Genomic DNA, 144,179 nt, shown 5'->3' with positions numbered 1-144,179 from the left:
GAGAATAATTGACCCTTCAGAAGCTCTCGAGGTACGAGTCTTGCTGGCTAGATCGGCAGGGTGTGTCGTTGTATTTTGCTGGTCTTCTGTTCGAATCTCGAGATCGACAAAGATTTTATAATTTTTCTTTTTTTTAAATAAATTTTATCTTTATTTCTCCATTATTCATAAAGTTACTATGAATCATTCGAAATCATATATTTCAAAACAATATTATAAATTTAAAATATTTCTATATTTTATCGGAATTTTAAGAGATAGTTCGCGCACATGCGCAGAATCTATTAATATTCTTAGCATTGTGCTTTTAAAACCAGATTTACACAATACTTAAAACTTATTGCCGAGTCGCAATGAGAATCATTGACACTTCAGAAGCTCCCGAGGTACGAGTCTTGCTGGCTAGATCGGCAGGGTGTGTCATTGTATTTTGCTGGTCTTCTGTTTGAATCTCGATATCGACAAATAATTTATAATTTTTCTTTTTTTTAAAAAATTTTATCTATATTTCTAAATTATTCATAGAAATACTATGAATTATTCCAAATCATATATTTCAAAACAATATTATAAAATTTAATTTTTCTATATTTTATCGGAAATTTAAGAGTCAAGTTCCCGCACATGCGCAGAATCTATTAATATTCTTAGCATTGTGCTTTTAAAACCAGATTTACACAAAAAACTTATTGCCGAGTCGTAATGAGAATCTTTGACCCTTCAGAAGCTCTCGAGATACGCGTCTTGGTGTCGAGATCGGCAGGGTGTGTCATTGTAATTTGCTGGTCTTCTGTTCGAATCTCGAGATAGATAAATAATTTATAATTTTTCTTGTTTTTAAATAAATTTTATCTTTATTTCTCCATTATTCATAGAGTTACTATGAATCATTCTAAATCATTTATTTCAAAACAATATTATAAAATTTAATTTTTCTATATTTTATCGGAAATTTAAGAGTTAAGTTCCCGCACATGCGCAGAATCTATTAATATTCTTAGCATTGTGCTTTTAAAACCAGATTTACACAAAAAACTTATTGCCGAGTCGTAATGAGAAACCTTGACCCTTCAGAAGCTCTCGAGATACGGGTCTTGGTGGCGAGATCGGCAGGGTGTGTCATTGTATTTTGCTGGTCTTCTTTTCGAATCTCGAGATCGACAAAGATTTTATAATTTTTCTTTTTTTTAAATAAATTTTATCTTTATTTCTCCATTATTCATAGAGTTACTATGAATCATTCCAAATCATATATTTCAAAACAATATTATAAATTTAAAATATTTCTATATTTTATCGCAATTTTAAGAGATAGTTCGCGCACATGCGCAGAATCTATTAATATTCTTAGCATTGTGCTTTTAAAACTAGATTTACACAAAAAACTTATTGCCGAGTCGTAATGAGAATCTTTGACCCTTCAGAAGCTCTCGAGATACGCGTCTTGGTGGCGAGATCGGCAGGGTGTGTCATTGTATTTTGCTGGTTTTCTGTTCGAATCTCGAGATCGACAAATAATTTATAATTTTTTCTTTTTTTAAATAAATTTTATCTTTATTTCTCCATTATTCATAAAGTTACTATGAATCATTCTAAATCATATATTTCAAAACAATATTATAAATTTAAAATATTTCTATATTTTATCGGAATTTTAAGAGTCAATTTCCCGCACATGCGCAGAATCTATTAATATTCTTAGCATTGTACTTTTAAAACAAGATTTACACAAAAAACTTATTGCCGAGTCGTAATGAGAAACCTTGACCCTTCAGAAGCTCTCGAGATACGGGTCTTGGTGGCGAGATCGGCAGGGTGTGTCATTGTATTTTGCTGGTCTTCTTTTCGAATCTCGAGATCGACAAAGATTTTATAATTTTTCTTTTTTTTAAATAAATTTTATCTTTATTTCTCCATTATTCATAGAGTTACTATGAATCATTCCAAAAATATATTTCAAAACAATATTATAAATTTAAAATATTTCTATATTTTATCGGAATTTTAAGAGATAGTTCCCGCACATGCGCAGAATCTATTAATATTCTTAGCATTGTACTTTTAAAACAAGATTTACACAATACTTAAAACTTATTGCCGAGTCGTAATAAGAGTCTTTGACCATTCAGAAGCTCTCGAGGTACGAGTATTGGTGGCTAGATCGGCAGGGTGTGTCATTGTATTTTGCTGGTCTTCTTTTCGAATCTCGAGATCGACAAAGATTTTATAATTTTTCTTTTTTTTAAATAAATTTTATCTTTATTTCTCCATTATTCATAGAGTTACTATGAATCATTCCAAATCATATATTTCAAAACAATATTATAAATTTAAAATATTTCTATATTTTATCGGAATTTTAAGAGATAGTTCCCGCACATGCGCAGAATCTATTAATATTCTTAGCATTGTGCTTTTAAAACCAGATTTACACAATACTTAAAACTTATTGCCGAGTCGTAATGAGAATCTTTGACACTTCAGAAACTCTCGAAGTACGAGTCTTGTTGGCTAGATCGGCCGGGTGTGTCATTGTATTTTGCTGGTCTTCTGTTCGAATCTCGAGATCGACAAATAATTTATAATTTTTCTTTTTTTTAAATAAATTTTATCTTTATTTCTCCGTTATTCATAGAGTTACTATGAATCATTCCAAATCATATATTTCAAAACAATATTATAAAATTTAATTTTTCTATATTTTATCGGAATTTTTAGAGTCAAGTTCCCGCACATGCGCAGAATCTATTAATATTCTTAGCATTGTGCTTTTAAAACCAGATTTACACAAAAAACTTATTGCCGAATCGTAATGAGAATCTTTGACCCTTCAGAAGCTCTCGAGATACGCGTCTTGGTGGCGAGATCGGCAGGGTGTGTCATTGTATTTTGCTGGTCTTCTGTTCGAATCTCGAGATCGATAAATAAATTATAATTTTTCTTGTTTTTTAATAAATTTTATCTTTATTTCTCCATTACTCATAGAGTTACTATGAATCATTCTAAATCATTTATTTCAAAACAATATTATAAAATTTAATTTTTCTATATTTTATCGGAATTTTAAGAGATAGTTCGCGCACATGCGCAGAATCTATTAATATTCTTAGCATTGTGCTTTTAAAACCAGATTTACACAATACTTAAAACTTATTGCCGAGTCGTAATGAGAATCTTTGACCCTTCAGAAGCTCTGGAGGTACGAGTCATTGTGGCTAGATCGGCAGGGTGTGTCATTGTATTTTGCTGGTCTTCTGTTCGAATCTCGAGATCGACAAATAATTTATAATTTTTCTTTTTTTTAAATAAATTTTATCTTTATTTCTCCATTATTCATAGAGTTACTATGAATCATTCCAAATCATATATTTCAAAACAATATTATAAATTTAAAATATTTCTATATTTCATCGGAATTTTAAGAGTCAAGTTCCCGCACATGCGCAGAATCTATTAATATTCTTAGCATTGTACTTTTAAAACAAGATTTACACAATACTTAAAACTTATTGCCGAGTCGTAATGAGAATCATTGACCCTTCAGAAGCTCTCGAGGTATGAGTCTTGCTGGCTAGATCGGCAGGGTGTGTCGTTGTATTTTGCTGGTCTTCTCTTCGAATCTCGAGATCGACAAAGATTTTATAATTTTTCTTTTTTTTAAATAAATTTTATCTTTATTTCTCCATTATTCATAGAGTTACTATGAATTATTCCAAATCATATATTTCAAAACAATATTATAAATTTAAAATATTTCTATATTTTATCAGAATTTTAAGAGGCAAGTTCGCGCACATGCGCAGAATCTATTAATATTCTTAGCATTGTGCTTTTAAAACCAGATATACACCATACTTAAAACTTATTGCCTTGTCGTAATGAGAATCTTTAACCCTTCAGAAACTCTCGAGGTACGAGTCATGGTGGCGAGATCGGCAGGGTGTGTCCTTGTATTTTGCTGGTCTTCTGTTCGAATCTCGAGATCCACATATAATTTATAATTTTTCTTTTTTTTAAATAAATTTTATCTTTATTTCTCCATTATTCATAAAGATACTATGAATCATTCTAAATCATATATTTCAAAACAATATTATAAATTTAAAATATTTCTATATTTTATCGGAATTTTAAGAGATAGTTCGCGCACATGCGCAGAATCTATTAATATTCTTAGCATTGTGCTTTTAATACCAGATTTACACAATACTTAAAACTTATTGCCGAGTCGTAATGAGAATCTTTGACCCTTCAGAAGCTCTGGAGGTACGAGTCATTGTGGCTAGATCGGCAGGGTGTGTCATTGTATTTTGCTGGTCTTCTGTTCGAATCTCGAGATCGACAAATAATTTATAATTTTTCTTTTTTTTAAATAAATTTTATCTTTATTTTTCCATTATTCATAGAGTTACTATGAATCATTCCAAATCATTTATTTCAAAACAATATTATAAAATTTAATTTTTCTATATTTTATCGGAAATTTAAGAGTCAAGTTCCCGCACATGCGCAGAATCTATTAATATTCTTAGCATTGTGCTTTTAAAACCAGATTTACACAAAAAACTTATTGCCGAGTCGTAATGAGAATCTTTGACCCTTCAGAAGCTCTCGAGATACGCGTCTTGGTGGCGAGATCGGCAGGGTGTGTCATTGTATTTTGCTTGTCTTCTGTTCGAATCTCGAGATCGACAAATAATTTATAATTTTTCTTTTTTTTAAATAAATTTTATCTTTATTTCTCCATTATTCATAAAGTTACTATGAATCATTCTAAATCATATAATTCAAAACAATATTATAAATTTAAAATATTTCTATATTTTATCGGAATTTTAAGAGTCAATTTCCCGCACATGCGCAGAATCTATTAATATTCTTAGCATTGTACTTTTAAAACAAGATTTACACAATACTTAAAACTTATTGCCGAGTCGTAATAAGAGTCTTTGACCATTCAGAAGCTCTCGAGGTACGAGTATTGGTGGCTAGATCGGCAGGGTGTGTCATTGTATTTTGCTGGTCTTCTTTTCGAATCTCGAGATCGACAAAGATTTTATAATTTTTCTTTTTTTTAAATAAATTTTATCTTTATTTCTCCATTATTAATAGAGTTACTATGAATCATTCCAAATCATATATTTCAAAACAATATTATAAATTTAAAATATTTCTATATTTTATCGGAATTTTAAGAGATAGTTCCCGCACATGCGCAGAATCTATTAATATTCTTAGCATTGTGCTTTTAAAACCAGATTTACACAATACTTAAAACTTATTGCCGAGTCGTAATGAGAATCTTTGACACTTCAGAAACTCTCGAAGTACGAGTCTTGTTGGCTAGATCGGCCGGGTGTGTCATTGTATTTTGCTGGTCTTCTGTTCGAATCTCGAGATCGACAAATAATTTATAATTTTTCTTTTTTTTAAATATATTTTATCTTTATTTCTCCGTTATTCATAGAGTTACTATGAATCATTCCAAATCATATATTTCAAAACAATATTATAAAATTTAATTTTTCTATATTTTATCGGAAATTTAAGAGTCAAGTTCCCGCACATGCGCAGAATCTATTAATATTCTTAGCATTGTGCTTTTAAAACCAGATTTACACAAAAAACTTATTGCCGAATCGTAATGAGAATCTTTGACCCTTCAGAAGCTCTCGAGATACGCGTTTTGGTGGCGAGATCGGCAGGGTGTGTCATTGTATTTTGCTGGTTTTCTGTTCGAATCTCGAGATCGACAAATAATTTATAATTTTTCTTTTTTTTAAATAAATTTTATCTTTATTTCTCCATTATTCATAAAGTTACTATGAATCATTCTAAATCATATATTTCAAAACAATATTATAAATTTAAAATATTTCTATATTTTATCGGAATTTTAAGAGTCAATTTCCCGCACATGCGCAGAATCTATTAATATTCTTAGCATTGTACTTTTAAAACAAGATTTACACAATACTTAAAACTTATTGCCGAGTCGTAATAAGAGTCTTTGACCATTCAGAAGCTCTCGAGGTACGAGTATTGGTGGCTAGATCGGCAGGGTGTGTCATTGTATTTTGCTGGTCTTCTTTTCGAATCTCGAGATCGACAAAGATTTTATAATTTTTCTTTTTTTTTAAATAAATTTTATCTTTATTTCTCCATTATTCATAGAGTTACTATGAATCATTCCAAATCATATATTTCAAAACAATATTATAAATTTAAAATATTTCTATATTTTATCGGAATTTTAAGAGATAGTTCCCGCACATGCGCAGAATCTATTAATATTCTTAGCATTGTGCTTTTAAAACCAGATTTACACAATACTTAAAACTTATTGCCGAGTCGTAATGAGAATCTTTGACACTTCAGAAACTCTCGAAGTACGAGTCTTGTTGGCTAGATCGGCCGGGTGTGTCATTGTATTTTGCTGGTCTTCTGTTCGAATCTCGAGATCGACAAATAATTTATAATTTTTCTTTTTTTTTAAATATATTTTATCTTTATTTCTCCGTTATTCATAGAATTACTATGAATCATTCCAAATCATATATTTCAAAACAATATTATAAAATTTAATTTTTCTATATTTTATCGGAAATTTAAGAGTCAAGTTCCCGCACATGCGCAGAATCTATTAATATTCTTAGCATTGTACTTTTAAAACAAGATTTACACAATACTTAAAACTTATTGCCGAGTCGTAATGAGAATCATTGACCCTTCAGAAGCTCTCGAGGTACGAGTCTTCCTGGCTAGATCGGCAGGGTGTATCGTTGTATTTTGCTGGTCTTCTCTTCGAATCTCGAGATCGACAAAGATTTTATAATTTTTCTTTTTTTTAAAATAAATTTTATCTTTATTTCTCCATTATTCATAGAGTTACTATGAATTATTCCAAATCATATATTTCAAAACAATATTATAAATTTAAAATATTTCTATATTTTATCGGAATTTTAAGAGTCAATTTCCCGCACATGCGCAGAATCTATTAATATTCTTAGCATTGTGCTTTTAAAACCAGATTTACACAATACTTAAAACTTATTGCCGAGTCGTAATGAGAATCTTAAACCCTTCAGAAACTCTCGAGGTACGAGTCTTGGTGGCGAGATCGGCAGGGTGTGTCCTTGTATTTTGCTGGTCTTCTGTTCGAATCTCGAGATCGACAAAGATTTTATAATTTTTCTTTTTTTAAAAATAAATTTTATCTTTATTTCTCCATTATTCATAGAGTTACTATGAATCATTCCAAATCATATATTTCAAAACAATATTATAAAATTTAATTTTTCTATATTTTATCGGAAATTTAAGAGTCAAGTTCCCGTACATGCGCAGAATCTATTAATATTCTTAGCATTGTGCTTTTAAAACCAGATTTACACAAAAAACTTATTGCCGAATCGTAATGAGAATCTTTGAGCCTTCAGAAGCTCTCGAGATACGCGCCTTGGTGGCGAGATCGGCAGGGTGTGTCATTGTATTTTGCTGGTCTTCTGTTCGAATCTCGAGATCGACAAATAATTTATAATTTTTTCTTTTTTTTAAATAAATTTATCTTTATTTCTCCATTATTCATAGAGTTACTGTGAATCATTCCAAATCATATATTTCAAAACAATATTATAAATTTAAAATATTTCTATATTTTATCGGAATTTTAAGAGATAGTTCGCGCACATGCGCAGAATCTATTAATATTCTTACCATTGTGCTTTTAAAACCAGATTTACACAATACTTAAAACTTATTGCCGAGTCGTAATGAGAATCTTTGACCCTTCAGAAGCTCTGGAGGTACGAGTCCTTTTGGCTAGATCGGCAGGGTGTGTTATTGTATTTTGATGGTCTTCTGTTCGAATCTCGAGATCGACAAATTATTTATAATTTTTCTTTTTTTTAAATAAATTTTATCTTTATTTCTCCGTTATTCATAGAGTTACTATGAATCATTCCAAATCATATATTTCAAAACAATATTATAAAATTTAATTTTTCTATATTTTATCGGAAATTTAAGAGTCAAGTTCCCGCACATGCGCAGAATCTATTAATATTCTTAGCATTGTGCTTTTAAAACCAGATTTACACAAAAAACTTATTACCGAATCCTAATGAGAATCTTTGACCCTTCAGAAGCTCTCGAGATACGCGTCTTGGTGGCGAGATCGGCAGGGTGTGTCATTGTATTTTGCTGGTCTTCTGTTCGAATCTCGAGATCGACAAATAATTTATAATTTTTCTTTTTTTAAATAAATTTTATCTTTATTTCTCCATTATTCATAAAGTTACTATGAATCATTCTAAATCATATATTTGAAAACAATATTATAAATTTAAAATATTTCTATATTTTATCGGAATTTTAAGAGTCAATTTCCCGCACATGCGCACAATCTATTAATATTCTTAGCATTGTGCTTTTAAAACCAGATTTACACAATACTTAAAACGTATTGCCGAGTCGTAATAAGAGTCTTTGACCATTCAGAAGCTCTCAATACACGAGTCTTGGTGGCTAGATCGGCAGGGTGTGTCATTGTATTTTGCTGGTTTTCTGTTCGAATCTCGAGATCGACAAATAATTTATAATTTTTCTTTTTTTTAATAAATTTTATCTTTATTTATCCATTATTCATAGAATTACTATGAATCATTCCAAATCATATATTTCAAAACAATATCATAAATTTAAAATATTTCTATATTTTATAGGAATTTTAAAAGTCAAGTTCCTGCACATGCGCAGAATCTATTAATATTCTTAGCATTGTGCTTTTAAAACCAGATTTACACAATACTTAAAACTTATTGCCGAGTCTTAATGAGAATCCTTGACCCTTCAGAAGCTCTCGAGGTACGAGTCTTTGTGGCTAGATCGGCAGGGTGTGTCAATATATTTTGCTGGTCTTCTGTTCGAATCTCGAGATCGACAAATAATTTATAATTTTTCTTTTTTTTAAATAAATTTTATCTTTATATCTCTATTATTCATAGAGTTACTATGAATCATTCCAAATCATATATTTCAAAACAGTATTATAAATTTAAAATATTTCTATATTTTATCGGAATTTTAAGAGCCAAGTTCGCGCAAATGCGCAGAATCTATTAATATTCTTAGCATTGTACTTTTAAAACAAGATTTACACAATACTTAAAACTTTTTAGCGAGTCGTACTAAGAGTCTTTGAAAATTCAGAAGCTCTCGAGGTACGAGTCTTGGTGGCTAGATCGGCAGGGTGTGTCATTGTATTTTACTGGTCTTCTGTTCGAATCTCGAGATCGACAAAGATTTTATAATTTTTCTTTTTTTTAAAAAAAATTTTATATTTATTTCTCCATTATTCATAAAGTTACTATGAATCATTCTAAATCATATATTTCAAAACAATATTATAAATTTAAAATATTTCTATATTTTATCGGAATTTTAAGAGTCAATTTCCCGCACATGCGCAGAATCTATTAATATTCTTAGCATTGTGCTTTTAAAATCAGATTTACACAATACTTAAAACTTATTGCCGAGTCGTAATGAGAATCTTTGACCCTTCAGAAGCTCTGGAGGTACGAGTAATTGTGGCTAGATCGGCAGGGTGTGTCATTGTATTTTGCTGGTGTTCTGTTCGAATCTCGAGATCGACAAATAATTTATAATTTTTCTTTTTTTTAAATAAATTTTATCTTTATTTCTCCATTATTCATAGAGTTACTATGAATCATTCCAAATCATATATTTCAAAACAATATCATAAATTTAAAATATTTCTATATTTTATAGGAATTTTAATAGTCAAGTTCCTGCACATGCGCAGAATCTATTAATATTCTTAGCATTGTGCTTTTAAAACCAGATTTACACAATACTTAAAACTTATTGCCGAGTCATAATAAGAGTCTTTGACCATTCAGAAGCTCTCGAGGTACGAGTCTTGGTGGCTAGATCGGCAGGGTGTGTCATTGTATTTTGCTGGTCTTCTGTTCGAATCTCGAGATCGACAAATAATTTATAATTTTTCTTTTTTTTAATAAATTTTATCTTTATTTATCCATTATTCATAGAATTACTATGAATCAATCCAAATCATATATTTCAAAACAATATCATAAATTTAAAATATTTCTATATTTTATAGGAATTTTAATAGTCAAGTTCCTGCACATGCGCAGAATCTATTAATATTCTTAGCATTGTGCTTTTAAAACCAGATTTACACAATACTTAAAACTTATTGCCGAGTGTTAATAAGAATCCTTGACCCTTCAGAAGCTCTCGAGGTACGAGTCTTTGTGGCTAGATCGGCATTGTGTGTCAATGTATTTTGCTGGTCATCAGTTCGAATCTCGAGATCGACAAAAAATTAATAATTTTTCTTTTTTTTAAATAAATTTTATCTTTATATCTCCATTATTCATAGAGTTACTATGAATCATTCCAAATCATATATTTCAAAACAATATTATAAATTTAAAATATTTCTATATTTTATCGGAATTTTAAGAGCGCAAATGCGCAGAATCTATTAATATTCTTAGCATTGTGCTTTTAAAACCAGATTTACACAATACTTAAAACTTATTGCCGAGTCGTAATGAGAATCTTTGGCCATTCAGAAGCTCTCGATATGCGAGTCTTGGTGGCTAGATCGGCAGGGTGTGTCATTGTATTTTGCTGATTTTCTGTTCGAATCTCGAGATCGAAATATAATTTATAAATTTTCTTTTTTTTAAATAAATGTTATCTTAATTTCTCCATTATTCATAGAGTTACTATGAATCATTCCAAATCATATATTTCAAAACAATATTATAAATTTAAAATATTTCTATATTTTATCGGAATTTTAATAGTCAAGTTCCTGCACATGCGCAGAATCTATTAATATTCTTAGCATTGTGCTTTTAAAACCAGATTTACACAATACTTAAAACTTATTGCCGAGTCTTAATGAGAATCCTTGACCCTTCAGAAGCTCTCGAGGTACGAGTCCTTGTGGCTAGATCGGCAGGGTGTGTCATTGTATTTTGCTGGTCTTCTGTTCGAATCACGAGATCGACAAAGATTTTATAATTTTTCTTTTTTTTTAATAAATTTTATCTTTATTTCTCCATTATTCATAGAATTACTATGAATCATTCCAAATCATATATTTCAAAACAATATCATAAATTTAAAATATTTCTATATTTTATCGGAATTTTATTAGTCAAGTTCCTGCACATGCGCAGAATCTATTAATATTCTTAGCATTGTGCTTTTAAAACCAGATTTACACAATTCTTAAATCTTATTGCCGAGTCGTAATAAGAATCTTTGACCCTTCAAAAGCTCTCGAGGTACGCGTCTTGGTGGCTAGATCGGCAGGGTGTGTCATTGTATTTTGCTTGTCTTCTGTTCGAATCTCGAGATCGACAAATAATTTATAATTTTTCTTTTTTTTAATAAATTTTATCTTTATTTATCCATTATTCATAGAATTACTATGAATCATTCCAAATCATATATTTCAAAACAATATCATAAATTTAAAATATTTCTATATTTTATAGGAATTTTAATAGTCAAGTTCCTGCACATGCGCAGAATCTATTAATATTCTTAGCATTGTGCTTTTAAAACCAGATTTACACAATACTTAAAACTTATTGCCGAGTCATAATAAGAGTCTTTGACCATTCAGAAGCTCTCGAGGTACGAGTCTTGGTGGCTAGATCGGCAGGGTGTGTCAATGTATTTTGCTGGTCTTCTGTTCGAATCTCGAGATCGAGAAATAATTTATAATTTTTCTTTTTTTTAAATAAATTTTATCTTTATATCTTCATTATTCATAGAGTTACTATGAATCATTCCAAATCATATTTTCAAAACAATATTATAAATTTAAAATATTTCTATATTTTATCGGAATTTTAAGAGTCAAGATCGCGCACATGCGCAAAATCTATTAATATTCTTAGCATTGTGCTTTTAAAACCAGATTTACAAAATAAGTAAAACTTATTGCCGAGTCGTAATAAGAGTCTTTGACCATTCAGAAGCTCTCGAGGTACGAGTCTTTGTGGCTAGATCGGCAGGGTGTGTCAATGTATTTTGCTGGTCTTCTGTTCAAATCTTCAGATCGACAAATAATTTATAATTTTTCTTTTTTTTAAATAAATTTTATCTTTCTTTCTCCATTATTCATAGAGTTACTATGAATCATTCCAAATCATATATTTCAAAACAATATTATAAATTTAAAACATTTCTATATTTTATCGGAATTTTAAAAGCGCAAATGCGCAGAATCTATTAATATTCTTATTATTGTGCTTTTAAAACCAGATTTACACAATACTTAAAACTTATTGCCGAGTCGTAATGAGAGACTTTGACCCTTCAAAAGCTCTCGAGGTACGCGTTTTGGTGGCTAGATCGGCAAGGTGTGTCATTGTATTTTGCTGGTCTTCTGATCGAATTTCGAGATCGAAAAATAATTTATAAATTTTCTTTTTTTTAAATAAATTTTATCTTTATTTCTCCATTATTCATAGAGTTACTATGAAGCATTAAAAATCATATATTTCAAAACAATATTATAAATTTAAAATATTTCTATATTTTATTGGAATTTTAAGAGTCAAGTTCCCGCACATGCGCAGAATCTATTAATATTCTTAGCATTGTGCTTTTAAAACCAGATTTACACGATACTTAAAACTTATTGCCGAGTCGGAATGAGAGTCTTTGACCATTCAGAAGCTCTCGAGGTACGAGTCTTTGTGGCTAGATCGGCAGGGTGTGTCAATGTATTTTGCTGGTCTTCTGTTCGAATCTCGAGATCGACAAATAATTTATAATTTTTCTTTTTTTTAAATAAATTTTATCTTTATATCTCCATTATTCATAGAGTTACTATGAATCATTCCAAATCATATATTTCAAAACAATATTATAAATTTAAAATATTTCTATATTTTATCGGAATTTTAAGAGCGCACATGCGCAGAATCTATTAATATTCTTAGCATTGTGCTTTTAAAACCAGATTTACACGATACTTAAAACTTATTGCCGAGTCGGAATGAGAGTCTTTGACCATTCAGAAGCTCTCAATACACGAGCCTTGGTGGCTAGATCGGCAGGGTGTGTCATTGTATTTTGCTGGTTTTCTGTTCGAATCTCGAGATCGAAATATAATTTATAAATATTCTTTTTTTTAAATAAATTTTATCTTTATTTCTCCATTATTCATAGAGTTACTATGAATCATTCCAAATCATATATTTCAAAACAATATTATAAATTTAAAATATTTCTATATTTTATCGGAATTTTAAGAGTCAAGATCGCGCACATGCGCAAAATCTATTAATATTCTTAGCATTGTGCTTTTAAAACCAGATTTACACGATACTTAAAACTTATTGCCGAGTCGGAATGAGAGTCTTTGACCATTCAGAAGCTCTCAAAACACGAGTCTTGGTGGCTAGATCGGCAGGGTGTGTCATTGTATTTTGCTGGTTTTCTGTTCGAATCTCGAGATCGAAATATAATTTATAAATTTTCTTTTTTTAAATAAATTTTATCTTTATTTCTCCATTATTCATAGAGTTACTATGAATCATTCCAAATCATATATTTCAAAACAATATTATAAATTTAAAATATTTCTATATTTTATTGGAATTTTAAGAGTCAAGATCGCGCACATGCGCAAAATCTATTAATATTCTTAGCATTGTGCTTTTAAAACCAGATTTACAAAATAAGTAAAACTTATTGCCGAGTCATAATAAGAGTCTTTGACCATTCAGAAGCTCCTGAGGTACGAGTCTTGGTGGCTAGATCGGCATGGTGTGTCATTGTATTTTGCTGGTTTTCTGTTCGAATCTCGAGATCGAAATATAATTTATAAATTTTCTTTTTTTTAAATAAATTTTATCTTTATTTCTCCATTATTCATAGAGTTACTATGAATCATTCCAAATCATATATTTCAAAACAATATTATAAATTTAAAATATTTCTATATTTTATCGGAATTTTAAGAGTCAAGTTCGCGCACATGCGAAAAATCTATTAATATTCTTAGCATTGTGCTTTTAAAACCAGATTTACAAAATAAGTAAAACTTATTGCCGAGTCGTAATAAGAGTCTTTGACCAATCAGAAGCTCTCGAGGTACGAGTCTTTTTGGCTAGATCGGCAGGGTGTGTCAATGTATTTTGCTGGTCTTCTGTTCAAATCTCAAGATCGAAAAATAATTTATAATTTTTCTTTTTTTTAAATAAATTTTATCTTTCTTTCTCCATTATTCATAGAGTTACTATGAATCATTCCAAATAATATATTTCAAAACAATATTATAAATTTAAAATATTTCTATATTTTATCGGTATTTTAAGAGCGCAAATGCGCAGAATCTATTAATATTCTTAGCATTGTGCTTTTAAAACCAGATTTATACGATACATAAAACTTATTGCCGAGTCGGAATGAGAGTCCTTGACCATTCAGAAGCTCTCAATACACGAGTCTTGGTGGCTAGATCGGCAGGGTGTGTCATTGTATTTTGCTGGTTTTCTGTTCGAATCTCGAGATCGACAAATAATTTATAATTTTTCTTTTTTTTAATAAATTTTATCTTTATTTATCCATTATTCATAGAATTACTATGAATCATTCCAAATCATATATTTCAAAACAATATCATAAATTTATAATATTTCTATATTTTATAGGAATTTTAATAGTCAAGTTCCTGCACATGCGCAGAGTCTATTAATATTCTTAGCATTGTGCTTTTAAAACCAGATTTACACAATACTTAAAACTTATTGCCGAGTCTTAATGAGAATCCTTGACCCTTCAGAAGCTCTCGAGGTACGAGTCCTTGTGGCTAGATCGGCAGGGTGTGTCATTGTATTTTGCTGGTGTTCTGTTCGAATCTCGGGATCGACAAATAATTTATAATTTTTCTTATTTTTAAATAAATTTTATCTTTATTTCTCCATTATTCATAGAGTTACTATGAATCATTCCAAATCATATATTTCAAAACAATATCATAAATTTAAAATATTTCTATATTTTATCGGAATTTTATTAGTCAAGTTCCTGCACATGCGCAAAATCTATTAATATTCTTAGCATTGTGCTTTTAAAACCAGATTTACAAAATAAGTAAAACTTACTGCCGAGTCGTAATAAGAGTCTTTGACCATTCAGAAGCTCTCGAGGTACGAGTCTTGGTGGCTAGATCGGCAGGGTGTGTCATTGTATTTTGCTGGTTTTCTGTTCGAATCTCGCTATCGAAATATAATTTATAAATTTTCTTTTTTTTAAATAAATTTTATCTTTATTTCTCCATTATTCATAGAGTTACTATGAATCATTCCAAATCATATATTTCAAAACAATATTATAAATTTAAAATATTTCTATATTTTATCGGAATTTTAAGAGTCAAGTTCGCGCACATGCGCAAAATCTATTAATATTCTTAGCATTGTGCTTTTAAAACCAGATTTACAAAATAAGTAAAACTTATTGCCGAGTCGTAATAAGAGTCTTTGACCATTCAGAAGCTCTCGAGGTACGAGTCTTTGTGGCTAGATCGGCATGGTGTGTCATTGTATTTTGCTGGTTTTCTGTTCGAATCTCGAGATCGAAATATAATTTATAAATTTTCTTTTTTTTAAATAAATTTTATCTTTATTTCTCCATTATTCATAGAGTTACTATGAATCATTCCAAATCATATATTTCAAAACAATATTATAAATTTAAAATATTTCTATATTTTATCGGAATTTTAAGAGTCAAGTTCGCGCACATGCGCAAAATCTATTAATATTCTTAGCATTGTGCTTTTAAAACCAGATTTACAAAATAAGTAAAACTTATTGCCGAGTCGTAATAAGAGTCTTTGACCATTCAGAAGCTCTCGAGGTACGAGTCTTTGTGGCTAGATCGGCAGGGTGTGTCAATGTTTTTTGCTGGTCTTCTGTTCAAATCTCAAGATCGACAAATAATTTATAATTTTTCTCTTTTTTAAATAAATTTTATCTTTCTTTCGCCATTATTCATAGAGTTACTATGAATCATTCCAAATCATATATTTCAAAACAATATTATAAATTTAAAATATTTCTATATTTTATCGGAATTTTAAGAGCGCAAATGCGCAGAATCTATTAATATTCTTAGCATTGTGCTTTTAAAACCAGATTTACACGATACTTAAAACTTATTGCCGAGTCGGAATGAGAGTCTTTGACCATTCAGAAGCTCTCAATACACGAGTCTTGGTGGCTAGATCGGCAGGGTGTGTCATTGTATTTTGCTGGTTTTCTGTTCGAATCTCGAGATCGAAATATAATTTATAAATTTTCTGTTTTTAAATAAATCTTATCTTTATTTCTCCATTATTCATAGAGTTACTATGAATCATTCCAAATCATATATTTCAAAACAATATTATAAATTTAAAATATTTCTATATTTTATCGGTATTTTAAGAGCGCAAATGCGCAGAATCTATTAATATTCTTAGCATTGTGCTTTTAAAACCAGATTTATACGATACATAAAACTTATTGCCGAGTCGGAATGAGAGTCCTTGACCATTCAGAAGCTCTCAATACACGAGTCTTGGTGGCTAGATCGGCAGGGTGTGTCATTGTATTTTGCTGGTTTTCTGTTCGAATCTCGAGATCGACAAATAATTTATAATTTTTCTTTTTTTTAATAAATTTTATCTTTATTTATCCATTATTCATAGAATTACTATGAATCATTCCAAATCATATATTTCAAAACAATATCATAAATTTATAATATTTCTATATTTTATAGGAATTTTAATAGTCAAGTTCCTGCACATGCGCAGAATCTATTAATATTCTTAGCATTGTGCTTTTAAAACCAGATTTACACAATACTTAAAACTTATTGCCGAGTCTTAATGAGAATCCTTGACCCTTCAGAAGCTCTCGAGGTACGAGTCCTTGTGGCTAGATCGGCAGGGTGTGTCATTGTATTTTGCTGGTGTTCTGTTCGAATCTCGGGATCGACAAATAATTTATAATTTTTCTTATTTTTAAATAAATTTTATCTTTATTTCTCCATTATTCATAGAGTTACTATGAATCATTCCAAATCATATATTTCAAAACAATATCATAAATTTAAAATATTTCTATATTTTATCGGAATTTTATTAGTCAAGTTCCTGCACATGCGCAAAATCTATTAATATTCTTAGCATTGTGCTTTTAAAACCAGATTTACAAAATAAGTAAAACTTACTGCCGAGTCGTAATAAGAGTCTTTGACCATTCAGAAGCTCTCGAGGTACGAGTCTTGGTGGCTAGATCGGCAGGGTGTGTCATTGTATTTTGCTGGTTTTCTGTTCGAATCTCGCTATCGAAATATAATTTATAAATTTTCTTTTTTTTAAATAAATTTTATCTTTATTTCTCCATTATTCATAGAGTTACTATGAATCATTCCAAATCATATATTTCAAAACAATATTATAAATTTAAAATATTTCTATATTTTATCGGAATTTTAAGAGTCAAGTTCGCGCACATGCGCAAAATCTATTAATATTCTTAGCATTGTGCTTTTAAAAACAGATTTACAAAATAAGTAAAACTTATTGCCGAGTCGTAATAAGAGTCTTTGACCATTCAGAAGCTCTCGAGGTACGAGTCTTTGTGGCTAGATCGGCAGGGTGTGTCAATGTTTTTTGCTGGTCTTCTGTTCAAATCTCAAGATCGACAAATAATTTATAATTTTTCTCTTTTTTAAATAAATTTTATCTTTCTTTCGCCATTATTCATAGAGTTACTATGAATCATTCCAAATCATATATTTCAAAACAATATTATAAATTTAAAATATTTCTATATTTTATCGGAATTTTAAGAGCGCAAATGCGCAGAATCTATTAATATTCTTAGCATTGTGCTTTTAAAACCAGATTTACACGATACTTAAAACTTATTGCCGAGTCGGAATGAGAGTCTTTGACCATTCAGAAGCTCTCAATACACGAGTCTTGGTGGCTAGATCGGCAGGGTGTGTCATTGTATTTTGCTGGTTTTCTGTTCGAATCTCGAGATCGAAATATAATTTATAAATTTTCTGTTTTTAAATAAATCTTATCTTTATTTCTCCATTATTCATAGAGTTACTATGAATCATTCCAAATCATATATTTCAAAACAATATTATAAATTTAAAATATTTCTATATTTTATCGGAATTTTAAGAGTCAAGATCGCGCACATGCGCAAAATCTATTAATATTCTTAGCATTGTGCTTTTAAAACCAGATTTACAAAATAAGTAAAACTTATTGCCGAGTCATAATAAGAGTCTTTGACCATTCAGAAGGTCTCGAGGTACGAGTCTTGGTGGCTAGATCGGCATGGTGTGTCATTGTATTTTGCTGGTTTTCTGTTCGAATCTCGAGATCGAAATATAATTTAAAAATTTTCTTTTTTTAAAATAAATTTTATCTTTATTTCTCCATTATTCATAGAGTTACTATGAATCATTCCAAATCATATATTTCAAAACAATATTATAAATTTAAAATATTTCTATATTTTATCGGAATTTTAAGAGTCAAGTTCGCGCACATGCGCAAAATCTATTAATATTCTTAGCATTGTGCTTTTAAAACCAGATTTACAAAATAAGTAAAACTTATTGCCGAGTCGTAATAAGAGTCTTTGACCATTCAGAAGCTCTCGAGGTACGAGTCTTTGTGGCTAGATCGGCAGGGTATGTCAATGTTTTTTGCTGGTCTTCTGTTCAAATCTCAAGATCGACAAATAATTTATAATTTTTCTCTTTTTTAAATAAATTTTATCTTTCTTTCGCCATTATTCATAGAGTTACTATGAATCATTCCAAATCATATATTTCAAAACAATATTATAAATTTAAAATATTTCTATATTTTATCGGAATTTTAAGAGCGCAAATGCGCAGAATCTATTAATATTCTTAGCATTGTGCTTTTAAAACCAGATTTACACGATACTTAAAACTTATTGCCGAGTCGGAATGAGAGTCTTTGACCATTCAGAAGCTCTCAATACACGAGTCTTGGTGGCTAGATCGGCAGGGTGTGTCATTGTATTTTGCTGGTTTTCTGTTCGAATCTCGAGATCGAAATATAATTTATAAATTTTCTGTTTTTAAATAAATCTTATCTTTATTTCTCCATTATTCATAGAGTTACTATGAATCATTCCAAATCATATATTACAAAACAATATTATAAATTTAAAATATTTCTATATTTTATCGGAATTTTAAGAGTCAAGATCGCGCACATGCGCAAAATCTATTAATATTCTTAGCATTGTGCTTTTAAAACCAGATTTACAAAATAAGTAAAACTTATTGCCGAGTCATAATAAGAGTCTTTGACCATTCAGAAGGTCTCGAGGTACGAGTCTTGGTGGCTAGATCGGCATGGTGTGTCATTGTATTTTGCTGGTTTTCTGTTCGAATCTCGAGATCGAAATATAATTTATAAATTTTCTTTTTTTTAAATAAATTTTATCTTTATTTCTCCATTATTCATAGAGTTACTATGAATCATTCCAAATCATATATTTCAAAACAATATTATAAATTTAAAATATTTCTATATTTTATCGGAATTTTAAGAGTCAAGATCGCGCACATGCGCAAAATCTATTAATATTCTTAGCATTGTGCTTTTAAAACCAGATTTACAAAATAAGTAAAACTTATTGCCGAGTCATAATAAGAGTCTTTGACCATTCAGAAGGTCTCGAGGTACGAGTCTTGGTGGCTAGATCGGCATGGTGTGTCATTGTATTTTGCTGGTTTTCTGTTCGAATCTCGAGATCGAAATATAATTTAAAAATTTTCTTTTTTTAAAATAAATTTTATCTTTATTTCTCCATTATTCATAGAGTTACTATGAATCATTCCAAATCATATATTTCAAAACAATATTATAAATTTAAAATATTTCTATATTTTATCGGAATTTTAAGAGTCAAGTTCGCGCACATGCGCAAAATCTATTAATATTCTTAGCATTGTGCTTTTAAAACCAGATTTACAAAATAAGTAAAACTTATTGCCGAGTCGTAATAAGAGTCTTTGACCATTCAGAAGCTCTCGAGGTACGAGTCTTTGTGGCTAGATCGGCAGGGTGTGTCAATGTTTTTTGCTGGTCTTCTCTTCAAATCTCAAGATCGACAAATAATTTATAATTTTTCTCTTTTTTAAATAAATTTTATCTTTCTTTCGCCATTATTCATAGAGTTACTATGAATCATTCCAAATCATATATTTCAAAACAATATTATAAATTTAAAATATTTCTATATTTTATCGGAATTTTAAGAGCGCAAATGCGCAGAATCTATTAATATTCTTAGCATTGTGCTTTTAAAACCAGATTTACACGATACTTAAAACTTATTGCCGAGTCGGAATGAGAGTCTTTGACCATTCAGAAGCTCTCAATACACGAGTCTTGGTGGCTAGATCGGCAGGGTGTGTCATTGTATTTTGCTGGTTTTCTGTTCGAATCTCGAGATCGAAATATAATTTATAAATTTTCTGTTTTTAAATAAATCTTATCTTTATTTCTCCATTATTCATAGAGTTACTATGAATCATTCCAAATCATATATTACAAAACAATATTATAAATTTAAAATATTTCTATATTTTATCGGAATTTTAAGAGTCAAGATCGCGCACATGCGCAAAATCTATTAATATTCTTAGCATTGTGCTTTTAAAACCAGATTTACAAAATAAGTAAAACTTATTGCCGAGTCATAATAAGAGTCTTTGACCATTCAGAAGGTCTCGAGGTACGAGTCTTGGTGGCTAGATCGGCATGGTGTGTCATTGTATTTTGCTGGTTTTCTGTTCGAATCTCGAGATCGAAATATAATTTATAAATTTTCTTTTTTTTAAATAAATTTTATCTTTATTTCTCCATTATTCATAGAGTTACTATGAATCATTCCAAATCATATATTTCAAAACAATATTATAAATTTAAAATATTTCTATATTTTATCGGAATTTTAAGAGTCAAGATCGCGCACATGCGCAAAATCTATTAATAATCTTAGCATTGTGCTTTTAAAACCAGATTTACAAAATAAGTAAAACTTATTGCCGAGTCATAATAAGAGTCTTTGACCATTCAGAAGGTCTCGAGGTACGAGTCTTGGTGGCTAGATCGGCATCGTGTGCCATTGTATTTTGCTGGTTTTCTGTTCGAATCTCGAGATCGAAATATAATTTATAAATTTTCTTTTTTTTTAAATAAATTTTATCTTTATTTCTCCATTATTCATAGAGTTACTATGAATCATTCCAAATCATATATTTCAAAACAATATTATAAATTTAAAATATTTCTATATTTTATCGGAATTTTAAGAGTCAAGTTCGCGCACATGCGCAAAATCTATTAATATTCTTAGCATTGTGCTTTTAAAACCAGATTTACAAAATAAGTAAAACTTATTGCCGAGTCGTAATAAGAGTCTTTGACCATTCAGAAGCTCTCGAGGTACGAGTCTTTGTGGCTAGATCGGCAGGGTGTGTCAATGTTTTTTGCTGGTCTTCTGTTCAAATCTCAAGATCGACAAATAATTTATAATTTTTCTCTTTTTTAAATAAATTTTATCTTTCTTTCGCCATTATTCATAGAGTTACTATGAATCATTCCAAATCATATATTTCAAAACAATATTATAAATTTAAAATATTTCTATATTTTATCGGAATTTTAAGAGCGCAAATGCGCAGAATCTATTAATATTCTTAGCATTGTGCTTTTAAAACCAGATTTACACGATACTTAAAACTTATTGCCGAGTCGGAATGAGAGTCTTTGACCATTCAGAAGCTCTCAATACACGAGTCTTGGTGGCTAGATCGGCAGGGTGTGTCATTGTATTTTGCTGGTTTTCTGTTCGAATCTCGAGATCGAAATATAATTTATAAATTTTCTTTTTTTAAATAAATCTTATCTTTATTTCTCCATTATTCATAGAGTTACTATGAATCATTCCAAATCATATATTTCAAAACAATATTATAAATTTAAAATATTTCTATATTTTATCGGAATTTTAAGAGTCAAGATCGCGCACATGCGCAAAATCTATTAATATTCTTAGCATTGTGCTTTTAAAACCAGATTTACAAAATAAGTAAAACTTATTGCCGAGTCATAATAAGAGTCTTTGACCATTCAGAAGGTCTCGAGGTACGAGTCTTGGTGGCTAGATCGGCATGGTGTGTCATTGTATTTTGCTGGTTTTCTGTTCGAATCTCGAGATCGAAATATAATTTATAAATTTTCTTTTTTTTTAATAAATTTTATCTTTATTTATCCATTATTCATAGAATTACTATGAATCATTCCAAATCATATATTTCAAAACAATATCATAAATTTATAATATTTCTATATTTTATAGGAATTTTAATAGTCAAGTTCCTGCACATGCGCAGAATCTATTAATATTCTTAGCATTGTGCTTTTAAAACCAGATTTACACAATACTTAAAACTTATTGCCGAGTCTTAATGAGAATCCTTGACCCTTCAGAAGCTCTCGAGGTACGAGTCCTTGTGGCTAGATCGGCAGGGTGTGTCATTGTATTTTGCTGGTGTTCTGTTCGAATCTCGGGATCGACAAATAATTTATAATTTTTCTTATTTTTAAATAAATTTTATCTTTATTTCTCCATTATTCATAGAGTTACTATGAATCATTCCAAATCATATATTTCAAAACAATATTATAAATTTAAAATATTTCTATATTTTATCGGAATTTTAAGAGTCAAGTTCGCGCTCTTTGACCATTCAGAAGGTCTCGAGGTACGAGTCTTTGTGGCTAGATCGGCATGGTGTGTCATTGTATTTTGCTGGTTTTCTGTTCGAATCTCGAGATCGAAATATAATTTATAAATTTTCTTTTTTTTAAATAAATTTTATGTTTATTTCTCCATTATTCATAGAGTTACTATGAATCATTCCAAATCATATATTTCAAAACAATATTATAAATTTAAAATATTTCTATATTTTATCGGAATTTTAAGAGTCAAGATCGCGCACATGCGCAAAATCTATTAAGATTCTTAGCATTGTGCTTTTAAAACCAGATTTACAAAATAAGTAAAACTTATTGCCGAGTCATAATAAGAGTCTTTGACCATTCAGAAGGTCTCGAGGTACGAGTCTTGGTGGCTAGATCGGCATGGTGTGTCATTGTATTTTGCTGGTTTTCTGTTCGAATCTCGAGATCGAAATATAATTTATAAATTTTCTTTTTTTAAATAAATCTTATTTTTATTTCTCCATTATTCATAGAGTTACTATGAATCATTCCAAATCATATATTTCAAAACAATATTATAAATTTAAAATATTTCTATATTTTATCGGAATTTTAAGAGTCAAGATCGCGCACATGCGCAAAATCTATTAATATTCTTAGCATTGTGCTTTTAAAACCAGATTTACACAATACTTAAAACTTATTGCCGAGTCTTAATGAGAATCCTTGACCCTTCAGAAGCTCTCGAGGTACGAGTCCTTGTGGCTAGATCGGCAGGGTGTGTCATTGTATTTTGCTGGTGTTCTGTTCGAATCTCGGGATCGACAAATAATTTATAATTTTTCTTATTTTTAAATAAATTTTATCTTTATTTCTCCATTATTCATAGAGTTACTATGAATTATTCCAAATCATATATTTCAAAACAATATTATAAATTTAAAATATTTCTATATTTTATCGGAATTTTAAGAGTCAAGTTCGCGCACATGCGCAAAATCTATTAATATTCTTAGCATTGTGCTTTTAAAACCAGATTTACAAAATAAGTAAAACTTATTGCCGAGTCGTAATAAGAGTCTTTGACCAATCAGAAGCTCTCGAGGTACGAGTCTTTGTGGCTATATCGGCAGGGTGTGTCAATGTATTTTGCTTGTCTTCTGTTCAAATCTCAAGATCGACAAATAATTTATAATTTTTCTTTTTTTTAAATAAATTTTATCTCTCTTTCTCCATTATTCATAGAGTTACTATGAATCATTCCAAATCATATATTTCAAAACAATATTATAAATTTAAAATATTTCTATATTTTATCGGAATTTTAAGAGCGCAAATGCGCAGAATCTATTAATATTCTTAGCATTGTGCTTTTAAAACCAGATTTACACGATACTTAAAACTTATTGCCGAGTCGGAATGAGAGTCTTTGACCATTCAGAAGCTCTCAATACACGAGTCTTGGTGGCTGGATCGGCAGGGTGTGTCATTGTATTTTGCTGGTTTTCTGTTCGAATCTCGAGATCGACAAATAATTTATAATTTTTCTTATTTTTAAATAAATTTTATCTTTATTTCTCCATTATTTATAGAGTTACTATGAATCATTCCAAATCATATATTTCAAAACAATATCATAAATTTAAAATATTTCTATATTTTATCGGAATTTTATTAGTCAAGTTCCTGCACATGCGCAGAATTTATTAATATTCTTAGCATTGTGCTTTTAAAACCAGATTTACCCAATACATAAAACTTGTTGCCGAGACATAATAAGAGTCTTTGACCATTCAGAAGCTCTCGAGGTACGAGTCTTTGTGGCTAGATCGGCAGGGTGTGTCAATGTATTTTGCTGGTCTTCTGTTCGAATCTCGAGATCGACAAATAATTTATAATTTTTCTTTTTTTTAAATAAATTTTATCTTTATATCTCCATTATTCATAGAGTTACTATGAATCATTCCAAATCATATATTTCAAAACAATATTATAAATTTAAAATATTTCTATATTTTATCGGAATTTTAAGAGTCAAGATCGCGCACATGCGCAAAATCTATTAATATTCTTAGCATTGTGCTTTTAAAACCAGATTTACAAAATAAGTAAAACTTATTGCCGAGTCGTAATAAGAGTCTTTGACCATTCAGAAGCTCTCGAGGTACGAGTCTTGGTGGCTAGATCGGCAGGGTGTGTCATTGTATTTTGCTGGTTTTCTGTTCGAATCTCGCTATCGAAATATAATTTATAAATTTTCTTTTTTTTAAATAAATTTTATCTTTATTTCTCCATTATTCATAGAGTTACTATGAATCATTCCAAATCATATATTTCAAAACAATATTATAAATTTAAAATATTTCTATATTTTATCGGAATTTTAAGAGCGCAAATGCGCAGAATCTATTAATATTCTTAGCATTGTGCTTTTAAAACCAGATTTACACGATACTTAAAACTTATTGCCGAGTCGGAATGAGAGTCTTTGACCATTCAGAAGCTCTCAATACACGAGTCTTGGTGGCTGGATCGGCAGGGTGTGTCATTGTATTTTGCTGGTTTTCTGTTCGAATCTCGAGATCGACAAATAATTTATAATTTTTCTTATTTTTAAATAAATTTTATCTTTATTTCTCCATTATTTATAGAGTTACTATGAATCATTCCAAATCATATATTTCAAAACAATATCATAAATTTAAAATATTTCTATATTTTATCGGAATTTTATTAGTCAAGTTCCTGCACATGCGCAGAATTTATTAATATTCTTAGCATTGTGCTTTTAAAACCAGATTTACCCAATACATAAAACTTGTTGCCGAGACATAATAAGAGTCTTTGACCATTCAGAAGATCTCGAGGTACGAGTCTTTGTGGCTAGATCGGCAGGGTGTGTCAATGTATTTTGCTGGTCTTCTGTTCGAATCTCGAGATCGACAAATAATTTATAATTTTTCTTTTTTTTAAATAAATTTTATCTTTATATCTCCATTATTCATAGAGTTACTATGAATCATTCCAAATCATATATTTCAAAACAATATTATAAATTTAAAATATTTCTATATTTTATCGGAATTTTAAGAGTCAAGATCGCGCACATGCGCAAAATCTATTAATATTCTTAGCATTGTGCTTTTAAAACCAGATTTACAAAATAAGTAAAACTTATTGCCGAGTCGTAATAAGAGTCTTTGACCATTCAGAAGCTCTCGAGGTACGAGTCTTGGTGGCTAGATCGGCAGGGTGTGTCATTGTATTTTGCTGGTTTTCTGTTCGAATCTCGCTATCGAAATATAATTTATAAATTTTCTTTTTTTTAAATAAATTTTATCTTTATTTCTCCATTATTCATAGAGTTACTATGAATCATTCCAAATCATATATTTCAAAACAATATTATAAATTGAAAATTTTTCTATATTTTATCGGAATTTTAAGAGTCAAGTTCGCGCTCATGCGCAAAATCTATTAATATTCTTAGCATTGTGCTTTTAAAACCAGATTTACAAAATAAGTAAAACTTATTGCCGAGTCGTAATAAGAGTCTTTGACCAATCAGAAGCTCTCGAGGTACGAGTCCTTGTGGCTAGATCGGCAGGGTGTGTCATTGTATTTTGCTGGTGTTCTGTTCGAATCTCGGGATCGACAAATAATTTATAATTTTTTTTAAATAAATTTTATCTTTATTTCTCCATTATTCATAGAGTTACTATGAATCATTCCAAATCATATATTTCAAAACAATATTATAAATTTAAAATATTTCTATATTTTATCGGAATTTTAAGAGTCAAGATCGCGCACATGCGCAAAATCTATTAATATTCTTAGCATTGTGCTTTTAAAACCAGGTTTACACGATACTTAAAACTTATTGCCGAGTCGGAATGAGAGTCTTTGACCATTCAGAAGCTCTCAATATACGTGTCTTGGTGGCTAGATCGGCAGGGTGTGTCATTATATTTTGCAGGTTTTCTGTTCGAATCTCGAGTTTGACAAATAATTTATAATTTTTCTTTTTTTTAATAAATTTTATCTTTATTTATCCATTATTCATAGAATTACTATGAATCATTCCAAATCATATATTTCAAAACAATATCATAAATTTATAATATTTCTATATTTTATAGGAATTTTAATAGTCAAGTTCCTGCACATGCGCAGAATCTATTAATATTCTTAGCATTGTGCTTTTAAAACCAGATTTACACAATACTTAAAACTTATTGCCGAGTCTTAATGAGAATCCTTGACCCTTCAGAAGCTCTCGAGGTACGAGTCCTTGTGGCTAGATCGGCAGGGTGTGTCATTGTATTTTGCTGGTGTTCTGTTCGAATCTCGTGATCGACAAATAATTTATAATTTTTTTTAAATAAATTTTATCTTTATTTCTCCATTATTCATAGAGTTACTATGAATCATTCCAAATCATATATTTCAAAACAATATCATAAATTTAAAATATTTCTATATTTTATCGGAATTTTATTAGTCAAGTTCCTGCACATGCGCAGAATCTATTAATATTCTTAGCATTGTGCTTTTAAAACCAGATTTACACAATACTTAAAACTTGTTGCCCAGTCATAATAAGAGTCTTTGACCATTCAGAAGCTCTCGAGGTACGAGTCTTTGTGGCTAGATCGGCAGGGTGTGTCAATATATTCTGCTGGTCTTCTGTTCGAATCTCGAGATCGACAAATAATTTATAATTATTCTTTTTTTAAAATAAATTTTATCTTTATATCTCCATTATTCATAGAGTTACTATGAATCATTCCAAATCATATATATCAAAACAATATTATAAATTTAAAATATTTCTATATTTTATCGGAATTTTAAGAGTCAAGATCGCGCACATGCGCAAAATCTATTAATATTCTTAGCATTGTGCTTTTAAAACCAGATTTACAAAATAAGTAAAACTTATTGCCGAGTCGTAATAAGAGTCTTTGACCATTCAGAAGCTCTCGAGGTACGAGTCTTGGTGGCTAGATCGGCATGGTGTGTCATTGTATTTTGCTGGTTTTCTGTTCGAATCTCGAGATCGAAATATAATTTATAAATTTTCTTTTTTTTAAATAAGTTTTATCTTTATTTCTCCATTATTCATAGAGTTACTATGAATCATTCCAAATCATATATTTCAAAACAATATTATAAATTTAAAATATTTCTATATTTTATCGGAATTTTAAGAGCGCAAATGCGCAGAATCTATTAATATTCTTAGCATTGTGCTTTTAAAACCAGATTTACACAATACTTAAAACTTATTGCCGAGTCGTAATGAGAATCTTTGACCCTTCAAAAGCTCTCGAGATACGCGTTTTGGTGGCTAGATCGGCAGGGTGTGTCATTGTATTTTGCTGGTCTTCTGATCGAATATCGAGATCGAAAAACAATTTATAAATTTTCTTTTTTTTTTAAATAAATTTTATCTTTATTTCTCCATTATTCATAGAATTACTATGAAGCATTAAAAATCATATATTTCAAAACAATATTATAAATTTAAAATATTTCTATATTTTATTGGAATTTTAAGAGTCAAGTTCCCGCACATGCGCAGAATCTATTAATATTCTTAGCATTGTGCTTTTAAAACCAGATTTACACGATACTTAAAACTTATTGCCGAGTCGGAATGAGAGTCTTTGACCATTCAGAAGCTCTCAATACACGAGTTTTGGTGGCTAGATCGGCAGGGTGTGTCATTGTATTTTGCCAGTTTTCTGTTCGAATCTCGAGATCGAAATGTAATTTATAAATTTTCTTTTTTTTAAATAAATTTTATCTTTATTTCTCCATTATTCATAGAGTTACTATGAATCATTCCAAATCATATATTTCAAAACAATATTATAAATTTAAAATATTTCTATATTTTATCGGAATTTTAAGAGTCAAGATCGCGCACATGCGCAAAATCTATTAATATTCTTAGCATTGTGCTTTTAAAACCAGATTTACACAATACTTAAAACTTATTGCCGAGTCTTAATGAGAATCCTTGACCCTTCAGAAGCTCTCGATGTACGAGTCCTTGTGGCTAGATCGGCAGGGTGTGTCATTGTATTTTGCTGGTGTTCTGTTCGAATCTCGGGATCGACAAATAATTTATAATTTTTCTTATTTTTAAATAAATTTTATCTTTATTTCTCCATTATTTATAGAGTTACTATGAATCATTCCAAATCATATATTTCAAAACAATATCATAAATTTAAAATATTTCTATATTTTATCGGAATTTTATTAGTCAAGTTCCTGCACATGCGCAGAATCTATTAATATTCTTAGCATTGTGCTTTTAAAACCAGATTTACCCAATACTTAAAACTTGTTGCCGAGTCATAATAAGAGTCTTTGACCATTCAGAAGCTCTCGAAGTACGAGTCTTTGTGGCTAGATCGGCAGGGTGTGTCAATGTATTTTGCTGGTCTTCTGTTCGAATCTCGAGATCGACAAATAATTTATAATTTTTCTTTTTTTTAAATAAATTTTATCTTTATATCTCCATTATTCATAGAGTTACTATGAATCATTCCAAATCATATATTTCAAAACAATATTATAAATTTAAAATATTTCTATATTTTATCGGAATTTTAAGAGTCAAGATCGCGCACATGCGCAAAATCTATTAATATTCTTAGCATTGTGCTTTTAAAACCAGATTTACACAATACTTAAAACTTATTACCGAGTCGGAATGAGAGTCTTTGACCATTCAGAAGCTCTCGAGGTTACAGTCTTCTTGGCTAGATCGGCAGGGTGTGTCATTGTATTTTGCTGGTCTTCTGTTCGAATCTCGAGATCGACAAAGATTTTATAATTTTTCTTTTTTTTAAATAAATTTTATCTTTATTTCTCCATTATTCATAGAATTACTATGAATCATTCCAAATCATATATTTCAAAACAATATCATAAATTTAAAATATTTCTATATTTTATCGGAATTTTAAGAGCCAAGTTCGCGCAAATGCGCAGAATCTATTAATATTCTTAGCATTGTGCTTTTAAAACCAGATTTACACAATACTTAAAACTTATTGCTGAGTCGTAATGAGAATCCTTGACCCTTCAGAAGCTCTCGAGGTACGAGTCTTGGTGGCTAGATCGGCAGGGTGTGTCGTTGTATTTTGCTGGTCTTCTGTTTGAATCTCGAGATCGACAAATAATTTATAATTTTTCTTTTTTTTAAATAAATTTTATCTTTATTTCTCCATTATTCATAGAATTACTATGAATCATTCCAAATCATATATTTAAAAACCATATTTTAAATTGAAAATATTTCTATATTTTATCGGAATTTTAAGAGTCAAGTTCGCGCACATGCGCAGAATCTATTATTATTCTTAGCATTGTGCTTTTAAAACAAGATTTACACAATACTTAAAACTTATTGAACAGTCTTAATAAGAATCTTTGACCCTTCAGAAGCTCTCGGCGTACGAGTCCTTGTGGCTAGATCGGCAGGGTGTGTCATTGTATTTTGCTGGTCTTCTGTTCGAATCTCGAGATCGACAAATAATTTATAATTTTTTTTTATAATAAATTTTATCTTTATTTCTCCATTATTACAGTTACTATGAATCATTAAAAATCATATATTTCAAAACAATATTATAAATTTAAAATATTTCTATATTTTATTGGAATTTTAAGAGTCAAGTTCCCGCACATGCGCAGAATCTGTTAATATTCTTAGCATTGTGCTTTTAAAACCAGATTTACACGATACTTAAAACTTATTGCCGAGTCGGAATGAGAGTCTTTGACAAATCAGAAGCTCTCAATACACGAGACTTGGTGGCTAGATCGGCAGGGTGTGTCATTGTATTTTGCTGGTTTTCTGTTCGAATCTCGAGATCGAAATATAATTTATAAATTTTCTTTTTTTAAATAAATTTTATCTTTATTTCTCCATTATTCATAGAGTTACTATGAATCATTCAGAATCATATATTTCAAAACAATATTATAAATTTAAAATATTTCTATATTTTATCGGAATTTTAAGAGTCAAGATCGCGCACATGCGCAAAATATATTAATATTCTTAGCATTGTGCTTTTAAAACCAGATTTACACGATACTTAAAACTTATTGCCGAGTCGGAATGAGAGTCTTTGACCATTCAGAAGCTCTCAATACACGAGTCTTGGTGGCTAGATCGGCAGGGTGTGTCATTGTATTTTGCTGGTTTTCTGTTCGAATCTCGAGATCGACAAATAATTTATAATTTTTCTCTTTTTTAATAAATTTTATCTTTATTTATCCATTATTCATAGAATTACTATGAATCATTCCAAATCATATATTTCAAAACAATATCATAAATTTAAAATATTTCTATATTTTATAGGAATTTTATTCGTCAAGTTCCTGCACATGCGCAGAATCTATTAATATTCTTAGCATTGTGCTTTAAAAACCAGATTTACCCAATACTTAAAACTTGTTGCCGAGTCATAATAAGAGTCTTTGACCATTCAGAAGCTCTCGAGGCACGAGTCTTTGTGGCTAGATCGGCAGGGTGTGTCAATGTATTTTGCTGTTCTTCTGTTCGAATCTCGAGATCGACAAATAATTTATAATTTTTCTTTTTTTTAAATAAATTTTATCTTTATATCTCCATTATTCATAGAGTTACTATGAATCATTCCAAATCATATATTTCAAAACAATATTATAAATTTAAAATATTTCTATATTTTATCGGAATTTTAAGAGTCAAGATCGCGCACATGCGCAAAATCTATTAATATTCTTAGCATTGTGCTTTTAAAACCAGATTTACAAAATAAGTAAAACTTATTGCCGAGTCGTAATAAGAGTCTTTGACCATTCAGAAGCTCTCGAGGTACGAGTCTTGGTGGCTAGATCGGCAGGGTGTGTCATTGTATTTTGCTGGTTTTCTGTTCGAATCTCGAGATCGAAATATAATTTATAAATTTTCTTTTTTTTAAATAAATGTTATCTTAATTTCTCCATTATTCATAGAGTTACTATGAATCATTCCAAATCATATATTTCAAAACAATATTATAAATTTAAAATATTTCTATATTTTATCGGAATTTTAATAGTCAAGTTCCTGCACATGCGCAGAATCTATTAATATTCTTAGCATTGTGCTTTTAAAACCAGATTTACACAATACTTAAAACTTATTGCCGAGTCTTAATGAGAATCCTTGACCCTTCAGAAGCTCTCGAGGTACGAGTCTTTGTGGCTAGATCGGCAGGGTGTGTCAATGTATTTTGCTGGTCTTCTCTTCGAATATCGAGATCGACAAAGATTTTATAATTTTTCTTTTTTTTAAATAAATTTTATCTTTATTTCTCCATTATTCATAGAGTTACTATGAATCATTCCAAATCATATATTTCAAAACAATATCATAAATTTAAAATATTTCTATATTTTATCGGAATTTTATTAGTCAAGTTCGCGCACATGCGCAGAATCTATTATTATTCTTAGCATTGTGCTTTTAAAACCAGATTTACACAATACTTAAAACTTATTGCTCAGTCTTAATAAGAATCTTTGACCCTTCAGAAGCTCTCGACGTACGAGTCCTTGTGGCTAGATCGGCAGGGTGTGTCATTGTATTTTGCTGGTCTTCTCTTCGAATCTCGACATCGACAAATAATTTATAATTTTTCTTTTTTTTAAATAAATTTTATCTTTATTTCTCCATTATTCATAGAGTTACTACGAATCATTCCAAATCATATATTTCAAAACAATATTATAAATTTAAAATATTTCTATATTTCATCGGAATTTTAAGAGTCAAGTTCCCGCACATGCGCAGAATCTATTAATATTCTTAGCATTGTGCTTTTAAAACCAGATTTACACAATAATTAAAACTTATTGCCGAGTCGTAATAAGAGTCTTTGACCATTCAGAAGCTCTCGAGGTACGAGTCTTGGTGGCTAGATCGGCAGGGTGTGTCATTGTATTTTGCTGGTGTTCTGTTCGAATCTCGAGATCGACAAATAATTTATAATTTTTCTTTTTTTTAAATAAATTTTATCTTTATTTCTCCATTATTCATAAAGTTACTATGAATCATTCTAAATCATATATTTCAAAACAATATTATAAATTTAAAATATTTCTATATTTTATCGGAATTTTAAGAGTCAATTTCCCGCACATGCGCAGAATCTATTAATATTCTTAGCATTGTACTTTTAAAACAAGATTTACACAATACTTAAAACTTATTGCCGAGTCGTAATGAGAATCTTTGACCCTTCAGAAGCTCTCGAGGTACGAATCTTGCTGGCTAGATCGGCAGGGTGTGTCATTGTATTTTGCTGGTCTTCTGTTCGAATCTCGAGATCGACAAATAATTTATAATTTTTCTTTTTTTTAAATAAATTTTATCTTTATTTCTCCATTATTCATAGAGTTACTATGAATCATTCCAAATCATATATTTCAAAACAATATTATAAATTTAAAATATTTCTATATTTTATCGGAATTTTAAGAGTCAAGATCGCGCACATGCGCAAAATATATTAATATTCTTAGCATTGTGCTTTTAAAACCAGATTTACACGATACTTAAAACTTATTGCCGAGTCGGAATGAGAGTCTTTGACCATTCAGAAGCTCTCAATACACGAGTCTTGGTGGCTAGATCGGCAGGGTGTGTCATTGTATTTTGCTGGTTTTCTGTTCGAATCTCGAGATCGACAAATAATTTATAATTTTTCTTTTTTTTAATAAATTTTATCTTTATTTATCCATTATTCATAGAATTACTATGAATCATTCCAAATCATATATTTCAAAACAATATCATAAATTTAAAATATTTCTATATTTTATAGGAATTTTATTAGTCATGTTCCTGCACATGCGCAGAATCTATTAATATTCTTAGCATTGTGCTTTTAAAACCAGATTTACCCAATACTTAAAACTTGTTGCCGAGTCATAATAAGAGTCTTTGACCATTCAGAAGCTCTCGAGGCACGAGTCTTTGTGGCTAGATCGGCAGGGTGTGTCAATGTATTTTGCTGGTCTTCTGTTCGAATCTCGAGATCGACAAATAATTTATAATTTTTCTTTTTTTTAAATAAATTTTATCTTTATTTCTCCATTATTCATAGAGTTACTATGAATCATTCCAAATCATATATTTCAAAACAATATTATAAATTTAAAATATTTCTATATTTTATCGGAATTTTAAGAGTCAAGATCGCGCACATGCGCAAAATCTATTAATATTCTTAGCATTGTGCTTTTAAAACCAGATTTACAAAATAAGTAAAACTTATTGCCGAGTCGTAATAAGAGTCTTTGACCATTCAGAAGCTCTCGAGGTACGAGTCTTGGTGGCTAGATCGGCAGGGTGTGTCATTGTATTTTGCTGGTTTTCTGTTCGAATCTCGAGATCGAAATATAATTTATAAATTTTCTTTTTTTTAAATAAATGTTATCTTAATTTCTCCATTATTCATAGAGTTACTATGAATCATTCCAAATCATATATTTCAAAACAATATTATAAATTTAAAATATTTCTATATTTTATCGGAATTTTAAGAGTCAAGTTCCCGCACATGCGCAGAATCTATTAATATTCTTAGCATTGTGCTTTTAAAACCAGATTTACACAATACTTAAAACTTATTGCCGAGTCGTAATGAGAATCTTTGACCCTTCAGAAGCTCTCGAGGTACGCGTCTTGGTGGCTAGATCGGCAGTGTGTGTCATTGTATTTTGCTGGTCTTCTGTTCGAATCTCGAGATCGACAAATAATTTATAATTTTTCTTTTTTTTAATAAATTTTAACTTTATTTATCCATTATTCATAGAATTACTATGAATCATTCCAAATCATATATTTCAAAACAATATCATAAATTTAAAATATTTCTATATTTTATAGGAATTTTAATAGTCAAGTTCCTGCACATGCGCAGAATCTATTAATATTCTTAGCATTGTGCTTTTAAAACCAGATTTACACAATACTTAAAACTTATTGCCGAGTCTTAATGAGAATCCTTGACCCTTCAGAAGCTCTCGAGGTACTAGTCTTTGTGGCTAGATCGGCAGGGTGTGTCAATGTATTTTGCTGGTCTTCTGTTCGAATATCGAGATCGACAAAGATTTTATAATTTTTCTTTTTTTTAAATAAATTTTATCTTTATTTCTCCATTATTCATAGAGTTACTATGAATCATTCCAAATCATATATTTCAAAACAATATCATAAATTTAAAATATTTCCATATTTTATCGGAATTTTATTAGTCAAGTTCGCGCACATGCGCAGAATCTATTATTATTCTTAGCATTGTGCTTTTAAAACCAGATTTACACAATAATTAAAACTTATTGCTCAGTCTTAATAAGAGTCTTTGACCATTCAGAAGCTCTCGAAGTACGAGTCTTGGTGGTTAGATCGGCAGGGTGTGTCATTGTATTTTGCTGGTGTTCTGTTCGAATCTCGAGATCGACAAATAATTTATAATTTTTCTTTTTTTTAAATAAATTTTATCTTTATTTCTCCATTATTCATAAAGTTACTATGAATCATTCTAAATCATATATTTCAAAACAATATTATAAATTTAAAATATTTCTATATTTTATCGGAATTTTAAGAGTCAATTTCCCGCACATGCGCAGAATCTATTAATATTCTTAGCATTGTACTTTTAAAACAAGATTTACACAATACTTAAAACCTATTGCCGAGTCGTAATAAGAGTCTTTGACCATTCAGAAGCTCTCGAGGTACGAGTATTGGTGGCTAGATCGGCAGGGTGTGTCATTGTATTTTGCTGGTGTTCTGTTCGAATCTCGAGATCGACAAATAATTTATAATTTTTCTTTTTTTTAAATAAATTTTATCTTTATTTCTCCATTATTCATAAAGTTACTATGAATCATTCTAAATCATATATTTCAAAACAATATTATAAATTTAAAATATTTCTATATTTTATCGGAATTTTAAGAGTCAATTTCCCGCACATGCGCAGAATCTATTAATATTCTTAGCATTGTACTTTTAAAACAAGATTTACACAATACTTAAAACTTATTGCCGAGTCGTAATAAGAGTCTTTGACCATTCAGAAGCTCTCGAGGTACGAGTATTGGTGGCTAGATCGGCAGGGTGTGTCATTGTATTTTGCTGGTCTGCTTTTCGAATCTCGAGATCGACAAAGATTTTTAAATTTTTCTTATTTTTAAATAAATTTTATCTTTATTTCTCCATTATTCATAGAGTTACTATGAATCATTCGAAATCATATATTTCAAAACAATATTATAAATTTAAAATATTTCTATATTTTATCGGAATTTTAAGAGGAAATTTCCCGCACATGCGCAGAATCTATTAATATTCTTAGCATTGTACTTTTAAAACAAGATTTACACAATACTTAAAACTTATTGCCGAGTCGTAATGAGAATCTTTGACCCTTCAGAAGCTCTCGAGGTACGAATCTTGCTGGCTAGATCGGCAGGGTGTGTCATTGTATTTTGCTGGTCATCTGTTCGAATCTCGAGATCGACAAATAATTTATAATTTTTCTTTTTTTTAAATAAATTTTATCTTTATTTCTCCATTATTCATAGAGTTACTATGAATCATTCCAAATCATATATTTCAAAACAATATTATAAATTTAAAATATTTCTATATTTTATCGGAATTTTAAGAGTCAAGATCGCGCACATGCGCAAAATCTATTAATATTCTTAGCATTGTGCTTTTAAAACCAGATTTACACGATACTTAAAACTTATTGCCGAGTCGGAATGAGAGTCTTTGACCATTCAGAAGCTCTCAATACACGAGTCTTGGTGGCTAGATCGGCAGGGTGTGTCATTGTATTTTGCTGGTTTTCTGTTCGAATCTCGAGATCGACAAATAATTTATAATTTTTCTTTTTTTTAATAAATTTTATCTTTATTTATCCATTATTCATAGAATTACTATGAATCATTCCAAATCATATATTTCAAAACAATATTATAAATTTAAAATATTTCTATATTTTATCGGAATTTTAAGAGTCAAGTTCCCGCACATGCGCAGAATCTATTAATATTCTTAGCATTGTGCTTTTAAAACCAGATTTACACAATACTTAAAACTTATTGCCGAGTCGTAATGAGAATCTTTGACCCTTCAGAAGCTCTCGAGGTACGCGTCTTGGTGGCTAGATCGGCAGTGTGTGTCATTGTATTTTGCTGGTCTTCTGTTCGAATCTCGAGATCGACAAATAATTTATAATTTTTCTTTTTTTTAATAAATTTTAACTTTATTTATCCATTATTCATAGAATTACTATGAATCATTCCAAATCATATATTTCAAAACAATATCATAAATTTAAAATATTTCTATATTTTATAGGAATTTTAATAGTCAAGTTCCTGCACATGCGCAGAATCTATTAATATTCTTAGCATTGTGCTTTTAAAACCAGATTTACACAATACTTAAAACTTATTGCCGAGTCTTAATGAGAATCCTTGACCCTTCAGAAGCTCTCGAGGTACGAGTCTTTGTGGCTAGATCGGCAGGGTGTGTCAATGTATTTTGCTGGTCTTCTGTTCGAATATCGAGATCGACAAAGATTTTATAATTTTTCTTTTTTTTAAATAAATTTTATCTTTATTTCTCCATTATTCATAGAGTTACTGTGAATCATTCCAAATCATATATTTCAAAACAATAGCATAAATTTAAAATATTTCTATATTTCATCGGAATTTTAAGAGTCAAGTTCCCGCACATGCGCAGAATCTATTAATATTCTTAGCATTGTGCTTTTAAAACCAGATTTACACAATAATTAAAACTTATTGCCGAGTCGTAATAAGAGTCTTTGACCATTCAGAAGCTCTCGAGGTACGAGTCTTGGTGGCTAGATCGGCAGGGTGTGTCATTGTATTTTGCTGGTGTTCTGTTCGAATCTCGAGATCGACAAATAATTTATAATTTTTCTTTTTTTTAAATAAATTTTATCTTTATTTCTCCATTATTCATAAAGTTACTATGAATCATTCTAAATCATATATTTCAAAACAATATTATAAATTTAAAATATTTCTATATTTTATCGGAATTTTAAGAGTCAATTTCCCGCACATGCGCAGAATCTCTTAATATTCTTAGCATTGTACTTTTAAAACAAGATTTACACAATACTTAAAACTTATTGCCGAGTCGTAATAAGAGTCTTTGACCATTCAGAAGCTCTCGAGGTACGAGTATTGGTGGCTAGATCGGCAGGGTGTGTCATTGTATTTTGCTGGTCTTCTTTTCGAATCTCGAGATCGACAAAGATTTTATAATTTTTCTTATTTTTAAATAAATTTTATCTTTATTTCTCCATTATTCATAGAGTTACTATGAATCATTCGAAATCATATATTTCAAAACAATATTATAAATTTAAAATATTTCTATATTTTATCGGAATTTTAAGAGGCAATTTCCCGCACATGCGCAGAATCTATTAATATTCTTAGCATTGTACTTTTAAAACAAGATTTACACAATACTTAAAACTTATTGCCGAGTCGTAATGAGAATCTTTGACCCTTCAGAAGCTCTCGAGGTACGAATCTTGCTGGCTAGATCGGCAGGGTGTGTCATTGTATTTTGCTGGTCTTCTGTTCGAATCTCGAGATCGACAAATAATTTATAATTTTTCTTTTTTTTAAATAAATTTTATCTTTATTTCTCCATTATTCATAGAGTTACTATGAATCATTCGAAATCATATATTTCAAAACAATATTATAAATTTAAAATATTTCTATATTTTATCGGAATTTTAAGAGGCAATTTCCCGCACATGCGCAGAATCTATTAATATTCTTAGCATTGTGCTTTTAAAACCAGATTTACACAATACTTAAAACTTATTGCCGAGTCGTAATGAGAGTCTTTGACCATTCAGAAGCTCTCAATACACGAGTCTTGGTGGCTAGATCGGCAGGGTGTGTCATTGTATTTTGCTGGTTTTCTGTTCGAATCTCGAGATCGAAATATAATTTATAAATTTTCCTTTTTAAAAAAATTTTTATCTTTATTTCTAAATTATTCATAGAGTTACAATGAATCATTCCAAATCATATATTTCAAAACAATATTATAAATTTAAAATATTTCTATATTTTATCGGAATTTTAGGAGTCAAGTTCCCGCACATGCGCAGAATCTATTAATATTCTTAGCATTGTGCTTTTAAAACCAGATTTACACAATACTTAAAACTTATTGCCGAGTCGTAATGAGAATCTTGGACCCTTCAAAAGCTCTCGAGGTACGAGTCCTTGTGGCTAGATCGGCGGGGTGTGTCATTGTATTTTGCTGGTCTTCTGTTCGAATATCGAGATCGACAAAGATTTTATAATTTTTCTTTTTTTTAAATAAATTTTATCTTTATTTCTCCATTATTCATAGAGTTACTATGAATCATTCCAAATCATATATTTCAAAACAATATCATAAATTTAAAATATTTCTATATTTTATCGGAATTTTATTAGTCAAGTTCGCGCACATGCGCAGAATCTATTATTATTCTTAGCATTGTGCTTTTAAAACCAGATTTACACAATACTTAAAACTTATTGCCCAGTCTTAATTAGAATCCTTGACCCTTCAGAAGCTCTCGACGTACGAGTCCTTGTGGCTAGATCGGCAGGGTGTGTCATTGTATTTTGCGGGTCTTCTCTTCGAATCTCGACATCGACAAATAATTTATAATTTTTCTTTTTTTTTAAATAAATTTTATCTTTATTTCTCCATTATTCATAGAGTTACTATGAATCATTCCAAATCATATATTTCAAAACAATATTATAAATTTAAAATGATTCTATATTTTATCGGAATTTTAAGAGTCATGTTCCCGCACATGCGCAGAATCTATTAATATTCTTAGCATTGTGCTTTTAAAACCAGATTTACACGATACTTAAAACTAATTGCCGAGTCGTAATAAGAGTCTTTGACCATTCAGAAGCTCCCAATGCACGAGTCTTGGTGGCTAGATCGGCAGGGTGTGCCATAGTATTTTGCTGGTTTTCTGTTCGAATCTCGAGATCGAAATATAATTTATAAATTTTCTTTTTTTAAAATAAATTTTATCTTTATTTCTCCATTATTCATAGAGTTACTATGAATCATTTAAAATCATATATTTCAAAACAATATTATAAATTTAAAATATTTCTATATTTTATCGGAATTTTAGGAGTCAAGTTCCCGCACATGCGCAAAATCTATTATTATTCTTAGCATTGTGCTTTTAAAACCAGATTTACACAATACTTAAAACTTATTGCCCAGTCTTAATAAGAATCTTTGACCCTTCAGAAGCTCTCGACGTACGAGTCCTTGTGGCTAGATCGGCAGGGTGTGTCATTGTATTTTGCTGGTCTTCTCTTCGAATCTCGACATCGACAAATAATTTATAATTTTTCTTTTTTTTAAATAAATTTTATCTTTATTTCTCCATTATTCATAGAGTTACTATGAATCATTCCAAATCATATATTTCAAAACAATATTATAAATTTAAAATATTTCTATATTTTATCGGAATTTTATTAGTCAAGTTCCCGCACAGGCGCAGAATCTATTAATATTCTTAGCATTGTGCTTTTAAAACCAGATTTACACAATACTTAAAACTTATTGCCGAGTCGTAATGAGAATCTTTGACCATTCAGAAGCTCTCGATATACTAGTCTTGGTGGCTAGATCGGCAGGGTGTGTCATTTTATTTTGCTTTTCTTCTGTTCGAATCTCGAGATCGACAAAGATTTTATAATTTTTCTTTTTTTTAAATGAATTTTATCTTTATTTCTCCATTATTCATAGAGTTACTATGAATCATTCCAAATCATATATTTCAAAACAATATTATAAATTTAAAATATTTCTATATTTTATCGGAATTTTAAGAGGCAATTTCCCGCACATGCGCAGAATCTATTAATATTCTTAGCATTGTACTTTTAAAACAAGATTTACACAATACTTAAAACTTATTGCCGAGTCGTAATGAGAATCTTTGACCCTTCAGAAGCTCTCGAGGTACGAGTCTTGCTGGCTAGATCGGCAGGGTGTGTCATTGTATTTTGCTGGTCTTCTGTTCGAATCTCGAGATCGACAAATAATTTATAATTTTTCTTTTTTTTAAATAAATTTTATCTTTATTTCTCCATTATTCATAGAGTTACTATGAATCATTCCAAATCATATATTTCAAAACAATATTATAAATTTAAAATATTTCTATATTTTATCGGAATTTTAAGAGTCAAGTTCCCGCACATGCGCAGAATCTATTAATATTCTTAGCATTGTGCTTTTAAAACCAGATTTACACAATACTTAAAACTTATTGCCGAGTCGTAATGAGAGTCTTTGACCATTCAGAAGCTCTCAATACACGAGTCTTGGTGGCTAGATCGGCAGGGTGTGTCATTGTATTTTGCTGGTTTTCTGTTCGAATCTCGAGATCGAAATATAATTTATAAATTTTCTTTTTTAAAAAAATTTTTATCTTTATTTCTAAATTATTCATAGAGTTAAAATGAATCATTCCAAATCATATATTTCAAAACAATATTATAAATTTAAAATATTTCTATATTTTATCGGAATTTTAGGAGTCAAGTTCCCGCACATGCGCAGAATCTATTAATATTCTTAGCATTGTGCTTTTAAAACCAGATTTACACAATACTTAAAACTTATTGCCGAGTCGTAATGAGAATCTTGGACCCTTCAGAAGCTCTCGACGTACGAGTCCTTGTGGTTAGATCGGCAGGGTGTGTCATTGTATTTTGCTGGTCTTCTCTTCGAATCTCGACATCGACAAATAATTTATAATTTTTCTTTTTTTTTAAATAAATTTTATCTTTATTTCTCCATTATTCATAGAGTTACTATGAATCATTCCAAATCATATATTTCAAAACAATATTATAAATTTAAAATATTTCTATATTTTATCGGAATTTTAAGAGTCATGTTCCCGCACATGCGCAGAATCTATTAATAATTTTAGCATTGTGCTTTTAAAACCAGATTTACACGATACTTAAAACTAATTGCCGAGTCGTAATAAGAGTCTTTGACCATTCAGAAGCTCCCAATGCACGAGTCTTGGTGGCTAGATCGGCAGGGTGTGCCATTGTATTTTGCTGGTTTTCTGTTCGAATCTCGAGATCGAAATATAATTTATAAATTTTCTTTTTTTTAAATAAATTTTATCTTTATTTCTCCATTATTCATAGAGTTACTATGAATCATTAAAAATCATATATTTCAAAACAATATTATAAATTTAAAATATTTCTATATTTTATCGGAATTTTAAGAGTCAAGTTCCCGCACATGCGCAGAATCTATTAATATTCTTAGCATTGTGCTTTAAAAACCAGATTTACACAATACTTAAAACTGATTGCCGAGTCGTAATGAGAATCATTGACCCTTCAGAAGCTCTGGAGGTACGAGTCTTGGTGGCTAGATCGGCAGGGTGTGTCATTGTATTTTGCTGGTCTTCTGTTCGAATCTCGAGATCGACAAAGATTTTATAATTTTTCTTTTTTTTAAATAAATTTTATCTTTATTTCTCCATTATTCATAGAGTTACTATGAATCATTCCAAATCATATATTTCAAAACAATATTATAAATTTAAAATATTTCTATATTTTATCGGAATTTTATTAGTCAAGTTCGCGCACATGCGCAGAATCTATTATTATTCTTAGCATTGTGCTTTTAAAACCAGATTTACACAATACTTAAAACTTATTGCCCAGTGTTAATAAGAATCTTTGACCCTTCAGAAGCTCTCGACGTACGAGTCCTTGTGGCTAGATCGGCGGGGTGTGTCATTGTATTTTGCTGGTCTTCTGTTCGAATATCGAGATCGACAAAGATTTTATAATTTTTCTTTTTTTTAAATAAATTTTATCTTTATTTCTCCATTATTCATAGAGTTACTATGAATCATTCCAAATCATATATTTCAAAACAATATCATAAATTTAAAATATTTCTATATTTTATCGGAATTTTATTAGTCAAGTTCGCGCACATGCGCAGAATCTATTATTATTCTTAGCATTGTGCTTTTAAAACCAGATTTACACAATACTTAAAACTTATTGCCCAGTCTTAATAAGAATCTTTGACCCTTCAGAAGCTCTCGACGTACGAGTCCTTGTGGCTAGATCGGCAGGGTGTGTCATTGTATTTTGCTGGTCTTCTCTTCGAATCTCGACATCGACAAATAATTTATAATTTTTCTTTTTTTTTTAAATTAATTTTATCTTTATTTCTCCATTATTCATAGAGTTACTACGAATCATTCCAAATCATATATTTCAAAACAATATTATAAATTTAAAATATTTCTATATTTCATCGGAATTTTAAGAGTCATGTCCCGCACATGCGCAGAATCTATTAATATTCTTAGCATTGTGCTTTTAAAACCAGATTTACACGATACTTAAAACTAATTGCCGAGTCGTAATAAGAGTCTTTGACCATTCAGAAGCTCCCAATGCACGAGTCTTGGTGGCTAGATCGGCAGGGTGTGCCATTGTATTTTGCTGGTTTTCTGTTCGAATCTCGAGATCGAAATATAATTTATAAATTTTCTTTTTTTAAATAAATTTTATCTTTATTTCTCCATTATTCATAGAGTTAATATGAATCATTAAAAATCATATATTTCAAAACAATATTATAAATTTAAAATATTTCTATATTTTATCGGAATTTTAGGAGTCAAGTTCCCGCACATGCGCAGAATCTATTATTATTCTTAGCATTGTGCTTTTAAAACCAAATTTACACAATACTTAAAACTTATTGCCCAGTCTTAATAAGAATCTTTGACCCTTCAGAAGCTCTCGACGTACGAGTCCTTGTGGCTAGATCGGCAGGGTGTGTCATTGTATTTTGCTGGTCTTCTCTTCGAATCTCGACATCGACAAATAATTTATAATTTTTCTTTTTTTTTAAAATAAATTTTATCTTTATTTCTCCATTATTCATAGAGTTACTACGAATCATTCCAAATCATATATTTCAAAACAATATTATAAATTTAAAATATTTCTATATTTCATCGGAATTTTAAGAGTCATGTTCCCGCACATGCGCAGAATCTATTAATATTCTTAGCATTGTGCTTTTAAAACCAGATTTACACGATACTTAAAACTTATTGCCGAGTCGTAATGAGAGTCTTTGACCATTCAGAAGCTCTCGAGGTACGAGTCCTTGTGGCTAGATCGGCGGGGTGTGTCATTGTATTTTGCTGGTCTTCTGTTCGAATATCGAGATCGACAAAGATTTTATAATTTTTCTTTTTTTTAAATAAATTTTATCTTTATTTCTCCATTATTCATAGAGTTACTATGAATCATTCCAAATCATATATTTCAAAACAATATCATAAATTTAAAATATTTCTATATTTTATCGGAATTTTATTAGTCAAGTTCGCGCACATGCGCAGAATCTATTATTATTCTTAGCATTGTGCTTTTAAAACCAGATTTACACAATACTTAAAACTTATTGCCCAGTCTTAATAAGAATCTTTGACCCTTCAGAAGCTCTCGACGTACGAGTCCTTGTGGCTAGATCGGCAGGGTGTATCATTGTATTTTGCTGGTCTTCTCTTCGAATCTCGACATCGACAAATAATTTATAATTTTTCTTTTTTTTTAAATAAATTTTATCTTTATTTCTCCATTATTCATAGAGTTACTATGAATCATTCCAAATCATATATTTCAAAACAATATTATAAATTTAAAATATTTCTATATTTTATCGGAATTTTAAGAGTCATGTTCCCGCACATGCGCAGAATTTATTAATATTCTTAGCATTGTGCTTTTAAAACCAGATTTACACGATACTTAAAACTAATTGCCGAGTCGTAATAAGAGTCTTTGACCATTCAGAAGCTCCCAATGCACGAGTCTTGGTGGCTAGATCGGCAGGGTGTGCCATTGTATTTTGCTGGTTTTCTGTTCGAATCTCGAGATCGAAATATAATTTATAAATTTTCTTTTTTTTAAATAAATTTTATCTTTATTTCTCCATTATTCATAGAGTTACTATGAATCATTAAAAATCATATATTTCAAAACAATATTATAAATTTAAAATATTTCTATATTTTATCGGAATTTTAAGAGTCAAGTTCCCGCACATGCGCAGAATCTATTAATATTCTTAGCATTGTGCTTTAAAAACCAGATTTACACAATACTTAAAACTGATTGCCGAGTCGTAATGAGAATCATTGACCCTTCAGAAGCTCTGGAGGTACGAGTCTTGGTGGCTAGATCGGCAGGGTGTGTCATTGTATTTTGCTGGTCTTCTGTTCGAATCTCGAGATCGACAAAGATTTTATAATTTTTCTTTTTTTTAAATAAATTTTATCTTTATTTCTCCATTATTCATAGAGTTACTATGAATCATTCCAAATCATATATTTCAAAACAATATCATAAATTTAAAATATTTCTATATTTTATCGGAATTTTATTAGTCAAGTTCGCGCACATGCGCAGAATCTATTATTATTCTTAGCATTGTGCTTTTAAAACCAGATTTACACAATACTTAAAACTTATTGCCCAGTCTTAATAAGAATCTTTGACCCTTCAGAAGCTCTCGACGTACGAGTCCTTGTGGCTAGATCGGCAGGGTGTGTCATTGTATTTTGCTGGTCTTCTCTTCGAATCTCGACATCGACAAATAATTTATAATTTTTCTTTTTTTTTTTAAATAAATTTTATCTTTATTTCTCCATTATTCATAGAGTTACTACGAATCATTCCAAATCATATATTTCAAAACAATATTATAAATTTAAAATATTTCTATATTTCATCGGAATTTTAAGAGTCATGTTCCCGCACATGCGCAGAATCTATTAATATTCTTAGCATTGTGATTTAAAACCAGATTTACACGATACTTAAAACTTATTGCCGAGTCGTAATGAGAGTCTTTGACCATTCAGAAGCTCCCAATGCACGAGTCTTGGTGGCTAGATCGGCAGGGTGTGCCATTGTATTTTGCTGGTTTTCTGTTCGAATCTCGAGATCGAAATATAATTTATAAATTTTCTTTTTTTTAAATAAATTTTATCTTTATTTCTCCATTATTCATAGAGTTACTATGAATCATTAAAAATCATATATTTCAAAACAATATTATAAATTTAAAATATTTCTATATTTTATCGGAATTTTATTAGTCAAGTTCCTGCACATGCGCAGAATCTATTAATATTCTTAGCATTGTGCTTTTAAAACCAGATTTACACAATACTTAAAACTTATTGCCGAGTCGTAATGAGAATCTTTGACCATTCAGAAGCTCTCGATATACTAGTCTTGGTGGCTAGATCGGCAGGGTGTGTCATTTTATTTTGCTTTTCTTCTGTTCGAATCTCGAGATCGACAAAGATTTTATAATTTTTCTTTTTTTTAAATGAATTTTATCTTTATTTCTCCATTATTCATAGAGTTACTATGAATCATTCCAAATCATATATTTCAAAACAATATTATAAATTTAAAATATTTCTATATTTTATCGGAATTTTAAGAGTCAAGTTCCCGCACATGCGCAGAATCTATTAATATTCTTAGCATTGTGCTTTTAAAACCAGATTTACACAATAATTAAAACTTATTGCCGAGTCGTAATAAGAGTCTTTGACCATTCAGAAGCTCTCGAGGTACGAGTCTTGGTGGCTAGATCGGCACGGTGTGTCATTGTATTTTGCTGGTGTTCTGTTCGAATCTCGAGATCGACAAATAATTTATAATTTTTCTTTTTTTTAAATAAATTTTATCTTTATTTCTCCATTATTCATAAAGTTACTATGAATCATTCTAAATCATATATTTCAAAACAATATTATAAATTTAAAATATTTCTATATTTTATCGGAATTTTAAGAGTCAATTTCCCGCACATGCGCAGAATCTATTAATATTCTTAGCATTGTACTTTTAAAACAAGATTTACACAATACTTAAAACTTATTGCCGTGTCGTAATAAGAGTCTTTGACCATTCAGAAGCTCTCGAGGTACGAGTATTGGTGGCTAGATCGGCAGGGTGTGTCATTGTATTTTGCTGGTCTTCTTTTCGAATCTCGAGATCGACAAAGATTTTATAATTTTTCTTATTTTTAAATAAATTTTATCTTTATTTCTCCATTATTCATAGAGTTACTATGAATCATTCGAAATCATATATTTCAAAACAATATTATAAATTTAAAATATTTCTATATTTTATCGGAATTTTAAGAGGCAATTTCCCGCACATGCGCAGAATCTATTAATATTCTTAGCATTGTACTTTTAAAACAAGATTTACACAATACTTAAAACTTATTGCCCAGTCTTAATGAGAATCTTTGACCCTTCAGAAGCTCTCGAGGTACGAGTCTTGCTGGCTAGATCGGCAGGGTGTGTCATTGTATTTTGCTGGTCTTCTGTTCGAATCTCGAGATCGACAAATAATTTATAATTTTTCTTTTTTTTTAATAAATTTTATCTTTATTTCTCCATTATTCATGGAGTTACTATGAATCATTCCAAATCATATATTTCAAAACAATATTATAAATTTAAAATATTTCTATATTTTATCGGAATTTTAAGAGTCAAGTTCCCGCACATGCGCAGAATCTATTAATATTCTTAGCATTGTGCTTTTAAAACCAGATTTACACAATACTTAAAACTTATTGCCGAGTCGTAATGAGAGTCTTTGACCATTCAGAAGCTCTCAATACACGAGTCTTGGTGGCTAGATCGGCAGGGTGTGTCATTGTATTTTGCTGGTTTTCTGTTCGAATCTCGAGATCGAAATATAATTTATAAATTTTCTTTTTTAAAAATTTTTTTATCTTTATTTCTAAATTATTCATAGAGTTACAATGAATCATTCCAAATCATATATTTCAAAACAATATTATAAATTTAAAATATTTCTATATTTTATCGGAATTTTAGGAGTCAAGTTCCCGCACATGCGCAGAATCTATTAATATTCTTAGCATTGTGCTTTTAAAACCAGATTTACACAATACTTAAAACTTATTGCCGAGTCGCAATGAGAATCTTGGACCCTTCAGAAGCTCTCGAGGTACGAGTCCTTGTGGCTAGATCGGCGGGGTGTGTCATTGTATTTTGCTGGTCTTCTGTTCGAATATCGAGATCGACAAAGATTTTATAATTTTTCTTTTTTTTAAATAAATTTTATCTTTATTTCTCCATTATTCATAGAGTTACTATGAATCATTCCAAATCATATATTTCAAAACAATATCATAAATTTAAAATATTTCTATATTTTATCGGAATTTTATTAGTCAAGTTCGCGCACATGCGCAGAATCTATTATTATTCTTAGCATTGTGCTTTTAAAACCAGATTTACACGATACTTAAAACTAATTGCCGAGTCGTAATAAGAGTCTTTGACCATTCAGAAGCTCCCAATGCACGAGTCTTGGTGGCTAGATCGGCAGGGTGTGCCATTGTATTTTGCTGGTTTTCTGTTCGAATCTCGAGATCGAAGTATAATTTATAATTTTTCTTTTTTTTTAAATAAATTTTATCTTTATTTCTCCATTATTCATAGAGTTACTATGAATCATTCCAAATCATATATTTCAAAACAATATCATAAATTTAAAATATTTCTATATTTTATCGGAATTTTAATAGTCAAGTTCGCGCACATGCGCAGAATCTATTATTATTCTTAGCATTGTGCTTTTAAAACCAGATTTACACAATACTTAAAACTTATTGCCCAGTCTTAATAAGAATCTTTGACCCTTCAGAAGCTCTCGACGTACGAGTCCTTGTGGCTAGATCGGCAGGGTGTGTCATTGTATTTTGCTGGTCTTCTCTTCGAATCTCGACATCGACAAATAATTTATAATTTTTCTTTTTTTTTAAATAAATTTTATCTTTATTTCTCCATTATTCATAGAGTTACTACGAATCTTTCCAAATCATATATTTCAAAACAATATTATAAATTTAAAATATTTCTATATTTCATCGGAATTTTAAGAGTCATTTTCCCGCACATGCGCAGAATCTATTAATATTCTTAGCATTGTGCTTTTAAAACCAGATTTACACGATACTTAAAACTTATTGCCGAGTCGTAATGAGAGTCTTTGACCATTCAGAAGCTCCCAATGCACGAGGCTTGGTGGCTAGATCGGCAGGGTGTGCCATTGTATTTTGCTGGTTTTCTGTTCGAATCTCGAGATCGAAATATAATTTATAAATTTTTCTTTTTTTTAAATAAATTTTATCTTTATTTCTCCATTATTCATAGAGTTACTATGAATCATTAAAAATCATATATTTCAAAACAATATTATAAATTTAAAATATTTCTATATTTTATCGGAATTTTATTAGTCAAGTTCCTGCACATGCGCAGAATCTATTAATATTCTTAGCATTGTGCTTTTAAAACCAGATTTACACAATACTTAAAACTTATTGCCGAGTCGTAATGAGAATCTTTGACCATTCAGAAGCTCTCGATATACTAGTCTTGGTGGCTAGATCGGCAGGGTGTGTCATTTTATTTTGCTTTTCTTCTGTTCGAATCTCGAGATCGACAGAGATTTTATAATTTTTCTTTTTTTTAAATGAATTTTATCTTTATTTCTCCATTATTCATAGAGTTACTATGAATCATTCCAAATCATGTATTTCAAAACAATATTATAAATTTAAAATATTTCTATATTTTATCGGAATTTTAAGAGTCAAGTTCGCGCACATGCGCAAAATCTATTAAAATCGAGATGGACTAGCTCTCCGATGGAGTTCTGGTGGAATGATAGAGTTAGTATTGAGAGAGGAACATTATGAAAACAAAATAGTAATGAATTTATTTTATATTTTAAAGCAAATTATTGAAATGAAAAAAAATGATGACTGTGTCTCCGGTACCATTTATCTTTTTGTATTTTAGTCCACTTGATAATTTTAAATAGAATGTGCATTTTTTGCGTAAAATTTGGCAATAAACCTTCATTTCTGCTTTCTTGTGTCTGCGCATTTCCAGTTTTAAATGTAGATATTTGATTTAAGTCATCTTTCTGGTGTGATTTAAAGTATTTGAAAATATTTGAGAAAGCATTCAATCAGAAATTCTAGAAAAATGCAATGGCATTATGCAATAAGCAACAAATTTAATAATATCATTAATAAGTGGCCATCCAAATGTCATATAAACAGAGATGTATAATCCACGATTTTTTGAAGAACAAATAATATTGCTATTGTTATTTTTAAATAAGCGTTCCAAATATCTGTTATTTCAATCATATTATTAATTAAAAATTATTACTTAATGTTAAATATAAAATGTATTAATTGTAATTAATACTTAATTTACTAATGTAATTAACGTGTGATTGAATTAATTTGTCTGTTTCAGCTTTTTTCTTAAATTTTATTTTTTTTCTCAAAACTATTTATTTAATTTATTTATTAGAGTAAACCATTTTCTGGAAAAGATGAGTTAAATATATATTTTATTTCTTTAAAATGTTTACTTTAGTCCTATATTCTACCAATAGATGGCGCCAGCAGTGAACAGAGTACATGTAATCAAAGTCAATCATGTCACGAGCAATTAAAAATGATCTGTATTGAATAATGCATCATCAAATACGAATATCGGTCACTCCCGTAAAGTGGAGCGGTGACTTCGCACTTTCCAGTGAAGCCTCGCACTTTCCGGTGAAATCACCGCTCCAATAAATTTCAGTGATATGCAATTCAATGATACGATACGATAATTCCAATAACCGGTCCGTTCACTTTTCAATCCAATCACAGATTTCTTTCGAGAGCTTCCATTGGACAGATCGTATCGTCACCGCTCCGGCAAATTTCAGTGATATCGTATCGATTATTAGTTTCTATCGTGATCCAAAACTTGTAATCGAAATATCATAAGTAAGATCGTATGAAGGATTTGAATCACACCCCTCTTTTAAAAGTATTGATCACTTGTATTTGTGACTTTTTGATATTGGTTACGTAATAACCGCTCTGAAAATATTCGTCCTCCCTACATATAAACGTATTTTTTAAAAATGCTTTATTAATTTGCTTTTTTTTTTGCATAAAATCGTGAAGTCTCCAGGGTTCTTGCATTTTAGCCCTTTTTTTACATAAAGTCAACTAAGTTATATTTTAGGAAAAATTGAATTTAAATCTACAATAATCACAATCAAGATTAGTGAATCAAATATATCCACCAACGGTTTTCAAAAGAGATTCTTAAAAAATTATGCATTTAAAATTTGATGAACAATAAAATAAAATTATTCTGATTACAATTTTTTTTATTTAAAATTAAAGCTTTTAAGATGCAAGAAGCCAAAAACAAAATAAAACTGTAAATATCAGAAAGAATGGTGTAAAAAAACATAATCAAGTCACCACATGTGTTTAGTAATTGCCTATTTAAATGAAAGATATTTATCCTCTTTTTTAAGATAGAGTTTTTCCACAGAATAATTATTTTGCTGTGAAAATTTGAGCGCGAAAGAAAACTTATTTTCGTACAATGAAACGAGCCACTTATATAGCTTCCAGCGATAGTCGTTATCATGCGATGGCATAGGGAGAGCTCGGATCTGACTCTTTGTGAATTAGAAAGCTCTCAGCTTGTAATAAATAGGTCCCGCCGCCCGCCACAACTGCTTGTGGAAGGTCTATTCCTGGAGTGAGTGAGTGAATGTGGGGTTTATTGGTGCAAAAACCAATTTTTGAATATGCTGCACCAAACGTATGGTGCAATTGAAACAAAGGGCGGTCTGTTCCTGGAAAGTGAATCAGTGGGTAAGGGCCTTTCCCTCTGCATGATTGAACTCTTGTTCGAGAGCTTCCATTGGACAGATCGTATCGATTGTTTTTTCTATCGTGATCCAAGACCTATAATCGAAATAACACCAGTAAGGTCGTATTGTATCAAGGATTTGAATCACATACCTTTTCGAAAAGTATTGATCACTGGTATCTGTGATTTTTTGATATTGGTTACGAAATAACCGCTCGTAAAATATTCGTCATCCCTAATGCATGCTTTTGATAGCCAGGAATTAACCTGTGATTACAAATAGAGCTATTGAATAGAGCTTGTTTTTATAATCACAGGTTAATTCTGTATTGAAATCATACTTTCATTGGGAAGATAATGGGATACCTGTGATTGCTCTTAATGCTATATTTCATGAAGATTATTTTTTAATTTTAAATTTGCAATTATATGTTGCTTTAATATTAATTTTGAAAACTACTCAACCTAACTTGAAATTATATCGCAGTGACGTAATTCTACTTTGTGACGTAGCCGGTGCACGGTCGTTCCTTTTCAACTTGGACGTATTCCATCCGACACGTCCATAATTTTGTCTGAGTTTAATATAAATGTTAACAACTTTTTAAATTAAAATACATAAGTTTTCTACAAGGAAAATCAACCATGAATCGAGGACGTTCATTTAATCGTGGAAAGTAAGTATTTTTTCACGTATAGTTAAATTTGTTTCATTTTTGAAATATGTTAACAAAAACTCATTAGGCTTATGTTTGCGGATATGCGAAAATGATTTGTATCTTTTTATTATTATTTTGCGTATTTCATGCATTTAATAGGTTTATTATTATTGTTTTTGTTAAATATTCCATTTGATGAACTGTTGAATATAATTTGTATTTCTGTTTAAATGATGAATATGTTCAATAACCTGTTCGTGCCAATGTCTAGTATGTAATGGCTTCCGCGTGTAATTTTTTTTTTTTTTTTTTTTTTCATTCTCAATTATTTCTTGATTTCTGTTGAATAGTTGGTAAGCAGTTTTTTTAATGTCGTACTTTTTCAAGAAATGTGTTTCTGTTTACTAGATTTTTTTAAATTGGTAAATACTATGTTCCTTGCATTTGAGCTGTTTTCAACATGATCACGTGTAAAGTTTTGATATCTTATAAAGAGATTTGCTATTGATTTTGATATTTCTTGCTGTATTAGTACATATTTCATATCTAGTTTTGGTATTTGGAGCGTGTGCCAAATAACTTTGATAATGAAAGCATTTGGCTAAGCCTAATGAGATATATCTCCGATTCTTGGAAGTCTGCGAAAGCACACATTTTTTAATGTTAAAAAAATTTGAAATAGGTGTGCAGAATATTTTCTCTAATTTGTAATGGAATTATAATTCGACAATTTCATATTCAAAACATTTAAATCGATAGACCCGTTCATTTTGAAACGCCAACATGGCATTTACTAATTTCGGCAATGTGCATTTGAATTGAATAAAATTGTATTAAATTGAAGTTTATTTGATATATTGGTTAGATGACTTTCATTTTTTGTTTTGTATTTAGTATGATGTATCGATATAATTTTTTTTATTACTGTCTATTATCATTTCCTAATAACATGTTAGAAGATTGTTAAATTGGTCGTGGTATTTATGATTAAAAAAACAATCTATTTATCTTGGAAGCAAAACAACTATATTGTTTTATCTATCCCATTATGTAAAAATTTTTACTTCAGGGATTATATTGACTATATAGTTCCAATGGTATTCTAGTGTAAGTATTAAATCATAAAGACAGTATGCTCCTCATTTAACTTTAAATATATAACACAAATTACAAAACTATACCCTGTCTAATGATCCAACAAGTTTTAATATTTTTACGAACAAATTCTTAGTAATTGCAGTATATTTTAATTTTATGTTCGAGAAAAAATTATATTTTAAAAATAACTTGTTAATTTATAATTACTTTGCTATTGAGTTGTCTTTACTTATTAGATTTTACTTTCTGCAGTGAATTCAGAAATCATAATGGATTCGGTAACCGTGGTGGTAACAACTATTCTAGTATGAAAGGTAAGCAACCTGGACAGAATTTACGCAAAGCAGAATATGATTTGGAAAGCATGGAACCAATTGAAAAGAATTTCTATGCAGAACATCATAATATTGCAAGTCAAAGTGATGTAAGCAATTCTTTTGTGTTCTATTTATTTCTTCAGAACTTTATAGTTTAAAATTATATCTAACTCTACTTGCTGTTTTGTTCATATCTGTTATGTAAGGTTTGAATCGGTATGGTCGGAACATTAAATATTAACTCCATGAAACTATATTCATGTTTTCTGAAAAATATAATCTTCGGACATAAATAAGAATTATTTTAACAGAATAAACATGACATAACTGAATAATTATAATTATACAATAAAGCTTTATGTAAATTATTGAATTAGCTTTCTTTCGTCTAACTCTCCTTGTATTTGCTATTGGACAAAAGTAAATGTGACTTGTAGATATTTTTTTCATTATTCTAGGACAATATATTTCTCTTGTCATTGCTTGATAGATTCGTTTAGAATCATTCATGTTTATTTCTCAGTTTTAACTCTTCAGCAAATGCAGGTGTTTTTTAACATTAGCACATTGTCATTTTGACTCAAAATTGTCTTTTACTTCTCATTTTATTGACTATTTTATAAAAAATAAAATGGGGACTAAGTATATGAATACCTCTTTTATTTGTTTTAAAAAGAACATTTACAACTTTTAATAAGATGACCTAAAATTAAACTTGGTGTGCTTCCCCCCCCCCCCCATAATTTTTCTGTAATCATTTCTTTTCTCCATTCCATTTGTATAAAATTTATAAAAAGATTAAAAAATATTGAAAGAATAAAAAATATTTTATATATATTGAAAAAGGAGCTTAAATGTGTATATATTCAGATTCTGTATTGTGATCACTTTTCAAAATTTCATCCGTGTCTGATAAATCTGAGCTATTGTCATTTATACTATAAGTACCAACACTTTTGAAAAGATATGCTGTCCGTTTTCAAATGTTATCATAGCCATAACATTATAAGAATTTGAAAAATTAATGCACACAGGTATGAACATGTGAAGGTATAGGAAGTAAAAGCTGTACATTTTGAAGTCCTATTATTTAGAAGTAGAAGAAAATTGAGTCAAAAAGACCTCCTGTGTGTACTGATGAATTAAATTGTTAATGGGAAATTGATGGCATTTTTTTTTTCATTGTAATTTTTTGGCTGTATTATATTACTTAATTTTGTAAAGTCATTTTTTGATTTTTACTTCTCCAGCTCTTCTGAAAACATCTATTTTATCAATTTGTTTTCAAATCAATTATATTTATTCTTGTACAAAGAAAAAAAAAATACATAGGCTGGCAAGGGCGACTCAGCCTTTCATTCCTTCAATGGATTGATAAACTGAGGTCTAAGCATGCTTGGGAACTTAACGCTGGGGGCTCCGCATTGGGCTGACTACAGGGAACATATGCCTTAACCCCAGGGTCCCAGCAGATGTAGGTCTTGGCCCACATGGGCTGTTGTGCCACTGAATTTAGCTTACTTTTCTAATAAGTTTGTCTTAATATTTTCTGGTAATAATAAATGAACCGATTCAATTGATAAAAATATTAGAACTAAAAATGTTTTGGATTTTAAGTATAGAATATTAATACTTTTTATTACCTCTTAAAAATCAATATAAAGATTTATAATCTGTAATTATAAACCAAATGTTAATTATAGGCTCAGATTGATGAATTCAGAAACAATCATGAAATGATTGTGCGAGGCAGAGATATACCCAGACCCATTCGTGACTTTTATGAAGGAAATTTTCCAGGTATCCATTTTTCTTATACTAGTACATAATTTTGATTGAATTTTATTCAGTAAGTGTTGAACAATACAGACAATGTTGTATATATCACTGCAAATGCAAGCAATAGAATGTGTGACAATTATTTTCTATATTTGTATCAACAATATAGTGTCGTGTAATTAGTTATCAAGAACATGTTTAGTAATTAGATAGTGCTCATGGCAATTAATATTAAAAAAAACAATAGTAACTATGAAGTTCTGAATATTTTAAAGAATTTAATAGTTAGTTACTATTATGTTCTTAAATGCTTATATTTAAGAACTTAAAATAATTTTTTAAAAAGAAAATAAAGGATTTAATTTTTAAAAAAATCATATCTAACATGGACCACATAAGCTAAATAGAGTAATTTGCTAATATAAATGCAGGGAAGTTTTGGCCTTAGAAATAAAAACAAAAACTACTAACAAGGAGAGGGCATATGGTTGAATTCTGGATAAGGTTTAATATAATGATAGTATACATTTAGAATGTTCATTTATGAAAATATTAAAATGAAATGGCCAGTCAATTCCGAGAAAATGGTCCTCAGACTTTTGGTAAAGCTTATATGCTGATAACTTGACTCCCGGCCATATGATCCCAATGGCATGGTTGTATAGGTAACTGTCTCATATACAGAAGGTCAAAGTTCAAACTTGGCTGGGAATTTTTTTCTTAATAATTATTCAATTAAAAGTTTACAAATACTTTTGATTAATATGTTTTAATTTTTTATCCAAAAGTAATAATTATCAAAATACATAATAATAAAATTAAAAATATATATATATATAAATACAGATGCATTTAAAAAAATTATTTAAATTGACTTAACGATTTACAGATAGTTTTGATTAATATGCTACTTATTTTTATGCAAGGATAAATGCTTATTATTTTAATACTTAAATTGAAATTTAATATTTATAAAGTAATAATAAATATAATATAAATGGTGATAATTATCAATTATATTCACTTCGTAAAATTTTTTTTTAGAAATAGAATATCTTATAAAAATTTATTTTCGCTTTATATGAGAACCAGAATGGTAACTATAGTAAAAACAATGGGAACGAAATACATTTAGACATCATACACAACTGATAAATGATGATTGTCCACTAGAGAATAGTTTCTTTAAGAGATCTATGGGAAAACAAACTTCATTTACATTTAAAAATATTTCTCTTTCATCAGAAAGTTGGACATGTACCTTATCTTATTAAAAATTGGTGATGACAATATATGGTGTACAACTGATTGAAGAATTGAATTACAGTAGACTCCCGATTATCCGCGCAAAGTTTTTATCTTTTTCTTTTTTTTTTGACTGATTTTTTCAAAAAGGTGCAGTTTTTCAGTTATGCTTTTGTAATTACATAATACATTACAGTATTAAAACAGTATATATGTATTAATTTTTCTGTGTATCCTTGATGCCTCTCGTAAATACAAAGCACTTTTCTGTTTTCATTAACAAAATGCATTTTAGGTTAGTTTTGAGTCATATACTAAAATATTAAGCATTAGTTAAACATTTCCTGCTGTTTATTTTACGTTTTATTGTACATAAAACGATTTTTCAAAGTTGGAATGACTGTTTTCTTTTTTGCTATACCCGTTTTTAGCTTTTTTCGGATTAAAATCGAAGAATTTGAAAATGATGCAAGTTAAATTATCTGTAGCCATTAATGTTGCATTTTTAATTTTTTCCTTTAAACATTAAATTATAAATTTAAGTATTAAAATAATAAACATTTATCCTTGCATAAAAATAAGTAGCATATTAATCAAAACTATCTGTAAATCAATTCAATTTAAATATAATTTTATTTTTTTAAAAATGCATCTGTATTTCTATATTTTTTTAATTTTATTATGTATTTCGATAATTATTTATTTTGGACAAGAAATTTTATTTTTCCAGAATTTATATATTTAAAGGAAAAAAACCTTGACCTTCCGTATACGAGACGGTTACCTAGACAACCACACCATTGGGACCATCTGGTTACCAAAAGTTTGAGGACCATTTTCTCAGAATAGACTGGCCATTGGGTTTTAATATTTTCATGAATGAACATTTTACGTTATACTAAATCTCATACCGATCTGAGATTTCAACCCCCTGCCCTCCCCTTGTAAAACAAACAAGACTAGATTGACTGTTCATAATACCTTGGCTTTTGTGTAGCAAATAAAATTTAATTGTAGCATTTTTTGTGTAGCAAATAGAATTGGGAAAGAAAAAGTCGATAAAATATGTGATAACTTTGTTATTTAAAATCAGTTATCAAGATATTGGAACAATTGCAAATAAAATTTAGTTAAAAAAATAGAAATTCTGAATTTATTATAGGCTTGTATTTTAATAAACAATTACATAATTAAAATGATGGACAAACTAAGTAACTGGTGAAAATCTGAACTTAGTGCTAAGGGGATGGAGATTGATTCTTTATAAGAAATCTTATTTTTATTTTAAAATTGATTTATCGATGGCTTATCAATTTGTACATTGTAACAAATTATGAATCATAATATATCAACAAATAATGACTGGTTGTCTCAGTAATTCTTCTATTTCTTTTGACTGTAATATTAATATAATTATGCAGAATAGTTCTAATTATTGTTAAATGTTTTAATAACAATTACTTTCTGAATTTTTATTTTAGATTATATCAACCATTCACTAATGCAACAAAATTTCGAAAAACCTACACCTATTCAGAGTCAAGTCTGGCCTATTGCTTTAAGTGGACGAGATGTTGTTGGCATTGCTAAAACAGGATCTGGAAAAACTCTAGCTGTAAGTTTTACATTTTCCCATATGTATATGCCTTTTTATCTTCCAGAAAAAGAATTGTAGATTTAATTTCTTTATATATTTTAGTACATGCTACCTGGAATTGTGCATATTTGTAATCAAGAACCCGTGTACAGAGGCGATGGACCTATTGTAAGTATCGTTCAAAACTTAATATAATTTATTTTGTTTTTTAAAAAAGTGAAGTTTTGGTAACAATATTGTCTTGCAGTAGTTCTGATGTCTTTTTATAGTGAGCTAGTTCAATTTGGCTCACTTTTAAAACTGGTAATTTTTGTTTTAAAGGCAATATATCTCATTTATACTTAATGAAAATGAATGGTATGTCTCATCAAATATTAATTTGCTTTTTGATGTGCAATATAGTTTTGTTTTAATTATTGAGTTAGTTTCACTTTTTTAAAATTAAAAGCACGTTCTGAAACATACAGATTGCATTAGATATTAAATTGACAAAGAGTATGAAAGCATTTAACAAGACCATGACAGTAGTATAGTGATACTTCTTAATCTTCTATATGTAAATATTCACATTTTAAAAGTTAGTTTTTATCTTTTATTTAATTAAAAGATTTTAAGCAGTTCCCCAGCTTCTCTCTATTTGCTAAGACATCAAAAAATATGCCCTAAATAATAAATGGAATATGAATTCTTGTTTTAGACATTAGGTTTTCAATCTTGGTTAGAACTTGTCTTGCATACTGTTGCAATCCTTAAATGATAATTCCTGACCATAATAGTGTTTTCCATAGCATGTGAAAAATATTTTAAGTTAATGTTCATTAAATGTTTTGATTCCTTTTTAGGTCCTTGTATTAGCTCCAACGCGTGAACTAGCTCAACAAATAAAAGATGTATGTGATCTTTTTGGTAGATATAGCAATGTGCGCAATTGTTGTGTATTTGGAGGTGCTCCCAAAGGACCACAGCTGAGAGATGTTGAAAGAGGTACTCTTTTAATAATTCATTACATGGTGTTTCATCTAATATATGGAACTGTCATTTATTTACTGTAAATTCTTTTAATAGGTGCCCAGATTTGTATTGCAACACCAGGTCGGTTGATCGATTTTATTGAGTGTAAAAAAATATCCTTGCGCAGATGTACATTTTTGGTTTTGGATGAAGCTGACAGAATGCTAGACATGGGTTTTGAACCTCAAATAAGAAAAATAATTGAACAGATTAGAGTAAGTATTAAGAGTAATCTTTAATGCTTGATACTTAAGGCTGATAATTGAAATACGTTATTTTTCTTGAACTGTTCAAGAAAATATTTTGAGTTAAATATAAATATGGTTTTAAAAGCTAAAATTAAAAAAAAAATTAATTTATAATGAAAACATTCTTATACTTTTTGAATTGTTTATGTGAATTTTTTTAAATTGGTAATAACATTGGATTAATAAACATTTTTCAGCCTGATCGGCAAACTGTCATGTTTAGTGCAACCTGGCCTAAAGAAGTACAAAGACTTGCTGAGGATTTTCTTGAGGATTACATTCAAGTTAACATCGGGACTCTTCAGTTATCAGCTAATCATAACATTATGCAAATTGTTGATGTAGTTGAAGAAGGAGAAAAGGATAATAAGTAATTTCTCTTGCTTATGGTTTAGCAATTGAATTCTGAAATTTTGTTATAAATTAGGCTAGTTGTATTGATATAACATTTTCTAATTTAGGTTAAATCAACTTATACAAGAAATAATGAACGAGAAAGAAAATAAGGTACGAATTATTTATTTTATTATTTTTTTAAAGATATATATTATAGTGGAAATCTTGTTTTATTTTTGGGCTCATGATTTGAATATGGCTATAAAAATGTGTAATTTATGCATCCATATTCCTAGTACTGATATAGGATAATCTCTGATCAATCTTAATTTTTTTTGTTACATCTAGAAATATAAGACCTTTATATTTTTGAGTATTAATGAATTATTAAATATCTGACAAATAGTAATACAATTGCTATTAAGAGGCAACTTTAATATCCCCCCCCATAAGTGTATCATTCAGAAATCATAATTTCTGATTTAGAGATCTATTATTCTGATCTATTAAAAAAAAAGGTGACACTCATACTTTAAATAAGCATTGCATTTCAAGAATATTTTTAATTGAATTTAAACATATATAAAAATAATATTGTAGAAAACATTAAAAAAAATGCCTTTTAGGAGATAAATGTGAGTTCTCCCGATTCCTTCCCCTTGTAATTTGGCTTGGTTTTAATGATTATAGGTATCATTACTAGCATTTTTAATTAGATTGAATTTTATAATTAAAATCTAGAAATGAAAAACAAACAAACATTCCTAAATATAACTGAAACAGGAAAGTAAATCTTGGTGGGTGATTTAAATATTTAGTTTTAATTACCTTGTGCTGAAACTTTAAAAAATCATTTGGTTTCATATCGCCTATTTTCAAATGCTTGTGTAGGTTTCTCTCCCCCCCCCCCCCATATTTTTTTTTAAATGGGCTGTTTATTGAAAAGTCGTGTACATTTTTCATCAATACTAGAATTATTTTCTACATTGCCATATTTCTCAAAAATAGACATTTATCTTTTTCCCCCTCCCCTCGTTTTTAGCCTCTGTATTGTCTGATATAACAAAGTAAATAAATATTGTCACAATATAAATAAAAGTAAATATTGTGACAAAGTAAATATTCATAACACATTTTATTTTTAGGAATAATTAATCTTCACATTATTAATCATTATTTTTTAAAATCAAATATTTCAACCAGAAACTCCATTAAATTGAGATTTGTAACCGTTTAAAATATTATTTCTTTTTCTGAAAATATTTTTTCCTTTTTTTTTTTTTTAGACTATTGTATTTGCTGAAACAAAAAAGCGAGTTGATGAACTTACTCGTTGTTTGAGGAGACAAGGGTGAATATAATTTTATTTTTATTATGTTTAATAGCTTAAATATTAGTTTTATTACAATTGATAGTTAAAACTTCTTGAGATTTGAGATAATTAAATCAAGACTAATTAATTTTTCTTTGCAGATTTCCTGCTATGTGTATACATGGAAATAAATCGCAACAAGAGAGAGATTGGGTATTAAGAGGTATACTTTAATTAACCTATAATTTGATATTTATAAAAAACAAATCTTGGCATAAACTTTTATAATAGTTCTAAGCCGGATTTTCATGTTAATCATTAGTAATTTCTGAAAACTTATATATAAGAAGCTTTAGTATTGTGCTTTAATTAAAAGTTATTTTTTAATTATTTAAATGATTTGAAAATTGCATTAGCATTACTTTTTCCTTGGTTGAGTATAATTTTTATAATACAATGATTATAATGAAAAGATAAATTTTAATATTTAAATAGATCGACATTTCAGTTTCTATATATTAATTGGTAATTTAATTTTCTTGAAAATTACATGTTGAAATTAGGTGTTATACTTTTTCAAGCATACTTCTTTTTATCTGCAAAATTGTTGAATGTAGAATTAATAGAAAGGAAAGGGAGAAACATGTAACATTTTATTTTTTGAAGATATTAAAATAATTTACAGTTTTTATTGTGAAATAATCATAATTGTTTAAACAATTATTCTATATCCAACTAATAGAAATCTAACTTGAATTTCTCTTTTTCAGAATTTCGAAATGGAAAATCCCCCATTTTGATTGCAACTGATGTTGCAGCTCGAGGATTAGGTACAATTTTAAATTTGATACCTTTCTAATATTTATTTACCTAGCATGTTCTGGTAATACTTAAAATGAATATTTTACTTCCTTTTATGCAGAATGCATATTTAAGAAATATTAGTGAAATGGAACAATTTGATTTCGGCCTATAAGGCAAAAAATTTTAATTTGCATCTTGAGTGATTTAGTGAGAATTGGAAAATAGTTCTACAATGAAATAATTCTAATGAAATTCATTATTTCATGATTATTGGAACTATTTACCCTGTAAAGCAGTATGCTCAACCTATTGTAAATGTTTTTAATGGTATTTGTTTATTTTTTGGAACAATAAGTTCATTTATTTTAAAAAGGAGAAATTGTGAGCATCTGTTTTCAAAGTTGAGGACAGACTTTTAAAAAATGAATGGCATTACCACTGTTCTTGTTGATTCTGAAAACAAATTAGTGGGTGCTCATATATTTATTACATTACTCCTAAAATATTTTAACTTTTTTCTTTTGTTTTTCATTTACCTAATGTTTAAAGAAAATTCTGTGCAAAAGAATAATTTTTGTCAGAATTCCATAACATAAATTTATTGCAAATTTTCTTAAAACTTGAAACATGTGATATTTGGTTGAGCAATTAATGCTGCTAATCCATCATCTCCAGTTTCTAGTCAAGAGGCAAGGTTCTTGAACGTAAGCAGAGGTGTGTAAATCCCTCCTCTGCATTACATGTAAGGATCTTGGCTATTTCTAGAGGCGTTGGTGGAAGGATTCCAATTTCGGCACTAAACAGGTTGTACTACCTTTTTCTTTTTTTGTATTATGGAAAAGGGGTGTCTTTTGTATATTGAAAGAGGAAATTAAAATTTTTGACTTTCTCTGTTTTGTTCTTTTTTTACAAAATAAACTTTCATCTGATGTCTAATTTTCTGTTTCTATATTTTAATTTAAATATAAATGTTTTATGTGCATACAGTAATATCCTAAGAAGCAGAGTCAGTCTTGTGTAAGTTACTCAGTCTCGAGTAAATTACATTTGATTAATAAAGGGTGTATGATTTTAATTTACTTTACCTGCCACAAGTCTTATTTTACCCATAAATTTCAGCTTTTTTTAATAAACCTTTATTCTATTCGTGATCTTAAGCTACACATATTCCTCTAGCTTGTATGTTTACAGTTAAGGCTTATCTTAATTCCATTCTAAAATAACCAATGTAGCTAATACTTCTAAAGTCGAGCTTTTCCTTTTGCCATTTTATGTTTCAGTTATAAATTCATTTTCGGGACATTGCATATACTGTGCAATTACATTATTTTAATGTTAATATTTAATACAAAATTGATACAAGTCTCATTTCTTTAAATATCCAAAAGACACCCTTTTTGATTGTTATGTTATCTTAAAATTTTGTTTTGAGCTGGCACCTCGTCATTTTATCTGAAATTAATGACTTGGGAGCTAGAATGAAATACTCAGATTTTTTTTAAGTGACCCAAGCTATAAATTTTATTAATTTATAAAGCATAAATTTAATCTAATTTTTTTTTAAATTATTGAATTTTATAAACATATTGGGACTTTTTCAGTTTGTAAATTTTCATTTGTATTAATGAATATAATTATTTGTTGCATAATATTTTGAAGTATTTTCCTCTAGTTAAAATTTTAATTTATTAATAATCATTAAAATTACAATTCAAACAGCAGTTTAGTTTACTGTATTTCTTTCTGTAACTGATTTTTTTTAAAAAATTTGCTAATGCATTTTTCTTGTATAGATGTTGACGATGTTAAATTTGTCATAAATGTCGATTTCCCCAACTGTTCTGAGGATTACATTCATCGAATTGGCCGCACTGCAAGATCTAATAATACTGGAACTGCATATACATTTTTCACTTTTGGAAACATGAAGCAGGCAAAAGATCTTGTGGATGTGTTAACTGAAGCTAATCAGACTGTTAATCCAAAGTTGATAGATCTTGTTGAAATGTCCAAGTCGTTTAATGGTGGACGAGGCAAGTATTTAATTTTTCTTATTCTTGAATTGTGAATTATTGTGTAGAAAAATTATCTTAGGAAAAGGTTGACGAATGAAATATTTTTTCTGCTGAGGAATTGGCAGTTTATACCTTAATCTCAATATTAGTAATAAAATTAACCATATTATTGGATATATTTTGTCTAAACAATCGGTTAAAATTTCTTATGCATGCGAGTGTGTGTAAAAAGACTAAAATTTTACTGCACAATTAGTATTTCATACTATTATGAGGATAAGTTAACTCTTTGAAATAATTAATATATTACTGCATCTACTTGCTAGACCTTTAAGAATAATCACAAACTTTAATATTACAACTATAATACAGTTTTTATATTATTTTTTTACTTGTATGTTCCAACATGTTGTCATAGATAAAAATTTGGAATCTTTACAAGTTGGATTAAAGTGTTTATAAAGTTTAATTTTTATTTCATTTTCTGTTAATGTTTGTTACATATTGTCTTTTTCTTAATTAGGTCGAAAATGGGGTGGCCGCAGTTTTGGAAGATATGATGACAATAGGCGTGGCAACTCCTACGGAAGAGGAAACCGTGGAGGTGGAAACAGATTTGAAAATAACCGTGGCAATTTTTCAAGAAACAATGACAGCAAATATAGCGGAAATTCAGGGTTCAAAGGTAACAATAGTCACAATGGCTCTGTTAATTTAGGGGGGAATCAAAACTTTAAATACCAAAGATCTCATCAGTATGATAAAGTTCATGGTCAGAATTATGACACAACTTATGAAAGTTCTAACCTGCGAAGAGGTTCAAAATTTGGAGGACACCATGGTGTCAGAAATCAGTTTCACCAGTATGCTGAAGGTCATGCTCAGAATTATGCAGCCAAAGGCATTGCTCATGAAGGTTATAACCACAGAAATGGTCCGTCAAAATTTGGAGGCCATCATGGTGGGTTAAGAGCTGCTCGATTTCAAAATTCAAATGAAGAAAATCCCAAGTGGAATGAGCATTGGTCAAAAAACCATGAGAGTAATGCTGCTTTTAAGGATCAAAATTCCTATAGCTGTAGAGGTCGCGGAAGCTTTGCAGCAGCAGCACCTAAAACATTGATGGCTCAAAGAGGAGCCCTAGGTCAAGATGCAAATTATTGCCTGTAAAAACGTATCTTTCTGTGATACTACTTAGATCTATTAATTAAAAAAAGTCCAAGAAGATTTCCTGAAATGGACTTTTAACATTCCTATTTTACTTCTGTTATTTACTTTTAGTCTCTTGCGTGTCTTTCATATTTTTTGTTTTTGTTAAATGTCTATATTAACAGAAGACACCAATTTGTTGTGGCTTCTTTATTTGCATATATTTGCAGGATTTTTTAAATATGTATTATCTATTTGCTGCATGCAATATATTGCTAAACAAATCATTCTCTATATTTGTAAAACTTTATAAAGAGGGGTTTTGTTTCAATTTATTATATTTTCATTTTGTTTAAATATTTAAGGGCAAGATTGTTTTACCCTTTGCACTTCTCTAATAAATGTTTTATATTTATCTTAATAGGGAACTCATCGCACAAGATCTTCGTGTGAAGTGGCAGCAAGTTTGGTAACCTTGTATAGGTCATCTAGGCATACAGATTTTTAAACTGTGTGTGAATATTAAATGATTTTGTTTTGTACATTTTGCTTAACTAAATTCTTTTTAAAGAACATGTCTGTGTGTTGTTTATCTCAACAGCAAACAAGAGTTATTAGAAAAAGATTATCATTTTTAACTTTTCTTTCAAGTTGAGTATTTTTATTAGTTTGTACTTAATTTTTTTAATTTCTTTATAAATTTTTATTATGGTTTGTAATTTATTAATTTCACTTGTAAAAATCATTTAGATAACACACAGATGTATTATTTCAGAAAAAAAATTAAGTATCATTTCTTTCTTTTTTCTTTTTTTCTGACGGTATAATTTTATTTTTAACACACACAGTTGATGTGTATGCTTTCATCTTTCAACATATCACCAAGTTTTCATTTTCTCCATGTGGTAACTTATTTTCAGTTTCAAAATTTGCTTATTAAAAATCAGTATTTGCGGCCATTTGTAAATAAGTTCAATTTTTTTTTCTTTACATGAAAATCTTGTGTATTAACTGAATTCCACATCTTGTCAGTGAATTTTCTCATTGATATTGGATGCTGTCTTATTTAATAAATTTTTTTAGAGAAATGTGTTTTCTTTTTTTATGAACTTGGAAATTCATTTACGAAAGTTTGATACCTGCTTATTGATAAAGATTAATTTAAATTTTCTCAATTTAGTAAAATTTTGTTGCAGTAGATGTTCATGTACATAAAGTAGCTCTGCACATCTTAGATTTGGGCCAAGATGATTTTAATATAAGTCATTGTAGTATGTTTCACATCCCCTAAAAATTGGGTTGAGTTCAAATAAATTTTGCATTTATTGGACAATAGGAAAAATATACAGTACAATTTTCAGAAACTAAATATTCAATTAAAACTAATGATAGGGTGATTTAAAAAAATTTAATTTTATTTTAACACACATTAAGGTACTGATATGTGTGGTAGAGTGGGTTGTGTTTCATGAATACAATTGTGCTTAAGGACAAGTTGAGTTACATAACGTGTTCTTTACTTTAGTAAACTAATTTACATATCAGAATTTTTAAATAGGGAGAAGACAAATATGAGAATTCATTTATGTTTTGGTAAACTGAGTTAAAAAAAAGACATGCCCGACTGTAATACGGTAAAAGCTCATTAGAATTTTTGATTGTAAAGAAAATTCCATTGGAGAGAAGCCTTCTTGAAAGTCTCCATCAATTGAAGAGCAGGAATCATACATTTCAGGTGAAAGTTGAGCAAAAGTTCAACTTTCGCCCTAATTTTATTTTTGGGAGTAGGAGTCGTGAGGATAGCAAATTTCTGTATGGGGAACAAAACGAGTACCATCGGAATTATTTGAAAGCAGAAAAGTTTCGATAAAACTATGTTTCAATCAGTCACTCGCACAAAGACAACTTTTCCTCCAGGTTCTCAAGGTCTTTTGAAAATACTTGATTTTTTTATTACTAAAATAAGCTATTTATATCCACTTTTTTATTTAAAGTACAAAGAAAATAAAACTGTTATTTTAAAATTGCTTGACCACAATTTCAGATGTCAATAACTTGTGGTAATTTTCCAAAAAAAGGAAAGTTACTAGAGGGAAAAAATGGCAACTTCAAATTTAACCCGTAACTGGAATCAAAATGACTATTGGTCGTTAGCTTAGATTATCGCATGCTATTTTGTCCTTGAATACAGTCGGTACCTTCAAGTTTGAACACATATATATAACCAAGTTATTCTTTTTCAAAGTTTTCTTTGCTATTTATGGAGTCATTGATGCCACGTCTCCGGAACTGTGATTGAAAAAATATATAACATCAATTGATTTCTACGTATTTCGCATTGCAATCCGTATTGTATTCTTCATTTTTATTTGTTAAATTCTAATAGTTGTTAGTAGCATCCCATAATGTTTAAACTAAGTAAGTACTTATCAGAAGTTTAGATTTTTCTTCTAATATCTTTCCAACATTTAATATTAAAAATCTAAAAGTTATTATATTTTTATTAATTACATGATTCCCAGAATATATTGTGTTTAGAAAATAAATTCCAATGTTGTTTATAAAAGACAAAAATTACAATTGAGTATTTTTGATCTTATATCTCTGATTGCGTAAGGAAATGCATGTCTCCAGTTGCGAATTAATTTCTAATTTTTAAAAATGCAATATCAATAACATGGCAATAAGTTTAACAGGATTTTCTAAACAAATACGCACAGTAATTGGTGCCAAGATGCTGCATACGATTGTTTCAACAGGAATTCATGAAAGATCCTGAAAAATATTTTATAGATGATGTTCCAAATGCTTATGGACAGACAATATGTTTTAACTGAAAAGTTTCCTTAGCCTCATCACGGATCTCTTGATTCATATTACATTAGGAAGGCAGTGTTTTCTACCATTCTGCTAAGTTGACAATAGGAGGGAAAGGCTGTATCTCCAGTGATTACCATGTAGAACACCACCCAAACAATATTAGGGGTATAAAAAAAATTTGTCATATAAAGTTTTAAAAACTGATTTCTTCATACACTATTAGCAACAAAATGAAATTTTATACGAATAAAAATTCACACTCGATTTTCAATAGTCATAAACGAATTTCTCAGTTCTTTCTATACAGCAAAGATTCATACATATTTTTAGATAATTTACATACTTAACGTCATATTTATGCTAGTAACATCTTTACTTATAATAAATATGCGTGTTGGGACACTACAGGCTGGATATTTGACCGACATTTACAACACTTGGCACATATGAAAGTAAAAATGTGCAGTTTGGAAAATTAAAAAAGTAATAAGAATTTGAATTAAAAATTAAGCAAAATTTTGGTTTTTTTCTACGATAACTTCCGAAAATAATACAGCAAAATGTTGATTTTAACATCTTAAAATTCAAAAAGTTATCTTTTCAATAATACAAGATTTTTGTGGAATAAATATATTTTCCTCTATTTGATCAGTTAAAAATCATTTAAAGTATATTTTGCAACAAAAAGAATTCTGGCAAAATGCCAGTATTAATGATAAGTCATAATGAAGCATTTTTGGTAAGTAAATCTGACGAAAAAATTTGTAAAAGATTTGAATTTATATATAAAATAGATGAAAATGCCAAATTTGATATTGCTTTAGATTTGAAATGAAGCCACATCGTTAAAAGGCAAAATAGTAAAGTGTATCAATTTTTTTAAAACAAATTTTAGGGGTGCGGACCGAAAATAGCTGGAAAAAAAATCTGTTGAAAAAGCCATTAAAACCGTTACATAAAATGTTTCATTCAAAATTTTAGAGATCCTTAATCCCGCTGAAGCAACTGGTCGCCAAAGGCGAATAGTAATGTATAAGCGATGCTAATGCAGTTTCTTCGTGATACAATCTTCTGCATTCAGAAAAGCAATAGAATACTTTATAATAAATATACAGGCAAAATAATATCTTACCTCCATCAGTAAATAATATAATAGTAAAATTTGGTCTTTTCTTTTTCTTTTTTTTATGAAAATTTATCTACAGATTTTTTTATTTTATTGGAATCCAAAAGGGTACAAATAATGCACCGTCTAGTAGAATGGTGTATGAAAAGTGACATCCGAGAGCAAAGAATAACTTTCATCAGAAATTATTTATTGCATTCACCAGAAAAATAAAATTCTACATTTTAACGAATAAGACAGAGTCGATTAAGATTAATTCGGGTCAAGATGGCATAACGCACATAATAATAAAAAAATATATATAACTTTTTTCATAATTACCCTAAAGTATACATAGTATATAAATCAACTAAGAAAATGTTAGCCAAATAAATCCCAAAGCGGTCTTTTAATTCGGTAATGAAAAGGATTTGCTTTCACAACAAAATGTTTCATATTAACATAAAACAACCTTATTTTTACTTTATTCGATTCCATGGCTAAGAGGATAAAATACATTTATACAATATTTAGAGATATTTATTTATTTATTTCATCACAAACATTAAAAAAATTACATATATTTTTCTTCGAAAGAGAAGTCACGATGAGATTTAAATGCCATTTCCCAGAAAATTTTTTGTTGCACACATAACAAGAGTAATTGTATGAGAACAATGTTGTGCATTTGAATCAACTCTCCGAGAAAATATTATATTTCATACATCATAGGGATGGTTTTCATTTGTATGAGTACGATAATGCATAGTAAAACTACTTTTGCTGGAAAATCTTTCATTGCATACGTCACAAAAATAAGGTTTTTCTTTTGTATGAGTACGTAAATGTAGATTTAAATTACCTTTCTGAGAAAATATTTTATTGCATATGTCACAAGAATAGGGCTTTTCACTTGTATGCGTACGATAATGCCCAGTTAAAGTACTTTGCTGAGAAAATTCTTTGCTGCACAGGTCACAAGAATAAGGTTTTTCTTTTGTATGAGTACGATAATGCACAGTTAAATAACTTTTATGAGAGAACATTTTATTGCATACATCACAAGAATAAGGTTTTTCACTTGTATGCGTACGATAATGCACAGTTAAAGTACTGTGCTGAGAATATTTCTTGCTGCACAGGTCACAAGAATAAGGTTTTTCATTTGTATGAGTACGATAATGCATAGTTAAATTACTTTTATGAGAGAACATTTTATTGCATACATCACAAGAATAAGGTTTCTCATTTGTATGCGTTCGATAATGCACAGTTAAAGTACTTTTGTGAGAAAATTCTTTGCTGCACAGGTCACAAGAATACGGTTTTTCATTTGTATGAGTACGAGAATGCCTCTTTAAAACAAGTTTGTAGGAAAATGCTTTCTTGCATACTGTGCAAGTGTAGGGTTTCTCATTTGTATGGACACGTAAATGATAGTTCAAACAACGTTTTCTAGCATATGTTTTACTGCAAATATTGCAAGAATAAGGCCTTACATTTAAATACGCATTTACCTTTGTATAGCAAATATGTCTCTTTAAATCACAAATCAGTGCAAACGTTTTCCCACATGCTCTACATATGAAGTGGTTTTCATTCAATCGAGTTTCGCTTGTAACTTTTATATCAGTATCAGATGCTTCAACACGCAACTCACTAACAAAATGTTCTTCATTCATCTCCATTTTCTGTTATTTTTCCTGTCTCAACTAAGACAGAGCAGAAGTCAAAACAGATGTTATTTAGCATCAGAATATGCCGTTCATCCACATATACTGGCGTATATTTCTGCCCTCTTCGAAAAAACAGTTAATTTTTTAGTTTCATCTCGCTATTTTCGCAACATCTGGGAAAAAAAAAAAAAAAGAAGCATATTAGTATTATTATACGATTCCATAAAGTTATTTATAATTTCACTATTTTACAATCTACAATAAGCAAAGGTGGAAGTTAGTTTCAATTTATCTTTCAAAAACAACGAAGCACACTTCTAAAACGTAACGTAATGCTTTAGACATTTGACTTCATAACCATGCTCAACAGTTTCAAAAATAAGGCAAAATTGTTTTTTTGTCTTGTTTTCATCACCAATGATCTCCACCCAACATTATTCTTTGATTATGATGGATTTCGATTCTACATCAAGATGAGAACTAATCGTCTTCAATTAATTTAAATTCTATACACGTGCCAGATTTGGAAGATTTAAGTTAAACTGCCTACAGAACGACACACACACATATCTTTGTTATTAGTAGAGGTTGTGGAAGGTTTTTTTTTTTTTTTTTTTTTTTTTTGTTAAGCCATATTTTCATAATCTATATTCAAAACCAATTCAGGAACAGGGATACTTAAAACTGTTGGCAAAGATTAAGTATTACGAATTCGCAGTCAGCTAGATGTGAAGGATTTTACATCACAGCTAGTATAGAAACTCCATTTGATTTTACTGTAATACTATCCATATAAAATGATGTGGAAGTATGTGAGTTTATAAAAGCCAAAAAGTAATTTTAATACATCTGAACTATTAAGAAAATATTTTCTGAAGGAAAAACGAAATTCATGAGGAAGAATGAGCTATTCCTATTATCACGAAAAATGAAATTATCCAAACTGGAAATAATTAAAAAGTCTTAAATTTAAAGAGCATTAGAATAAAATGGAAAACTACAGAAAAATTATGAATCAAGAATGTTTAGTTTAGTTTAATTATATTAACGTTCCGTTTTAAAGCAACACTAGGGCTATTTAGGGACGGACCTTGTAATTTCGAACCGTGGACAGATGACGAGAACGACACCTGAGCTGGCACCCCCCCCCCTTTTCCACACCAGACGAATCAGGCCTGAAAGTATTTATCAAGGATCACCTCCAGACAGGGATTACCCCCCCCCCCCATGAAGGGCATGACTTTTGTTCAAAAATTAACCCTTCATGACCAAAATAGGTAGTTTTCAGCTTTAAATGCGGGAATGCTCAAAACTGACAGTTGCACCTGTGTTCAGGTGTAAGTTACATCTCCTTTTTAGAGAAAAATTAAGTTCAACTTATATGTTTGGTTTAATTCATAGCTTATAAATTTAAAACTTATGAATGCTCTTCTTGTTTTATAGATTGTTTACTTTTTTGAAGATTGTTATTTTACCTTTTCTATATCCAGCTTTAATTGCTTTGATTCGAATTTTTTTAAACAGTTCTTTTACTAAATTTGTAATTGTATTTATGTGAATTTCATAAAGGCTGAATTTCTTGTTTTTATATTGTTTTCCAAAAAACCTTAATTCCTTGGATTTTTAGGTCATGAGGCGTCAATCCTTGAAGAAAGGGCCTTAATTTGAATTCCTGCTTGAAGAGAACCTTGTTAAAATCTTCTGGCCGGATTCGTATTTTTTTTTTTAAAATTTTCCATTTTAATCTATTCTTAATGCTTATTGATTATTTCTAGCTTGGTGAAATTATGTGGTAACGATACTGTACTGTATTCTTTGTTCTAATATTATTATTCCAGTTCTTAGACAGTTTTATAAGTAGGCTCACTCAATATTTATTCATTTATGCTTAGTAAGAAAGGTTTGAATAGTTCGTATGTCTTCTATTTACTAAATGGCTCCCAACAAAATCCTCTTTAATGTTAAATCAAGTATTCACAATCCTGTACTTTAATTTCGGATCCTGATATTACGACAATAATGTTCTAAAAGGAGGGGGGGGGGGGAAGTGCCTGAATCATAGGAACTACGAAATAAAAAAGTGGGGGAAAATTCGTCAAAATTCTCAAGTTCACATTTTTTGATGACTACAATATTTTCTCATTGTATACAGGAAAGCAGACTTTGGGGCCATGATAATTCAATGCAAACTGATAAATTTGTCAAGCGAAATAAAATCCTATTTATGAAGCTCAAGTGAAGGAATATATGCAAATGGGACACTAAAAATTTCTAAGTGCTAATATACGAGACAAAATCAAAGCAAACAGTTAAAGAAAAGTTATGGCAATCGTAAATGACAGTATTTAAATACTAAGAAATAAAAGCAAATGTGGAAATGCTCAAAGAAAAAAAAGCGATCAAAATCAATTGATCAAAAAGCGATTAGAAATAGTAAAATAAGCTTAAAATTTTAAGACAAAAAAGAAAAAAGGCACTGTTATAAACTATGTTTTAATCAGTTTTGACAAACTTATTAAAATTAAAGAAATAGTCATACAGAATTGAAATAATTATTAATAAAATATAATTTTTATGCAATGATATGTTCTAAAGTTATGATGGAAAAACTAATAACCATCATTTCATTTCACTCCCACAAGGGGACATAAAACATTTTTTAACTATGCACTTAATCCACCTTGATGCTGAAGAACATGTGAATCAAATTTTACTCAATTCTATCAATGGGTGTGGAAATATCTAAGGTTCAAGCAAACAAACAAATCAATTATATATATACAGATGAATATATTATTTTCTACTTATAGGATGAGAACTATTTTAGAGCAACATTGTTTCAAAGATTTTCTTACAAATACATTTGTTTTTCTATTTGTATATTTTCATAATTTAATGCCTTGTTTTCATTTTAAATATATTTGAAAAATAATGTAATGTAGGAAGCACATCTCAATTTTGGAAATCACTGTAAGCAATTTACTTCGCATAAGTGAAAATAACACTCTTTAACTTTTTAAGTGACTTTTATAAGTGAAAATATAGAAGAAATATATGCCCATATATCGATCTTCAGATAAAGTACCATGGTGATAAGGAAAAAATTAATGCCCATAAAAATAAAATGAAAAAAATAAAAGGAAATATTTTTTTAAAAATTTAAATTTTCCATATTACTAACTTTCTTTTTCTTACCTTAACAAAAGTGAACAATAAAATTCCCTAATAAAAATATTTATGAATATTCTAATACAGCAATATTTCAGAGTGCAGAATTTAAGTACCAAACCTTTATATTAAAACTATCAATAAATTTATTATAATATTTTAATATTAATCAAAAATAAAGAAAATGGAAAATAAAATGTATAACTCTACAGTATTTATTATTGTCTTTCAGGCAATACGAAATTTACATAATAAGCTATTCCAGTTGTTTTAAAGTTTTGAATAGTATAACATCAAAAATATTTTTCAATAACAATCAATCAGAGCCCGAATAATAACTTTTTACAATTTCGATAAATTTTTTAATGTAATATATTCTGTTAACGTATTTGTTATCCCAAAATATAAGTAAATTAATTTGATTTCTTTGCATGTTAAAGTGAAAACGGGGGTACTTACTTTACCGTGGATTGTTGCCAAGAGTTATCGCCAAGTAGTAAACAAAGCGAGCGATAGCTCACCGACGTTGGTTACCCATTCGTTACGAGTGATATGAACCGCCGATCTGTTATGAAGCAGTTCTTGTGCATCCGCTTTAGCAAATAGTTCTTAATTTTTTGTTTGTTTTTTTGTTTTGCCCTCGCTGTAAAGCGATGTTGTGTTTCCGCTTTGGAATAAAGTTCCATTGAATAATGATATTATTAATAAAAATTAATAATAAAAGTTCCGTTATATGCTAATTAGTAAATTAATTACTTATATAATTAAAATCCTTTTTTAAAAAATAAATTACTCCCTATAGTAATAATTATTTTATTCAAATATTTATTATTTTTAATATAAATTTTTTGTGCTATATTTTAAACATTTAGTATAAGGTAAATAATAAGGGTAATTACTTTACTTATTTTGCAATTTTCTGGTTAATTTATTTTTGTTAATGGTTAACATATTTATAAAAATTAAACAGAACGGAAAAATTTCTCCTTATTTTATAAGAGATTTACAGGCGTTGCATTGATAGTTTTTAAAACCCTTTTTTCTAAGTTATTTTTTTTAATAATCTTATATAAGAAAATATTCAATTTCAATCCATTAGACATCAGCTGATCAGTGAACACGGCTGTAAAAGTCAGAGACATTTTGTTTTGCGAAATCCTTGTTTTCTAGAAATGTTTCAAATTGGATTTATCAATCTGATAGAGACTATTGATGTCTAATTTAAATAAAAAAAAAATTATGGCGCGGGCTTTATTACATTTGCATTAATCATTTCAGTTAGAGTAGGGGTCCATAATGACTGTCACAAGCACAGTTCGTTACAAGGTGGAAAAAATGAAATGAAGTGAGATGGTTCAATTTTCTACTTTCTCCATTCCTAAAAATAAGCATGCTTCGTTTGTTTTGATTGTAAATTTGAATTACATAATTTCAAAAAATTATAAATATTATTCGAAACAAAATGCTTCGTTACGTCTGGTAGGTATAACTTTTTTTTTCATTCTTATAAATATTTTACTTCCTTGCATTGTAGAGAAAAATCTTTTTCTTTCGCCTGTAATTTTTTGCATCATTATTTTTATATATTTTTCTCCATTGAAAAGAAATTCCCTCATTTTTTTTCAGTGATAATTTAAAAGAATTATATTTGCTTGAGTCAGAAATATTCTTTACATTTGTCCTATATTATAAATCTCTTTTATACTGATTTACAAACATGTTATATCTATTTACTACAAACATTTTGTATAGCAATAAAATTCAAATTGTGCTGGTCATTTTTTTACCAAATGAAAAGGCAAGGTCCAGTGTAAATTTGTACAAAGAGTTTAAAATCTGATAGCATAACTATTGAAAAAATAGATTATCGTATATTGATAAAAGTTGTTTTCCAATTCTTCATAAACACCTGTGTAAAATTTAATAAAAATATTAGATGTTATGTAAATTTTGTTGACTTGGCTTGAAATATTCCCTGTGCTAATGTCAAATTATGCTGAAATTCTCCTATTCCAGAAGTTGATAAGTGTCCTCTATCACAAAATATAGTGTGAGACTAATTTTCATCCTAACAATCTTGTAACTTCAGTAAGCCATGCTTTTTATGGATTTGTCACAGTAAGATGTTCTCAGATTGACATGGAATATCTTAGACAGTGGAATTGTCTGTGTGGTGTTATTTTCATCTTATTACCAGATTGTTGAGATTCAGGCATGTCTTATGAAATATTGAATATGTATATCCATAAGCTGTTACTTGAGAGTTTTAGCACTTGAGATGTAGCTGGCTATTTCAGTTTTAATAATTCATTCCATTAATTGTTTTTCAATACCTCAGCAGTGTGAAAATGGTTAATGCAGTACATTAGCCTCCGGCCAGGACGTTCAACTGCACCTCTTGAGATGATGTTTTCTTGTGATTTCTGTAGATTTTCTTGGTACTTGTAACTACTCTTATAGTGGCAACCAGAAAGTGGCAAGAAAAAATTTCACCAGTTTGCTGATCTCAGTCGTCAATGGGATGGTATCACTATGTAGCATGTGATTTGCACATTCAAAATTTTTCATTATAAATAATAATGCACTTGAGTATATTTTTATAATGTGGCAGAATTTGTTCTTTGAACCTTTTAGTCATCACTAAAACCGAATTGTACTGGTCTCTTTGTAGTATTTTTTTAATATGTTATTTAAAGAAAATAGTTGTTATATTTAGTTACAAAGTTATCTTACAGATTTTCTAATTGTCAGTCTTTTAAAGCTAAGTAGTTACCTCCTCATATAATGATTAAGACTGTCTAAACTAGAGAAATCATTTAGTTTCATTTAATAGAAATAATTATTGATTTGAATTCTTATTTCTCGTAGTCTTAAAATATGAAAGAACATATAGTATACAATTATTTTTACCATCTGGGTCCTAATTGAAATTAGGTTTCTCAAAGCAAAATAACAAATAAAGATTGCCGACAGAAATTTGATGGCCAAATTCTTATCCGTATGGGGAAGAAAAAAAATAAGCTTTATGATTTTTCTAAATAATGGTGTCTCAATTAAGGGAAGAGATATACAGTATATTCTGATATATTTACAAAAGGAGAAGATAACAGGATGATTAATTCCCCAGGATTTCCTAGGGTTTCTCACAGTAAGCATTAGATCATATGTTATAGCTTCTATGTTTATATTCACTGAATATCAATTCATGAATAGGAAAAATAATAAAGTGCAAAAAAACAGACTTGTTCGATAAAGTCTTATATTGCAAATTTGTATGGATAAATAAATAAATAAAAAAAAAATGATTTTCTAAATTTCATTTTTGAATAGCTAATTTAACTTAGTTTTGGGATAAAAACTATTAATTGTTAAATTATTTATTATAATTTGATTGTATTATTATTATTATTATTATAATCAGCTAAGTAAAGCACTGTTGTTGTAATTTGAATATTAATTTCATACTTCATCAAAATGATAAATAATTATAATTAAATTTCATATTTTTTAGAAAGTTATCCTGATAAACCTTTTTAAACAGTTAATTACAAAGCATTTAGTATATTTTCATTTTGGTTCTATAATCGAAAGTTAAATCAAATAGTTTTACATTTGTGAACTTTTTTTTTTATATTTTTCTAATTATTTCTTGATATTTGTACCAATTAATGCATGCAGTCTATCGAAAATGAAATATTTTCATCAACTAAAATTGATCGACTTTTTGAAATTGATACAGTGAATTTGATGGTTAAATCTACTGGCCTTCAAAAGTGGTTAGTTTATGACATGTAACCCATAATAATCAATAAAATATTTTATATAATATCATTTAAGTTAAATTGTAATTTTAATCTTAATTCTGACGTAAAATTTAAAGTGGAGGGTATACAGATTGTAGTTACAAAAAAAAAAAAAAAAAAAAAAAAAAATGGAGGGGGATGCTGTTTTTGTATTTACCCTAGTTGTTATTTTATATAATTATGTCTCTGTTTGCAAATGTTTATAGATGTCACTTTTTTTAACATTTCTTTTGAATTTTTTTTTATCCTTTAATTTGTTTAGTGTCATAGTTCAAACATGAATTTATTTTATATACCTTCTCCCCCCCTTTTTTTGGTCTTAGAATTTTTTAGTTTACGTTTCATAGTATTCAGTTTCTGCTACCTTATTTTAAATTCAAAAGATTAATCTTGCATAGTATTCTATAAAAATAACTCTAAAATCACTTTTGTAAAGAAAAATTGCAATTTACCATTTGCTCACCAAGCAAGTTTGAATATTGACATATATATTAATTGTGTTAAAGTATCAGCTGCCAAGATGAAATGCTAAAAATGTTAATCTAATGCTATAAAGTTAAATATCATATTTTGTAGATTCTGCAAAGTATTTTTTGGTTGGCAAATGTTTAATTAATATTTGTTAATTTATTGGGGAAATAATGAAAAAAAAATATAAAACATATATTTGAAAACTAGAGTATGCATGAAGTATTGTTTTGCTAATGTCTCACTATACAATACTCAATTTCATTTAGCATAATATGTAATCTATGCTCATTAGTCATCACATAGTTAATGATACTAGGATACCAACATCTTGATTTATATCAACATTTTGTTTAATGCAAACACAATCAAAAATTATATTTTCTGGAATTAATATGACATATTTATTATCAACATATTTTTATGACATATTTGTAGCTCTTCTATGTTTTAATATACTTATTTATTTCATTTTATATCTCTTGTTTGTTACTGCATATATATATATATATATATATATATTTCTCATTAGTTAGTTTTATTTAACTCTGTCGGTACAAAAGACTCAAACACTTTTTCAATAAAAACCGAAGAGGCCACCATATATCATTATCCATATACCTACCAAGATATTGTAGCCAAATCCCTGCTTCCTTTTGAAGTGTGATTTATTGAATACCCATGATAACTGCTTCATTCATTAGATGTGCTCGTGGAAATGGGTTTCGAGAAGGGCCATTATAAAGAAAATGTATCTTATGGGCTTGGAACAGCCAAGAAGGGAGAAAAGATATGCGATGGTTACTTTTCACTTACCATGTTGTTTACATTCTTTCTCGTTTGTTTTAACAATTTCAATATTGTTAGGATAAATTTCAATTTATGATTAACAATATTGCTTACTTACTTTATAATTTTAATGATTTAATCATTTTACATAGATTCCAACATAGTAAAAACTGAAAATTATTAGTAAATATATATATATTTTCAAAACAAATTTTAAGCATTTACATTTACAGAAAAAGTTGATTCTACAATATATTGAGACTGAATTACTTATTGTTACTTTTTCAATATTTTCTAAATTATAAGATATTTTTACTTTTTATAAAAATAAGTGACTTTATAACATACTTTTTATAAAAATTGATGAACAATTTTCAAATGTTACTGGATGTCAAAACTTTTAGCAGAAACAAAAATTTTTTTAATCAAAACAAAAATGTTTTTCATAAAGAGCAAAAAAAAAAAAAAAAAAAAAACCACCCTACATTTTATTCTTTGAATACTAATATGAAATTGTATGAAATCTGAATTATATCATTGAAATGTACTTGTCTACTCTTTATGATGAGTAATGTAACACTAATGTTATTTTAGGCTTAATGGGTAGCAGCAATGAAAAGTCAAAAAATATTGCTAATAAAGAGACAGAAATTTATTTAGTCAGAGGTGATATATATTCTGTTTTATGCAATCCATTGATAAACTAGAAGTAGAACATTTGAATTACAAATTTTTAACTTAAGAAGAGCTTAAAAATCCAAAACATGCTATAATCCATGCTATTCTGCTATAGGAAACTGATTGACCTCAGTAGGACATGGGCTACAGATAATAAACGTATTCCCAAATTGGAGTCAATGTTCCAGGTCTATGAAACAATTTTATTACATTGTTGGTGGCCTTAGCTGGGTTTTTAGAGAAAATTCAAAGGATGTTTCTGCATACATTTATTTAGTAGTTATCAGCTAAAAAGATTCTCTTTTGGACTCTGAGAGAGAAAAGTAGGAAATTTTTATTTAAAAAAAAAAAAAAAGAAAGAAAGAAATGTTTTAGTATTCTGAGGTACCTGAACTGAAATCATCTTAGGAATGAGGGGGTTACAATTGGTTATTTGGAATGAAAATAAAGTGATAAATAAAAATTGAATAATAGTAATTCAAGTAGAAATTTAGATTGGGTAATGAGAAGTATTTTTTTTTTATGTATTGAACCTGAGTTTTTTAAATATATATTATTATTCTGTTTTTACAGTTCTAGGTTTTTGAATTCATCTAATGAAATTTCTAGACTATCCCAAACTCTATCAAAATTAGCATCATATAATGTAGCAAAGTAAGTTTTGTTCATGGTTATTTTTACTTTTTTTTGTTGTGAAATTGTTTATATCATTTTTTATAATAATGTTAAGAATTAATAATGAATGAAAATTGAAGTTCATATAGTGAATACAATAATTTCAGTTACAGTCAAACATGATTATATTAATATGATGGCTGATTATCTAGTTTCTAAAGTTTATTAGTAACTAATTGCTTCAGACGTTCACTTGGAATACTGGTTATATTTGATTCCAAATTAATGATTTTTTTATAACGTCAAGTTCATGATTCTACTAAATTGTCCGATATTAAAAGCTATTTAAGTTTTTGTTGTCTTAATTAAAGTCTGTGTATCATGTATAAGAAACTTTTCAGTTTAGATAGTCATCATAGTGCCATAAAAATCCAGTCCATCTATATTCTAAATTTCACAATATTATAATTTTACTTTTTTTAATTATCTCATAAACTACACTGATAATAAATAGATTCCTTCTTTTTTTATTTTCAATAATGGAATAAAATCATGTCATTAAGTATTTGATGAAACAGTTTCAGGGCAGCAATATAACCTATTGTTGAAAATTAGGCAATAAATTAAGAAAAGTAAAAAAAAAGCAAAAGATTAACATGACTGTTAAATTTGTTTCAAAAAGACAACTTTTTAAATTTTGAAACAATGTATGTTTATAATGTACAATGTAAACTTTCTAAAAAATAGCTTTGAAATGCATACTCCTTCTCACAAAGGTATGTATGTGCCAAATTTTATAACTCTACTACAAATTGTTGTAAACACACAAATATACTCATCCTTATTAGTAGCATATATTAAAAAAATTAATGTAATTATTTATTAATTAGAATGCATTTATTAATTATAATTATTGTTATAATGCATTCAGCAATTTTAACTTTAGTCACTATTTTGTATGACGCTTTGTGAATATAATGGTGTGAGATTTCATGAATACAATTATTATTATTTTAAATTTCAGTAGATATAATAAAATCATAGAAACCAAGTTTAAAAAAATGTCTTTTATATATTTATAGAAATTTTTTTTGTAGTGAAAAATATTATAATTTTTCTTCTTATTTTTTTTTTTTAATTGCCAAGGGTCGAAAAACTATTAAAAATGTATTTCGATTGATTTGTTTAGTAAAAAAAAGTCAACCGTATATTTTAAGTTTTTCTTTCAAAAAAATTTATCTTAAGTTCAAAGTAAAATCTATTTTTATTAATTTATCTTATTGAGGAAATTCATTCTAATCATGATGATTATCTTGAGCTCTGTTAAAACATATTGATATGCTGACACTGAAATTTTTATTAGATTGAATGTTTTATAAAGGATAATCCAGAGTATTGTATTTAATGTAACAGCTGCATCAAGAATTGTATAATATTTTCATTGAGCTTTGAGATTATTAGAACGTATATTCTTAAGTATTATTCTTTAAGTATGTTATACTAAATTTTTTTCTCTTCAGTTTTAGAAATTTTCACAGAGAAGGACTTTTTTATGATGATGAACCATTTGACGAAAGAAGATCTGAAAATGGTTTTAATAGACGTAACCGTAGGCAACAGTATTCTGATTCAGATACAAGAGATTACAGATTCAAAAATGGCTACCAACAAAGTGAACAAAATTTTCACAGAAAGGAAAATTCCTTCTACCAGGGGAATTTAACTAAAAGTTTCAACCGTCCATTTGCAAAACTTGAAAAAGCAACCTTCAATTCAGATGAATTTCAGGATATATTAAAATATTTCTACATTGAACATCATGATGTTGCTGAGCGACCAATTGTAAGTTAAAATGATGCTTGGGCATTTTTAAATGAGTTATAACTATAGAATATGTCATGTCTACAACAATTATTATTTTTAAATATTGAAGAATAATATATAATTCGTCATCTTTAATCTGTTATGATTAGTTATATCATATTAACAAATGTAATTATTTAATAAAGAATTATATATTGGATTAATTTTTAATTGCATAGTAAAAAAAAGTTGTAATTTTGCATTAACATCACAGGTCTTAAAATTAATCCATTAAAAGTTTTTTATGTGTTTTATTATACTTTTCTGAATTTGTTTATTTTGCTGTTTTATATATGTTGATATGTTACAAGTATATTCATTCGAAAGGTGTATCTGAAACATTCCAGTTACTGGAGTTTTGTAATTACTCAGTAAAGGCCAAAGAACGTTTCGTTTCTAATCAGATATAAGTGAATATATGTTTTTTTTTAATGTTTTAATAAAGCTTAATAAAATTATAATCTTTTATGAAAGCAATAAGGATAATCATCTTTAAATTGTAATATATGTTAAATCTTCTGCTTATATTTTCAGGTAAATTTTAATGTGTATTATATTTTATAATAATTTTTATTTTTTATTTTTTTATTTAAGGAAGAAGTTGAAGCTTATAGAGAAAAGTTGAACATTTCTGTGAGAGGATCAAATGTCCCTAAACCAATAACAACCTTTGAGGAATTGTGTTTGCCTGGTACATTCAATTATTATTAAAAAATTCTGTCCTTTTTAGCTCTTATATACACATACATATGTCTGTGTATATTAATTAACATATAAAAGTTATTATATTTTAAAATAATAATATAATGAAATATTGTTCAAAGTCATCTAAAATTGTTCTGTTGTAAATAGTTATTTCTTCGAATAAAAACTTGTTCTTTGTCAAAAAAAAAAAAAAAAAGTAGTAGAAAATAAACTCCTTTCTTTCGTTTGTGTTCATTTGCAAAATGCAATGAAATGATTTATTTAAAAGTTTAAATTAAGAAAAATTAGGACTGAAAATGATTAAATTTAAAAGATGATAATTTTTAAATTAAGAATCATAGTAAGATTTTTTTTTATATTTGATTATATGTGATTAATAAATATAATTTTAACAAAATAATAAGTTTATAATATAAAAATAAATTTAATAAACAAGTAAGAAATTTTAATAAACAGGGTGTAATACTTTGCATAAAATAATTTTACAATAAAACTTCAAAGTAAAAAATACATCTAGCACACACAATTTTTTTTTTTTTTTGATTATTAAAGAATTTTTGCTTTTTTAAATGTAGTTAAAATAAATATTAAAAGGTTAAAATTTTCAGCATTTAAATGATAGCAACCTGGAAGCATTTGAAAAACATTCAAATGTGTTACTATGCTCTTTGCTACGAATGATGTATACAGGGTACTTGTGTATAGCCGACCACCCTACCACCACTGAATGTAGCAGTATTGACATGTATACAGGGAAAAAGAATTTTAGAACAGAGCTTTATTCTGGAACGGGGATTTATTTTTTATTTTGATAATTATTGTAGTCAGTAATTAGTTTTCAGTAAAATTTTCAGTAAATTCAGTAAAATTTCAGTAAAATTTTTTCATAAGTAGAGTAAAACATTGTTTGCAGCTAGTAAAAATCAGTCCTTTGTGAGAGGCCATCTGCATTTCTGAACGCTTATCAGTCTGCAAGATATTTACATTAAAATTATGAAGGACTGAAATTTTGATTGTACAAGATAATTAGTGCCGTAACTGCCTTCAAATATTGAGGCACACACACACACAACTAACTAATTTTTTTTAACATTTTTGCATAGAAAGAAAAATATTGTAAATAAATATATATATATATATAAAAAAATTGATATCAAGATTTTGATAAATCTTTGTATTTTAGATCTTCACGAGTGTGAAAAACACATTTTTAGAATTTTATATTGAAAATGTTTACTCAATAATGTTTTGAACTTGACAGATTTTTGTTTCATTTGTTGAAAAAAGGTATCCAAAATGCATATTCAGTATTCTTCATTATACTTTAAAACATAGAATATTTATTTGCAGAGACTTTAAAATCTAAACACCTATGCCCTTCATAGGATGATTCAGGAGTATGCAGGAAAGTTTTGGGAGACATAGCCTGCTGATTTCTCCTTTGTTCATAATTTGTGAGAATGAACACGGGAATTTTGTATTATTAAATTAGAAGTTATTTTAAACTAGCTGTAAAATATCGCCTGCCATTATAATCAGGACCTTGTAATGAAAGTTTGCTATTGTAAATAAAGGTTTGCTATTAGATTTAATTTATTTCCCCCCTTTTCTGATATATAATTTTTTTTTTTTTTTTTTGAATTGGGAAGTATCAGACATTTTGATTATATTTTTTAAAGCAATTTTTTTGTTAAAAAATTTTTTAAAGCAATTTTGTTGTTTATGTATGTCTTTTTTTCCCATCTGAATATTAGGAAATAATATGGATATTTTGCTAAATTATGGGATTTTCAAAGTATCATGCAAACATTATTGTCAATATTTTCTCAATTTAAAAAAGAAAAAACAATTGATAATATTTAAATGTGCTTTCTTTCACAAAATGCTTGTAAAGTTAAAATAATACTAAACATGATAAATTAATTTAAATTCCTTATTTGATATGTTTTACAAGCGCATATTTTTTATTTTCTTAAAAATATATATATAAAAAGAAATGTAATATTTTTTATTTGATTTGATGTATTAATCATTTCAGAAACCTGTTATTATCACTTTTGATATAATTTTTCCCTGTAACAGTAGGTGATATGCAGTAAATAATTTTAAGCTTATTTCTAAAGTATCTTTTCTATACTTTGATAGATCTTATCTTTCATCAGATGTATATTCTGCACTTTTTTTCTGTAATCATTTTAATCCATACTATTTTAATTTGAAACTTGGGGATTTATTCTTGTTTATCTAGTTCTTTGTGGTTTAACTGTTGTTATATTTTCTAAATTTGCTAATTATATGGTGTTTATTCTATTGTTAAATGAAATGGAAATATCTCATCCTCACTTTCACTTCATCCCTATTTTGAAAAAATCAATGCTTCCTGGCATAGGTAATGAGTTTCTGTATCTGAGAATAGATAGCATATGAAACCAATAAAAATTTATTGAATATTTATTCCATTAAAAAAAGATTATGCAAATTTTTTTATACAGTGAAAAGATAAATTTGATGAAATGAACTATATTTCCATTCTTCTCCATATGATACAAATAATTAAACAGTGTGCAAATGTGCAGTTAATTTTTTAAATATTTTTTTTATTATGTTTGGTGGTTAAACGTTAATGCAATGTTGCTGTCCGTGAGAAATTTCTTTTATTTTGACATAATACCATGACCTTTTAGTCTGAAAGTGCTTACTATTATCGAATGTATTCTTTTTCTGTTTGTGGAATTCATGTTCAATTATGATTTTGTTGGTAAACAGTATAAGGTGGGAAACTCTCATTTGAAGGAAATAGATTATTTTATTCTTAAGTACTGTTAAGCATGAGTTTTTTTATTATATCTTTCATGACTAAATCAGTGATAATCATTTCTGAGAAAAGATCATCTGGACGAGTACATATCTTCTTGTTCATTATATATGTTGATTAATATGTTTGGAAAAATTGGGGAAATATTTACGAAATTGAATCTGAAGTTTATATGAAACCTGATAACTGAAATTATTTCTTGTTTTATTTTTTTGAGGATTACATTTTTTTTCTACATTGATTTTAGTCAGAAGTAGAGGAATACTATTTTTCTACATTGATTTTAGTCAGAAGTAGAGGAATACTATTTTTCTACATTGATTTTAGTCAGAAGTAGAGGAATACTATTTTTCCACATAGTATTAAAATATACTGAGTATTTAGATACTTCTGCTAAAAGTCAAAGAAATCTTTTAGAAAATCTGGAAATAATTTAGAAAAGTCTGAGGAAATTAAACTGCTGATTATGTAGGCCACCTTAACTACACAATATATTTTTTTTTTAAATTTTATATTTGCCGTAATTAGTGATGAGCTGATTCAATTAGATAACTTAGAGAATCAGAAATATTGGTTATATTTCATTTCAATTAGATAGCTTAGAGATAACTTCATGACCATGATTCCATCAAAATGTCAGCTGTTAAAACCATGTTAATTTAATAGTCTTGTATATGTCTTGTTTATTGTGTACACGAGCCTTCCTAATGGAAATCAGTTCCATAAGATCAAAGTCCTTTTAAAAACACAATAGTCCAGTGAATCTCTTAAAATTCGTGGTATTTCAAATTTGTCTGTTATTCTTTTTGCAACTATATAGATATTAAACAGAATCTTTCTTCCATTTTCAATAATAGAAGAAAATCATGCAAGTAAATATTTGATGGGGAAATAAATGGAATGGTTTTTAATTTTTACTATTTTATCAAATATTTATTTATAGATCAACAATGCAATTTATTATTAAAAATTAATCAAAGAAATGTTTTTTAAAAAAATTTCTGAAAATCAAGAATTATTTATTTGGCTATTAAATAGATATAATTGAATAATAAAATTTTGAATTTTCTAATGGTGTATATGCAATATTATTTGGAGAAATTATTCCAGAAAAACTTCAATTTTCAATTTATATTAAAAAAAAAATTCTCTTTTGGGAGCACATTTCCATTCTATAAGGCATATATGTGCCAAATTTGGTAGCTGTAGATCAAATAACTTGGACTATAGAGCCCTCCTAGATATATACACTAGATCAAATAGCCTAGAATATAGTACTTATACAGAAACATGGATACATACTCATTAATCATTATTAGTAGAAATTCTGCGATCATTTGTTAATTTCTAAAATAAATTAATAAACAACTGACAGAATAAAGTTAATTTATATACATTGTTGTATGAAGTTATTTATTATGTACCTTATCTGATCTTATTTATTTCATTACTAGGTATTCTTTGAAGTAATTGATTAATATACTTTTAACAATTACATATATTTACATTATTTTCTAATTTTGCTTCTTTTTCTTGATATAGAAACTTTGAAACAAGTAGTTATTCAACAAGGTTATTCTGAGCCCACTCCAATTCAAGCACAGGGCTGGCCTATTGCTTTAAGTGGAAGAGATATGGTGGGAATTTCTCAAACTGGATCTGGAAAGACTCTTGTGGTATGTTGAGAAAAAGTAACAAGATTCTTGAATTGATCTGGAAGATTGTTGTTCATGATAATAAAGTAATTTTTGTAAACATAGAATAAAATTGGATAAATTTAATTTGTCATAATAATGCTTTACGTTCATAATTATTTGGCTTACACAAGAATAATTATGCATAACACCTATTGTTTACTACTTCAGTATTTGCAACTGTCTTTTTCAGTTTAATTGATTTAATTCTCAGATATTTCAATTCACCAGTTTGATCTTAATATTTTCTGAGCTAAATGGTTAAAAACTATTAAGAGTGTTTAATTTTCCTTTATTCTGTAAGTAGTGGTGTGTTAAAATATTGTTTATAATTTATGAGTAGTGAAATAATAAGTATAATAGAAATTTATATAATATGAAGTTTAGTGTATTCCTATAATATAACATGTCCAATAAATTTTCTTATCTTAAATATTTTATTTTAAATTCTGTAATAATTTTTAAAAATGAAAAAAAAACAATTTTTATATTTTTCAGTTATTAATTTTTTGATAACCTCTGTTGATAGGTTATATGCACTTATTTTATATTGCAAAGAAAATTTGAACTTTGTCATATTAATTTTTTTAATTATCATTTGGTTAATTAATTAAAATTATTAATTGAAGTTAATTTTGAATAAATATGGCTTGATTTGCAAAAATATGGTTAATAAATTAGAAGACATGAAGCAAAAGAAAAGAATTCGAAATGTTTCAAGAAACAAATTGGAAGTATCAATTATATAAATTAAAAAGATGAGAATGATAAAGGGTAACATATACACGATGTAAAAAAAAAAAAAAAAAAAAAAATTGAAAAATTAGTTTTTATTTTGCTAATAGATGGAGACAGAAAAGTTTTCCATAAAAAGAATGGGAGCAAAGCCATTTTTTTTTGTCACATGACCAGAATTCATTGATTCTATATTTAGAATCTAAACCATTAGGTGACTTTGTGGATGATAGAATCATGTGTTATCTAGGATAAAACATTATTTTACTATCAGCTGACAAATTTTCGTCATCATCATTTAAAAGGAATGCTCACGTTACATGTTAACATAAACAACATTTCTATATGATAGCTTCATTCTATTATACCAACATATTGTAATCTTTCTGTGTAATGGATTTATCAGTCAATTGCTCATCTATCTAATGGTTTAGATTGTAAACAGTGCTACCAACAATTTCTGGTTTTATGATTTAAAAAAATCTGTTTATTTCCAATCATTTTTCTATTAGAATTTTATTTCTTTTCTTTCATGATTTATTTACAGTTTATCAGCTTTTAATCTTATTATTATTTTTTTTTGAATCATATTTTATATTTTTTGTCTTTTACTTAATTTGTGCTGAGTACTTTCTTTTGACTAGAAGAGGGCTTAATTTTCCCTTTTTTTTTTTTTTTTTGAAATAAAGTTTTTAAATCTGTTTTTACTCAAACATTACAAATTCAAAAGCAGAATAAAATTATTCAAACAAACATGGAAAAATTAAAGGCTATTTAAATTTTATGAACCCTTTTTTTGAAATTTCCTTGTTTATCTGTTAATTATGTTTTTCTGTTAAATATATATTATTAATATTATAAAACAGAAATTGCAACTGTAATTTTAAAGATGTTTTTCTTAATCCAATAATTAACAATGAAATTCTTTTCTAGTTTATTTTACCAGCAATCATTCATGCCTTAAATCAGCCGATAATGAAAATGGGAAGACATGAATGTAAACCTCAGGTTAGTGTAAAAAAATCTTATTTTTTAAATTAAACTGATACATATTTAAATAGTAATATAAATGTTAAAATATAATAATGTATTATCTTTTATTGTGTATTTCTTAGTATGCTTGTGCAATATAAAAAAAATCAGAGCAAGTTTATTCAAATCTAATAATCAATTAGTTTATCATTTGTAATTCTAAATGAATCGAGAAAAATTATTGTTCTAGAAATTTAATCTTAACATGAGGGTTTGCTAACATCACTGTGTGTACCTACAATTCCGCTACCAATAACTTTAATCATATCGAAATTTTAATTTTTTTTATTTTTTACATTGTTTTTATATATTTCTTAACTTTATCCTTGCAATGACAGAAAAACAGGTGCACTTACTGTGAGGTGGTTTGTATTTTACTGAATCAGAAATTAGGAGAGAAGAGCAAAACATTGATTTGGAAATTTTTGTGTCATTTGATTGTATATTTCCATTTTGTTAGAGATGTTACCTTTTGTTGGATATCGATGTACCTAACTTCATTTCATTTTGGTCTTTTTATGTACATATTTAATAGACTAAAAAAAAGAGGAGGAAGAAGAAATGTTGCATAAAAATGATAGAAATTTTTTGCTTAATTCTTGAAAGAGGAGGTGCTGAAAGCTCTTGAAAATTTTTATGATTATAATTACAGTTACAAAAAAATATATCTCATTTATCCACCAAAGGTTGAATACTGCAAAAAATGAAGCTGAATCATTTGATGCAGAGTCTATTCATGAAACAAGAAATGGAAATAAAAATTTAGACCAAAAAATATTTTGTTGCCATCTGCTAATATAGGTTTTAAAAGTGAAAGTAGTAGTACAATCATACCAGAGAATGCAGCCATTGCGACCATTGTGAATAAGCAGGATGAGGAAGTTCTATCAAAAGTGTGGAAAATGAAAGCTATGAAGAAGCCGCATATAATGGTTTAGTTTTTAAAGTAAGAAATGCTTCATCCTCAAGTGTTACAGGGTGATATCTCCAGCAGAATATTTTACCAGAAATAGTAGGACCAACTTTATATATAACTGGTTCTAGATCAGCGAGTGGAGAATGAAACACTTCACTGGCCTGAACACAGAAGCAGAGCATCACCATGGGCCCAGACAGTTATGCCTAATTAAAAAAAAAAAAAAAAAATTCATTTTAATATAATGACTTTAATTTTGCAAGTAACATTTGTAATATACTACTTATATGTATTAATGTATTACTACTTAATGTATTATCTTATATGTATTAATATAAAAACTGTAGCATTAATAGAAATGAATGAAACAAGCAGAGCACTCAATTTTTAACTATATTCATGAAAACAAATATTATACATATGAAAACAAAATTATAAATATGAAAGTTGTCTAATATTTCACTCTCACTTTTAGCTACAGTCAGCTGCTCACTTTCCCATATTCTTGTAACGGGAAAAAAACAAAGTAATCAGCAAGATTGTCGAAGTCCCTTTAAATCACACTTGTTCTTTTAGAGAGCCGTTTGTAATATATCTAGAAACACAGAACAGAAATCACTGCTCACATATGAAGATCAAATGCCATACATCTGTATTTCACTCTTTTCATCGTGTCAAGCAAAATAAAACTGATAAAAAAAACTTTCAAAATACTATGCATCGAACCTCAGAACTCAAAATTGCAAATGGCAAATCTATTCCTACATAAATAATAAGCATTCCATTCTTCAAATATCCACTCAGTCAATATATAAATAAAACGTAGGAACAAAACAAATCATGACCCTTCAAATGCCCAATTTTCTTGAAAAGAGGTGAACATGTGCAATTGTTTACATGTTTATATACCCAGGATCAAATAAAAAGTTTAGAAAAAGAGCTCAGAACCAAAAGTGAATATTAAAAGACAGCACTTTAGTCTTGGTCTACCCCACGACGACCTGCTTTTCCGAAAGGTAGTAAGGAGATCTCCAGGGAGAGAAGTCAACACTTTGTGAGATATTCTTCTAAATTGTAATGAAAGTACAACCTCCATCTGTTGCTTAAAATTTTTAATAAAACATTCCAAAAAGAAATTACGCCAGCGGGATTGTGGGCCGCTTGAGATGGAAAAGTTTGTCTTAAATACGATACAATGGGAAATGAAGAGAGAATTGAGTGATCACGTATATGTGATCATGGTACTGAATGGGTTAAAGAGATATAGATGGGAACACAAGTGTTGCATAAAGGTTGTTTAGCAACCAAAAGTATTGTTATTTGTCACTCAATAAGACACTTTAATTTCCCTACGATTCTTGTATGGCTTTGGCTGCTTAAAATCTGTTTTGAATTTATGGCCAAAATCTTGGTGTCCAATATGTTGTATTGAGATGATAAATTTCTGAAAATTTTGAATTATTTGCACTTTGATGTGAAATCAGCTGGATCTCAAAAATTGCAAATAGATCCATTTCTTTGTTTCAAATGGTTGAAATATATTTATAGAAAAACTTTATTTATAAGCTGAGTGGAACAGTAGATGAGATATTGTTCCTCATAAAGACATCAATTTATTCAATATATACCTAAAAAGTTGGATCAATTTGGCAATTTATTGGCAAAATTTTTTCATTCAAGGACTTTTACTGCAATACCGAAATAAACTTGATAACAGGCAATTTCTTTACTTCACTGAAATTAGTGAAATGAATAAGGACTATAGTAATAAGTTGTGTTGCTAATCATTAATTAAATTATTAATTTAAAAATATGAGATGAAGCTCTCTTCTAGTAAGGTTACTAAGAATGACAATATATCACTTATGTCTTATCAAGGTAAAAGGAAAGTTTTACACTTTCAAATTTTAAACATTTATATACTCAGTGATAACAATTTTATGTTCGTGAAACTTTCCCCCAATTTTAAATAACTTAAAAAATATTTTTAAGTGTATTTTAAAACAATACTTTTCATTATTTTAATCCTGGATTTATATATAAATGTCGCAAAAATATTAAATATTTTTTTGTTTGTTATTGATGCTGTTTAATTATAAACTAATTTTTAAAAGTAAGAGAGAAATTAAGCCTAAAACAGCATCTCACTAAAATGTTTTGGACTAGAAGTTTTAATCTCCTGTTTTTTCATTTTTTACTTTTAGGTTTTAGTTTTAGCTCCTACTCGTGAATTAGTGCAACAGATTCTCCAGGTTAGTGATAGATTTAGCCAATCCTGTCAGCTAAAAACTGCCTGTGCATATGGTGGTGCCTCCAAAAATTATCAACTTCGTCAATTGAAAGGTTAGATTTTCCAACCCATTATTGCCTCTGTTTTACAATACAGAATTTAGAAGACTAGATATAAAATATAACAAAATTTTTTTTTCCCATTTATAGGCGCTCGAATTTGTGTTGCTACTCCAGGAAGATTAATAGACTTTGTTTCAGAAGGATTAGTAAATTTGAATCATGTTACCTATTTGGTTATGGATGAAGCAGACAGAATGCTTGATATGGGATTTGAACCGCAAATACGCCAAATCGTTAATCAAATAAGAGTAAGTTCATTGTTTTGTCTACATATTAATTGCCAATTATGATTAATTAAAATTACTGAACCAAATCTCTCAAATATTGGTCTTAATTAAATCTTATAAATCATATTTTTACTTTTGCATGTTTAAAGTATACTAGGAAGAAATGAAATTATCAAGCTTGTGGTCAGTCTTTGATTTCTCTCTGAATTTGAAAAACATAGAATTTGGAAAATGTAAAGAATTATGTGGATGAAATTTGGTACACAGATTTATTAGCAGATTTGTATATGTGTATTGAAATTTGGACGAAATTGTATTTATAAATGCATTGAGCTAGAACAATGAAATTTAGTATGTGTTCTTAACACCAACTTTGTAGATCTATACAAAAATATGGGCAAAATCCACCCAAGGAAAATCTGTCTGTTTTATATGCATGTATATAGGATAACATTGAAATGCAAAAAATTATGCTGATGTAATTTGGTATAAAGATGTATCATCAAAATTGTTGATGCATAAAAATTTTTGGTGCAATAAAAAGATGCAATATGCTAGATAAATAATATTTGTTATGTGTCAAATTTTGCATCCAATTTCTGGAAAGAAAAGCATCCAAAATGTGTACACAGTTTTCTTTGTTGCACTATGAAGTATAATATGTGCCATACCACATGATCATTTCCAATATTTAGGATAGGTTGTACTCATGTTTGCATACTGCTTTGATTGGAGGTTTGTTACCTCTTTCTCTGTACTACCCAACTCTCTGCTTAAATATTGCTCAAGATATTTTTGGTTAATGCAGAAGATAGAAAAACAGAAAAGTAGGTACTTATTTGTAAAAATATACAAAAAAAGTTAAGAGGCAGAGCATTCCCATTGTTTTAATCATGGAATTCTTTTTATATACATCTGGTGTCAGGAACTATGTTTTAATTGAATTCTCTCTATATATATAATATATATATTCATATTCTAATCAGTAGATATTACTTGTAGTAATTGCTTAAGCTGCAGACCAAATTGATCAGTGCATCTAAAAGATCAGTACATCCAAAGTGCTTTAATAATTATACAATTCTGTTGATATACAGAGACAGTAGAAAGATCTAACTGCATTATTTCATTCATAGTATTTATTTGTTTTAATTAGAAACAGAGAAATTAAAAAAGTATACAGGATTGAAAAAAATATTTTTTATTTTTTGTACTTTCTTAAGAAGGTATTAAAGTTATTGAGATATCAAACATTTGTTGAATGCATCTTTGATTTAAATAATATTCAGTACAATACTGGTCTGTTCTTCATACGGGTCGAAAACCTTGTACTTGTACTATGGGCTGATAGTGGTTTTTCTTCTGTCTCCTCTTCATTGACATTGTTCTGATATTATACACCATCATCTTTTCATCTGTTCATTATATAGGTCTCCCCCCCCCCACTTCATATCTGTCCTTTAATTTCTGTGAATATTGAATTAAGTGTTATAATCGTCAAGAGGTCTGTTAACTTTTTGGGGAATTAGTATCATCCTCTCGATTGGTTCTGCAAAAATCTTCATACCAAACAATCTGGATATTGAAATTATTACTACAAATGAAATTATGATTATCTGTTAGAACTAGCAGATTTTCTATGTGTTTAGATATGGGAGATTCATTCTTGAGTATTTTGATCTGTACAGTTGATTGATTTTTACATACATGATCATCACAAGCAAAGTTCACTGTACTTAAAATCAATTAAATTTGGTGTATTTGAAGTAATGTGGATACTTTTCATAATTTTGTTATATCTTAAGTTTGTTGAAAAACAGAACAATGAATAACTGTTTTTGTATTTTATTTTTGAATAGTTATTTCATTCAATAACTTCAATAAGGTTTTAAAACTAATAATTATATATATATAATATATGTTAAAGTATTAACCAAATTAATAATAGAGAATCAAATACCTTTTGTTAACTAAATTGTTTGAATTTATTAACAGAATTTGAACATTCTGCATTTTATACTCAACTTATCAGATTAATGAAAACTGGCAAAGAAAAATGCTTTAAGAGCCAATTTTGGTATTTATTGCATATTTCAGATCTGCAATGTTAAACTGATGATATTATTATATGTTATATTTTTTATTAATACAAATTTTATAACTATTTTTATAATTCTATAACTATTATTATAATTATAATTATTTTTACATACTATAACATAATAATTAAGAATCATAATTAGTGTTATTGAAATTCTAGTTGTACTTTCCTTTGATTAAAACCTATGAATAAGATAAAAATTTCAATTGCCCCTGCAATATCTCAAAATTTTCTCTAAAATATCTTTAGTTACAACAGTTTAGTTTTAGTTAGTTAGTTTAGTTTCTTTAGTTTAATTTAGTTAATCAACTTAAACTTTAAAGCATCAAAATTTTTAATATATGATTTTAAAACTTATTACTTCAGTTATATCTAAATACCTACATGCATTTATTTAAATATGATTGTTACTATTTAAATTGTGTGTTCCCGTGTTTAATTTTATAACTGTGATGAAAAGTTTCTTTATGGGTTTATATATATATATTATCATTGATATGCTTTAATATAATGTTTTTCTGTATTTTAGCCTGATAGGCAAACTCTGATGTGGAGTGCAACATGGCCACGGGAAATTCAAAATCTTGCTGAAGAGTTTCTGCAAGATTATGTTCAGGTTACAGTAGGTAGTGGTGAGCTTGCTGCAAATCCAAATATTCAACAAAACTTCTATGTAGTGAACGAAATTGAAAAGGAAGATAGGTACTTTTTTTTTTTTTGTCCAATTTTGTATTTTCTTGTGATTTAAAAAAAGTTTTGAAGGAAATGTAATATAATAAAGTTATCTCTAATAATAATATAAATATGTGTGCGTTGACAACCCATAGACAAACCATTTGACCTGTATCTATCAAATTTTGCACATTAATACCTTAGGGATAGGAATGTACACCTTAGAGTGGCCTTTTTAAAAAAATTTTAATTAATTAAAAGATAAACTGAATTTTTGTATTTTTCTGCAATAACTTCCGAAAAGATTGTACAATATGAATTTTATGCTTTTAAATAATTTAAGAAATTGTCTTTTTAATTATACCAATTAAATAGTCATACAAAATTTTTTCTAAATTTAAGCAATTTATTTATTTTCTAATTTGCAACAAAAGTTTATATTATTGACCTGAAATTCAAATAATCTTCATTGTTTCATTCAAATATTTAATTACATGAATTTCTTCAATTACTGAAAGCTAAAAAAGAAGAATTCTGTTAATAACTGTGTTGTTACTAAGATGAGTAAAAAAAAAAAAAAAAAAAATTTATGAAACTGTAAAAATTAGAAGGTAGAGGAAATGTACATTTATGTTTTTAATAGTGATATGATCACCTTTAGAAAGGTCCATTTACTCAGTAAACAGATGTAAATCAATTAAAATAATACGGTTCTAATGTCTGTCAGGTCAGCAGATTCATGGTCATAAATTTATATCTAAATGATTTATCTGAAATTAAATATAAGCAATATTCCCCTAATGTGCCTAATAAATGAAAACTTAAATAAATAACCACAATTACTTAATATGAAATCCCTTTTTTTTTATCTAGTGCTTCATTTCCTGGTTTATTACATACCCAGATTAGAAAAATAATTTTATTAATGAGAGTGGAATGGCTGTTCACAAACACAGTAGATATTAATTGGTGCACTTGAAGAACTGGTAGAATATATGTAATACATACTGCTCAGTATTCTTAGCTGACCAGCTCATAACTGCATTTCAGTTCAAAATATTAAATGTTACTGGATTTTCCTTGAAATGAAAATTATCTAATTTATTGCTTATTTCCTTTTTAATATTAAACTTTTAACTTTTGATTATTTCCATCATAACAGATAAAACTATAGAATAGAATTTGCAATAGGCATTTTCGCACTCTGAAAAGAATCTATTTGAACTGATTTTTAAAAGTTATGTGCAAGTATTTGTAGAAGTTTACATTTGCTTAATAATTTACTTCCAGAAAGTTGTGAGAAATAATAAGTTACTTTTTAATATCTATATATACAGTGGTGGCCAAAAGTGTGGACATTTTTTGAAAGTTTCATGTTTTTCAAATTGCGTGCTTGTAGAATATATTAATTTTCACTTAAATACAAATGTTTATATATGAAATTGAAGGTAATTTAATGTAGAATTTAATAACAAAAACAGTATTACAATATCTGTATTACAAAAAAAGTTACGCTCATTTTAGTAAGATGTATCTTAGATTTGCATTTTTTTTAAAGTGATACGTACACAATCAATACTTAGTAGGATAACCCTTATTTTTTAAGACAGCTTCACAGCATCTTTTCATCGAGTGAACGAGTGTTTGGGGTTAATCTTTGGTAATCACATGGTGCCAAGAATCAATTTTAGATTCAATAAGTTGTCTTTTATTGGATGGACATTTTTTTCGTACAAGAATTTTCAAATGTCGCCACAAATTTTCAACTGGATTGAGATCAGTGCTGTTCCCTGGCCATGGTAATACATCTATGCCTTTATTTTGAAACCATGCTTTGCATACTTTTGCTGTGTGTCATGGAGCTTAATCCTGCTGAAAAATAAATGGTGCTTTGTTGGGGAAGAAATCCTTGATGGAAGGTATAAGTTTTGGTTCCAGGACAGTTTCGATGTATTTTTTGGCATTCAGGATGCCATCAATCACTTGAATGTGGCCCACACCATCTGCAGACATACATGCCCAAATCATGGCATTTGTTGTGGTTTTTATAGTTGCTTCAATGCAATCAGGATGAAGCGCTTCACATACTCTACATCTCACGTATTTTCTACCATCACTACCAAAGAGCGATATTTTAGTCTCATCGCTCCAGATTACTTGCTTCCATTGATTTTCTGACCATTTAATGTGTTCTTTTGCCCACTTAACTCGTTTTTCGCGTTGCTTTTGATTTAAATATGGTTTTTTCCTTGGAATTCTAGCTTGTAGTCCAAATCCAGATAACCTTCTTCTTATTGTTCTTGAACTTACTGCAATACTCGCTGCATTCATTTCACATCTAATGGCACCTGATGAAATTTTTCTATCTTGAAGGCATAGCCGTTTAATTTTTCTATCGGCAGTAGCACTTGTGCATTTTTTTCCCGGCCTGATTTGGCCTTATTTTCCATTGATTTCGTTTTTTCATAACGTAAACAGAACTTTCATACACCAGAACAAGTCACTGAACCACCAACTTGTCTTGCAATTTCAGCATAAGAGAGGCCATTTTCTCTCAATATGACAATTCGGCTTCTTTTTGTAGATGTCCAATCATATCTTCTTGTTGGTGACATTGTTTAAAATTGGTTTAGTTAAAAAAAGGACTTAAAATATTCAAAAACAGCAATACTCTATTTAATTGTACTAGTATGCATCATTCTGCAAAATATTTCCACAACAATAGCTCTTTTACCATCCAAATAACCTAAACTATAGTTACAGACATTTGATGTGTCCTCAGAACAGTGTTTGTGATTGGCTAGTACGCTTTTATTACAAAACACATCATTATTCAAAACAATTTGCGTTTTTTTGTTCTGCTAAAATGAACATAACTTTTTTTGTAGTACAGATATTGTAATACTGTTTTTGTTATTAAATTCTACATTAAATTACCTTCAATTAGCTATATAAACATTTGTATTTAAGTGAAAATTAATATATTCTACAAGCACGCAAAGTTGAAAAACATGAAACTTTCAAAAACTGTCCATACTTTAGCCACCTCTGTATATATATATATATAATATCATTTTCAGCTTATACTTTTTTGTTACTTTTTATAAATTTTGATATAAATTTGTTATAAGTAATTTTTGATTTTATGAAACTTTTTGAAATTGTAAAAATGTTTTTTTTTTTTTTTTTTCTTTTCCCCTTTTGCAAAACATGTATTGATTGTTCAGTTTGGAAAGATTTTTTATTAGTCTGTAAGATGTTTCAGAATGATTGTTCAATTATTTGCTGGGAAGTCTATCCTGTACTGATGGATAAATCTTACTCAAGAATTTGGATTATTCGGGGATGTACTGTAGAAGTGTATTCGGCCTTATTGGGATGGCAAAACAACAAAAAGGAAGCAGTACACTATTTTATGGGGAATGTCTAATGAGATGTTACTTTGTAATGCTTCATCCATGAATATCTAATAAGTTCTCTCACCATATGATATACCATTAATAGAAGATATGAACCAACCAAATTATCTGAAGATATCTTTCAAAATACTGATACATTACTTATGACAATTAAAGCTAGTAGTTATACACCATCCCTTGACAATGTAGTTTCATTTTACTTATATTACAGCCTATTAATTTGTTGTGTTCGTGCATCAACAAAAATAAAATGCAGACAACGTACTATAAAACTAAATATTACATATAGATAATATTGTCAAATTTACATCAACTTATTTTCCTTCAACATTCTAGCATCGTTTTTTAAACAACAAGTTCCAAAAGTATCACTGTTGCCAATCTGAATTTTACAACTATTTACAAAATAAAATTTATAATTATTAAAATAATCGTTAGCTACTTTTAAATAAAATATTTACGATTTATGCCGCAACATATACTCCCCTACCAGTAACGAACGTTACGTTAGAAAGTAGGAAGTAAATATTTTAGTAGTAGCATAAAAGGAGGAAAAAAAGTCAACATTTAAATTTTGAATCTCAATGGCGTCTTAATGATTCTACCAGTTCGAGATTGTCTTAAGGCTGGTTTAAGATCAGGTTGAGATACAGTTTCCTTGGTTTGAATCTTAGCTGGTTAGGACGCAGGTGTAATCTTCACACAAGTTGGAGTTGCAAGCTGCTCTTCAGGATTTTCTTGTGGTAGTAGATACGCTGGCTTTAATCTGTCTATAGTTACATTCACTTCTTTATTCTTTATCCTCAGAGTAAAATATTTTGGTGTACGGCTGATAACAAAATATGGACCTTCATAAGGGGGTTCGAGTGGCTTTCGTACTCTATCAATGCGAAGGAAAACGTGAGAAGTTGATTCTAAATCTTTGTGCACAAATATTTTTGGATGACTTTTTTGTTGAGTTTCTTTTGGTCTCATCAATTCCATAACATTTTGTAAATCATTTACAAATGTTCCTGGTGACATATGTGGTATATTTGCATCAAAGAATTCTCCAGGAAGTTTGATATTCTCTCCATACACCATTTCTGCTATTGTATAATTAGTATCGTCGTGGATCGCAGTTCGTAAACCCAAAAGTACTGTTGGTAACGTTTCACTCCAAGATACATTATTGTGGGCTTTTAAAGCAGCCTTTATCGATCTATGTAGTCTTTCTACCTTTCCGTTACACTGCGGGTGATAGGCTGTAGTATGTGAAAGCTTAATGCCGCAGATTCTTGACAGATTTTGAAATATCTCGGATGAAAATTGGGTTCCACGATCAGTAATAAGCTTCCAAGGTACTCCAAATCTTGCTATCCAGTTGTTATAAAAAGCTTTTGATATTGTTTCCGCAGAGATGTTTTCCAGCGGAATAGCTTCCATCCAGTTCGTGTATCTATCTATACATGTTAGACAGTAGGTGTTACCATTTGAAGGTGGTAGTGGACCTACAATATCGATATGTATTTCTCGAAATCTTCCTGATGGTTTTTGAAATTCACCCAATACTGATTTTGTATGGCAGGTTATTTTAGACTTTTGGCATGGAATACACGACTTCGCCCACTGCTGGACATCTTTCTTAATATTTGGCCATATAAATTTTGAAGAAATTAATTTTACTGTTGATTTAATTCCCGGATGAGACAATCCGTGAAATTGATGAAATATCTTCATGCGAAAATGTTTTGGAATATAAGGTCTAATATGCTGTGTTGAAGTATCACACCATAAATATTTTCCAGATGGAAGGGGATATTTTTAAAATGACAAACTCGTAGATTTTTGACAGGTTCGAAATTCATCATCTTGTACTTGTTCCTTGGCAATTAGTTCATAATCTATTAAGGCAATTTCCTCAATTCTTGATAAAGTATCCGCTACCACGTTACTTTCTCCTGTAATGTATTTAATTTCTGTTGTGAATTCTGAAATATATTGAAGTTGTCTAATTTGGCGTGGAGATGCTTTATCGGATTTTTGCAAAAATGCGTAGATTAATGGTTTGTGGTCAGTATACACTGTGAATTTTCTTCCTTCTAGAATATGTTTGAAATATTTAATGGATAAATAAATTCCGAGAAGTTCCCGATCGTATGCACTGTAATTTTGTTGTGCGTGGTTAAGCTTCTTGGAAAAAAATCCAATTGGTTTCCATCTACCATTTTCAAGTTGTTGTAGAACTGCACCCACTGCTGTATTGGAAGCATCTGTGCACAATGAAAGAGGTAATTCAGGATTTGGGTGAGATAGCACAGCAACATTTGCCAAATCTTTTTTACATTTTTCAAACTGCTCAATGGCTTCCTTGTTCCAAGTTATTTTCCAATTATCTTTTTTCTTTGCTCCTTTTAAGTATTCGTGTAAAATGGCTTGAGTACTAGCGGCGTTCTTCAAAAAACGACGGTAGAAATTAACCATTCCAAGGAAAGTCCGTAGTTGATGAATAGTTTCTGGCAGTTTAATATTGAGAATTGCTTTAACTTTTTCAGGAAGAGGTTTTGATCCTTCACTTGTAATTAAAAATCCTAAAAATTCCAGTTCTTTAACTCCAAAAATAGATTTAGAAATATTAAGTCTCAATCCATATTTTTGCAATCTATCAAAAACTAATTTTAAGTGTTTTACGTGTTCTTCTTCTGTATTCGACGCAATTAAAACATCGTCTAAATATGGGAAAACAAAATTTAGTCCTCTAAATACCTCATTGATAAATCTTTGAAAGGTGGAAGGAGCATTACGCAAACCAAAACTCATTACATTAAATTCATACAAGCCGAAGGGTGTTATAATAGCAGTTTTTTTCTTATCAGCTTCATTGATCAGAATTTGGAAATATGCTTTATGCAAATCAATTTTAGAAAATATTCGAGTATTCTTTAAAATGTGGTTGAAATCTTCTAATCGAGGTATAGGGTAACGATCTGGTATGGTTTGAGCGTTCAAACGTCGATAATCCCCACATGGTCAGAAGGAACCATCTTTCTTAGGCACCATGTGAAGAGGGCTGGACCATTGTGATTTAGATGGTCGAATAATATCATTTTCTAACATGTATTGAAATTCCTGTTTTGCTATATGTAATCGCTTGGAATCCAGTTGTCTAGCTTTGGAATAAGTAGGTTGTCCTTTTGTTGTGATAAAATGCTCAACATCATGTTCAAATTTAGATACTGTTAAATTAGGTTTAGTTAAATTTGGATATTGTTGTAACAAATTAGCATATTTAGAAGTTTTATCCAAAGTACTAATAACATCATCAACAGATATTGTTGTTACGTGGTGTCGAACGGACAGATTAGTTATTCCATCAATAAGTTGTTTGTTATGAATATCTATTAAAAGCTTAAATTAATTCAAAAAGTCAGCTCCTATTATTGCTTTATCAACTTTAGCTAATATAAAAGGAAATTTAAATTCTCTTCTAAGTCCTAAATTTAAGTTCAAAATTTTAATTCCATAAGTAGGAATTTCTGTTCCATTCGCCGCATATAGTTTAAAATCATCTGTTGTTTTATTTCGATGAGTTGCAGGAATAAGACTAACATCAGCTCCTGAATCCACTAAGAACCGCAGTCCTGTGTTTTTGTCCTTTACAAATAAACGAAACTTGCGGCTTTCATTAATATCAGCAACAGCGGTAGCCGCTAATCCTGTTGCATCTTGGAGTTTCCCGCCTTTTCGCTCCAAGCACATGGCGAGTAACATTTATCAGGTCGGCAACGATCGCCAAATTTAAAATCATAAAAACAATATTTACATTTCTGGTTAAATCGCTTAGTTGAACGACTGCAGCTTCGAGATATATTCCGGCGATGATTTATAAATTTGGATCTAGAACGGTCATTTATTTGCAGTGAATCAATTTTTTGTTCTAAAGCAGCTATTCTTGCAAATAAAGCATCAGTATAGTTAACATTTGGCGAAACAGCACAAACTTCCTTTTCCGATTTCATCTCATGAATTTTATCAGCCATCGTAGCCAGTTTGTCTAAACCTTCTTCACTTACAAGAAGAATATTTCGAATAAAATCAGGCATTTTATCCAGCCATAAAGATTTCAACACTTTTTCTGAAAAATCGTCCGCTCCTAAATTTTTCATCTTCTGCAAAAGCTGACTTGGCTTGTTATCGCCAAGGTCTATTCCAGTAACTATGCGCTGAATTCTCTTGTTTTCACTTTCTTTGAACATATTTAAAAGTCTTTCTTTCGCCAGGGCATATTTATTAGGCTTAGTGTCCTTAATAATATCCCATATATGCTCAACATATTTCGGTTCAAGCTGGGAAACCAAATAGTTGAATTTAGTTTCTTCAGTAGAAATTTTATTTATTTCAAACTGAGCTTCAACTTGATAAAACCAAATGTCTGGTTTTTCACACCAAAATGGTGCAATTTTTATGCTTACTTTATTTGCTTCGGCATCCATAACAGTAGTTGTTTCAGTCGTAGAATGTTCGCTATCCGTTGTCATCGTAAAACCAGGGTCACCAATTGTTGTGTTCGTGCATCAACAAAAATAAAATGCAGACAACGTACTATAAAACTAAATATTACATATAGATAATATTGTCAAATTTACATCAACTTATTTTCCTTCAACATTCTAGCATCGTTTTTTAAACAACAAGTTCCAAAAGTATCACTGTTGCCAATCTGAATTTTACAACTATTTACAAAATAAAATTTATAATTATTAAAATAATCGTTAGCTACTTTTAAATAAAATATTTACGATTTATGCCGCAACAAATTCATTGTTGCAACAACCTCATTAGCTGCTGCTCTTTGTGGTCTTATGTTTATGCATTAAATGTTTTGCATTTTTGACTTATTTTGATATTATTTAAAAAAATTTCATAGTTAACAATTTATACCATACTATATTATACAATATATTTAATGTTATTGAGTGATATAAATAATTATTAGAGTGCTAAATCAAATAATTACTTTTATTGGTTATTATTTATACTGAATAATCACATTGGCTATAAGATAAATGCATTATTTTAGTGGCAATTTATCATTATGCTACTTAAAATATTTTTCAAACATTTTTTGATGTTAATTGATAGCAAGAAAAATGACTGATTTTTTTTTTTTTTTAATACAGGATTGTCTCCTTGTTGAATGAATTGATGTCTCAAGAGGCAAACAAGGTGAGTAAATTATTTCTAAAATTTCAGACATTAAATTCATTTATCTTCCCTCCCCCTTTGTGTATGAATGTGTGTATTGTCTTTTGTGTATGAATGGATGTTAAGTTTTGTTAAACTTTCTCCAGAGCTTCCATTATTTCTATTTTGTGGAGTGGGGTTTGGTCCATATTCTCAACAGTGGTGTTTGATCCATCCTTATCATCGCTCGAATTGTTTTGCTTTTCATCTAAAAATGTAGGTGTTAAAGCTTCTACAGTTGCTTGTGAGTAGGAAGATCTAATGGTTCCAGATTGAGGATTTCTTCTGATTTTTGTGTTTGCTCTGAATCCTGGATGTTTGACACAATGTGAAAACACTTTGTGATGAAACAGAACACCAACTTTTGTCTGCATAATGAATCATATATAAAACTAAAGCTTTTATGAGAATCTGTTATAAGCATTTTTTATACTTTGATTTAAAATCACAAATTGTCCCTTGATCTAAATGCTGAAGAAGTGCAGTTACAAATTTGGAGGGGAAAAAACAATTTCTATAGCTTATTAAGTTTTGGGTTAGTTGTGGTCCTTACAGTTGTTGGAAATGATGAATACATTACTTTTCTGATTCAAAAACTGAGAATCCAGTTCATAAATATGTCACTCCCAAGTCATTGCAGTCATCTATACAAATGAATTTGCTTTATATTCAACTGGTAGGGGTTTAAAATTTTTAAAGCAGCATGGCTTTTTGTTTTCACTTTTATAATTTGTTTTAGTTTCTCATTTTAAAACTCTATTTAGTTCCAAGCAGAAGTGTCAGGTTTTGTTTGCGTGCTTTTTCAGAAGTGCATTTTTAACCCTTAAAGGTTAGTTATATCAACCAAGAGTTGCATCAAACCAAGATAAAATGTCCTTCAGAACTGCTCTTCGAATCTTATGTAGCATCACTGTTCAACAGCTTATTTTTCTCTGGAAATTGTTATTTTAAAACGGCATTGTCTGTCTTTGAAATGTTCCTGCCAACCACTGCTGCTGCTAAAATCTTTAATGCTCAATTCCTCAGCATTGCTCTTTTTCTTTGAGAATCGTGATAGAAATTGACATATTTTACGCTTTGGCACATTTTAGCTCTTGAACTAAAACCTTCTCAATCTCATCAAACTTCGTTTCCCCAATTCTCTTTCTTTTGTCTTTGCTGTCAGCTTCTTCAATGACTTGTTTCAATGAAAGTATATCGTTTAATGTTGGCCTAGGAATATGGTGTTTTTTGGCAAAAGTTGTTTTTGAAGCCTTCGATTTTTTTAAAAAGAGCAATTATTTTTTTAAAAAGATAGTGAGGTAAGGTGGTTTTGCTTTTTTGGCATGTTAAAAACATAACCAAATTACGAAATTCAAAGAGAAAAAATAGCACTAATAGTAAGGCTTTCTATGAAATGAAATCACACTCAAGAGTGCTTTAAAAAAATTCGTGTACATTCAAAATAGATGCTGTAAGAAGTGTGCTTTAAATGATTAGCAGCGAAAAATATGGTACATGTGAATATAAAATTTCCACAAATCCAAATGCCAAATGAAGGTGCTGTATAGAAATGCTTATCAACAATAGGGGAATACTGAAGTTTTGTTGAAGTGACAAGTGTGGTTGAAAACTCCCCATAGAAGCTTGACTTTCTTGAATTGAAATGGCGGAGCTGAAATCTCAACATGACTAGCATGAAAAATGGAGAAGGAAGATGTTTTGGGCCGTTTTTGAAAATAATGAATTATTTAGAATAGAATTAAATTTGGTGATGGGTAAACAGGATTTTTACATCATAGTGTATGAGGCAAAGGAAATCTAAGATTAACTGAGTGATGGCTTAACTAGATTATTGAGGTTTTACTACATATATCAAGATGAACTACAAAATCTATTTTATTATCTCACATTTGTAATGTCGTTTGTTATGTGTATATTTTTAAAAATCTTGCACTTTCATGAATTTTATTTTACAACATATACTGGATTCTTTTTTAGGTGCTGGTGTTTGCACAGACCAAAAGAAAAGTCGATTATTTAGGAATGCTTTTAAATCAGAAACTAAAGTATGTATTTGTGAACTTTGTTTTTATCATTTTTAATGATTAATAAATTTTTTTTGAAGTTATAAAATTGTTTGCAAAGTTTATAATTAATTTTAAAAAAGCAAAATTTTAATATTTTTATTCTGAGAAGTACTTTGATGTGGGTTCCCTATTCCCACATCATAGATACATGATGCTGATGCATTTTATTGTTAAAACTAAAATATGTCTATATAGATGGGCTGTTATTTTTTAAATAATTCAGATACAATTTTCACAGATTAGCTAATGAATGTAGAAAATTTCATACATATTGCCAGAGTTGTTAAGAAATTAAAAAATATATATATATATAATGCACTTTAGATGCAAATATATTGTGGAAATTTTGTTTCCTTACAGTGCGATCTTTTCTATCCATCATATTCACAAACCCTAAAATTAGAAATGATTACTTAAATTAGTTTGAAACAAATAGTGATCCAATAACAGAGAGAAAGGAGACATGATACAGGTTTAGAATAAAAAAAGTCTGAATTTCATAAAAAAAAAAAAAAAAAAAAAAAAAAAGAATTCTTCCAAACATAAACACTGAGAAGTAAAATAAATATGGTTAAATAAATAATAAAATGAATAAATGTATACAAAAAAATTAATCGATCTTATGTATATTAAAATTTAATTCTGACAAGATTCTATTTTTATAGTTTATTGCTTTGAATTGAATTTTTACAGAACTGATACATTAAGATTTCAGTTATGAGGCATATTGAGTATTAACTGTCAAATAAATTTCATTTCTCTTCCTGAGACTTGTTTTCCTATCATTTTCAGATTCCTTTGTTATGATCTTTTCCTCTATATGTTTCACTAGATTTCTCTAATAATATACTCGAATAACACTATTTATTGCAATTTTGTTGAGAAGTTATCCTTAAGATTGTGTTTTAAGAGACTTATTGTATCAATTAAAAGATATTCCTTAACTGTCATAAATAATTGTAGTTAGCTTCTTGTATTTTGTATGGTTTTAATATAGATGCAAAATATTGTTTCAGTGCTCGAAGTTTTAAATGCATTATTCAATAGTAATGTTGCATACTATTATTCCTTTAAAAATTGTATTTTATGCAACAGGGCTCTCTGTAGTGTTTCTAATATATTAGATTGGCCAACAGTTTTTAAAACAAGTAATAATTAAATTTTTTTTCTTATAAAATTCTTTTATCCTTTCAGCCATCCAGTTATGTGCATTCATGGAGATGTATCACAAAATAAACGTGATTATGTTTTACATAGTAAGTAACTGAGAAATTTATCTTTACATTGCTTTTTCATGAACTGATTTTTTTTCCTTCTTTTACATTGATGTGATTTTTTAAAAAAAAATGAAATTGCATTCTTAAGGAATTTTAGCGCATTTATAACAAGTTTTTCTGTATGCGAAAAATATTAAACAATTTTATTTTTGATTCTAATATATATTCATGCTTTTAAATCTTTTTATCATCTGAATTTTACAGGACAAAGTTACTTAGTAATTTGTTACTCAATCTATTTGATATTTTAAATTTAGAATTCTTATTTAAAACTGCCTGATTATTTTGTATAATTTCTGTTTTGATCATATATTGACAAAAATTACTAAATTTATTTTAGTAAGAATCTTAAAACTAACTTTTTACTTATATCTATGTGGATTCCCGCTCCCTTTCTGTCCTCGGAAAACATAATCATTCTATATATGTTATTGAATAATTTTTTTTACTTATTAATATGTAAAAATATATTTGCCCTCATGTTTGGGAAGGTGCATTTTTTTGTAATTAATTTTTCATTTCAATTCGTGATGTGCTGGAAGTTTGCTAGATTTTACACTTACGTGTTCCTCATGACAATACGCTGTTTTGTTATTTTCTTTGCTTGATTGATTTAATAAAAGTTTGATTCCGTACAAGTATTGCTGCTTAGTAACGAATTGGAGGGGGGGGGGATATATCCATAATGTTTATATTTTTAATATAAACTATTTTTTAAATGTTTTAATAATTTAAGTAAGTTAAAATATTTTTTACTTTTTAGTTCATTTGCAAAAGTGTATTTTTGAAATCTATTTTCATTAAATTTATTTCTCATATTTAATTATTAATTGAAATTTATGGTGCTATAGTAAATACTAGAATTTCTATTTTATACAAATGTGTGTTCAATGGTGGACTTTTTTATATCATTTTATGGAGATATTAAAAGCCTTGCAGATTATTCATTTCATAACATATAAAAATGAAGTGATAGTTACATTCTTGAAAAAAAGATAAATCCTATATTATTATTAATCAAGCATTTAGCATCCTTATTTAATGACTGATCTTGCACTATTATTCAGAACAAATGAGATAAAAATTTTGCTTTTGAACTATTCATTTACAGTTTATTGCAAATACAATTTTGGGACATTAAATTATAAGATAAATTGCAGTAAGTTAAAATCTTTAATAGCCACTAGAATTAAACATGAAAATATAGACTGTTTCAAAGATGAGATTGGAGAATCATATTAGCTAATTGATTGATTAAAATGACATTTTAATTTGTTTATGTTTAAGAGATTTCAGTAGTTCTGTGATTTTATACTTATTCCATTTCTTAAGATTAAAAAAAAGGAATAATTTTTTTAAAAATATGCCACTTATATTGGAGTTTTTTTCACACATTCTAAATTGTTTTCTTATTTGATTACAAACCTCATCCTTGCTTGCATAGCGCTTAACTAAATGTTGAACATAAGAAGAAATTAGGGTAGATAAAAGACAGGTAACTCCGAGGGAATTGCAAATGTTAAGGTTTCTGCGTCGATTGATTTTGCAGAGGAAATATGTGTTTGTTTTTTGAATTGATCTGATTATATATTTCAATATTATCATGCTTTTTTTTTTTTGACATTTTGCATTTATTTATGCAAAATACGTTAGCTATTTTAAATCTCCCTATAAGATTAAAATAATAAATAAAAAAATTAATGATGACCCAGCATTAATCAGAAATAATATTTACCTCCTGTGACATTTTATCCATTGTAATAAATTTGGTTGATATTACTACTTGAAGATGGATGTGTTTTTTGGCATTTTACAAGTTGGATAGTTTATCTAGAAAACTATCACATTTGGTCCAGACATACTTTGAATGGTAAAAATGTATACCTCGGATCGATTAAACAAAATTTTTAATTCGAAGTTTAATTAATTGAAAAATAAGATTTTGATGTGTGTTTTTTCACGATATTTTCCAAAATTATTCTTTCACAAAAATAACTTTTCAACTGTTTTAAATTCCCAAAAATTATTTGCCATAAAGTTCTTTAGTCATTTAATTATCTTGTAAATTTATTTTTAAGTATATTTCGTTGTTTTGAATGAAACTGAAATCATTTAAATTTTTTCATAAAATATTTGATTGAGTGATTTTCTTCTATTATTGAAAATTAAGCAGGAATCTTTTTAGTATTTTTGTGGTTTCCAAATGAATAAAAATAAATGAAGTGACAATATCCCCAAATTTAGAAGATGAACCAGATATAATAGTGCTATGATATCATGGAATTCGTCACCATTAGAAAAATTCATATACAGAATGGATAAAATATATGTTGACTATTAAAATAGCATGATTTTAATGTCTGACAATTTAACATAATCATGGATATGAAGCTTTATATAAACAATTTAATTGAAATTAAATACAACTATTATCTTGCGAACCAGCTGGTTACTGAAGGTTACTAGTTATGAATAAATTTATTATAGAACATGTAAGAAAATAAAACAATATTTACATATTCTACTAACTCATATATTAAATTGTGTTTAATAAGTTTGTGAAGTTTATAAGTTTGTCATATATTAAATTGTGTTTTTAATTTTAGCTTTATTAATAATTATTTTTGTGATTAAAATATTAATTTTATGAAAATAATTTGATTATATCATTTTTTTGTATTTTTTTAGTCCTTATTTCACAATTTGTGCAAAACATTTGCTATTACATTGTGGTATATGAATTAGCAATATATATATATGTGTGTGTGTGTGAAATTAATTTCAATATCCCCCATATTCTATTTTATTTCATAGTTTGTTTTTCTTTAAGCCATTCATGGAATTAGTAATATGATATAGTTTTTTTTACTATAAATTTTTATTGCGATCTGTCTTTTTAGCACTTTTTTTCTTTTCAGATTTCAGAACAAAAAAGTCTAGTATATTGATAGCAACAGATGTAGCAGCTCGTGGATTAGGTTCGTAATTTCAGTTTGTTTTCTTTTCGTTTTTTCCCCCAGATTGATTGGATATTTAGTATCCTAACATATATACTCACCTAATATAACCATATTTGAAATCTTGCAACTATAAAAGGTCTAAAAATTGTTTTATGAATGTTATAATAGTCTAGTTCTCAGAATTACCATGATCAACTTTAGGCAAACAAACTTCTGATTAGCACCAAAGCTGCTATATTGCTGAGTACCTAGTTGGAGGATTAATCCTTTAACAATAAAAAGGCTTTCTTCACTATAAAATGATAACAGTCTAATCTTCCAAAAATGTCTGCATTCACATTGGATTTTGCTAGAAATTAGTAGCTGCCAGAAATTGTTTTCTAAATTTTATAATTGTTGTACGTAATTTAGTATTTATTAATGAAAACTTTACTGTTTTGTTCTGTAAATCAGCGGATATTGCAAAAAATAAAGACATAATATCTATTAAATAAATATGATATTGCTCACAATAACTTAAAAAAATTCTGTAATTCTATATATTTATCAAAGAAACTTTCCTTATCCTTGTATTAAATGGATCATAAGAGTCAGAGTAAAGCAAGTTTAGTCTAGCATAATGGAAGTGAAATTTCTAGGATGAATTTTAAAAATTAGGCGTGGACATTTTATTAATTTTTTATTTTCTCTTTTAGTTCTATTCAAGGAACATTTTATTTTAGTAAGAGGCTATTGTATCAAGTCTTAGCTCCGAAATAAATAAATAAAACTAGTAGTAACTTAAATAAATAAGTCTAGTACATTTCATCTAAATTCCCTAAAAAATTGCTAGTTGGTAACATGCAGTAGGATTTATGCTGAGTCTGTGCGCTTTCTAAGTGCCAGAAAAGCTAATACTATTTAGTTTCTTTAAATATGTTTAAAAAAATAAGATTTTTAAGATAATAGAAGTCATATTGACCTTCATTCAAACTTAAAATTCACAAGTTGGCAAATGGATTTATTATTCACACTTGGATAAGACCCAAGATATTTTTGTTGATTTTAGGTTCCTTGTTTGAAATTATATTTTCTTTAAGAATACATATATTACTTTGAGTTAACCTAATACTGCCATAAATGTAATTTTAAATAAATGTTCTAAATGTGTCAAATAAATTCCACCATTTCTTATAATTTCTCTGTTAATGATGTCTTTCAATAGCAGAATTTGTATCTGTTCTACAGTTTTCAGTAATACAGTACACTCCCGAGTATCCAGTTCGAGACTATCTCTTCTGTACTATCCAGCCTAGTTTTCTTTTACTGTAATTAAATGAGGAAAGAGTTGCATTGGCAATATTGCCACAGCATTGAAAGCAGGCGTTTGCTACGAACTAAAATGTAGAAGCAGTCATCTATTAAGAACTTTTTTAAAAACTAAAAACTGTACATTTTGACTCTTAGGGTTACCTTTTCATATTTGTGTAATCATTTATCAGTAAAAAATAAAATCAGTTTAAGTTAACTTTCTTAAGAACTAGGCCAATGATTTACATTAATGTTTTGTTTATGTTTCTTGCATCTAAGTTAATCATTACAGAATTTATGTTAAAATGTGAACAGTTTATATTCTTTAGCTTATTTGTTCTCTAAGGAGTTCTTGTAGCATGCTGTGCAGTATATAAACTTCCTGTACAGAGCCTTCTATTTTGACACATTATTGCAATTGTTTCTGTAATTCACCGGGCCATGGCCACATTCACATTCTACATGGCTTGAGATAAATAGAAGGCTTAGTGAGAAAATATGTATTATAATCATGAGTTTTGGTATAAAAATTTTGTCTTTTGATATTGGTGTGCAATGAAATGAGTTCATAGAACTCCTGCCTATCCAGCTTTTTTGTTATCCGACCTACTCTCTGCCATATTAGGCTGAATACTCGGGAATCTACTGTATCTTTGATATAGTTTTGAGAAATCATAAATCAGTCATATGCATTTACAATGAATACTATATAAATCTGTAAACCTCTCTTTTCTTTTGAATTCTCTGTGTGTAGATGATGCATGATTTGCAAGATATAAAAGTAGAACTATATGAATCTTGCCATTACTTTACATATTCTGTATATATGTGTTTTTCCTTTATATCCTTTGCAGATATCACTGATATCCAGCATGTGGTAAACTATGATTTGCCAACAAACATAGAAGACTACATACACAGAATTGGACGCACTGCTAGAGGAACATGCTCTGGTGAAGCTCATTCCTTTTTCTCTGAAGAAAATGCTGGGCTAGCCAAAGATCTCATTTCTGTTCTAAAGGAAGCAAACCAACCAATTAATCCCGAGTTGTTTGCTGCTCTTGAAATGAAACAAGAACAGAGAAATAAATATAGAAGTAGGTGTGATTTAGGCGTAACTATCCAGATCACTAAAAATATTCAAAACAGTTATTTGCATTTTTTAGCTAAAAAGGGTCTGATATAATATTTTGTAAAATTTAAGATATATTCAGGTTACAAGCAGCAGATAAGGTGTTAGTTCTCTTTATCAATATTATTTTTTTTTCTATCAATACTACTAGTTCCCTTTATATAATAGTTGTGTCCCACAGAGGAGCACTTTGTAATTGAGGATGAGTAGCTTTCAGTATGGTGGTTGGTTCTCTCCAACCTTGTGGGTACACGAAAAGATGGGGATCTGGCTTCTCCTATTGACGACGGGATGCACTTCCCAAGGGAAGGATTGTACCGTTGCTGGTGGTGGCTCTTAGCACTCAACCACAATTCCCGCCAGTGTTGCTGTTGCAGCAGTTTAGGTCATTCAAGTTTTTCTGTGTGCCTTCCAGCGGGTCAGATTAGTCAGTTTGTGATTATATAATATATTACTATCATATAATAGTATATTACTATAGTAGACTTTATCAATACTAAAAAGCATCAAATGTTTATTCAACAAAATTTTAGTGGGTGCCCGAGATGCATGTATATCTCCGCAAAATTTCCTCATCTTTTCATTAAGTGTAATTAATTGAATACTTGAGATATATGCTTTGTTTGTTAAGCGATGGTTGCCTAGATGGGACTGAAAAGTTTTCTGAGAATTCTAAAAGATACTTGAACATACATTTGCTTATTATCCATCAGCTAAGTGAAATCCACTTTTGTATATCTATCTCGTAGGAACATGGGCTATCATTGCAGTGTTTGAGGAGGTAGGGAATTTTTATCTTTGAAAGAGAAGTTTGGACATTCCAATAGTTTGAGATACCTGAATTCAAATGTTCTTATTAATAAAAAGGTTGAAAAAAAATTCTAAGATTTTTTTTTTTTTTTTTGTATCAGAAGTTTTATTTATCCTTCATTTTCTGACAAAATGAAACACAATTGGCTCTCTGTTGCCATTTTGACCCTACGATTATAGATTTTTATTGTGACCTTTACAGTGATATCCTTTTCCTCATTATAACAGGGTTGTCATGACAATGGGCTGGAGCAGGGAATCTTGAAATTTTCAATAAGAACTGGGAAAGTGCAGAGAATTTTAAATTTCGTTTGTAGTATCTCATAAAAAGTAAACATCATTTTTGACTATTAAATTATGTAAGCTCATTCTTTTTATACTCACTTCCCTTTTCTTTTACATAGCCCACTCCAGTTTCCAATATTGAGAAAAAAATATGATAGTGAAATAGTGATTAGTTACTTGAATGCTAGTAAGGACATTGAAATTGAAGAAAAGACACATTTTAGCAGAGTGTTTTATATTTGTGAAGAATACTACAAAAATAATATTTGAATACATGTTCAAGAATTTTGCAGATTCAAAAGCTGCATCTTGTTTAAATCCATATTTAAAAAAAAAAAAAAAAAAAAAACTGTGCAATACTATGCTAAAAAAGGATGGTTGATTTACTTCCATTTCTTTATTCCAAAGCACAAAATTCCACTGCATGTTCAGAATGTGCCAAGATCTAATTTGGAATTTTCTTGAAAAAGTTAAATACAATTAGCATCTTGATTTATTTAACGAAGAAATCTGTTTAGATGATTTCTATTCTCTAGATGATTTCTATTCTCATGTTAAGTCCAAAGAATTTTCAGATTTTGGAAGAGTTGTAAAAGTAATTCTAGTATTTTCATATGGTAGTGTGGCTATGGGAAGTGGAATAGTATTAATAAAGATATGTTTATTGAAACTGCAAGCAGATTCTTTAATATGTCTAACTAATTATAATCATAATGCCATAAACTATGCAATAACCATATGATGCCACAAACTTTTGTGGAAGTATTTTAGATGTTTTGATCTTGAGAGATTTGCGGCAATGAGCAAAATTAGTGCATGTGAAGTATTATGAAACTTGAGAAAAGTAGAGAAAAGTTCAGATAAAAAAGAGACCCGAATACATGCAAAACAACTTTCGAATTAAACTGTTGTAAGGGGGGGGGAGATGAAACTGATGACTGAAAATTCTCCAGAACTTTCCGAAATAGATGTTCAAATATATAAATTGGCTAAAAAAAAGTAATATTTCTTGTTAAGTAATCATTTAATGGTTTTTTTTTAAAAATCAGGATAGAAAGCATGTTATTTGTGCTTTATTATCACCCATATCCTTAATTTTGTGCCACTTTAATCATTTTTCAGGCTCTTTTATTTAATGTCCTTACCTTAGTATATGAATTTGTCTTTTTAAATTCTAGACAATAATATAATTTTTTTGTATGTAAATATAAACATTGTCAAATTTTTACTATTATTTAAGATATTCATTTAATATCACTATTTTCCTCCCCCCATTTTTTTTACTGATAAAAACTAGGGGAATATTGTTATTCTGTTATAAATAGCACATGAATATTTTTCATATATTTCCTTTTATACTGTATATACATAAGGGAAAACACAGTTTTTTCCCCCATCAGATTTAAGTGGCAATTGGCAATCCTGTTATAATCTTGTGTGTGTGTATATATATATATGCTGGCAATCATGTCTTAAACATCTTAACTTGAACATCTGAAATTTTTCAGATTAATATATTTTTTTGTGAATGGATGCTTTGAAACATAAATCAAATAATTAAATCTGTTTAACAATGTGAATTTATTGTCTAGTTTCAAAATGAAAGTGATTTCATTTTCACAAAATTTTTAGAAATGTTTTTGTGAAATTCAGTAGAAGAATTCTTAGTCTTATAGCTAACTTTTATACTGTTATGAATAGGTATATAGTTCCAAATTGAGAAATCCTTTAAATAGCAAAACAAATTATATTTCATATTGATTGAAACAAAGATTTTTTCCAATTTTCCATCAATCCATTCAAAATTTGTATTCACTTTACTAGTCCTTTCTTAGCATGCCAAGAATATGTCATTAAATATGATTAATGAAACAGAAAACTGTATAAAAATTGAGACGTAATAAATGCTCTACTGGGGGGGGGGAAACTCATACTCTGTAAAATATAATTTGTTACTTTCAGATTTTTCCAAATGGATGTAAATGCTTATCTCCAATAATTTAACGAAAGCCCAATGGCTAATTTTTATAACATACAGTGAATCTATTTTAATGTTTGATGTTATTTGATTGAGGAATATTATGAATTTATAGAATGATAGATAGAATATAGAATGTAAGAATGTTAATATCTTTTGTTTATAATTAATTTTATAATTATGTTTATTTAAACTTTGAGTTTCAATAATAAAATTGTGGTTGTATTTTTTGTCTAAGCAAAGGATAAAGAAATCCATAAGCAAATTGTAGCAGCTTTGGAAGCTGATTACAATAAAGTATTTCTTTGATGCATTTTTGATTCATAGATAAGCAGGAATCCTTTCTTTTCAATTAAATGATTTTACTACTCTATTTATTATTGTTATTAATTGTCAATTAAGTTTTGGATATCATTCATTTACATTGTAGATAGGTTCACTCTCATTATCCAATCACAGCACAGAATTATGAGGTCCATTCTGAAATAACTCTGATGCTGTTGTAGGATATTAATATAATTTAACTGAGCTGATTATGTTCATAATTGTATTTTAGATTATCTCAATGCAAGTTGTTATTGATTATATATCACTAATAACATACCTTCATTTGTCCCATTAATTGTTTTCTGTGAGGTTCAGATAAAAAATTTATCTTCATCCATATTTAGAATTTGTTTCAATTATTAATCATATAATACTTGACTGATTTCTCAAGTAATAGTTCAGTATTTAGGAATATCTATATATTTGCAGTTTTAATACTTATTTTCAAAAATCTAAATAAGTTTGTTCTTAAATTTTATTTTTTTTTACATAATGAAATTTATAAATGTTTATCATTAAGAATTAATAAATTTAAATTTCTTAGATGTATTTCCACAATTCTGTGGAATTCTGTTTTTGCTGTTCTTAAGCAAAACTAAATTGTGAGAAAAGATAGTTTTGATTAAATAATTTTGTTTTACAAAAATTCAAATAAATTGTTTATGTAGCATATTAAAAATCTTTAATTTGTATGTTATTTTCAGGTAATTCTCAATCTCGCAGGTGGGGTGGCTTTCGAAGTCGACAACATGTCTTTTAACAATAGTATTTATTATTCATTTGTGTAAAAGGCTATTAATCTGTATATTTGTAGATACCATCAATAAATATGCATTTTTATCATTCTTAAATTAATGGGTTTTTTTTTTTTATTTATTGAACATCTTGCCCTTGACGAGATATGCATTCAATTCATTGATTTATTTCAAGTATAACAAAAGATTAAAGTATACATTTCTGTTATGTTTAAGTATCAAAGTTACCTGTAGAAATAAAATCCATGATACTTTTTAACTCCTGTTTGTCTATTAAAATCACTGTTTTTTCTATTCAAATATTAAAAGATAGGATCTGTAGTTCCTGTCCATTATCCTTAGAGTTGTCAATTCTTTATACTGACCACTTAATCTTATAGTTAAACTATGGATTAGATTTAAAGAAAGAGGAAACTCTAATGACTCACTGGTACTACAAACATATAAGCCCTTTAAGCAAAGGAGAAAATATTTGGTACAATATTTGTCTTGTCTTTAAGGAAAAGGTTAAAACATACAACAAATGTCCAGCATGAATTCTGCGAAATGAAGTTAAAGGCAGATCAGTTATGCTTTGTAAGACATGATAATGCAATGTGGTTAAATTGAACTGATAAAACTTTAAAAACATTTCATTGTTACTTTTTGATTATGATTAATTTTTCAAAGTATTTTTCATTGAAAGAAATATTTAAAAAAGCTTTATAAAAAACATGTTAAATAATACGTATTTCAGCAACATATAATATATAGGGTGTTCATTCTAATTGTTTGAATTAGACACATACTCCTTATTGGACAAAAAATGCTTTCAGTGAAGCAAATAATTGTTTTATTTGAGGCAATAAATGTACTTCTAAAAAATTCTGAAATCTTAAATTTTATATAGTTTATATATAGCAATTATGAATTAGTAATATTATAATATTTATGTGTAATCCTTTGTCTAGCAATTTAATAGAAGAAATAAAAATCAGAAAATAGATAATTTAAATTAAAATGACTAGGGGAAAAAAAAAAATTCTTAGAGACAATTTTTTTACTGAGTGGCATATGCAGTATGCCATCTGTGTTCTTAAAGTTTAAAAAAATAGATTTTAGAAGGAAAATAAATCCCACTTAAAGTCTGTTTTGTCAAACTGGGTCTTAATGGTAAATATTTATAACAAGTAACATAAAATTATTATTACTGAATTCATGTTTGATAGTTTTTAGAAAGTGCTTTAAAATAATTTTGATTAAATTTATTCATTAAATATGATAAAATATTTATTGAATAATGATGAATGACTTATTATAATTGAAACTTGAAAAAAATCATATTTACCTGTATTTTAAATAGATTCAAATCTAAAGATTTTTAAGATTACTTCATTCCTAAATGAGATAAATAATATTCATAATAAAGATTTTATGCAATGTGCAAAATCCACAAAGCATTGTCATCACTTCTAATAAGAATTGAGGTGACTTTTGAGTTAATTTACAGTATTATAATTTAAAATATATTAATGTAACGATTCATTTGTGAACAAAACACAGAATAAAATCTTTAAAAGAAAGATTTAATTCTTCATGTTGATTACAAAAATTAACACTGAATAAACACCAAGAAATGTTAGAATAGCGCAAATATTGTATTGAACTTTCTTACCATTAAAACATTTAGATTGATTTTATGCAACCTTCAAAGAGAAAAACTTTTTTTCTGTTTTATTAACTGTTTTTGAATTTTTAAAAAAATAAAACAAAATAAATTTTTAAAAAATTGTACTTATCTTCAAATAAATATTTTCTTGATTTCACATCCATTATTTACAATAAATTTTAAAACACGTTTCATTTTGATTTAGACAATCAAATATTATCCAGTGATTGTTTCTAAAATTGGTTATTATTTGAATGGGAGAAAAACAAACAAAATTTAAGCTTTACTTTAGCTAGCTATCCAAACATAAATTTTGATACTTTTTCTGGTAGACTAACAGCAACCTGAAAATTTCATGAAGGGGTACTTGCTGAGTTTTATTCCGTATAATTTGATCACAGTTCAAAAATAACAAGGTTCATACCAAAATAATTTCCATGCATTTTCAAAAAGAAAAAAACTAACTGAATTAAACAAATATGAGCCAAATGTACCTATTTTCTTCTGTTTGAGAGAGCTACTAAAATATTCGCCAAACATAGCGATCTTTCATAAAATATATGATTGCCATTTCATACAATTTCTATGCTTAGCGAACTCTGCCACATTTTTGCTGGTACTTCAGTCACCAAAATGTGCAATTTTACGCCAACATTTATATGCTTGCACAACGTGTTGTTGGTCTAACGGAAACTCGTTTGAAATTTTGAACCACTGTGAACTGCTTACTCATTGATGCATTTCAAATACATAGTTTCCATAGCCAAGATAGATTGATCTTCCATGAGGGTTTTCCAGTCCTCTGATTCAAATATTTCTTTGTGCTTTCTAAGAATGAAGTTTTGCACGAAAATCTTAAGATCTTTATCACTGTGCATATCTGCAAAGATCAGCATGCTACAAGCATTGCACGTTCTAAGACTCGCCTTTAACAGTGAAGTACATTTCAGTTTCAACAATTCAATTTGATATTTATCAGCTGCAGCATATAATTTCAGCAGAGCATCCCATTTAAGATCTGCAACAGAATCGGTATAAATGAATTGAAGCAAACTGTGCAAAGTGTCTTCATCTATATCATACAACTCGACACAATCACTATCTTTCTCTTTCATGTCAATTGTGAACATAGTATTGAAGACAGAAGATCTGGCACACAAAATATTCTTATGGACTGCAAATTTTTTAGTTTCAGCTTGGAGAGCTATATCACTAAAAGTTGCATTTTCAAGTAGATTGGAGAGATCTCCAGATAGAGTTGTACCGGATTGTTCTTCTTTGTCTATGCCAAGTTGATCCATACCACTTATAATGGAATCGTAACCTTCAATTTGATTAATGGCAATTCCTTTTGAAATACCACAGATACACTTGAGATTCAGAACATCATTTGGCAAGTACAAAGTCTTATTGGACATTAATTTAGTTTTCGTTATTAGAGGGGGAAATTTCCAAACCTCATCTGAGGATTCAAATGAAAATCCAGCTTCATCCGATACTACTTCTCTTCCATACGCATTCATTACAATTATTTCACAAATTGATGCTGTATTTTTTTCTTCAGATTTTCCCTGAGTTATCTGAATTTCCAAATCATCATTATTTGCAGCCAAAGACAGAGTGAAAAGCAAATTGGGCAGATTGTTGGAAGTTGGCTGCAATGAAATTGCTCTTTTCTCATCTTTGTGGAATGTACTGAAATTCTCAATAGACCAAATGAAAGCCTTACGCTCAACTTGTATTCTGGTTCTTGCAAATAGTAGACTGCTTTCTTCAAGTTCAGTATCTGTCCTCCACATCCGAATACTAACAGTTAAGGCATCTTGTGCCAGATATTCTCTAGTATTTCTTAGAAATCCGCAACGAGCCATTGGCATTGAATCTTTGAATTTTTCATGCCTTTCAAACAAGTTCTTGATTTTATTCAACGATAATAAAGATCTACCTTTTCCATCGAGAATCGAAAGTTGGAATTCGATTTCAATATCATGAGGATAGCTGTCCTCCTCTCGAAAAAGACAAAAATCTATGTAATCTTCTTCATATTGCTTACGAAGCATCGATAAAGTCCATTTGGTTTTATGAAGAGCTTTCACAGTGAATACTGGACAGGTAAGCCGCTGTCCCTCGTGTAAATAATATCGATGGTTTTCACTAGTCCAGATAAATGTAAAACCTGGTTTTGAATCGTCTGCTGTAAAGTAAAAATGTGGCATCTTGGCAACTAAAATTTCTCAACTAAAAGAAACAACGATTCACGAATTCTAAAATGAAGTGTTCGTAGACGAATTTTACAAGGAAAACGTTTAGCAGGACCTACCGGCAAAGACAGACGAATTCTGTTCGATGCTATTTAAAAGCGATTCTAACGTATAGCTTAATCTGATGTTGACCGCCGGCACTGCAACGCTTCATAGTGTGACGTAACCTTTTTAAATAAAAAGGACCTTGACGAAACACTCACTTGTCAGCTGCTGTTAAGTAATCGTTGACAAATCTGCTGAGAAGGATTTGAATGAAAAAATTAGTGAACATTGCTCACAACAGTTCGAAGGCATTTATCAGGATTGATTTTATCAGATTATTACGTGGATAACAGCTTAAATAGGCTTATTTTTTCATTTTTTTAAGATTAAATTTTCCAGACGTTGGTAAATAGCTGAGTAGTATACTATTTTTAAGCACCACAGTTTCCTTTCTCTATTCTTGTGTGGTCTGTTGATTCTCTAGAAGTTTGACCTAGAACTATCAAATTTGTCAGATTGAAGAGTAGAATGAGCATTTTGAAACGTTTTTTAAGATTTTAATTAAAAATTAAGCAAGATTTTGGTGTTTCTCAATTACTTGCGAAAATATTATTGCATAAAAAGGATTTTGCGTCATCTTAAAATTTAAAGAAATATTTTTTTAAAAAATTTAATCTATTTAATTATTGTGAAATATTTAAAAACTTTTGAAAAGTTTTTTCAGACATTTAAAAAAATCTGAATAATTTTTAACAGTGCTTTTTATATTTTCTATGTAATTAAAATCGTTTTTATTGTTTCATAAATATTTAATTTGGTGATTTTCTTCCATTGTTGAAAGTTAAAGAAAAATTCTGAACGATTTATTACATGAGAAATATGAAAATTAAGCAGAAAAAGACAATATGCAATCAGAAAGATTTCCCGTTACTGTTAGTTTCTAATGATATTATTAACTTGAGCCACTGCATTTGACACCATTAGGAAGGTTTATGTAAAATAAAAGATCATGTGTAAGAATATTAAAATAAAGCAGTTTTAATTTTTATCATTATTTGATGCTTAGAAATAATTTATTGAGGGAATCAAGAACAATATTTAAATCTCTTATGTTTTATAGTTTACTAGTTCTCTAGTTACTGTTCTCTTAGTTTACTAGTTTTCTAGTTCTAGTTTTCTAATCTGAAAAAGAAGTCAAATATCAAAAATTTTAAATTTTCAGATTATTGAAATTATTAATAAATAGATACCTTTACATTTTAGACATTGAATTGAATGTTTCTTTTTCAAGAAATTCGAAATCAATTTTAAATTTTAAAGACGCTCTAAAATTCAAACACTTAATCTAGATAGCTATGGATAGGATGGAATTTAGCGTAGTCATATTTTATTATTTAAACTGCAACTGAGCTAATATCCGAAACAATGGAAAATGATACAGGCGTTTAGATTTTGAGACCTGGGCACAAATATAGAATTATAAATAAAGAAATTAATATGCGAGTGGACATTTTGATACAAGAAAAAGACATATACAACGTTTATTTTTGTCTAAATAGTAATATATCTTTTAACATATTAATATTGATGTAAAAGAAAAACAAAATTCTGAATTTTCTTTTCCTTGTTTCCACTCCTGCAAATTTATTATTTAAACGTTTAGGGTGTGTTACATTTCAAAGAAGGGGAGGGGGATGATATCAATGCATAGATTACCGGTCTTGTCATAGGAAATTATTTATAGTAATAACACTAAGCAGATAAAAACTCTCACAAAAAAGCTGGAAGGGCTAAATTGAAATTTAGCCTTATTCGCAATCAGAATATTTAAAATAATAAAATATATGATGATTACGTGCAGGATGAAATTTTAAAATATTTACATTTATGAATGTTTGCATAAAATATGTTGAAAAAAAATACCTATGAAATAGATTATAATTTTATCAGTTAAAAGCCAAAGTATTTTGAAAGTTGGATTTTTAGGGTGGAATAGGTAAGAAAGGGAGGCTAAATAGATATAAATCATCTGTTTTTGAAGTTTATCAAATGACTAGCCCAAAATTTAGCAGATAAGAAATACGTTATAGTTTTATTCAGTTTTTATTTTCACGTATACATTGTAAAAAGTATAGTAACTGTGAAAAAAAAAATCCAAATTCGAGATTTTGACGAATTTCCACGTTTTAGACCACCCCGATTTCGAAAAATATATTTTTGGAAAATGTGCATCTGTCTGTCTCTCTGACAAAACCACTTTGACTGAAATTTGGTATACAGTCTTTGCATCAAATATGTAGATTTCTATCAAATTTTGAGCAAAATCCGCTTACTGGAAGTTTGTCTGTCCATCAGTTCGACTATAATTTAACATGATAATTACAAAAGGAAGAGAACTAGGAAGAAAATACGATGGGCACAATTAATATCTATAGATTAGAACTATCAAGTTTTGAGTCAAATTCAACTATCGATCGACTGTCTGTCGGTCCCTACTTTTAAAAACATGTCAACGCGATGACTCAAACAACGCAATGACTTAAATTTATCAAATTTAGCTTGTTATTTTGTGACTACAAGTATAGTTCAGTGTCAAATTTTTGTTTCAATCGGCTGAGAAAAACGCATTTAAAACACAACTTCGATTTTCGCATTCTTTTAACCGCATGCCAATGATTAATGTTCAAATTACTCGCCAAAGATGACAATTTTATATTTTGCATTTACTTTTTAGAAAAATGATATTTCATATTTATTTCATTTGCAATGATATTTAACTTATTTTTTAATTTGAGCTTTTGTTAATGTGATGACAACTCGTTGATAAAAGTTAATTTTTTCCCATGCACGCGTAACGTTCTCTTGCAGGTTAAATTTTATTTTTATTTCGTGCGAGCTAAATTGCTGATAAATATGGTTAAATTATTTTTAAAAAAATAATTAAAAATCGAAATTTAATTTGCTGGTTAAAACATTAGTATCTCTTAAAAAGATAATTTTTTGATCTTCAATATTGTTTCATTTACGTTTGTAATTCAAATTTTTAAGTGAATAGCAACGTTGTTATAATTTTTTTTTTTTTTTTTTTTTTACTTTAGTGAAAGTGGCAACGCTGTTCTAATGTTCCATACAATAAAAAGATGTCGATTAAAAAAAAGTGTTATTAGCTTCTTGCTTTTATTACGAATATCTACTTTATTGTGTAGAATCTGGGATTCAAATAAACTGAATTACATCAGCAATCAGATAATACAAAACATAAACTGTATTTTGAGATAGATAACGTACGAGATTTTTGTGAATGTTTAGAACGTTAAGTAATAACACGGCAGATTCAGTAAAAATGCTAAATTCACGCCAAAGATTAATATTTCGTAATTATCGTACGCCCATGCTATGCAAGGCATTCCCTGGAATAACATCTTTATTAGAGTATAGATGAGAAAGTTTTGCGGAGACCATTCCCGCTGGTTTTGGTTATGGCGTACGGTGTGGATATAGGAAATATTAAAATAGCAGCGAACAACTATACTTACTTGATGTTTTTATTATTTATACAAGCAAAAAAAAGGCATACGTATCTTTCAAAATCGAATTATGATAATTTTCTCTGATTGAGAATGAACTTTACTGTAGATCAGAGTCGAATATATTGTCGAAAAATATTGACGAAGCACATTTTCCAAAGCCGCCTTACTTCGAAAGTATAAAATTATAATCGCTGATTTTAGTTCCCCTTTTCACAATTTTACAAACCAAATTTGCAGATTTTGTATCAGATTTTGAATAAAATCTGTTCAGAGGTTGTGCGTTATTTATATCTCTTTCATTCGAAATCAAATCTCGTAGCAAACCAGTTTCCTGGATTAGGTTTCCATCTACATCTTTGTTATAAAACTTTACAAAGTTTTTGGAACATTCATGTCTTTCTGAAGTTTTGATATCAGTAATTAATTTAAAGCATATCTTCTATCTTACGAAAAACAATATTAATTACAGTGTTAAAAAGTAACATTAAATTCTTCTACCAGGTTTTCTATAACTTCATCTTCTGCTATTTCGGAATATAATATTTATTTACTTTTTTAAATTTGTTTTTAAGGAAAATGTTCTGAAATATTAAAATTAATATTATAGGACAGAGATGGTCGTCGAAGGTGGCTAGAAATATTTAATTCACACTCTTGAGTTGAAAAAGCATAAATTAGTATAATATATAATTCCATTCTTTTATCGAAACCAGTGAGTGTTCTGTCCTTTCTTCTCAGGAGATTGTTATATGTATTATCCAAACATATATCATAGGGTCCAAAGTCTGACAGTGAATTTTGTGCCGCAATGACGTAACAGGCACTGACGTATAATGACGCAATTTGGTCGTTTTATGTCTTTTAGTACAATGAAGAAAACCGAGGTTGCATTTTGAAAATCTTTCCCAGTTCGATACAGATTTCTCCTTTTGGTCACAATTAGGGATTGCAATACCGGACCAAAAGTTCAATACCGGTATTCGGTATTTTTTAAATCTTAATACCGGGATACCGGTTTTAATACCGGTATTAGAAATTTTAGAAAAAGAAAGAAAACACAGGTGTTTCTTTCTTTTATTTGCCAGTTTTGTTAGAGAGTGTAAATATCACAAAAAATAATTTGTAGCTTATAAATTATAACAGTATATAATCACAAAAAAGTAAAGAAACATCTTATTTATTTAAATCACAAAAAAGTGTAAATATCACTATTCAGTTTGGGGTACTATTACAACTTTTTGAAATGTGATCTTAAAAAACATAATGCATCAATTGTACTGTCATTAAGCCTAAAAAGTAATTTTGTGTAAAAATTCCCAGCTGTTGAAAACGCTCTTTCGACATCTACGCTAGTTGGTGGTACTGTTAGCAATGCGCAATATACTTTTTCCGAGTATTTACCACTAAATCGCTCATCTTCAAATAAATCGATTTCTCGTCGGATGGTTTTGGATATAGCTGATTTCTGTATTGTATTTTGGTTCGTTGAAATTTTTTTATTTATCGCAAATTCTAATTTTTGTTCAAGAGACAATTCCTTTTCACTATCGACAGTAGTGATATCATAATCTTCGATAATTGAACCGAATTCTTCTGAATGTGGATAGGATTGTGGGTAAAAAATTTTAAGAAAATTTACTCTAAACTTAATCAGATTTGAATTGATTATTTTCTTTTCTTCTTTTTCATTTTCATTTTTAAAATCATTATAATTATGTAAATACCGTAAGACATTTTCTAGTTTGGTATGCCTTTCTTCTGTGCGATTTTTCAATGTAATATATAATTCTTCAGAGAGTGATGTGTGCTGTTCTTTCAGTGACTGCAACATGAAATTTATTGTTGCATTAGCTGTTAATAAATTAGAATCTCTCCTATACAATGCCTCAATAGTCAGTTTTATTGGAAGTAAAGCTGATATAGTTCTGTATATTAAGTCGAATTTACTATCTGAAAAATTAATTCACAGGTTTAAGTCGATTATTGCTTTTTGGATTGGATTTCTCAGTTTCAAAAATCGTTCCATCACTAGGAGTAAACTATTCCAACGTGTTTTAGAATCTAATATTAACATATATTCTGTTTTATTTTCAGTTAGTATATATTTTAGTAAAATATCCTTTTTATAGGGGAACGTTTAAATATCTTAATTTTTCGAACTTTATAAATTATAGGAAGCAATACTTGATAGGTTAATATTTCATCCTCATTAGCAATATCTTCTTCAACAATTAAATTGTCATTATCTTCATTGTCAATATCACTCTCACTCTTACTCTTTTCAAAGTTTGAATCCGAAATTTCAATATCCACAGTATTTGGATTCTTCTGTTCTTTATTTTTTTGGTATAATACATCTATTACTCCTAATTGAATTCCATGTGCATAGCACAACTGCTGTTTTCAACCAATCAACTTTCCAACTTTTTTCATAATTGTTGCTCCATCAGTCGTTAAGGATACAATATTTTCTTTCAGGGTTAATCCATGTTTCGCTAATTTAGATTTAAGCAATTAATTAAGCCGTTAATTAGCTAATTAACAAATTAGCAATTTCGCCCGTTATGGAGACATAAAAACAAAAACGCATACTATTTTGCTATGTTCGCGATACCTGAACATATAGTGGAGGGATTTTAAAAATTTCTAGTAAATACCGAAAAACCGGTATTTAAACTTGTGAATACCGGTATTACAAAATTGTACAAAAGCCTCAAAATACCGGTATTCGGTATCCCGGTATTGCAATCCCTAGTCACAATATAACATACCAAATTTTATTTATCTAAAAGTTGTTGTGGGTTTGAGTTATCGTATTCACTTACGCACGACTAGACAGACCGGCAGACGGTTAATCGATTGATTTAGTCTGACCTTTGATATACATGTACAATTTTGATAAGTTTTCACATATTTAGCTTAACAGTTTTTTTTTATTATGGTGTTCGCATGTGTATGGAAGAACGCATAGACTGACTTCAAAATAGATATATTTCTCCTGAAATTTGGTGGAAATGAACAATTTGAATAACAATATCACATGCATAATTTAATCCATCTGCGTTGTTGAATACCTCTGAACCTCTCAACATACTTCTGAACAGATTTTACTCAAAATTTGATACAAAAATCTGCAAATCTGGTTTCACAGATATTTTCAATAATGCGTTTTTAGAATTTAGATTAATCTTCACTTTTTGAAAAAACTGAAATTAATTAAAAATCCCGAGGTTGCGTTTTTTGACAATTGCAATACTTTCTTTTATATTTTGCATATATAAAAGGTCCAATTGATTTTAAAATAAAGTGGTCTATATGATTTCACTGATATTCATATACTTTTGAACCATTTTAGATCGATAACTCGACAAACTGAATTTTTATAAATGAGATTTTCCAGAATTTGAATTAAAACCGCCATAAATTAAATAAAAAAAAGACATGCAAAAGTTTTTGTAAAAAACACTGTTGAATTATTTGGTTCATATGGAGTTAAATATCGTTAAACACTGCCCGAAAGTGCCAAATTAATTTTAAGAATTTAAAAAACTATGTTAGTTTTTACAGTCACCAGATAAATTAGGAATTATAAATAATACAGATACAATTTATAGCATGTTATGTTGTATACTTTTTTCGTGACATTTTCAGAGAATTGGGTTTCCAGATTGATTGCCAACACATGTAATTTAATTTGTCAGAAGTTTGCTATTTGCTTTATAGATGGCAGCAGTATCTAGTAAATGCTCAGGAAAAAAAAAGCGTTCCCCCCCTCCTTTCCCCCTTTTTTTATAATTATATACAAAATACAATTTGACTTCTATTTTTCATAGTATATATTACATTTATTAATAATTCATTTCAGTTCATATTAATGCATGTAAAAGAAATTTCATATATGAGCAGAAATCTACGGAATTATGATCGGAAAGATGAGCAAGTATCTACTAGAAAGAGAGGCGTATTTAAATTTATTAAAACCCATTACACATTTTTAGTAATAATTTATTGCCCAAATAGAATAAGTTCTATAATTCTCATAAGCGCGTACACTTACAAACACACAAATTTTGATGAACTTTTACATTTTAAACTTTTCTGAACTTCTAAAATACAATTTTTGGAATTATGCATGTGTGAGAATGACCTACAAAATATACAATATGTAACGAGTTCTTTAGAAAAGTTTGTTTTCTTACAAAAGGAAAATTGAGAACATTTACATTAAAATCTTGGTGTGAAATCTCGCAAGTGGTCATTACATCCAAATCTCTAAAAATTTATAAATCTATATCAAATTTTGAAATTAATATATGAATGGAAGAGGTACTTTTCCGATTTTTAATTCATTGTACGACGAAACAAAACACAAGACGCGTCAGATTTACGAGCTTCTTTTTTAAATCATAGAGGCTGCCATTCACGTCCAATATATATAATGTAAAAACACACATTTTTAAGCAATTTTGTGACCGAAGAGCAGAAGATACTTTAAAAATTTTAAAACTTCGCTTTTATTCCATTCCGGGAGACATAATCTATGTACAAGCAAGAAGCGAAGAGTTACATCAGTCTACAGCGCGACACAAGAGCAAAAAAAGGGGGGGGGGGGTGAAATACTTTTTTCAGTGGTTTTATACTATGAGATTCTGATAGGGATTTCTTTACACTTGTGGATTTATTTAAGGGAATTATAGGCATCTTTTAAAAGAATTTGCGTAGATTGACAGATTTTTATTCCTTCATTCAGAGTGTGGGGACTTGCCAATTTCAACAGTTTTACATAACTCGTGTAGCATTAATTAAATAATAAAGGTGGAATTGGATCAGGAAATAAGAGAACATTTTAGAATACAGTTAATATGGGTTAAATTAAGTTAAATGTTTAGGAAATTAATTGTTTAAATTAGATGTAAAGACATATACATACATACGTACGTACGTGTGTGTGTGTAAACAATTTTTTAAGTAGAGGCCGAAGTGAGAAGACACTTTGGTAATTTTAAATTTCTATTTTATTCCATCCCGGGAGGCACATTTTATGTACAACGAGCGAGGGCGAGCTGACACCCGTTCACAAGCGATACAAAGGCAGAAGAGAGTAAAGAGGTCGTGAAATATTTATCCCCATGATTATATACTGTAAGATTTTGATAGGGATTTCTTTGCACGTATCAATTTAGGTAAGGGAATTATAGTGATCTTAAAAGAATGTTTGATCGACAAATTTTTATCCCTTCACTCGTAATGTGGGAACCGCTGACGAAAGCATTCCTACAAAACTTCTGTTGAATTAAATAGAAAAAGTAGAACGTGATGAGGAAATAAGGGAACATTCCAGAATCAAGCAACTATGAGCCGAATCAAGATAAAACTTTGGAAAATTAATTAGGATCAAACAAAATTTTAAAATATTATTACACACATTATATTAATATTTTTAATGACTGAGGGTTTAAATTGATACCAATCGAAGATAATCAGATCCTTTTAATTACTATTTTACTCGCAACCGCATTGTCACTCTGGCACTTTTTGTTTAAAAAATTGATCTCAAGGATATTCAAAGAGTGAACATTCTTCGAAATTTCAAGAACTAATTTCAGTCCAGTAGAATTATCATGAAACGTATTAAAATGTGGAAAAATTATAGAACAGCAGTATTATTGGTTTAAGCTGATAAGTTAGTCATCCAGACTATGTTTTCTCCAGATATCGGGCCGGATAACAGGATGGTAGAAAATGGTAAAATTAAAATTTCGTGTTCAAATAAAAAAGCTATCGATCCGAGAGAAAAAAGTTTTACACAATGAATTAGGAAACGCTAAGGTAGCGTAAACAGGGCAAGAGTAAATTTAAAAAAAAATGGAAAGATATTTCAAAATTTTCAAATTGATCTTTTGAGTTGATTTTTTTAAAAATATCCTATTAGTAAGTGTTAATAAAATTTTTTAGATCTATACCGACATTCTTTTTAAAATTCGATTTAATAGAGTAAGCAGTAATCGAAAAATGCTTGTTAGCACTTTTCTGTCTTTCCGAACGCATAGATGGGGGGGGGGTATTTTGAAAATGTTATTTAATGATAGCAAGTGGCATTTCCGAGTCGTTCAGTCGCTCAGTGCAGAAAAGAAAATTAAATTTGAAAGAGGAAACCCTCACTCTTCTCTCAAAAATTTAAATATTGCGTACTAGCTAAGGTTAATCGGAAAATGCATTGCAGCTGAGTGATTGAGCTAAAATGACAGGGGAAAAATTGAATTTGGAGCTAACTTTTTTTCTAAAAACCGATCATTGTAATATCCGAAATCGAGGAACAGTATATTTGGAATAAGTTTTTTTTTTTTTTTTGGCGTACTAGTTTGGAGACAAATGTGTATAGGAATTTTTCGACAAAAGTTTTTTCTATTGAAATTGCAGACATCGATCTGATATTTTTACCAGACAATTCCTTCTGTGTAACATATTTAAATGGAATGAAATATTTCACTCAAATTAGAGGCAAAATATTTTAAAAATATTTTTCCAAATATTATATACATTTAAATTGACTCCAGACTGAACGATTTTAAATATTAGAATGATCATTCCTTTGTCCTGTTCAAAATACTTAATTTTTCTCAGATAATCTTTTATAAAATCGTATTTTCGTGTTTAAATTTAATACATATTCTTTTTTATTTGCAAGCAAATGTTTTTTGGTGGGGGGGGGGGAATGACCAACCCATCTACTTTAAAAAATAATTTTTTTTTTTCCTTCCATTCTCAAGTATAATTCGACCGGTGATTAATGACGCGATCGTATTATTCCGTGTGTAGCGCAAATGGACAATCAAGCGCAGATTATTCCACTTACGAATGAAAACGAATTAATCACTTGACGGAATACTACACATTTTGTTTAGTATTTATTAGCTCCAAAGTCTCCATATGTTTATTCAAATAAAATTGCCATTTTGAAAATTCCAAACAGGATCCAATACGTTTTGATGGCAATTCGAAATAAAATAGTATAAAGCATATCCAAAAACAAAATACGCATTACTTTTTGCAGTAACATAAACTATCAGGTTAAGATTAATACAACAGAAGCTTCCAAACTAAGTCGCAACAAGATCTTTAATGTACAAGTGCTTTTCCACAATTTGCAGAAATGCGGCGTTGTTTTGAAATCTTCAAGCCACTTGGGAAAAAATACAGAACAGCGCAATATGCAGACAAGCGAGTCTTGTCGATTGACAAAACAAAATTCAGTGTGCGAAAAAAGTATAAGTTTTTTCACCCGCTAGATCCGTTGAGTCATTTGTTGCTACAATCTGCGACTTTGCCTAAAGCTACATTTCAATGTAGTACCTCAGACCCGGACACCTCAACAGGAATGCTCGTTGCTCTATGAATAGTACTCTAAATTCAGGGTGCGAGTGTCTTAATTTCGAAGCTGGATTTTAGTCATTTGTGGGAACATTTACTATTTTTAATAAATATTTTTTGCAAAATTTCCTTTTTGGTCTATACAACTTTGAAAAAATATGTACTATTCGTTTCTGAAAAGAAAAAAATCGCACCTTTTAAAAATTTGGAAACAATTGTATTTAAATACGATCTCACAAATTTTTACAATAGAAGAATTTGAAATGTTAACGATATTTCTATAAATACACATTTTAATTACAGTTTCATTAATGTCATGCTTTAAGAAGTAAATTATCTAGACAAGAGTTTGAAAAAGCTGAGACAAGTTGTCATTCATTGTACAGGTTATAAAAAATATTCCATTTTACATGATAAAATTATTTCAAAGACATTAAAAATATTTATTGATTTGTGTCAATTCAGGAGCATTTTTTTTTTGTTTGTTTCACTACAAACAAAAGTATTGTGATATAGAACGTATCACAGTAGCACGAGCAAGTATTTTAGATATTAATGAAATAAATTTAGAGAAACGTTAGGTTTGAGAAAAACTCAAGAAGATTGTGTTGTTGTAAGAAAATTGTGTTAACTGCATTGTACTGAGAGAAAATAAATTGAACACAAACTAGTATAAATAAACCATAAACCTTTTATTTTAGATTAATGGGGTTAAAGAGGAAAATATCACAGCAGTATAAAATATATACATGTCAGATTTACAGAGGAGTATAAAACGGATCGCTTCATCGAGCGTGCCGTCTCTTTGGGAATGAGCCATTTCATCTGGAGAATCTCTTGGCTAGGAACAGCTCATTTCTCAAGAGAACCTATTTCCATCTTTTTCTCTGAAGGGGAAAAAAAAGATACTTTAGTCTTTCAGGCTGTATATTTAGTTTATTGTAGATGTATATAGCTAATAAATCACCCATTTACTTTTAAGTACTGTGGCTAAAGGGAATAATTTGTATCCATAAAAATCAATGTTGAATTAATATTGTGTTAAACTAAAAGCAAGAGATTAAAAAATATACGAAGATATTATCTAGTTCTTTACCAGTTTATTTAACAAAAGCTACAGATATTATCTAGCGGAAGTGGTCTCCTTAAAACTTTCTCGCACACTCTTATAAACTCGTCATGCCAAAGAACGCCTTGCACTGTATTGGCGTATACAATTATTAGAAAATATCAACTTTTAAAACGAATTTAACATTTTACCGGAATCTATCGTGTTATTTTTGGCGATTAATCCCCGATACATCTTAACAGTATGTAAAGATCGAATTTATATTTTAGACGCGTTTTCCTCAACTAATTGAAACAAAAATGTGAGACAAAACTACATGTTCAACTCATTATGCTGAATTATCGTGTTTACATATCTGAAAGCAGACAGACAGTCAACCTTTAATTGGATTTAGTTTAAAATTTAACAGATATATACACAATAGATGTTAGATCTGTACACCGAATTTTATGTGTCTAGCTCTTCTCGTTTTGTAATTATCGTGTGGAGATACTCGAACAGCCGGACTTCCTCTGAACAAATTTTACTCAAATTGTTAGAAATCTGAAAATTTGGTAACGACTGCATACCAAATTCCAGCCATTCAACTCGAAGCACTTTTGGAGTGCCTAAAAATGTGTTTTTTAGAACGCAGGGAAGCCTAAAACATGGAGATTTATCAAAATCTCGAATTCAAATTTTTCGACGATTATTATACTTTCTCTATGCAACGCATACGAGAAAGTAAATGCTATATTTTGCGAATAGCTTAATGGCATCCACGTATTGATATCTTATTCTTTTCTCTGGAAGATTTAGCTGAAAAACATTACAAAGAAATGTAAGTAATACGTTAAAAGCAGAATGTTAGAATTGTTAAAAATGTCCAAATTCTTAAGACGAACGTCCTTTACAATTACATAATATGAAGATTAATTTAGTTTGCCCATTTTGAAGCAATATTAGGCCTATTTTTGAAGGATATCACGCTTGTGAACAGTGGCTACATAAGAGGTAACCTTGTTGCAAAATTGCACACCACACCAACAGAAGGACATTTGATCCTCGATGGATCTAATATGGATTTGATTCGTATGTACATCTGCTCTGTTTTGATCTCGATCTCACAACAGTTCAGCCACAAAATCACCTCTGGTTTTGTATCTAGTGGAGCTTTTCTATTTTAAAAGTTGGCAAAGAGTTTAAGAAATTATAAGACGGAGATGCGTAAATGTAAGCATTTTAAATTATTCTAGAGGCGAGATTTGCTCTGAATAAAAGTTAGTCAAATTCTAGAGTAAAACAAAAGCGTCATAATTTGGAATCTTTGGAAACAAAGACTTGTAGATAAGTACATATTTTAAAAGATTCAAACTCATGAGGCGCGAATCGAAATTTAACTATGAACAGAAAGTGCAACTGGGATTGAGTTTGTATTTTATGACACAAAAGCCATCTTTGACTAAACTGGAATGGAATTAAAATATTTAAAGTACAGCTGGAAATTTCTCATTAAAAAAGGACTGTTACAAAACCCATTTATATCCAGAAAGTACGTTCTGACGCATATAAGGCAAATAACATGGTTAGAATTTGAATTCATCAACAAATTCTGGAGGCATGTTTTCCGATTTTGGAACTATTAAGATACATACAGAAAATGCAGTGGAAAAATTCACAGAGTATTTTATAATATACTTATTATCATAAGATATTGCATGATTGGAAACATTTCTTAGCCATTCAATGAAATGCAGGCACGATGAATGTTTAATCGCACACTATGCGAGCTGCAAATAGATATCCGAATTACCCGTTATCAGTCTAAAGGACTATTTCTTATTTAAACGCATGATCTTGAAAAATTTGAATTAGGATACATTGCCTTTCGTATAAAAATATAAATGTTTAGGATGCAATGTTACCTATATTGTGAAGATAGGGACGTGCTATCCATACATCTCCTGAGCGGCGTATGTACAATAGAGAAAGCCATCCTCGTCTTTGTATTCGTCATAGATGTCACCCATGTACCGCGACATGGTGGCCACGCTGCGATTATTTAGCATCAAGTAGAAAGTCTGGGTGGGTTTCAGCTTCAGACGAGTTCTGCAAAGGAAAACAATTTCATTACAACACATGATCAGAAGAATATGAATTAAGCAGACGGCGAGACATTAGTGCTATAACTTGCTGTGCTTAATTCATTTAGAAATAAACTAAAAATCACATTAAATCTGGACCAAGATTTCTTGCACCACAACAAGGAAAAAAATGCACAACAGCAATGTCATTGCTTTAAGCTATTGGGCTAACGGTTCAAAACACTCATGTTTGCATTGGGTAAGGTGTAGTGGAAAAGGGTAGAAAGTCGGAACATTGAGTTTTATGTTGAAAAACATGATTATTCCGAAACTAAAAATTAAATATTAACCAAACATATCAAAATAGACCCTCAGACGTTAAGTTAGTTGGCTGAGAGTTTTAATGGCGCAAAGAGCCAACCTTGGCTGAACTGCGCCAGACGCGTGGTTAAAGTATTGGAAAGAATTAGAGTAAGAAAATACATTAAAAAAAATTGTACCAAATGATATTAAAGAATAGCATTGAAAAACTGAATTCCCCTCGATAAAAAAGTGAAAAATGTTATGAGGAAAAAATGAATGGTAAAACTAAATATATTCTTAAAAGCCGCTGGCCTTTAAAAATTGAAAAATATTTTCTTTAGGATATATATTTCTTAGGAAAAACATTTACTTTAGGATATGTTAATAAGTTTGATATTAATAAAGAATATTTAAAGAAAAGAATACGCTGATTACCGGAACATTAAGATTACTTAATATCAGGAACAATCTTCACAGTCAAGACATCTTTTAACAATCTAATAATTAAGTTTAATTTTCCCTCCTGAAGTTAAGAACTTATTCAAATTTTTTAAATTTACTGATGTTCCAATTTCCCAAACCTCTTATCAGATGCGCTATTTGATCAAATTTAGAGACTTGTTTTGGATAGACAACTTAAAATCAATAAAATCGCTATTAAATTAATCTTCCTTTCGATATAATATTTAAGATAATTTTGCAAACCTATGAAGCGTATGGCATTTTCGTCCCTTAACTTTTTTTTTAATTTCGTTAAATTTAATTATATTAATATCCCATTTTAAAGAAACAATACGATTATTTTGGGATCTCTTAATTTTGAAAAGCAAATAAAGAGGACAGCACACGAGCTGGCATACCAGTGAGATGACATTTAGCTCCGATGGATTTAATGGGCATCGGACACGCTTAGATTCCGGATCTTTATTGGAATCCTGTCTCGAAGGTAAGACCTTATCAGCACGCCACCGTGGCCTTAATTTTTTTTAAAACTCTTAGAAATTCTCATTTTAAATGCATATGTTTTTTCATTCATTATACGTGTTGTTTTTGTTTGTTCCCCCATTAACAAAAAAATTCCAAAAAAATATTGAAAATATCAGGTAAAGACGGCATAAATCTACCAACTACCCAGTTTCATTTAACTATGCCATTAGCTGATGTCAATTAAAGATCAAATTAGTGTATCAAATTCGAACGAATAGTGGAAATTGGTATTCTATGCTCCGTATCCAATTTCACCGACTTTGATCAGCAGTTATATTGACGTACATGCACGAAGTTCGGACGTTACGGAAAACAAATATTGAACAACATTCACATAACAGTTGCGTCACATTCTTTTCTGAAATTAGCAGTGGGAAAGCATTAGAACGAGGTCATCGTCGGTAAGCTATAGCAGAAATTCGAGTAAGTAAACAAGACTTCAACCGAATCTTACCTGAACAAACACGACCTTCACGTGAGATAAACGTTAAAGAGGAGCGGAACCTTGTTATAATTTAGCTGTGCACGTGTACCAACAAAGCTGTTGATTCAAACCAGCGAATCATTTTTCCCAAAATAATTTAGAGAACGTCACTGATGACGATACGTTAGGGCGGGAGAATAAAACCCCAAATATTAGTTTTTCAACCATCTGCAACTCATACTAATGGCAAAGAAAAGCAAGTGACAAATCTTTCTTGGCAATTTCAAATCACCTGTGGTATGAGTCATTCAGAGAAAACTCGGTAGCAGCTGCTGCAGAGATCGAGTAAATTTTCCGATTTTCCTAATCCGTAGATCACTAACCCTTCAAGCACGTGATTTTGTTCCAACAAGGAAGTTTACAGGAATATTGCAAGTCATCATCAGAAGATTGAAGAGATTGCATATTTTGTTTCCCTACACTGGCGTTGCAGCTTTACTTTGCTATTTACAGGAGAAATTAAATTGTCATCTTTAGATCAAACAGGTTAATCGGTTTCCATGAAATTTAGATATTGCTTCACCGGATTCAATTTTATTTGTTTTAAAGTCTCCTTTTAAAGTAGAACAACGGTTATTTTGCGATGGATTTCGCTATTCAGACTCGGATGACATCCAAGTCAGTGTACAGTCACTCAAAAAAAGTATTGGAATACATGGCATGAATAACAGCAAATCCATTTATAAAATTGTTTATCACATTAAAATAAAATGAATCAAGAAATATTTTAGCATTTGGTGTACAATTTGTAAGGAAAATTGTTATTTTAGAAATACAAGTTTATCTGGCTTTTCAAATAAAATTCAAAGGCAAATAGGAGTCTAAAAAGTATTGGGACACTTTTGAAATGAGAAGTTCAACAAATATATAGCTCATCAATAGAATTCAATTTACTGCTAATAATATTTTTAGACTATAATTTTAAACATAAAAATTTCAACAGATAAGATTACTTACAGAAAAAAATGGCTAGAAACAAAGATATATCGGTTGAAATCTTGTAATAATCATTAGAAAAATGGAAAATCAGTTCGCTGTATAGAATATACATTAAAATTTAGTAGGTCTGCTGTTTTTAACATTATTCATATGTTTAAGAAAACAAATAGTGTTGAAAATAAGCAAAGATCTGAGCTTCCAAGGACATTTAATGTGGAGAGGTGGATTGTGAAACAAATTCACTTTAATCGAAAAATATTGCAATAAGATTGATTCTGCAATGTAAAATTAATTTTGAAAAATCTGTAAATCTTGAAACTATCAGAAAAATATCACAGCAGAGTACCTCAAAGAAAGCCCTAGATCAGCAAAACAAATTAACAAGCTAGGCTGACATTTGTTAATATGTACGTAAAGCAGCCAACATAATTTCAAAAAAATGCAATTATTGTTGATGAAAGCAAATATAACATCTTCTGATCAGATGTCAAGCAAACAGTTTGGCTGAAACCAAATACAGCAATTCATGTCAAAAATTTACGGAATACTATCAAAAATGGAGATGGTAATCTAATAATCTAAGGTTATATGGCAAGCACTGGCGCCTGGGACATGCATTTTATTGATGGTGCAATGAATAAATATGCCTATCTTGACATTCTCAAATGAAATTTAAAGCAAAGTGAACAAGCTCGGAATTTCAAGACATTTTAAATTGCACCAAGATAATTTTAAATTGTACCCGAAACCTACTGCTGATATTTGCAAGTTATGGGTCATCTATGACTGTCCTATTATTAAGACTTCTGCATAAAGTCCAGACCTTAATCCTATTGAGCATGAATGGGATTATTTGCCACAAAACTGCATGAACATCGAATTTTTAATAAGCAGAATTTAAGAAACCTTTTGGTGAAGAGTGGGCCAAAATCGATGGATCATTTCGCAAAAAATAGGGTCAATCTATGTCAAATAGATTACGAGAGGTCATTATAAGCAATGGCGGTCCGTCAAGATATTAACTTAAGTTTGCACTGTTTTTCTAAATTTATTGGGAAGTGCCTTAATACATTTTTGAGAAAGTTTTTTTACTTGATTTTCAATTATAAACATAATTGCATTAATATGGGAGTTTTGTTTGAATTATGATTTGTATATATCGAAATATTTCTTCCTTTTAGTTTTATTTGTACATTTAAGTAAAATGATAAAAATCTGATCTTGTGTGTCCCAATACTTTGATAGACTGTATCTCTTCTCCAAACTTCTGCATCATTCTAAAGGGAAAACATTTCCTGACGATAAATTTAAAGTATCTGATCCATATACAAGACGGATCTGTTAGAATCCAGTATTGAATTTAGAACTTATGGATTCAGAAGTCCAAGCCACTGCAGCTCCAAACGTCATTTTATGTTCGAATTGAATGTCAATTCATTAGTAATCAAAATGGAAAAGGTTGAAAATTCCCAAGCAGCAAACCATGTAGCATAAACGAGATTAATGCCGAAGTCTAATGGCAAACAGTAAATGGGATCGTAATGTAACCTCATTACCTATATATTAGTGCTATTACTTTAAACAAGATTTATTTTTAGCCAAGTTTACTGTAGCTAAGAGTCAAAAGAATGTCTTCAATAACTAAATATTATCTAAATCAGTTAAAAAGGGCATGCTAAAATTGTCAAGTACGGCAATCTCAAATTTTATTTTTTTTATTTGATAAATTCTTATATCGAAATTTATATTAGTAATTGTTAAAAACTAACACCTCACTTATTACATTTTACCCACCAGATTACAAGTAATTTGAATTCAATGCATTTCCAGTGATATTCGCCAATATTGGAAATTAAACGTGTGTTATAGCATTAATAATCTAGGAGAAGTTTTAATCGAGACATTTCTGTCCATCTGATTTTCGGTTATGTTAATTGCTAAGTTATACAATGGCATTAACTTGGAATCGATAGAGTTTCGAGTTGCATCATGGGGAATAAGTCTAATATACATATAGTGGGGAATAGAAATGAGCAGATTTGTATTTAAAATATGTAGACAAGAAATACGAGAAAGTTGACTAATAATGTCTGCTGTCCTTCCTAGCCAATTTTTGCCCGAGAAGTTTAGATCTCACCGCAGTAAGTTTCTATATACTTTGCACTCCCATTTTGATTCAGCGTTTCAATACTCATCTTTCAAATATACTGTAATATCTGTCTTGACTTCGTGACTTTGAACTTGGAAATACTGTTAAAAAATGCATTTTTTTCCAACAATTGATTTCTCAAGCCAAATTTACAAATACGGAATTATTCTCTCGGCTTCTATCGCTTAACGACAAAGCTTAAAATATTACCGAAACACAAGAAATCCGAAGGAAAGAAACAGATCACATTAAATTTTCCCAACAGTGGTTTTTTTACTGTGTACGTTGATCCAAGAAATATGTAAAACCATTTTTTTCGAAATATGCATTTCACTTAACTTACAAAACAATTAGTTTATCCTTCCAGATCAATCAGAAATCCCATTTAGGAAGTTATGATTGGAAATATCGCTTCCAACTCGTGTTCTCTTTTTTGCACCCTTAAGAGAATGTTTAAAATGATTCAAACGCTTTAAGTTTAAAAATTGTTTTTGCTTGACAATATTTACCCTTTTCCCACGAGAGGTGACTCGAGGTCACCATTCAAGACGGTGCATCATTGACATTTTATTTATTTTTTCAATTTTTACTGTCAAAAATACCTACAGAAACAAGTGCTGGTATTGGGTGAATTTTGCATCGAATTACTTTTCTGAGTGCAGAAGGTTAAAGAATATGATCAACGCAAAAAAACCCCCAAGATTTTGAAATTCTTAAAATATGCATGCAACGACTTCCGTTGGGAGGAGGGGGGGGGAGTGAATCAAGATCCATAAACCTCTTGTGGAAATGTTCTAATTAGCAGTTTCAATTTAAATTAAGGAATCTGGCCCAAGCAAAGTTTTTAGCTATAATCCAGGATCAAGAATCGAAGATTCGATTTTTCTGAATTTTCATAAAAACTTAAGATGTCCGAGTTGACAGAGTTGATCAAAACTGGTTTAGGTTGAGAGTAAAAATTTTTGTGTATGAAGTAGAACTTCGACTGTAGTACTGCCAAGTGTAAAAGACAATTTAATAGACAAAATGAGTAATTTCATCTGTTAAACGAAAGACCATAAAAGAGCCCATGTGGAATACAATGGCAAATCTATCCTTTTCTTAGCTTTCCCAAGTTAAGGCGGATAAAATGAATATGCAACAAATAGAGAAAAATCCCAATTATAGGTATTAGTCAAGTAATAATTTTAAAAGAAATTTTAATTAGCCAATTCTATAAAAATTGCATTCTTTAAGTAAACATGGGTTCCTCACATGCAAGCAAGGGAACTCTATTTCCGGTGTCAGCGTTGCCAGAATGTTCGCTTAAGGTAGAGATCTGTCATCCCATTCGGCGATGCATTACAGTTCTGGTGCTACACAATTTTAAAAAGTTCGTCAAATTTACATTTAAAATATGCACGTATTTCGGCGATTGCAACTCTTCAATTCAGGTATCCTGGTGAAAATTGTGTCGACGTATAGGATTTTTCTGATCTTCCAAAATAAGTATTTTAAGTGTAATGCAATCAAACTTTTTAAATTGGGATTGTTCCCGATTAATAGTATCACTTTATGCGCCATAACTTGAAACTGGTGATACAATGAAGAAATAAGATTAAGTTGCCATAGTGTTTTATGACTTATATGGGCTTTTCCATTAACCTCTTTCGTTTGGCAGATTAGGGTAGATTCACCGTATATATTTGAGAATTTTAAAGCATTAGAAAAATACCTTAGAAACAATGCATTTTATGACAATAGATGCAGGATAGATTTGATAAATGAAAAATAAAATGTTCGACGATTTAAATTTCCGTTTCATTTTGCACTAATACAAGGAATGCGCTTACCTGACTATGCCGACAAACTGGGACATGGTCATGTCCAAAGGAACTAGGAACTTGACGCGGTCGAGATATGGAAGAACCTTTTCTCTGTCGGACTTTTCGACGATGACCTAGAGAGAAAAATTGTAGACAATTAGACAAATAAACAGGATTAATAGCAAGAAAAATTAAAATTTATATTTTCCATTTTTATTGCTTTGGATTCGAAATATTTTAGAACACTGCATCTTCAAAGGCAAAGAGACAGAATTAAACTACGTAAACGAATTTCTTTTCTATAATTTGTACAAGATGTTTATTTTTAAAAAGTTCGTGCGATGACGCTTTGCAAGGAATTTCCGATTTGAGATTCAAAGAAACTCTTGATAAAATGGAGTCAGTTTATGATAATGATAAAACAAGATAAAAATAGAAATGCAGGAAGTTTGTAAATAAATTTTACGAATGTAATCCAATGCTTTATATCCACTTTGATTTGAAGTCAGATTTAGGTTACATCTAGAAGATTTTACTGTAGATTCAATAACTCGAATTTTTCAGAAAGGTGGCAATTTATCGATAATACGTGCATCTTAACTTCACAATATATCAAGATACGCTTTATTCAGATCAAAAATAAAAATTTAGAATTTGAAACGGAATGAAATAGAAGAAATCTTTAATGATGATTTTGATAATTTGAGAAGTGTTAACCTCTCAATACTCGATGCTATAAATTTCATTTTTTTTTTACCATGGGAAATTATGTTAATAAGAACACAAAACATAGAAAATTTTTCAAAATTCTTTCATAACAATTCTATTCTAAAATATATTTAAAACCGCTAGGAAAGTCTTAAGAGCTATTAATTATTAACAAGAAAAAGAAAGTAGCAATTTGATAGGTATGCAGCGAAGTGTTAAATATTTACTAAAATCTTGTAAATTTCTGAATACAATCAGTGGTCGGAATCAGTTACCGAACTTAAAAATAAGATATCAAACTTCCATTGTAAATAGTATTGAAACTTTAATATGATAAAATCATCCGTTTAAATAAAAAATTGCAAATTAAATCCCATCTCGCATGTATGACGTTTTGAATCCACAGATTTTTCTATTCCAAGCAATCGAATGAAGAATTCACGTTGCTGCAAGCCTCAATTTACAGGACGAAATTAGAAAGTCCTGTAAATTGAGTAACTAATCTACGTAACTAAAATGCCATTAGTCTTAGTGGCGAATTTCTGACTGGGCAGTTGCTACTGATGGTCTATGGACTAGGGGTCTGAAGGCAAATAAATTAAAAAGATATTTTATTTATATTTTGGAAACTTGCAGAATTTGAAATTTGATATTTTATGATATTAAAACATTTTGCCAAATATAATTTGTCGGATTCTCACCTCCTTCAATAACGCTCATTTAGTTTTACAGTATTTACAGATAACGAGCGATTACTTAAATATTGCATATAAACGAGGAATACTTTTATACAATCATAAATGTTTAAGCTGCTCAAGATGCTTAATTCCACATTTGAACAGTTCCGTTTCCCACAGATATGTAGGCTATTGAACAATTTTTGCCCCCACCCCCTACAAATAAGGGGAAGTTAGTGAAAATACGGAATTAATCAAAAACTATGCTTTTATTGAATTAGCAAACATGGCAATGACCAAGATTTGAGTCGTAAACCAGATTTAAAATTGCTAAAATATAGAAAAAAGGGATATTTGAGTATTGTATAATTTTATTTTACTGATAGTTAAAAAAGTCAATTTGAAAATTGTTTTTAACTTTCCTGTTTAAAAGTGGATTCAAAATTTGATTAAATGCTTTTAAATGTCAAGATAAATTGAAAATTATTGAAAATGATTGCTTTCTTATTTCATAATGTAAACATTAAAATTTCCGCTCGGAATATTTAAGTTAATTTTTTTGAAGAATGATACATATTTAATAAGTTATGAAAAAATTAGCTTTCTGCATTAATTTTTTGAGGTTATTTTATTTGTATTTGGAATTCTTCGAAAAAATACTTTTTGCAAAAGATAACCTCATTTTAATTAAAATGAGGTCTACAAAATTAAAATTTTGACGACTGCTAATTTTAAATATTACATAGAGGTTAAACATCTCTTACGAGAAAGTAACTTAATACTTAATTTGATATCAACTATTTTTTTTCTTCTATAATACACATTTATCCAAACTTCAAATTTTGCTAAATATGAAGTATAAAAATATTTTAATGGTGTTGGATATTTAATAATTTAAATAGGTTACTTTTTTTTATTAGTAAAAAGAATGAAAATTTTATTACTAACGGTGCCTCGCATTTCAGCTAGTTTGATAAATTTGA

The 144,179-nt window shown here is 28.9% G+C and overlaps 4 protein-coding genes across 5 annotated transcripts in view; 2 read left to right on the top strand and 2 right to left on the bottom strand.

Annotated features, from left to right (window-relative positions):
- Window positions 1-52,406: 52,406 nt before the first annotated feature.
- On the top strand, window positions 52,407-66,033 carry LOC129987931 (probable ATP-dependent RNA helicase DDX17). The gene is made up of 15 exons (XM_056095936.1): window positions 52,407-52,565; window positions 53,898-54,069; window positions 55,666-55,762; window positions 58,468-58,601; window positions 58,686-58,751; window positions 59,426-59,567; window positions 59,649-59,809; window positions 60,040-60,212; window positions 60,304-60,349; window positions 61,465-61,529; window positions 61,652-61,713; window positions 62,261-62,320; window positions 64,088-64,327; window positions 64,833-64,994; window positions 65,883-66,033. Exons 1-15 carry the CDS (start codon window positions 52,534-52,536, stop codon window positions 65,909-65,911), a joined length of 1,641 nt encoding a protein of 546 aa, XP_055951911.1. The 5' UTR covers window positions 52,407-52,533; the 3' UTR covers window positions 65,912-66,033.
- Window positions 66,034-69,609: 3,576 nt separating this feature from the next.
- On the bottom strand, window positions 69,610-74,775 carry LOC129987932 (oocyte zinc finger protein XlCOF19-like). Of its 2 annotated transcripts, none has more exons than XM_056095937.1 (2): window positions 74,687-74,775; window positions 69,610-71,232 (listed from the first exon to the last, which is right to left on the bottom strand). In XM_056095937.1, exon 2 carries the CDS (start codon window positions 71,069-71,071, stop codon window positions 70,103-70,105), a length of 969 nt encoding a protein of 322 aa, XP_055951912.1. In that variant the 5' UTR covers window positions 71,072-71,232; window positions 74,687-74,775; the 3' UTR covers window positions 69,610-70,102. The 2 variants fall into 2 exon arrangements, with proteins under 2 accessions (XP_055951912.1, XP_055951913.1); XM_056095938.1 differs by lacking the exon at window positions 74,687-74,775 and adding an exon at window positions 72,150-73,410.
- A 777-nt stretch (window positions 74,776-75,552) lies between these two features.
- On the top strand, window positions 75,553-117,313 carry LOC129987930 (probable ATP-dependent RNA helicase DDX5). Its single transcript, XM_056095935.1, has 15 exons — window positions 75,553-75,706; window positions 80,539-80,619; window positions 82,101-82,422; window positions 83,038-83,134; window positions 87,506-87,639; window positions 89,326-89,400; window positions 92,545-92,683; window positions 92,780-92,940; window positions 95,550-95,722; window positions 104,271-104,316; window positions 106,315-106,382; window positions 107,598-107,659; window positions 110,599-110,658; window positions 112,785-113,027; window positions 117,167-117,313. Exons 1-15 carry the CDS (start codon window positions 75,690-75,692, stop codon window positions 117,220-117,222), a joined length of 1,734 nt encoding a protein of 577 aa, XP_055951910.1. The 5' UTR covers window positions 75,553-75,689; the 3' UTR covers window positions 117,223-117,313.
- Window positions 117,314-134,985: 17,672 nt separating this feature from the next.
- Window positions 134,986-144,179, bottom strand: part of LOC129989322 (microtubule-associated proteins 1A/1B light chain 3C-like) — a 20,394-nt gene continuing 11,200 nt past the window's right edge. The window contains exons 3-4 of the mRNA XM_056097777.1: window positions 141,839-141,945; window positions 134,986-135,169 (exon numbers count right to left, since the gene is read on the bottom strand). Coding sequence (XP_055953752.1) covers window positions 135,010-135,169; window positions 141,839-141,945 — 267 coding nt within the window. The 3' untranslated portion in view covers window positions 134,986-135,009. The remainder of the gene's footprint in view (window positions 135,170-141,838; window positions 141,946-144,179) is intronic.

Source organism: Argiope bruennichi, chromosome 10, assembly GCF_947563725.1.
Source record: "Argiope bruennichi chromosome 10, qqArgBrue1.1, whole genome shotgun sequence".
In the NCBI taxonomy this organism is placed as follows: domain Eukaryota; kingdom Metazoa; phylum Arthropoda; class Arachnida; order Araneae; family Araneidae; genus Argiope; species Argiope bruennichi.
Note: the sequence above shows the minus strand (reverse complement) of the source record. Positions and strands in the feature narration are given on the sequence as shown.

What these genes read in the sequence shown, in the direction of transcription:
- LOC129987931 (XM_056095936.1), top strand. Translation starts at nt 52,534, where the DNA reads ATGAATCGAGGACGTTCATTTAATCGTGGAAA. An exon ending in ATATTGCAAGTCAAAGTGAT is followed by an intron (nt 54,070 to 55,665) that starts GTAAGCAATTCT and finishes TGTTAATTATAG; the next exon opens with GCTCAGATTGATGAATTCAG. An exon ending in TGTTGCAGCTCGAGGATTAG is followed by an intron (nt 62,321 to 64,087) that starts GTACAATTTTAA and finishes TTTCTTGTATAG; the next exon opens with ATGTTGACGATGTTAAATTT.
- LOC129987932 (XM_056095937.1), bottom strand. Translation starts at nt 71,071, where the DNA reads ATGGAGATGAATGAAGAACATTTTGTTAGTGAGTTGCGTGTTGAAGCA.
- LOC129987930 (XM_056095935.1), top strand. An exon ending in GCATCATATAATGTAGCAAA is followed by an intron (nt 80,620 to 82,100) that starts GTAAGTTTTGTT and finishes TTTTCTCTTCAG; the next exon opens with TTTTAGAAATTTTCACAGAG. An exon ending in ATGTTGCTGAGCGACCAATT is followed by an intron (nt 82,423 to 83,037) that starts GTAAGTTAAAAT and finishes TTTTTATTTAAG; the next exon opens with GAAGAAGTTGAAGCTTATAG.